The sequence below is a fragment of the Theropithecus gelada genome, chromosome 7b, assembly GCF_003255815.1.
Source record: "Theropithecus gelada isolate Dixy chromosome 7b, Tgel_1.0, whole genome shotgun sequence".
NCBI lineage: Eukaryota > Metazoa > Chordata > Mammalia > Primates > Cercopithecidae > Theropithecus > Theropithecus gelada.
The window spans coordinates 95,133,881-95,277,330 of NC_037675.1; the positions used below are offsets into that span (position 1 = coordinate 95,133,881).

General features: G+C 49.4%; 2 protein-coding genes across 4 annotated transcripts in view; one reads left to right on the plus strand and one right to left on the minus strand.

The window, feature by feature from the left end:
* The window catches only part of UNC79 (unc-79 homolog, NALCN channel complex subunit), a 371,443-nt gene extending 362,551 nt beyond the window's left edge, over positions 1 to 8,892 (plus strand). The window contains exons 49-50 of one of the 3 annotated variants that reach the window (XM_025391814.1): positions 5,644 to 5,685; positions 7,720 to 8,288. In XM_025391814.1, coding sequence (XP_025247599.1) covers positions 5,644 to 5,685; positions 7,720 to 7,920 — 243 coding nt within the window. In that variant the 3' untranslated portion in view covers positions 7,921 to 8,288. Of the gene's footprint in view, positions 1 to 5,643; positions 5,686 to 7,719 lie in introns of all 3 variants that reach the window. The other 2 variants (XM_025391812.1, XM_025391813.1) reach the window with 2 other exon arrangements.
* A 10,423-nt stretch (positions 8,893 to 19,315) lies between these two features.
* PRIMA1 (proline rich membrane anchor 1) lies at positions 19,316 to 88,892 on the minus strand. Its single transcript, XM_025392206.1, has 5 exons — positions 88,836 to 88,892; positions 88,057 to 88,180; positions 79,983 to 80,118; positions 38,081 to 38,210; positions 19,316 to 22,560 (listed from the first exon to the last, which is right to left on the minus strand). Exons 2-5 carry the CDS (start codon positions 88,147 to 88,149, stop codon positions 22,458 to 22,460), a joined length of 462 nt encoding a protein of 153 aa, XP_025247991.1. The 5' UTR covers positions 88,150 to 88,180; positions 88,836 to 88,892; the 3' UTR covers positions 19,316 to 22,457.
* Positions 88,893 to 143,450: the final 54,558 nt, after the last annotated feature.

The following is a 143,450-nucleotide window of genomic DNA, read 5'->3' on the forward strand; positions in this document are numbered from 1 at the left end:
CTAATGGTCGGATGGTACATATTTTTTTCATCCTTTTACTTTTATCCTATCTATGTCTTTGTATTTAAACTGCATTTCTTATAAGCAGCATAAAGTTGAATGTTGCTTTAAAAAAATCCCATCTGACAGTCTCTTCCTTTTGATTGACGTTTTTAGATCATTTTCATTTAATGTGTTTCGTGATATTGTTGGATTTAAATCTATTATCTTACTGCTTGTTTTCTATATTTCACATCTGTTCTTTGTCTCCTGTCCTCTCTTTTGTGCCTTCTTTTGGATTAAGGTTTTTATGATTAAATTTTGGATATAATTTCCTTTTTTTTTGTATAATTAAGATAAACTGAGATGGCAACCAAGATAATTAACTTGAGAACTTTCTTCTTTTCAGACATCAGCATTTAGTGCTCTAAATTTCCTTTCAATACTGTTTTAGCTGCTTTCCCCCAGATTTTGATAGATTCTCATTTCCATTCAGATCAAACTGTTAATTTCCAGTTTGGCTTCTTTTATGACCCATAGTTATTTGGAAGTGTGTTTTTAAATTATCTTATTAGCTATATGTCTTTGTTGTTGTGTTAGTGGTTGATTTAGAGTTTATAGTATATATTTTTAACTAATCACAGTATGCCTTCAAGGAATATTATACCACCTCATGTATTGTATAGGAACTGAACAATAACATACCTCCATTTCCCACCTCCTGACTTCATGCTATTATTGTCATACATTTTACTTCTATATATTTTATAAAGCAAATCATACATTATTATTTTTGCTTTAAACAGTTGATTATCTCTTAAGGAGATTTTAAACAAGTTTTATATTCATTTACATTTGCTATTATTGCCATATTTATATTTGCCATTTTAGTGCTCTTCACTTCATACCATAGATCTAAACATTCATCTTTCATCTTTCCTTCTCTGCCCAAAGGATTTTCTGTAAAGTCTTCTGTGCAGGTCAACTGGTGATTAATTGTTTTAGGTTTTGTATGTCTCAGAAGCTTTATTTTGCTTTCATTTTTGAAATAAAATTTCACTGGGTATTTAATTCTAGATGGACAGTTTCAGAGGTTTTTTTTTTTTTTTCCAATACTTTAAAGATACTGTTCCTCCATGGTCTTTCTGCTTGTATTGTTTCCAACAAGAAATCTGTCATTCATTTTTTTTTTTTTTTGTCTGTATGTGATATGTCTTTTTTTTCTCTGGCTGCTTTGAAGATTTTGTCTTTGCCACTATGTTTAAGCAATTTGATGATGCTATGCCTTGGTAGAGTTTTCTTCGTATTTCTGGTGCTTGGGTTTGGTGAGCTTCTTGGATCTTTGAATTTATAGTTTTCATTAGATTTGGAGAAGTATCAACCATTGTTTCTTCAAATATTTTGTTCAGTGCCCCTACTCAGCATGTTCAATCTTTCTTCTACCTTCTTGACCATATTGAATATAGTTATCATAACTGTTTTAATGTCCTTGTCTACTAGTTCTGTTATCTGCGTCATTTTTGTTTTATTTTCTGTTGACAGATTTTTCTCCTCATTCATGTGTCGTAATTTTTGTTGTTGCTTCTTAGCATGCCTGGTAATTTTTTATTGTATTATTGACATTGCAAATTTGACTTTCTTGGGTGATGGGTATTTTTGTATTCATATAAAAATTCTTAAGCTCTATTCTGTGACATAGTTACATACCTTACAAATATTTTTGTCCTTCTGAAGCTAACATTTAAGCTTTGTTAGGTGTTGATGAGAGCAGCAATTTTTGTAGGGCACGTAGTTCTTCACCGGTGCTGCTGTGTACCACTATACTCATCAGTACTCTCGTGATGTTCTATGAGTTACAAGATTTTTCCACTCTGACTAATAGGAACACAAAATATTCTTGGCCCTATGTAATCACCAGGGGATTTTTTCCTTCTAATATTTTTGGGTTGTTTTTTCCTCCAGTGTTGGATAATTTTTATAACTTGCATGTACTGGCCAACACTCAGCTGAAGACTCAGGGGATCCCCTTGCAGATCTTTGGAGTTGTCTCTCTCTGTAGATCTCTCCTGTCCAGCACTCTACCTTGCAAACTGTAGTCACTCTGACCTCCCAGGGCTCTTGGCTGCATCTCCTCATTCAGGAAGACTACCAGGCTCCACCTGCATTTCTGCTCCTAGTGCTACTGCCTGAAAACTCTCTAGGCAGTGAGCTGGAATACCTGCAGGGCTCACCTGGTTTGTTTCCTTTCCCTCAGTGATCTCTGTCCCGCATTTCTTGATGCTTAATACCTGAAAAACATTGTTTTTTATAGTTCATCTGGGTTTTTAGTTGTTCCAGGCAGGAGGGTAAATCTGGTCTTTGTTACTCCATCTTGGCTGAAAGAGAAAGTTTCATCACCAATTTTAATTTTGAGGGCTGGAATAAGCAGGATTGAAATGAGTACAGTCCAACCAGGCAGGAAGTCTTCCGTTTGTTCTGTAGCATGAACCAAGATAAGAGGAAGGGTATCACTTTTATTTTTGTGAAAACCTATTTTTTAAATGTCCTTCAGTTTTCAGGATATTGTTTCTGAAGCGGGGGGGGAACCCAACCAACTTTACTCCATTATAACATTGCAGAGCCCAAAATAAATTACATCTAATTCTTACTGACAGATTTGTAGTAGCCACTAGCAAAAGAGAATGAAAATGGAAGTTATTCAATAAGTCAAATTAACATTCCTGAAATAGGATGATGGCTGGGTTATACAATGTCGTCAATAACGATGAGCTTTAACTGGATGCCTTTAGTCACGTGATTTGCAAATCACAAACCTGAAGGTCCCTTGCAGGTGTATTTTAGAATCACATGGTCATAGATTACATCAATGGGGAAATAATAAAATCCCTTTTAGACCAACATCACTGTTCCTCTTGCTTGCTTCGCACAGACCCTTAGCCCCAGTGGCAGCACTGGGAAAGGTATCCACCCAGGGACAGGGTACTCAGTACTCCCTGACCCTCCTCTTCCCAAGTCCCTCACGATTCTTAACAGGAGGTTAGTTTGGGTATTTCCCAAATATCAAGAGGCGTATGGGCCCACTTCCATATTAAATAGTCAAAGATCAACAAAGTCTATAACATCAGGACCCTCCAGGGCTTGCTTTTTGCTGTGCAGAAATTATAGGGGGAGACAGTTAGACTAGATAAATATTTTTTTCCATTCAGAATGCCTAGAGGAGCCAGTCCTAGTAAGGGTGAGAGGGCACAGCTTTATCTGGTACCCACCTTTGTAATCCCACAGTTTTGTTACGAGGGTTGGGGGACAGGGGGAGGCATGGAGACGGTGGCATTTTCTGATATTTTCAGCTTTAGTCTCATGACATTTTCTGATACACACCATACTCCATTTCTAAACACAGTATTCATGTTAGAGACCACGTATTAGCTAGCTGCAACAGAAACACTATGTTTAGGAATGTTTAGGAGTAAGTGACAATGGAAGTCAAATTAGCGAATTGTATACACCAACAGAATGTTAAAAGTCAACAGCCAGATTTAGCCTTGGGATCAAAAACAGGGAGAGAAATTCAGCTTATCACTTCACCAAGTTCATTTTAAAGAAAATGTGATGAATTCAATGAAACCAGCAGCTTATGGCTATGACTAACTTTGAACTCTGAGGTCATTTACATACCGTACCCCATCCCAAAAAGCTCTCCTTCTTCTTTCGTTTTTTTTTTTTCATTACATCACTGTCCCCCAGTTTGCGCAGGTTAGAAACCTCTACCTCTTCTTTGACCTTTTCGTCACTTGAAAGAGCAAAGAGCAGACTCATCCTCAGATCCTCAAGATTTGTCTCTGCAGGCGGAATCCTTCCCCATCCCCAGAAACTGTCCCTGGTCTTCTCTGGACCATTGAGGCAACCTCCACAATGACGCTTGCCTCCATTCCCTGCCTCCTTCTTCACTGTAATCTGCAGGTTGCTGCCACAGTGATCTTTCTGGAGCACAGTCCTGCTCATGGTGAATAGAGCATTCCCTCTTCAGAAGCTGTAATGCATTTGGAATAAAATTCAGATTCCCTAATTTAGCATTTAGGGCCATCTGGTGGGCTAAGGGTGTGAAGGGCTGGCCTGTGCTTTTCTAAACTTGTTTTTCATGGCCCTTTTCTAAGAGCCTCACATGTCAGCATCACGTGCCTGTCTCCCATCCCCGACTCTCTGCACACTCCCACCAGTGAGCTTTGCCCATGCCTTCTCTCTGCTTCCTGGAATGCCCTTGTACTGGCTTCCCAGGACTACCAAGGTATTACAGTCTGGGTGGTTCAACCAACAGAAATGTATTCCCTGGAAGTTCTGGAGACCAGAAGACTGAGATCAAGGTGTCGGCAAGTTTGGTTCCTTTTAAGGGATTGGAGAAACAATTTGTTCCGGATCTCTCTCCTAGCTTCTGGTGGTTTGCTGGGTCTTTGGGGTTCCTTGGCTTGTAGGTCCCCATCTTCATCTTCACATAGCATGCTTTCTGTGTGTTTCTGTGTATGTGTCTGAACTCCCCTTTTTATAAGGACACCAGTCATATTGGATTAGGGGCCCACCCTACCCCAGTATGACCTCATCTTAACTAATTTACATATTCAACAATCCCATTTCCAAAGAAGGTCACATTCTGATGCAGCGCAGATGAGGACCTCAGTATAGATTTTAGTGGGACACAATTCAGTCCATGACAACACTACTCCTTTATTTGAGTGGAGAGTTGGAAGGTGTATGGCTCGAAATGATATGATACATATCGGTGTATTAAAGATCTAAGAAGTACTGAAATAAAGAAACTAACATTTCCAAACCTATTGGATTGGAGTCCCCCTCCACCATTTGAAAGTTCTCCAAATTAGAGTTCCATGGAACACGCTTTGAGAAGTGCCATATTCTGTCTCCGACTTCTGGATGTACAAGGCCATGAATATTTACTTAGATTCTAAAGGACTGAAACATGGCGGAGGGACCAAAGCAGAGAGAAGGAGCAGCTTCCGGAAGTCCTCAGGCCAGGGCACCCTGCGACCTCCTCCCAGGAAGGACCACATCAGAGGGGTTGAGGGTCCGTCAGAGAAGCAGCAGAGGGCCAGGGCTCCCCACCAGGGACTTGCTGCTTGGCTGTGTGTGCCCCCACACCCTGCAGACACCCGGCTCCGTCTCGCTGTATTCCGCCTTCCAGATCGCAGCCAGGCATCTCGGAGTGGCCTTTCTCGCTCACTGAAGCGTTCCAACCACTGACCAGAGATATTTTCCTAATGACTACAGGCAAATAGAGTCGCCATTCCACTCAGACACTCAGTTCTAAAGATCCTGTGGAGGAAATTCTATTTCAAGAAAGTGAGGATTTAATTAAATAAATACACATTTAATTTCCTGTGCTTAGTAGCTTTCGGGAGACAATCAGTCATTTACTCTAAAGTGTGTATCTCAGGCACTCATGGGGCGCTTATTAACCTCCAAATGCCACTGGCTCAGCAGGGTTTGGCCTCAGAAAGGCATTGTGCTGATAACGGGTAGCTCTGCCGCAGGGCCCACATCCATGCGCGAAGTGAAAGGGATTCAGTGTGGCCTGTTTTCCCTTGCAATAAGCGAAGCTTTGTGGGAGAATAGAGAACACTAATAATGAAGCTTTTGTCTTTCTCCATACAGCTGATACCTATGTGGTTGCCAATGATTCAGTCAAATATCAAGGTAAGTCACCCCCTGGGCTGATTGGAAGCTTGGTTTCCTGCAGAGAACATATAACATTCCTAGGGATTGTTGATGCTCCATTTACTATGGAGAAGGATGAATTCAACCTGTTCCTGGCCTTAGAGGGCTGATAATGCAGGAGACCTGTGGGCCAGGTAAGGGCTCTGCAGGCAGGGGGTGGCGGCAGGAGCCATTGTCCTACTGCTTGAGGTTGGTAAGCATACAGATGGAGGGGAGCATCCCAGGGTCTGAGCGAGCCTCAATCCACTGATGAGAGTACAGGCCAAGGCTGGGTGCAGTGGCTTCCGTCTGTAATCCCAGCACTTTGAGAGGCCAGGGTGGGAGGATTGCTTGAGGCCAGGAGTTGGAGACCAGCCTGGGGAACATAGTGAGACCCCATCTCTACCGAAGAATAAAAATGTAACTGGGTGTGGTGGCATGCATCTGTGGTTCTAGCTACTTAGGAGGCTGAGGTGGGAGGATCACTTGGAAGCCCAGGAGTTCGAGGCTGCAGTGAGCTATGATCCTGCCACTGCACTCCAGCTTAGGCAACAGAGTGAGACCCTGTCTTTATTTTAAAAAAAGAAATCAAAGAAATGTAAATTGGAAGTAAAAAATTAAACTGTCACTGTTTGCAGATAACAAGATCATGTATATATAGACAGAGCAAGACCCTGTCTCTCAAAAAAAAAACAAAAAGAATAGAATACTGACCCCTTGGAGGATACCCAGACACATTCAATGATATGTCCTGGTTGCTAAAATTGATTTTCTATCATGGAAAGAATTCTGTTATGAAAGGATAACATTGAATAAAAGGATTGAGCTACAAGGAACCTACTGCCTCAATTCATATATGAAGAAATTTAGGACCAAAAGTAAGAGTGACTTGGTCAGGACCCCACAGCCTGGAAGAGGAGATTCCGACCGAATCTATTTCCCAGCCCCAGGCTTCTCCTTGAGTGGCGCTTTGTCATTGTAGGGGCAAACATACTCTATGACTAGCAAACAGAGTTACTGGGCTTGACTTAAGATGGCAAAGCCTGCCGCCTGCTCCATCCAAACCGGGTCCTGTCTGTCGCACTAAGTGTTGTGGGGACAGGAGGAAAAGCTGGAAAGTTTTTTGTGGCTTTCTTCTCTGAGTTGAGGAGGCATGCTAATGGAAGGAAAGCGGTATGAACTCAGGGTGCCCAGACACCATAAGAGAAAAACGCGGCTGTCAACAAGGACCACAGCCTTTGAGTCCTGATTATGGCCTTGGTGCTATTTGTGGCGGCCATCGGGGGCATGGGCACTGCTGAAAACTGCCTCTTGATACTAGTTTTTTTCTGTGAAAAGAGTTTCTTGCACTCTCAGCTTGAAGCATTTTCAATTGCCTCTCTTACCCCTTTCCCAGCTTGATGGCAATCTGTGGTGATTTTACATTGCCCAGATGGCCAGGAGGAGGCCGACAGAACTCCCTAAGAAGCTTGGAGAAGGAAGAAAAGCTATTATCCTAGCTTCTTCCTGTGCCAAGTTCTGTTCTGAGCACTCTTTTAACCCATTTGTCCTACACAAACCCCCTGAGTAAGTGTAACTCTCCCCTCTTTTCCCATGAGAAAACCCAAACACAGACCAATAAACCTTGTTCCCAAAGTCGCCTATAGAGGAGCCAGGCTTTGAACACAGGGAGCCTGGCAGCAGAACCCGGGCACTTCTCCACCACACCCAGGTCCCTGTCGTAAACAGTTCCCTGGGGCCAAGTTTATGTGTTAGCCCAGCACTGGTGTGGCAGCTTTATGTTTTCATTGTAGTGAGTCCGTCAAGATGGGCATGTCATTATTCTGATGGGTTGGGCCAGGATGACTCTAGAAAACACGCTGCGATCCCCTGCTCTGGGCACTGCCAGAGTTGAGAGTTTGCCTTCTTCAGGCCAGATAACCCTTGAGCCAAGCCTAAGTTCTGCCTGCAAGAAGCCGCCTGGGTTGACGCTCCCTGGGTTGCCCAGGAACACTAGAAAGAAATAAACTAAAACCTCTTGCCCTTTCTTGACAGCACTTATCTGCAGGACTCCAGCTTCGCCTCCAGGCTATTCAGAACCACGTGAACCACCACAGCCTAAGGACGCTGCCGGGCTCGGGCCAGAGCAGTGCTGGCCTGGCAGCCCTCCGCAAGTGGCTGCAGTGCACTCAGTTCAAAATGGCCCAGGTGGAGATCCAGTCCTCGGAAGCAGCCTCTCAATTTTATCCTCTATGAGTGGACTCCTCGGCGCTCAGTGTCAACACTCTGGTTTAGCAATAATGGGTTTAAAAACAAACAATTTGATCCAAGCAGGTTGGGGAACATATTGGTACTGTACATTCTCTTTCTAGTTTAGTAAAAGATGTGCAAAGGCCAGAGAGGGCCGAAAATGAAGCTTTCTTGCTACACATATTTCTGATGACTCCTTGGGCTATCTGATTAAGTGTTTCCTTACATTATTTTTTAAAAACCAAATCATTTTTCTTTAACTAACTTCTATTTTTTTTAAGAAAAAAAAATAGACTGGTGGGTACTCACAGAAAAGTTGTATAAGTCCCCCTGTTGCTATTTTTGATGATAGAGAATAAATAGGGTTTTTGAAACCTTTGTAGTGTTTTTTCTTAAAATCCACTCTTGGCAATGCAATAAAAAAAACCGTCACCATAAGCCAGTGACACCTGACTGAAGCTTTTTGTCATTATCCTGGGAAAAGTGGCAGCTTGCAAGGAACATTACAAAGTGCACTTAGAAATTAGGTGGTTAAACTGCGCCAATTGTTTTCGTTGTTTTATAATATCATTTTCCAAAACTGTCCAGTAAGTTTTATTATTTTTAAAACTAGTTTTTCAACTCATTAGTTCTACGCTGTACTCTCTTGTAAGCTTTATGATAACCACTTTAGTTTTGTGAAGAATAAATTTTATTCTTTTGTTAATACTTGTATACAATTTAATTGAAAACTGTAGCTTGCACACCGGACCAGATGAGTCCCGCACTGGCACAGCGCCCTGCACCTGGAGTGATGTTTGATAAAACGGGATTTTAATAGTTTCAGAGCACCAAGATTTCTCCACACCTATACCTAGCATTGGACTGTGCATTCCAAATGAAATTTCTCCTCTTTGTCCCTGTAATGCACTGACTAACAGAAGACTTACTACACATTTAAGCTGTATATTGACATGCTATTAAATGCATTTTTTATTATCTTTGTGAGCCTGGGGTTTTTTAAAACCAGTTTATAGAGCTAGAGTTTAGTTCCTGACAACCATTCCTTCTAAAGCTCTACAGCTTCTAACTTCTCTTGAAACTGAAATTATGAAGAAAAAGGCTTTCTTTCAGGCCGTTTGATGAGAGGAATACACAATTTGTTTGAAGTCTGCCTCTAGGAAGGACTCTGAGGGCAAGACCTTTTTTTTTTTTTTTTTTTTTTTTTTTTTAATGTTCATTATTAAGAGGCTTCCTTTGTCTTCTGGGAGCTCTGAGGTCTTAATGCTTCTCAAAGGAAAACAAGCCCTCAGATGTTTAACTGTTCATATGAGTTCTAGAAAGAGCGATCTTCAAATCTTCATCCTTATACAAATTGCAGGGGACCATTCAGGCTCCGTGTGGAGAGTACAGAAGTGACCATTCTTCGTATCTGCCTAACAGACTCTTCTGAAAGGCCCCTCCCTGGTCACAACCCTTCTCCGTCACAGTCATGCTTGGCTGAGCTTCCGTGAACATTTTGTCTTATAGTCAAGTTGTGCGTTTCTTTATCTCGCTTGTAAACAGTGACAGCTTTGAGCATATGTGCTATGTCTGTCTCCCCATGGTTTGGCACACGGTACATGTTTAATTAATGTCTATCCAGTGAATGGATTCAGTTAAGTAAGAGGCCTGTCTTGAGCTCCCCACAGGCACCATGAGCTTTGCATGTGACATTCTCTTTTTTTGCGTTGGTTTCTGGAGGAGGAGGAGCTTCTGGCTGCTTCCCCTGTGAGGGTTTCTATGACATCCTCATCTGGGCTCAGCTGCAGGCCTGGCTCTTGGCTAGTCCTGAGCCCACCCTGCCCCAGGCAGCCAGGATCTTGGTGGTCCCATCCCACCAGTAGACAAAGTCCAAAGTTACCCACATCTTCTTCTCCCACTCCCTCTTCTTTGCCCGGTTCTTTGAATGGACTTCTGCCTGAACTTTTCTTTGTATTTGCATCTTCCCCAAGCTGCAGACGAACCCTTAACCTGGCACTCTTGACTGGGGCCCCCATTTAATGCTTCCGACGGTCTGGACCTGTTTCCTTCACCTAGAGTCTTGGTCACTCCCAGGCAAATCTCTCTCCTTGCTCTTGAGAACCAGGACCCTTTTCCCTGCCAAACTGACCCAAATGCTGTCCCTACTGGCGCCCTGCCACTTCACTGGCTGATGGAAACTAGTGAGCTTCCCCAGCCTATGCTGCACCCACCATTGTCAGTGTCCTCATCTTCTTCTGCAACCTCATGTCCACCCTCCAATGAGTCGGGCTCAGGCACTTTGAAGGAAAAAAGGGAGAGAGGGGACAAAAAGCTTCCAACAAGTTGGGCTCAGGCACTTAGAAGAAAAAAGGAAGAGAGGGGACTTATGGAAGTTTAGCAAGATTGGCACTAATAAGTAGGCGGAGAACCCATCCACCTAAGGCAGGAGTCAGTACCCTCAGCTCACGGGTCTGATAGAGCCCACGGCCTGTTTCTGCAAAGTTTTTGTAGAAACAGTCACACTCGCCATTTGCATATTGTGTAGGGCTGAGTTTGTGCTACAATGGTAGGCAGAGTTGCGACAGAGACTGTATGGCTCAGAACGCCTAAAATATTGACCATCTGGCCCTTTACAGAAAAGTGTGCAGACCTCTGACCTATGTAAAGGCTCCTGAAAGGCACTGAGCTGGAGCCAGGCCTTCTGTGGATATATTTTCCTTACCACCTCAGGGGCACTGGGATTTCCATATTAGTGTTTCCTCATCTGTAAAATGGGGGCCATGACACACATTCTACCTCAGAGGATTGTTGAGATGATGAATGAATGCAAGAAAAGGGCTTAGGGCAACACCTAGCACATGGTAAGCACTTGTTAAAAGTTACTGATTATTCCTTTTATTCTTATGTTTAAGCCTGGAGAAGTAGAGCTACTTGCCCAAGGTCATGCAGCTAGTAAGGGGCAGAGCCAGGACTTGACCCAGGCTATCCGACCCCCAAAGACTGTGCTGCCAGCTGCTGCCCATATGAACTTCTGCCACAGCACATGTCATCCCCAGGTGACGGCCACAAATGCAGAACGGAGGGCAGGGAGATCTCAGCAACATTTACCTGATCCAGATTTGACCAGCACTAATTATTGGCATGGAGAACGGCCACAGTACAGACTGGTTTCCTTTCCACATAGCACCTTACTGGTTTCAATGTGTGAGCAGAACACACTGAGATTCCCAAGGGTGGAATCGGCCCAAATCTCCAAATATGTAGATTCTGTTCCTAATGATTTTTCACAATGGGCGTGCCTCTTATGAGTTGGGTGACCTTGGACAAGTTACTAAACCTCCCTGGACCTCTGTTTTTCCTTCTCTGTAAAATGGAGCTGTCTACCCATCTTCCTGGGGTGATGGAAAGCTCAAATGGGTGGAGAACTGTGATGGTACTTGGGAAACTGCGCTGGAATCTGTGGACCCCTGGGAAGACTGGCTGCCTCCTGAAGAGCACACAGAGGGACAGCTCACAGCTGCAGGCTCATTTGCTATTTTTCTTCAGGCAGTGCCTCAGGATTAAGACCTACCATACCCAGGAGAGCCCGCACATGGCAGTAGCCAAGAGCATCCAGTCTCCACTGTGTGCCATCTCTTAGCAAGCATGTCATTCAGCCTGATACCGGGATGTTTCCAGGAAATCTCTTCCCGAAAAGTCTCATCAGAGGCCAAGTGGTTGCAGCTGATTCGTTTCTGTTTCCAAGCGACAACAGGCCAAATAAGACTGGATTGGATCAGAGAAGATGGGTGCTCCCATCTCTTTCATGAGCTGGGCCTCTGGCATTAATTGGACAATGCAGATCATTTATTAGACTTCTTTAATAGAACTGATTGGCAAATATGTATATTGGGAAAATTGGTGTTTTGACAGTAATGGTAGGTTCTTGAGAAGAATGAAGGGAGTGGTTGGAACCCAATGGAATAGTACCGAACCGTGTTTTTATGGAGTTTGAATGCTTTGGGAGATGGCTGATGTGTTATTAGTAAAAGGCTGGCCAGACCTTCACTGACAGGAACGAGTGGTGAGCCTCAGGTAAAGGGGATCTAAGAGAAACAATAATAGCCACCATTTATTGAGCATCTACTAGATACAAAGCACTCTACATACATGATTTTTATTCCTTAGCCCCTTCCCCTGGATGAGATAAGCCTTATTATTATCCCCACTTTGCAGGTTAGGCAACTGAGGCCCAGTGGTTAAGTGCCTTATCCAAGATCATGCAGCTGGTGGGAGTAGCGTTAGGACTGAAGGCCGTCTGCCTCCAACACAGGGCCTCACTCAATACGTGTTCATTTCTTTTCCCTGTTTTTGGGGTCTAGGCTCCTTTGGCTAAAATGTGCCAGAAGCATGGGATAGAGAAATCTGAGGGTTTTTTTTCTTTCAGGTGGCTCAATGCTATTGGCATCTCTGTTTATCACTCCATCTGACACAGGTGTTTTCCCCTTGCTTTGGGAATTCATGTACATGGAAAAAAATTTTGGATTACGAATTAAATCACATTTAGTTTCCCACTTAATATAGTAGTTTTAGGAGAAAGAATAATTATGAGTAGAAGGTTGTGATGATAGGGCTGGGCACAGTGGCTCATGCCTGTAATCCCAGCACTTTGGGAGGCCGAGACGGGCAGGTCACCTGAGGTCAGGAGTTCGAGAGCAGCCTGGCCAATATGGTGAAACCCCGTCTCTGCTAAAAATACAAAAATTAACCAGGCTTGGTGGTGCATGCCTATAGTCCCAGCTACTTGGGAGGCTGAGGCACAAGAATCGCTTGAACCCAGGAGGCAGAGGTTGCAGTGAGCCAACTGAGATCTTGCCACTGCACTCCAGCCTGGACAACAGAGCAAGACTCTGTCTCAAAAAATAAATAAATAAAGATCGTGATGATAAACTATGTTAGATTTGGCCTATTGAGAGTTTACCCAGCCCTAAGGAAACTTGCCCCTAATTACTTGTAATCATAGTGACCAATAGGAGAGCCTGTCATATATAGCAATTTTGATATAGTAACCTCAGTTAATCTTCACAACAATGGTGTGAGGCAGACACTTCTATTATTAACCCCATATTAGAAATGGGAAAAGGGAGGCATGGAGAGATTAAATAATTCCAGAAATCATTCAGTAAGAGATAGAGCAAAATTTGAGTCTGAGTATTTCTACCTGCAAAGCCCAGGTTTGAGCTATTACATATTACCAATAGTTAAATGATAAGGAGTCCCTTGTTACTCCTCTGACCTCCAAGGTAACCTAGAGTCATTTAGTTCACAAGTTACTAACTGGCAGCCTGCTGGTTGGCCCTGGCCCAGAGCATATTTTCTTTGCTGAGCTTGAGTTTCTAATTTCTTCTTTTGGTCTGGATACCTCCAGTGTAACATGCAGGCTCCATCTTTGCTCAGTTCCCGCCACTGATCTCAGCCTCCAAAGCAAGAAGAACAACCCACAAGCCCGTGGGCAAAAATCCTGCCACCTCTGGGCTGATTTACCAGGCCTGGTGTTCTCACTGATTCACCTGCCTGGCCCTGCAGGGCAGTGCTTTTGCTCTCCACTTTAGATTGGCTCTCCCGTATTATGGGCCAAGAGGGGTGGGATGTACCCAGCGCCACTCAGCCGTGCTCTCTGCCCCCATGCAGCCCTTCCTTTCCCTGGCATCACTCCTCTGCCCCCACCTGCCCCTCCATATGCCAACCATCAGCCCTGACCCTGTTTCAGGCCAGGGCTCTTCTCTCCAGCCCACAACCGTCCTGGATTCCTCTCACTGAGAGATGCTGAGGTCAGGTGGGTGGGGCAAGGTGAGCCCCTGGCACCAGCTCTTCCCTGCAGGGTGTGCAGGACCTTTGTGGAAGCCACAGATTTGGCTGTTTTAGGAACAAAGAGCTGGCTTTTTAATTATGCAGCCCAGACAGGCTCCCCGCAGGTGGGTGGAGAAGGGAGCTTCCCAGGGCTGCCTGGCAGACGCCCTGATTTCCGCTCCTTGAAGTGGCCACTTGGAGAAGAAAGGAACCAGCAAGCAATCAAGCGTGAAGGACAGAAACACTCTCCAGGTGAGGACAATCACTCTGCCCAGCGGGGGTGCAGGGCGTGGGGGGCTCTGCGGACAGCGGGGTGTGCCCAGGGCCTCCAGCTTGCAGCGCAGAGGCTGGACTCCCATGCTGGGCTCGGGTGGGGGAGGCAGGTCGAGGGGAACCCAGACAGGGCTTTGCAGCCAGGTTGGTTCTCAGGGTTGGAGTCTGGACTTTCTTGCTAACTTGCTCTCTGACCACAGGCAAGTCATTGAATCTCACTAAGCCTCAGTTTCATCAGCTGCAGAATGGAGATGGTAATTCCTCCCTCCTGTGCGGAGTGAAGGGAATGATGTGTCACGTACCCGGCACACAATGGGAATCCCAAACAAGAATGGGAGCTAACCTTGATGAGGCACGCCCTACTTGACGCGTGCCTGGCTCTGTGTTAAATGCCTTGCAGTCACACAGCCACTTATTCTTCACATTGTAATGCCATGTGGCAGCTGGTGTTTTGCTGAAATGAAATCACAGCTTGCAATGGGCATTTGGCTCCCATCCTTCTGAGCGTGGTGCTCCCACGCTGCTGGCTTCGTGTGGTGACTCACGGCTCCCCACGTCTCTGTGTTTGAATGAGCAACCGGGAAATCCTCCTCCATATGGCACATTCTGCCAGCATTTGGATTTCACACCAGCGTTTCGGTGTGAGCGCATGATGGGGTTTGGAATGGGGATACTATTTTGAAAATAATAAATGGATATCTTCTTTATTCTTCTCCAGGAAACCATGTGCCCCTGTCTAGTTGCATGGCTTTCATGGGGCAGGAGGAGGTTGGGGTGTAGGGGAAATTCTGGCAGACAGGATAAGGAGTCAGACAGATCATCTCTTCAGGACCGCAGAGGATTGTCGGCAAAAGGAAAAGGGAGACAAATTCAGGGGGCGCTGGGAGGCCAGGTGGCCATGTCTTTACCTGTCTTCTTGCGGGTGAGGGTGTTACAGAGATGCCTAGTTGAAAAAGCCCCAGGGAGCCCCGGAAGCTGGTGGCACGTAAACCTCGAAGAGCAGCATCCACAGCCCTCCCTGAACCAGGTGAGTGTGCAGAGTTCAGGTGTCCCCATGGGCGTTCAGGAACACGTGCAGAGGCCGCAGTCAGGAGGAGAAGGCTGCTTTAAGCCTGGACATGTGCAACTGGAGTGGTGGGGGCAGCGGTCAGCCTTCGCCTAGAAAGGTCCAGGCACAGCCCCACAGTCACCTGTCCAGGAAGCAGCCCAGGCCAGCCCCTCTGCAGCAGAGACCTGTGAGAAGCCAGAAGATGCCATGTGGCCCGAGCCCAGCTCCCCTGAACCAGGCTACAGACATCTGCTCAGGGGTAACCTGAGGGTGCTTCTTACAGGGAGCAGGCCCAGGAAGACGCCTCAATGACTAAGGGTCTATCTACAAGACACAGAGTCACCCAAAAGACTCTGGTCAAACCAGAAGAGGCTGCAATGCCATCAATTTGCAAATTCAGGGTTTTTATTCCTCTCCCCCCTCACACCCAATGAGGTAGGAACTCTGGACAGTTATATGAAATAAAATGCTATGTTTTCCTTTATGCCTGTGTGTACTGTGTAAAATGTATAACTCACTGTTAATTAACAAATATTTCCCATGCCCAGCACGTTTGGCTGTTTGGAGGGCTGGATATTTGATGGTGAATAAGGCCCCCTGCTCCCACCATCTTACATTGTAATGGGAGGAGAAAGGCAGGTACACAGATGGGCAATTGTTCTTAGGGGGTGAGAAGTGCTGTATTGAAAATAAACTCAGGTGATAGAACAGAGAATGATGAGACGTGCTCAAAGACAGGCACAGGCAGTAATCAGAAAAAGAGCCACTGGAGTTTATCTCCCCCAACTTCACAGATGAGAAATCCGAGGCTCAGAGGGAAAGAGCCTTGCAGAAGTCACCTATGAAGTGATTTTGTTAGACCCGCGGGTCCCTCACTGCAGCTCCTCTGTGCTTCCCACGGCCAGCGAGATGCTCGGCTATAAATCCAGCGGGAATGGACCGTTTTAAATTCAAAAGGACCTGTCTGGGTTGGAAGAGCCTAGAACTAACTTGTAGCCACACAGAGCTAGGTCTGAATTGCAACTCTGTGCCTTAACTGCTTTTTTTCCTTTTCTCCCCCCTTGGTAAGCCATTTAACCTCAGTTTACTCATCCGTACAGTGGGGGTAACCTTCCTGCCTCCTAGGCTTGCAGGGACTATTAAAGAAACAAAGTACATGAAGCCCTGGGAAGCTGGCCCTGAGTGTCCCTTTATCTCCACACTGGTGTCATTGTCGCTGTGCACAGTGTGGGGCCATTGGCACCACCAACCTACCCCTGGAGGCAGAGGCCTTGTCTTGCTTCCCTCTGTATCCCCAGGACACACCCCCGTCCCCAGTCAACACTAGGATATGAGTGAACAGCCTCTGTCTAGGGACTGCCAGGCTCAGGCCGCAGAGGATAACCGACTGGAAACATGCACCAGAGAGGGCAGAGAGCGGGAGCTCTGCGTGCAGGGCTGTCTGTGCCGCCCGGGAGAGGAGGCACTCCTCCAGCTCTGTGCACGAGTGGGTTTATGTTCCATGTGTGTTCGGCGAGGAGGCTGCCTCTGAAGGGGGCCTGGATAGCAGATGAGTGGTGGCCAGGCAGAACCTGGAGGGAGAGGTGAGCTGGGCAAGGACAGCGACGCCCAGCCAAGGGGTGGGCGTGGGAACACAAAGCTGGCAGTGAGTGTGGTTTGCTGGATGGTGGGGCGTGGGGTGGGGTGAGCAGTGAGCAGTGGGGCTGGGGAAGCCCCGGGGCCCAGGGCAGCTAGACTAAAGATGGGTCCACAGCAGCCAGCAGGGTGGGCTTGAGAGCTCAGCTGGGCAGGCAGTGGTTTCGTGGAGTGAGGAGAAGCCTGAGGCAGGTGGAGAGAGGGAGTGAAGTAGGGGATGGTATGGGGAGAGGCTGGGTAAGTGGAGGTGGGTTGGAGAGCAGATGGGAGGGCCCAGGTGGGACCCACCAGGTTGAAGGAGCTGGGGACCTCTGAGGTTTCCAGCTGGGGCTTCGGGTCGGAGAAGCTGAACCCTGTGTTCAGTGTGGCACCTGGCTTGTAGCAGAGCCTCTTAAGGATCTGGGGACTGACTGACTGGATGAACGTATGATGGAGAGCAGAAGGAGCCCCAGAGGAGAGCACGGAGAGGAGAGGAGGACAGGCTGGGAGTGCGGCTCCACCTGCCCCCACAAGCAGGCGCTCACAGAGCTGGATCTCCCAGACAAAGGCAGCCACAGGCTCCTGGAGCGCAGGCTGTGGACACCACTTGTGCCAGACATGGAGACAGGGCATCCTCCATGTGTCACATGACTGGTCAGCTACTTCCTAAGTGGAAGGATGGTAGAGGAACAGGAAACGAGTGACTCAATGGGGGCTGTCAGGAGCATGGTGATATGGGTGAGCCTGCCCAAAGGTGAGGCCACAGCGCGGCCATGTTACTGAGCCAGGTTCCATCCGAAGCCAGCACAGCAGCTCACTCAGGCTCGCGGGACTGTCTTCTGTGATGTCACATCATAGTATCATGTGCAGGGAAGGCTTCCTGCCATCACTCGCTCCCACGCATCCAAGACAGTAATTCTGCCACCTGCCAGGCGCTGGGCAGGGATGTCCTGTGGGTCCTGCTGCATCTCCCACCTCACAGGCAGTAGCAGGACCCCAGAGCAGGACATGGAGCTGTAAGCCGGCCAGAGCATAGTTTGTCATGTTGGTCATAGGAGCTGTCACCAGTGACCAAAGTCCCCAGAGATGTGAGGTGGAGACACTGGGCTGGCCCCTAGGAGGGCTCTGACACTGCAGCTGTGTGCTGATGGCTCCCGGCGCCTGTGTGCTCAGCCGATCACCACCTCCCTCTCCCAGGCTGGCCCTGGGTCCCCGTTCCCAGGCCCCTGTACAAGCAGGTAGAGCACAGCACATACGCCTGCCACTCCCTGCTGGCCTCCGGGCTTCCTGCTGAGGATGCCTGGGCTGGGCGTGCACAGGAGTGGGTGTGAGGCCTGAGATGTCCCAGTGAACCCTCACCAGCTTTCAGGCAGGCCCCAGGAGGGGGCAGTGGACAGAGGAGCCCTCGCTATCACACAGGCTGTTTCATTAAGGACAACAGTGACAGTCATTGTAACGATGGCTGTCTTCTACTGCCTGTCTACTGTATGCAGGCCAACGGCAGCTCACAGAATCCCAGGCGCAAGGGGTGCTTATAACAGGAGCGCCTTTAAGAACTTCCATGTTCCCTCCACGTCTCTGATGCCCGGGACACAGGCCCTTCCCTCCGTTCTGGCACTGAGCCCCTGTCCCCTGGCCTGTGAGCCCAGTTGGGGGATAAACCTGCCTGACAGCTCTGGGCCCACAGGGCTCTTAGCTGTCTCTCACTGAGCTAAGTCTGAAGCCCCAGGGAACCCAGGTGGGGGTGGGTGGGGCCCAGCAGCGCCTCAACAGTGCAGAGAGTGTGGGTTGTGGCCCCTGGCTTGTGCCCAGTGGCCGGGCCTTGGAGGCACCAGGTTGGGTTCAACCCCCAGCCCCATCCCTGTTTCCTGGTATGTGCTTGACCTTGACCATTGTGCTCCATCTCTGACCTGTCTCCTCACTCCAAAGATGAGGATGAGGATGCTGCAGGGGCTACTTTTTCTCTTTTCCTACATCCCTCCTGGCCCATCAGGTGGGAAGCTCTTCCCCATGGCTGCTTCCTGTGAAGCTTGCCTGAGGGTGAGCCTGGAGCGGGGAAACAAAGTAGCGGGGTGGTGGCGGGAGCTCAAGCCTGGGGGGCCCTGTGCCCTTTGGGGCCCTCTGCATAGGGGTGCTGGGCAAGCCTCCCCTCTCCATGCAACTGGCCAGGTAAGGGGGCTCTGCAGAGCAGCCCGTGGGTGTTGAGGTCTACACACGGGGGAGACATCCAGGAGGCCGACCCTGGCTACCGTCACCCTCCTGGTGTGGCCGGCTGATTCCTGCTCCCTGTGATTCCCGTGAGCACTTGTCAACTTAGGGTGACCTTCTGGTCCCATTTTCCCCAGATATCCCCGGTTTCAGCCCTGAAAGTCCCAGGTTCAGGAAAATCTCTCACTCCCAGGGAAACTGGGAAGGTTGGTTGCCCTATTCTCAATTAAGCCAAAAGTCAAGGTGGTGGGTGGCAAGATGAGGGACAGAACTGGCCTTTGAAATCCCCATAAATACCGACCTTGGGCTGTTGGGATAAAACATACAGAAATATCCCACAGAAGGTCCCCAGCCCAGCCCTGGAGTATAGCAGGACCCCAGAGAAGGATCCCCGCATTCCTCAGGCCCGCATTCTCCTTTCCCCCACCTCACAAACGACAACTGACAGATATCTCTATATTTTTATTGAAAATAAAAAAGTCACGGTGCTTTCTGCCTCGTAAGTGGCATATGGACACCCCCAGTGCTGCCGGTCTTGCTTCCGGTACAAAAGTCTTAGCAGGAAACCAACCTTAATGGCTTGTTGGTGGATAAGACGGCATCGACTTGTACATTTGCCCATTGAGAGAACTCCCAGGAGCAACTGTCCTCTCCCCAGTACACGCGGCACATTGCTAAGAAGGCAGATTTCAGGATATTCACATTCATGCATAACGTATCTCACACTACCTGGGCAGTTTAACTCATACTTTGTACAGATGCAGAGTACAGTAGCTGTATTTTTTTTATATATATATATATATATATATGTCGAGATCTCTTTAAATATATATAGCTATATATAATATATATGTTTATATTTTTACACCTATTAGTCTTTCTTCCAAAACTTCCTTTAGAAGCTTCTTAGGAACACCTGAAACCTCTGGGAGATCCTATGATCTGAGTTCCAAAGTTGGGGTCAACCGCGAGATGGCTGGAAAAGATCTATTTGACAAAATGCGAAGGGAAGTGCATTTCATTCTTGACATCAGGGCTTGGACTAGCCTGAGAATCGGTGTGTGTCTGGAGACTGCCGGCTCATTTTAGATAAAAGTTCTAAGCTCAAATACTAGGCTGGCATGGTTTTAAGTACGCTTATGTCTCGTAAGCTCAAAATCTAGTGGGTCTCCCTTGCTGTGCCATGAGACTTATTTTTTGAATGGCCGGTCTTGGGCTTGGGGTGGGGTGTGGGTATTAAGTGAGTATTTTTTAAAAACTAGGCTCTTCCCTTGGTTTTTGCTAACTGGAGTGAGAAGGGATTTTACAAGCCCAACTGAGAGGGAATTTATGTGCAGACCAGAGCCCTGGATGTGTCAGTGGCTCAGGGAAGAGGATACAGGCCCCAAAGCGTGGTGATGGCTCAGCTGATTCCTCGCCAGGAAGCCTTGCCTGGGGCTGGAAGGTTAGGCTAACTGCAAAATCCAGGCTTCCTAGGTTTAAGCCAAGGTAGGGAATGATGGGACCAGGTGAGTGTGTGTAAAGCTGGGCTGTGCCCAGCCCCTTCAGGCTGCCCAGCACTCCCTGATCCCTTAGCCAGGAACCTCTTCTCTTGCAGAAGGTGCCCTCTGATCACTCTGAGCTTCTGGACAGCCCAAGGCACGGGCACTTTCTCATGGTTGCAGCACAGGGTGGTGTGTGCTTAGGGCTAGGGTCCTGCCCAGGTGTCTGCTTAGGGCACAGCTTGGGGGTTCAGCAGGCACCAGGAGGCTGAAGGCAGTGGGGGACAGTGCCCTGGGGGGGGTCTGCTGGGTTTCCCCCTTTGACCTGCTGCTGGCCCACATCCTCTGGCCTGTTTGTCACCTGGCTCCGCACCTCAAGAGCACTGTGAAGTACCAGCCAGGCCAGGGGCAGGGGGGGCACTATGCTGATGCCCAGGTGTCCAGGGGAAGCAAAATTCAAATCCAAACCCCAAACAAGTCCTCAAATAGAAGGAAATGAGGAAAGAAGAAAAACCCTTTATGGGAGGGTATGCCCTGGGCCTGTCCTCAGCCTGCACCTGCTGACCTGGGCAGGACAATGACACACAGACAGCTCCGTGGGCACTAGGACTCTGGGACAATGGGCATTTTAAGGTTTGGCCCAAATGGGGACCGGTTTTCAGGTGTGTCTGACTTCCCTGGACTTCAAAGTCTCATCTGTAGCTTAAACATCTACCAGAGGAGTACACTGGAGGTTTAGGAGGCAAATTAGGTCTTACAGGGCTCGACAATGGAACCAGTCAGTGCATTGGGTTCCTTCTGAGCACATATGTAGGGGCGGTGGGGAGTTTCCCACTCATTTTCCAGGAGATGCAAAATCATCCCGTCTCCATGGGCTTCCTGATGTGGCCCACAGGGAAGGCAGCCACTTGGGAGATAGGCCAAGCAGGCAGGGGTTACCAGCCTGGAGGACTCCTCTCCTCCTGTCCCATTTCATCCCTTGATCCTCCAACCACACTGGAGGGCTCAGTGCTTCTATAGCGTGAGATCTCTTTAGACATTGATAGGAAGACACTGGAAGAACAATACCGCCTTCTTGGTGACTGGGGCTCGGGGAGGGTAAAGTGGGGAGAGGATGGAGGACTCTGGAAGAGGGCCTGAGTACAACAGTCAGGCCTCAGGGGACCGTGGGGGACATCCAGCGCCTGGCCAGCATCAGCCTGGCACAGCATGCCCACAGCAGATTTGGCACAAGTAGTGGCCTCTGCCGACTAAGGCAGGGCCTGGCTCACATAGATGCATCGGTTCCTATGGGGTCAAGTGTGGGGATGAGTCTGAGGACAGGTGCAGTGGCCTCTGCCCTTGCCCGGTGGCCTTGGGCCGCGGGTTCAGTGAGTCGTTTTCCCCCTGGGAGGCCAGACACTGCCCGCGAGTGTAAACGCACTCCTATGTCTGCTCAGGAGGGGAATTTGCAGGCTGGGCTCACAGCCCTCCGTGGTAGGCAGTCAGGAGCCTAGGGTGTGGGGTGTCAGTGGGGATAGGAGGGAGAAGGCAGGCCCTGAAGATTGACAACAATTGCAGATGGGGCGATAAACAGATGTGTGGGAAGCACCTTTGAAAGGGGACGTCTGTCTCCTGGCTGTGCCGATGGCTTCTGTTGAGAACGTGAACAGAGGAGCAGGCAGGCTTCCTGGGAGGAGGAGAGGCTTTCCGGCAGGGAGTGGGCCCTGGACCATCTTTCTTTTGGCTAAAGGGGGATGCCTCCCTGCCACAGCAGACAGACAGATCCCCCTGGCTTCGCCAGTGCGCATGCTTTAGACAGCAGCTGGGGGCAGTCGACAGACCAGACACCAGACAGGGAGGAGGATGTGGAGGGCCTGGGGTGGGGACACTGCCCAGGTGCTGCATGCAGCATGTGCCGGGCTCAGCCTGGTGTCCGAGCTGCCTTGGCCCGCAGGCTGACCAGGGGCAAGCCTGGGAAGAGAATGGTTTCTCCTTCGGGAGGCTCGGGGCCTGTGAGGCAATGAAGTCCTGGACAAGCTCAGAGTTAGCTCATGTCCACCTGCTTTCCCATGTCCACCAGTGCCACCAAGGTGTCCCTCTGGCCAGCGGGTCCAGGGCCTGCAGACTCACACCACTGTGTTGTTCACATCCACTCCTTTGTTGCTCTGCGAAGTACTCATGGGATACTCAGCAACGCTGGTGCCATTTTCGTCTTTTCTCAGTGGTTTCCTGGAAGTGCGGGGAGGGGACAGGGAAGGCAAGGGACGGGGAGGCAGGGACACCATTAGTTATCAGTGATGGTGGGGCGTAACCTCCAGTTAGCATCCCTGCTCCGTGAGAGTGTCAGAAGGAAGCCCACAGCTCTGTTCTTGGTTAGCATCCTTGAGCTTTTAGTCCTTGAGGGGTTAATCAGCAGCTGGACGTGCTCTCAACTCAGGTGTCATGAAAACCGGGGCACAGTTGAGAGGGAAAGAGGGGAGCTATTAACGATGAAACAGGGACAACAGGTATGAGTCAGGGCTGTTTTGGACAAACAAGAAAGTATGTTCAGTCTAGCCCGGTCAAGCTTTGACTGATCTCTTTGATCAGGGCACAGACAGTTAACAGAAGTGCTAGGGGGTGAGTTCTGCAATCTTCCTCAGTGTGGGCAAAGGCAAATGCAAAATGTGATGAAGCAGATGGTGGTAGCGGTGATGCTGGTGGTAATGGGGTGGTGGTAGTGGTGATGCTGGTGGTAATGGGGTGGTGGTGGTGGTGATGCTGGTGGTAATGGTGGTGGTGGTGGTAGTGGTGATGCTGGTGGTAATCGGGTGGTGGTGGTAGTGGTGATGAAGGTCGTAATGGTGATGGTGGCAGCACTGATGATGCTAATAATGGTGGTGATGATAGTGATGGTTAGGGTAATGGTGGTGGTGATGGTTGGGTTGACAGTGGTGATGATGGTGATACTGGTGATGGAGGTGATGATGGTGGAGAAGGTCATAATGGTGGTGGTGATTGTGATCATGGTTATGATGGTGGTGGAGGTGGTATTGGTGGTGGTGGTGATGGTGATAGTGGTAATGATGATGGGGTGAAGATGATGGTAACGATGATAGTGATGGTTTGGGTAATGGTGGTGGTGATGGTTGGGTTGACAGTAGTGGTGATGGAGGTGATGATGGTAGTGAAGGTCATATTGGTAGTAGTGATAGTGATAGTGGTTATGATGATGGAGGTGGTATTGGTGGTGGTGATGGAGATGGCAATGGTGGTGGTGATGGTGATAGTGGTAATGATGATGGGGGTGTCAATGACAGTGATGGTAATGGCAATGGTGGTAGTGATGATGGTGGTGAATGTCTACACTAAATTAGTACACACCAGTGGTTCTTGAACACTTTAAATTGAGCCATTTGAAGCTCATTCCAGAGGGCCCTTAATCCCAAAAGCGGTTTTTCCTATGCATTTCCTATGCATATAAGGGATCAGGAAGGCTGGGAGTGAGGCTCCGAGAAGGCTCTTGCTCATTTGCTGGGGTTTTGAAATTATGGTGTACTTTTGGGCCTGGCTCAAGTCTCACTTCCTCCCTCCCACAAGCTGTTCAGCAGGGCTCTGGCCCCCAGCCTGAGTATCTGTATCCTCCTGGTCTAAGCCACATGCTCTCTGTAGCCCAATTCCATGCCACAATTCTGCTATCTCATCCCCACGGGGCAGTAGCCCAGCCCCCTCCAGGGTTCCCAGGGGTGCCAAGGTTGAGCCTGGATCTGCCCTTGCTGGGAGTTGTCCAGAATGGACATTTACGGTCATTGTCATAGGCCCAGGAGTTGATTGCTTCTGCCTTTTCAAAAGTCCCCAGAGCCTCCCCAGAGCCATAGTCAGAAGAGCTGGTGCCTGGTGATCAGCTCCATGTCTCCAGGACAAAGCCATAACTGAGTGAGTTCAGGGAAGGCAGGGTCTGTGAGGGGATCATTAGCAGTTCATGTGAAGAATGATCAGGCCTACTCAGAGACTACACACCGAGATCAATCTGGTAGTGAACTGTTCCCTTTTCTCTTGCAGCAGAAGTAGCTCAAAACATCTGCTAAGCGAGTCAAGTGCACTCACTCCAGGTGGTCAAGCCCAGCCACCGCAGCTTCTTCTAGGAATGCAAGAGGCAAACCCACAATTCCTCCCACAGTGCATCATGCTTTGTGCAAAGCACTGTCAGTCACAGAGATTTCCTTGTCCCTTCTCTCAGTGGTCACCTGAAGAAGCTAGGCCTGGAGTAACAGATTCATTTCATGGGGAAACTGAGGCTTAGGGAGGGCTTAACTTGCCCAAGGATGCTCATCTGGTTTGTGATGGGGCCTGGGCCACCACCCACTAACACTGTGTCTTGGCCAGACATTTATCTTCCTATTATTATTATTATTATTATTATTATTATTTTGGAGATGGGGTCTTGCTCTGTTGCCTAGGCTACAGTGCAGTGGCATCATCACAGCTCACTGCAACCTTGAACTCCTGAGCTCAAGCGATCCTCCAGCTTTAGCCTCCTGAGTAGCTGGGACTACAGGCGTGTGCCACCAAGCCTGGCTAATTTTTAATTTTTTTGTAGACACAGGGTCTTGCTATGTTGCCCAGGCTGTTCTTGAACTCCTGGCCTCAAGCGATCCTCCTGTCTCGGCCTCCCAAAGTGCCAGCATCTTCCCATTTAATCAGCATTCCCAGCAGGTATTCCCCTATGAGCTCTGGGATCTCATCAACTTGGGAAAGCCTTCTTCCACTCTCCTCTTAGAGATTCTGCAGAGTCCTCCAAGGAGCCTGTCTCCTTTTCCTTTAACTCAGCATATCCCACATATGAATCTGAGAACCCCATTTATGTAGATGCTAACAGATACTCTCTGTTTACAGGCCTCAGCTGTGCTACCTTGTTTATGTCGGGATCCATGGGAAATGATGGACTCTGTAGCCAAGCTCTGCCCTGGGCCTTTTGCTCCCTCTGTCCCCTTCATCCCCATTCCTGTCCTACCCACCCCTTTCCAGGGAGCCTTAAGCAGCTCTGATGTTGCCAGGTGTGCCTGACTTCTGACTCCATGAAATCCGCATGTCCTGGACAATTAGTGGCGGTGGCATCTTCTTACAGTGAGATCCTGTGCTCCCCCAGTGAGGCCGCTGATGGACTCAAGTGGGATAAATGTATCATGAATACATGAGGGGAAGAAAGGACATCCGCATCAGGATTCCAGAAAATATTAACAGGCAAAAAAGAGTCTGGGCCCAAGCCCACACTGCATGCTCCTTAATAGATATTACACATTGGGCTTAGGGCTAAAATAAAAACAATTGCAACAGGTCCAGATCATGGCAGATATGGCTTAAGGGCCTTCTAGGGTGGATAATGAAGAAATGAAGACGGCGGCTTGGAGCTCCCTTAGAAATGACTCAACCTGGAGGGCTCAAGGTTTCCACCCTTTTTAGGGGAAGGGGAGGAGGTCAGCAGGATTTCTACTGGCAGGAGGCAAGGAGAGAGTTCTAGAGTCATCCTGTCGTCTGTGAGACCCCTTCGTCCTCGCAGGCGCCGGGGAAGAGGTGGCTTGGAAGAGCTAAGCAGGAAGCGAGTCTGGCAGGAGGATCCTGGGAGGCAGGGTGAGAAGGGGGCCCAGAGCCTTCTCAGCTGCTCAGCCAGTTTCCCAGACGGGAAACAGGCCGGGGGCTTGGCAGGGGCTCTTTCTGGCAAAGGCGGCACCTGTGGCAGGTACGGGCCCCAGACAGGAGCATTCGGGAGCCTGTGTATGGTGGTGGGAGAGCGTGGCAGCCAAGGGCTCTCCTGAGAAGTGGCCATGATCCGTTCCCCTCCTGCCACCAGAAATGAGTCCCCAACCACTCTGATGTCTGGACTGTTGCTCCCAAAGCCTTTCTGGGATTCACTGGAGCCCCAAGGAAGTTGGGTGTTCCCCTAGAGCAGCAGATGGCTCCAGCTCTGCACCCTTCCACCAAGCACGGCACTTCAGGGTGACACTGCGGAAGTGCTAAGAGGCAGATGCCAAGGCTCCGTAAACCCTTACCCCACCACTTTCTGGCCGTGTGACCTTAGGCGAGCTACATAGCCTCTCTATGCCTCAGTTTCTTGTCTTTGAAATGAGCACAATAGTGGTGTCCATTTCTTAGGTTTGTTGGGAGGATTAAATGCGTTAGTCCATGTCAAGCACTTAGACAAGCGTCTGGCATACCGTAAGTGCTCCATAAATGTTTGTTAGCTCTCAGTACTGCTGGGGAAAAGGTGTCAGCAGGTAGCTGGCCCCACTGACTGGCAACAGCCAAGGTTCTCCAGTCTGCACAGACTTCCTACCTAACGCGTGCCCCGTGGGGCTCCCGAAATGCTAGAGAGAGTTGTTAGGACCCAGCCTGACTCTGCAGCTCTGTGAGTCAGCTGAGGCTGGTCTCACTAAACCAAGAAGAGACATTTCCACCCGGGTCCAGGCAGAGATGGCCACAGAGGGCTCCCTAAATGGCATGGTTCCTGGAAACCAAGAGAGAGGTTAGTGAGACTTCCTTGGCGGCACCCAGGAGTCCTGCCTGTAGGAGGGTGGGCTCTGCCACCTTGAGACTTCTTGTCCCCTGCCCTGGGCTTGGAGGGCAGCAGGTCCCCATATTCCCTGCTCAGAGTGCCATGCGGACAGCTCCAGTCGCACATGCCAGCAGCCACGAGGGGCCCCTGCAGAAACCATGCCTCCACCAGCATCTCTGGCCTGGGCAAGGAGGGCCGGGACCCAGGTACCCCCCTTAGGCCCCGCTGACCATGATGTGACAGCCTCCCCCTCAGCCTGCTGCTCTGTGGGGATGGAAGAGATGGAGGCAAAGAACAGCTCTGGGAGTCTGAGAAGGGAGGCTCTCTTCCTGCCTCATGCGCCCCTGGGAGAAGTAAAAGTTAAAGGTTCCCGACTCACCTCTTATGAAGGCATTCATCCCCCCAACTGCCCACCCTTGACACCCCCCACGCCCATACATACACATGAACCTGCATAACACACACAGGCACATATACATAGACACATGTACACATGCACGAATCCACACATACACACGTACACAAACACACACGTACAATATACACAGACACATGTACATGTGCACAAACCCATACAAACATGTCCCTACACACACACGTATATGCACACACACACAGGCACATACACATAGACACATGTACACATGCACAAATCCACACACACACACACACACACAATAGACACACACACATATGCAAACATACACCTATATAATATACACAGACACATGTACATATGCACAAATCCACACACATACAACTAGTATACACATACACAGATACATGTACATATGCACAAACTCATACAAAAATGTACCTACACACATATACATGCACACACAGACAAATATACACATACATGCAGACACATGTACATATGCACAAATCCACATGCACAATATATACGCATACACACTCGTCCCTACACACATATGCATGCACACGTGCATATGGGTACACACATACATATGAATACACGTATGCATGCACATGCCTATATACATATATCCCCACATTCATATACACACACACACGCAGCGTTCCATGATAAGACTCCTCTGTAGACCTCGGACTTCCCCGAACCTGGGTCAAGAAGCTGAAAAACGCCTTTCTGAGCCTCGAGGGTGCCACCATGAGAAGCAGCAGCCCCACGTCCAGCCTCCATCGCCCAGGCGGTGGGAGACAGGCATGCGGCAGACGAGCGTCCTCACAGCCAGTGGGACCCACTGTCTGGGCCATCCCCTGGGATCACCTGTCTGGCCGCCTCTGCTGAGCTGTGGCGGAACTGGCGCCTGTGCATTTCTCATGCTTGCATCCTCCCCTGGGAGCTGAGAGAGCAGAGAGAGCTCCGCCGGGGGAGGGCCTTCTCACAGGTGTGACCCTCTCTCCCCTTGAGCACCGCTTGCAGCCTGGGATTTGTTCTAGGGCCGAGCCCTTCCCAGCTCAGATGCTGAAGAAAGGATTGCAGGGTAACGCACAGAGCCCTGGACAGGGGACCTCCAAGGTAGCTCAGGCCTCGGTGACTGTCCTTCAAGTCACCGAGATGCCAGAATCATGCTGGGGGATGGAGATCCTGCGGGGGATTCTGTGGGCAGAAGCGGCCCAGATGGTGTCTGTCTCACTGGGGGTCTGGGCACCTGCCTCCCTCAAACTCCAGCGACAATGCCTCCCTGCCACCCGCCTCTGTGCTGGGGATGAGGGGGCTGGGGAACACCTCTGGGCAGAGGGGCCTTTGGCTGAGGTCTGGTGGGGGTTTTATACAGAACAGGTGGGCACAGGCAGACACATATGGGCATGCCTTTGGACACCAGCCCCAGGTCACAAAACCTCCTTCACCTTGTCTTGCTGTCACTGGTAATGGGAATACTCAAAGCCATCTGTTCTTCCTAGAGGCCGGGTTTCCAGGAGAGACCTGCCCTGATCTCCTGGGCGGTCATGCCCCACCAGGGCTCCCCTGCATCCTATGCTTCTCAGCTGTCCTGACCCAGCCCAGCCCAGCCTGGTCACCATGGGCACTACAGAAATGCCCAGCACTGCTTCAGGGGCTCCTGAAGCAAACAAGGAGGTTGAGGGGGTATCTACCTCAGTGGTGCATCCCCCTCCCCGGACTTCCCAACCTCAGGCACAGGGCACCTCTCTTCACGGGCAAGATTCCTCCACAGGTGGCTCCACCTTCAGGGTCCTGTGGGTTTGGCTCATTTGAGTGCACAAAACGGACTCATATGGCCCAAGGACGCTGGCCTTGACCTGGTACCAGGTTGGCAGTCATCTGACCAGCAGTACACAAATGAACAGATTGCAGCAAATTAGGAGAGGAATTAAGACAGCAAAGAACCAGGGGCTGAGGGAGAGAATAGCAGGAGGCCTGGTAGGCTGACAGGTCAGCGAGGTCCAGGGGGTGAGAAGGACCCTGTCATGAAAGGAGTGGGACAGAGCCAGGATGGAGGCCCGTGCAGCTGGAGAGTCCTGAGCGAGGGCGGCGAGGAGGAGAAAAACACCAGCAGGAGAGGTGGGGCAGGAGCCAGCCCCTGCAGGGTGCAGCTGGCAGGTGCAAGGTGTCTGGGTCTTATCCTGACTGCAGTGGTCATCATCTGAGGACTTCTTAAATGGGGGTTCCCATTTACCCTCACCCTGCCCCATGACCTTGACCCAGCATGTCTGGAGAGATGAGTCCAGAGAGGCATGAATTTCTTGATGACAAAAGAAAAAGGCCCCAAGAAGCAGGGATCCGTCTGGGTCTCCCACCAGCTGGCCCTGGGCACACCCTCAATCTGCTGAGCCTTCTGTCCATGACTGTCCACAGTGCACGGAGGCCTGGGCTCCATGCCCCCCACACCAAGGATGTCAGCAGATGAAGCAGGCTCCTCCCTGCTGCCTGCCTCACACAGCAGGATGGGATTTTTATCACCCATCATGGAAGATCGGTCTTTATGGGGGGACAAATAAGTCCTAAGAAGCATCTCAGCCCAGGGCAGGTCAGGACCTCATGCTCCTGCCCCGTGCTGGCCTGATCTCTTCCTGGATGGAGGATGTGGGTGTGATGGTGAGGACACTGCAGCTTCTGGGACTCCAAAGAACCAAGCCCAAGACAGCGTAGAAGGTGGCAGTCAGGCCCAAGGGAAGCCACACTGGCTAAGGAGTCAGAAGATTGAATCTTGATTCTGGACTAAGCACAGGTGCCAGCTCCTTGAATCCAGCCCAGGTTCCAAAGGATGCCGGATGGTCTCTGAGCAGCCAAGGCCATGCATCAATGCTCAGCACTTGCCCTAAAGAGGCCCTTCCTTGGAGTATACTAACTTTGACCTGACTCACAGTACAACCAGGCGTGGTGATTCTGGGTTGGGTTTGGGGCAGTGGGGAGAAGGGAGTGTTGCTACACGTATGCATATGAACAGCAGGAGAGGTGAAAGATGGGAACGGCATTGAGACTCCACCTGGTCAAAAGGCTTTGGCCCATGAGATAGACCCCGTCTCAGGGCCCCAGGAATGCACCAAGATGCATTCAAGGTGAATTTCTTGCTCCTGGAAGTTTGTGGTGAGTTGAGGGTAGATGAAGTGCTTCCACTCCTGTCCTGATTCCTGGTCCTCACTGCTGGCCTCTGGGCCTGGCCCACCTTTTCTTCCCCTTCCCCCTCCTTTGGCCCTGACTCTGCAGATCAGCTGAAGGCCAGAGCAGGCAACAAGGGAGAGAGGGCTGGGTTGGCACCTGGCACAGTAGGTGTGTCCTGCAGGGAGGAAGAAGAGGAGGAAGATGGCGGGGCTGCTCCACAGCGTTCACAGCCTGGGAGTGTGTCATGCACAGGTGGGAGGGAGGCTGTGCTACTCCGAAGCTTGGAGAGGGGACCACTGAGTCAGGGTACTTGCACTTGAGCTGGAGTATGGAGAAGGGAGAGAATGGCAGGAGGCATACTGAAGAAATGGGGCTGGGAGGGCGGGGGCAGGAATGGCAGGGGGCTGGGGAAACTGAAACTGGTGAAGGGGTAAGGCCCAACACTTAAAATTGGGTGCATGCTATTTACACCAAAAGCAGACTATTTCACTCATCGAGACAGAGAAAAAAAAAATGAGTTTACTGCAATTCTAAATAGAGTTTGTCAGTTTAAAAGGTGAACTCTGGCAAGTCTGTGGGAACAAGCCTCCATTCACACCACAGAAACCACCACTGAACAGTTACTATGTGCCAGGCATTGTGCCAGGCACCATCGGGAGAGAGATGAGTAAGACGAGATGACCAATACCCATCTACCGTGTGTGCGCACAACCACTCATACGCAAGTGTGTGGGCACACGAAAACTGACATACACCTACCTACAGCAGAAAGCAGAATTGTAAATTCAGGGAGAGCTATGACTCTAGCAGTTGGACAGGGAAGAGAGAGCTCTATACTCGTCCAGGATGACATCTCAGAGGAGGTGGCATTTGAGTTGGGACTCCAGGGAGGAACAGTAAGGACTCAACCGGAAGAAGTGAGGGGAAGGACACTGACCAGAGAGTGCTCCGGGAGTGCTCAATGAGCCAGGAGGAGGGCAGGAAACCTCTGGAACCTGAACTACTTCTCTCCCCACCAAGGCCTCAGTTCCCACATCAGTAAAACAAGGGATTGGCCCTTGACCATGAAGGTGCATTCTGGCTCAGACTCCATAGGAAACTCATTTCCACCCCTCCCTGGCATTCCAGGTGCCCCAGGTAACCAGATCTTCTTTATATGCCACACATTCAGTAAGAACTAACCTTTCTCTGGGCTATCCCAATGCTCCAAAAAGAGTGTAAATTCTGAAAAGAAAACTAATTTCACTGATTAACTTTCTATTGAGTCTATGATCCAGGAAAGATCTTGGGAAAAATATCCATGGAAGAATCAAGCTAAGGAGATGAGGGACTGGAGTTGGAGAGGGAGAGAGCTGAGGGTAGCAGGTTCCCAGGGAGGAGCCGTGTTGGGATCATCCAGCTTGGAAGGGTGCTGGAGAGAACTATTGTAGGGTGACAACTGTGCAACAGGCTCAGAGACCCACAGTCCACTCGGAGAGGAGCACGGAGCCCCCAGGACAAAAATGCACTGTGTTGAGAGGAGGCATTGTTAACCCCAGGAAAGGAAACAGCATAGTACACTATGTGGCTCAGCTATGCACAATATGTTCTTTGTTACACTAAGGTAAGCACTGAATAGGCACAGAATCCCATACTGAACCCCATTCTAGGTGGAGAATGAGAAGAGGGGAAGTATGTTGTATGTCTGTACTGCAAGGGTGCTGGCCTTGGTATCTTCCATAGCAGAAAGTAATAGACAGTGCTTAAAATGGAAAGAAAATTTAAATAGCAGTATACACATCACTTAGCATATGGAGAGAAATATCAGAAGAAACAGCTAACTGTTGAAAGCGGTTGCCTTTCAAGAATGAGACTTGGGGGAAGAGACAGGGGGCTGCTGTCTTTCTTAACAGCCTTGGGAGCACATTTGACGTTTTAAACCATAGTATCTATATGTATTCCTTTGATAAAAATTAAAACTAAATTAAAAGGAGGGAATAAATGTGCAATGCCCTAGCCATACTTTCTAGTGATTAAGCTGTCTCAAAAGGCATGCACAACATGCCTAACTCTTTGGAGAGGATGCAACCTTCGCTCCTTTCTCCTTCTCTTCCCCATTACCCTGTATTTTTCTCTCATTGTAGTCTTTAAGATCACCTCATTTATTAATTTGCTGGTGTGTGTGCTTAATCTGCCTCCTCCAGCAGGAGGAGAACAGGGACTGTCTTGTTTCTTCTGCATCCCTTGTGCTTAGTTCCTAGCACACAGTAGGTGCTCAATAAATGGATCAACACTAAACAGTCCTGTGCCAGTCAATGGGTTTTCTAAGGCACCATCAAAAAGACTTGAGCATTCAAAAGTGCTTATTCTACTGAAAGTGGCTCAACCACAAACAGCTGATGAGGGCCAGAGCCCAGCAAGAAGCGATGCTTAGGCACATTCACGCACACTCAAGCCCACGTCCGGGAGGCAGCACGCTTATTTAAGGTTAGCAGTTAACGTCTGCAGGGTCAGCCAAATCGTACTGCAGCCTTGTATTGGTCTTTCTGCCAATTATATCTGTGAGAGGGAAATGTCTGTCCAATGGCTTCATGGCAATTGAGAACAGACCCACGCCATGGATGGCCAATGGAGGCAAGGTGCTTTTCCTGTGCCGGTGTGGGCGTGTCTCTGTGGAGGGAGTGAGCATCATCTCCCCTCAACACAGGAGCTCTTCTCTGAGTGAAGGGTGTGGCTGTCAGAGAAGCTGTAAATACCACCCCAGAAAAATAGCCTCATCCCTGCAAGTGCACAGGCCTGTGGGGCTCCCCCAGCTGGAATCTGAGGTCTACTCGGGCAGCGGGTACCTTGCCCCTTGGAGCTTTATCTTGATTACTCTCTGTGGTTATCGCTTGTTTTAAGTTTGTCTGCTGCCCTGGATGGACACTCGTGTTGTCTTTGCTCTTCTGCCTCTCCTCTGATTGTGATCCACAGTTCTTTGGGGGCAGTCTGGTCTGATTAATACCCACTTCTTCCCCCAAAAAGGTATGTGCAGTGTGGGCAGGGACTGTGCCGGTGGTGCCCACTCCTGTAGCTCAGTGCCTGGCACCTGGTCCTGGCACCTGGCCCAGCTCTGGCGGGCACAGTGATCAGCATTTATACATCCAAGTGGCTGAATGCCCGAGTAGCGATGGTCCCCCTGCAATCCAGGACAGGCAGACAAAAGGCTGCTCGGAGACTGTCATTTCAGAGAGGGAAAACGGAGGCCACAGAGGGAAGTGATACCTGCTGAGCCCGGCTGAGCCCGGCTGGGCTGGGGGTGGGAACGGGAACAGGCCTGGGACTTGACTCCCAGTTCTAGGCTTTTTTAACAAATCAGGCTGTCCTGCTGTCAGAAACGTGCCCGTCAGGCCTAGGGGTGGGAGGGTGCCCAGGTGCCAGGCACAAGGGTACACAGCACCCAAGGGCTCTGGGGCCTGCTCTCCATGCGGCTGTAGATAAAGAGGCTTGTTCACAACAAGCCCAGGGCAATGAAGCCACCAAAGTGCATGTTGCATGGGCTCCCCATGGCTGGGCACCCCCTCTGGAGTCCGGGGTCATCAACAGCGGAGTTGGGGGCCACTGCTCATGCTCATGCAAATTCAAGTAAACAGTCCCCTGGCCTGGCTAATGCACCTCTTTAAGAAACCCCTCCCCAACCCCCACTGGCTACCAGGTCTGGGCAAGGTGTCCCTCCTCTGAATTCCCCCAGCCTGGAGGTTCCCTGAGCACGGTCTACCCAGTGCACAGGTGGGACTTGGTGAAGGTTTGCTGAGTCACAGGAGGAAGCGTTAATTCACCTAATCTGTGTCTAGCAAGTGCTAGTGAGACTTCCTCCTGCCAAGGTCCAGCCCCCTCTCAGCCAGGCCTTGGACACAGATGTGAGGGTCCTGCGGGGTGCGCCTTCTACAACTGCAACTCAGCCCTCGGTGTCCGCCCGTCCCTGCCAAGGCCCGTGTCCCAGCAGCTGACACCCCCAGGTGCCAAGGCATCTCCAGAGTCACCTTCTCCCTGACCTACCCGATTCTAGAAACATCCTCTCGGCAACCTGGCTCTGAAAGGCTGTGTTGGGGCCATTTACAAAGATCTCTTGGAAATCCCTAGGACTCGAGGGTATGAGAGTTTAAAAAAAAAAAAAAGAGTAGGGTTTATCACTAAATTTTCCTTTTAATGGTTTTGCAGTGACATGAGATACTTTTGTTTCCTGAGAGAAAAGGCATGTTTCAGATGAATTATTGACCAAAAACAATTGGCCGTGAGCAAGAAATCCTCCACTTGGCTGGAGAGAAATGCGGACAGGCAGCTGGCCTGAGTGAGGATGCTATCTCTCACAGCCCAGCTGAGGTCAGCGCCTGGGGGGCAGTGGGGAGCACTTTGCTCTGTAGGCAGGGTTGCAGCTTCTGCTGCCTTCTTCTCTCTCCACCAAGGGGTTAGGCCTCCTCCCTAGCCTCCTTCTAGGTGGGTTCTGGTAGCATTGGGCTCTATTTCTGCCTTCACCTGCAGTGAGCACAGTCCCCTCTTGTCATTAAATATCTGCTGCACCAGGGATGCTCTCCCTGGATTATGAAGACCTCGAGGTCAAAGGGCTGGGTCCTGTTCCTCGGTGTCCCCAGGTCTTGGTCCAGAGATGATGCAGAGCCTGGTGCGGGGCAGCAAAGGGACCGTGCAGCAGAGCGTCCGCTTACACCCCACCTGCCTGCTTCACCTGCCTTTCTGCCCTGTGCTCCCGGGAGGCTGACCTTACTGACTGTGTGTCCTGATTCCCCTGCTTCTTGGGTTGGGCCAGTGGGAGGCACCCACGGTAAACCTAAGCGTGGAGAGCCGCTGGGAGCCTTTCTTCCCCCTTCCTCCCTGTTTTGGGGCTGCTTCTCTGACAGTTCCAACCTCAGCTCTGCTAGGCGGCCCTTCTAAGTGCGAGTCTCTCACGAGGTTCCCACAGCACTAGTTTCCCGCTCGTCTGTCTTCCTAGAGGTGCTAACCGCTCCCACTCTGCAAGTCCCTGAGTGCCTCACCGGCCCCATCTGCTCTCTGGGCCTGCCCAAAGCGCTGGAATAATCCTCGCCAACCGGGGGGAGGAAGCCCCGCCCATGCCCCAGAGGAGCCCCACCCACAACACTGGAAGAAGCCCCACCCACACCCCTGGAAGAAGCCCCGCCCACGCCCTGGTGGAGCCCCACCCATGTCCCTGGAAGAAGCCTATTATCTGAAGTCCATCCACTGAGCCATCTGGGATGAGTTCTGTTTTTTCCAGGGTGCTAACAGACCCAGGAGCTAAGAGCTCAGAGAGAGTGGAAAGGGACAGACAGGAGTTCCCTCTAGCTGCTCTGAGATGACGCCCCTCACACCCTTCCTGGGAGCCCCGCAGCCCAGCTGAAACAAAGCCCAGCAGGCTACGCTGGTCGCCACTGCCATAGTGAGCTGTTCATGTGACTTTGTTCTCTTTCCCTCCTCCCGTAGAAGCAGGTAGCACATTTCTTCAGGGGAGATTTGGGGCAGGGAGGGAGGCAGAAGTGGCTTAGGTGTCTTTTGTAAGAACACGAGTTTATATTAAACAGATTATTCATGTTGAGCCTCCCCCAGGGGAAGTGGAGCGTGTCTGCAAGGAGACTGGCAGCCGTGGCCTGGTGGTGCACACTCTTCCCCCATAAAAGTAGCTACCGAAGCTAACCTTCAGTACTTCCTAGTGTCTAGAGTCACAAGCAAAGTCACCACTCAACCTAGTGACAAAGGCCTCCCCAGTCAGGCTCATGGCTTCCTCCAGCCTCATCTGCCTCGCAGGGGCTTCCTGGTGCCCGGCTGCTTCCCCTCACAGGGGCCTTGACCTAGAATGCCTCCCCTGCTCTGCTACTTAAAACCCTCCTCCCATTCCAGCAGGCCCTCAGCTCAAATGCTGTATAGTCCAGATCAGAATGCACCGTGACTCCTCCAGGCAGCCACAGCAGGCTGCCAGCAAACCTCCCACAGCCTCATGCAGCAGCCTGTGGGCACAGCCTGGGTCTTACCTGTTTGCAGGCCCACCAAGCCTGGCACAAAGGAGGTGCCTACAAAACACGTGGGAATTGGATTAGCTATGTCCCCTGGGAGACTCCAACCATCCATCTTGGTTTTCTTTCTTCCTTTTTTTTTTTGAGACGGAGTCTCGCTATGTCGCCCAAGCTGGCGTGCAGTGGTGCAATCTCAGCTCACTGCAACCTCCGCCTCCCGGGTTCAAGCGATTCTCCTGCCTCAGCCTCCTGAGTAGCTGGGATTATAGGCATGCGCCACCATGACCTGCTAATTTTTGTATTTTTAGTAGAGACAGGGTTTTACCATGTTGGTCAGGCTGGTCTCAAACTCCTGACCTCAGGTGATCCACCCACCTTGGCCTCCCAAAATGCTGGGATTACAGGCGTGAGCCACTGTGCTTGGCCCCACCTTGGTTTTCAAGACTAGGCCCCTACCCAGAGTGACAGGGTCTTGAAGCACTGGGCCTTTCTGTCTGTATGTCCTTCTGGCCTCAGAGAAGCACAGACAGACCTCACCAAACCCCGAGTGTCCCCTCTCCCGCATCCCTGAGGAAGGGCAGGCAGGAATTCCGAGGTCTCTTCTTAGCCCAACACTGGAGTCTAACTCATCAATAACCCTGAAACACGGTGCTGTAGTCAGGGCTGGGCTTCAGAGTCTCTTTGTTCTGGGTTCAATTCTGACTCCATTACTTGCCAGCCGTGCACCCTGGGAAGCTCTTTAATTCCTTAGAACCTCACCCTCCTCTGCAAAATGGAGCTGATTGGGAAAATGTAGGTGGAGATGAACTAAGAGAACGTTGGTGAGGAGAGGAACCCAGTGCCCGGCTGAGGTATTGCTGATTACAGTTATGCCTGTGTTATTTATCAGTGTTTTTGGAGACTGCCCCACAGCATGTGCATTTGGGGCAGAGGGGGCTCTGAGTTTGGGTTCTCGGCTGGGTGGCAGATGCCCAGGGCATGGCCTGTCCTGCATGGAGCCGCCATGCCCGGGCCCTGCCCCCAGGTATCCTCCCTCCTGTGCCCCGTTACCAGGATGCTCCTGGTCTATTGGCTTTCCACGCCCCCACCCTGTGTGCCTGATCGGGCACTTGTTTTAAGACTTTTACCTTGATATTTTACTTTCTGCTTTTGAATTACTAAAGTGACATCACATAGAACAACCAATTTAAAGAGTAAACTTAAATATTTTAGGTGTTAGGAATGTTCTTAATGTGGGCCCTCTAATTTTGGGAGTCAGGAAATGTTTTAAAAACTTCCTTAGAAATAATTCTATTGTTAACAACTCCTATTACTCTTTGGTGCTTTGCAACATTTTCGTATTTTTCACCTTGCACTGGGCCTGACATATAATTGGTGCTAATCAATTGCTTGTGGAATCAAACTCCCTAAAGTGACAGAGACATTATTTCTGAGATCAACTTTAAAAATTTCAGCAATGAAAAAGATCAAAGGAAAAATAAAATAGACGCAGCAAATACAGCAAAATCTTGATGAACTGTTGAATCGGGGTGAGGGTAGATGGAAGGTCACTGTATGTTCTTTCTGCTTCTTATATGCTTAACAACTTTTATAATTTAAAATAATGATACAGGATATGTGTAGGAGCCCCAAGCCCAGCTGGGGTTCCCTTCGGCTTGGAGCTGGGTGCAGTGGGTGAGCACTCACCTTTTTATGGCTTTGTAGCAAATGATGACAAGCACAGTCAGAAACACCAGGGAGGCACAGCATACGGCAATGATGATCACCAGCCCCGACCACCAGCTTTCCTCAGTGGGGCAAGAGGTAGAGTTGGGAGCTGAAAGAGACAGGAGCAGCCTGAGTGTCCCCTGGATGAGCTGGTCATGGCCAGTGACAGAGGTGGGACCATCATGGGTGACACCAACAGAGACGTGGGGAGGTCACTGGCGGGACCATCATGGGTGACACCAACAGAGACGTGGGGAGGTCACTGGCGGGACCATCATGGGTGACACCAACAAAGGCATGGGGAGTCCACTGGCATCCATCACCTGGATGAAGGCTCCCTGACCTTTCCTGCCATCCCTGCCCCCATCCTGCGGCAGGTGACATCATGGCTGGCCCCCAGCCAGGCTGGACTCCATGCGCCTCCATCCCTGTCCCGGCGTGCTCAGAGCAGGGGCTAAGCGCCGCGCCCCTGGCCATCCATCCTCCCTCTGCATGAGCTAACTGACAGCAGGGTCAGGTCTAATTTCCCATGAAAAATAACAGAGCATCTCATTCTCTCAGCTGAGGCACTAAATCTGGTTCCTCTGCAGGCGCGGGTGGGGAGCAGGGCTCACAGGGGATGCTGAGGGAGGAAGGAAAGAAAGGGAGGACTGCCAATGTCCATTTCTTAAGCTAATTTCTTGCAAGACACAGACTTTCTCCCTTCTTGGATTCAGTCCATGGGCTGGGTATTTGCCGCTATGTCAGTTTGCACGGGGGGGGCCAAAATTTGGAAAAGTGTCATTGACAAGGCACCGGACACTGGTGCTACAGCGCCCTCGTTTAGTTACTCAATCCATGGAGTCCTTGGGGGTGAACCTGTCCTCCCTCCCTTGGCACAGGCCGTGTTGGGGTGGACCTGAAGGACTTGTGTCAGTGAGGCCGGTTCACTTTCCTCTGAGAAAAGCAAAGACATCACACAGCCTCATCCCGGGACTTCTGGGAAGACTCAGACACAACTGGAAAGGAGTGCCCAGAATTGCAAAAGGAATGGGAGGGAGGAAGGAAGGAAATGAGAGGGAAAAGAGGGAAAAAAAAGAGAAAAGGGGATAATGAGGGAGGAACGGAGGGATGGATGGATGGACAGACAGAGAGACAGTATTAACTTTGGACAGGTCTCCAAGATGTGAAGATATGCAAAAGAATCAGAAATACACCCCAGACTTGGTGTCCACTCTATAATAGATACTTTGAGGGGTGCAACAGTAAGTGAGGAACCAGGGGATGACTTCCCAAAAGGTAATATGGATGGCTTGATTATTATGATTTTTATCAAAGTGTAATTTACATCTAGTGAAATGCACCCCCCATCTTAAAAGTACCATCCTCTGAAGTTTGACAAAGGCATGCACCAGTGGAAGCCACACCTCCTGCATGACACAGAATATTTTCAACAGCCCAGAAAGTGTCCCTATGCCTCTTTCTAATCAATCCCACCCTGGGGGCAACCGCTATTCTGATTTCTAAAATCATCAATTACATTTGCTTGGTTTTGACATTCACATACATGGGGTCACGCAGTATGTATTTTTTTGTTCCTTTATTTAGCATAGTGTTTTTGAGATTCATCCATGTTACTGTGTATTTCAGCAGCTCCTTCCTTCATTGCTGAATAGTATTTATATGAACATATCACAATTTTTTTTTTTTTGAGATGAAGTTTCGCTCTTGTTGCCCAGGCTGGAGTGCAATGGCTCACCGCAACCTCTGCCTCCCAGGTGCAAGTGATTCTCCTGCCTCAGCCTCCCGAGTAGCTGGGATTACAGGCATGCGTCACCACACCCGACTAATTTTGTATTTTTAGTAGGGACGGGGTTTCTCCATGTTGGTCAGGCTGGTCTCGAACTCCCAGCCTCAGGTGATCTGCCCACCTCGGTCTCCCAAAGTGCTGGGTTTATAGGTGTGAGCCACCGTGCCCGGCCACAATTTGTTTATCCATTCACCTGATGCCCAGCACCTAGGTTGTTTCCAGTTCTGACTATTGTGACTAGAACTGCTATAAACATTTGTGTACAAGTCTTTGTACAGACGCATTTTCCTATTTCTCTTGGATAAATATCTAGGAGTGGAACTGCTGGGTTGTGTGGTATGTGTATGATAAACTTTAGAAGGACATGCCAATCTGTTTTTCCTGAATGCTTGTACCTTTGTACCTTCTGTGCAGCGTGAAGAAAGGTGGAAAGAAGAAAGAAGATGGGAAGAAGGGGCGGTTACTGATTTGTTGCAGCTGGATTAGGAGATCCAGGGAGCCAGCATGTGTTTCCCAGTGAACCAAAACCCCAGTAACAAATGCAAGGTCCCCAGGAGCGAGCCCCAGATGTCACAGAGACCAAGTAGAATCAGAAATGCTTCCTGATGGTGGTTCACGCCTGTAATCCCAGCACTTTGGGAGGCCGAGGAAGGTGGATCACCTGAGGTCAGGAGTTTAAGACCAGCCTGACCAACATGGTGAAACCCCGTCTCTGCTAAAAACACAAAAATTATCCGGGCATGGTGGCAGGCGCCTGTAATCCCAGCTACTCGGGAGGCTGAGGTAGGAGAATCGCTTGAACCCGGGAGGTGGAGGTTGCAGTCAGCTGCGATTGTGCCCCTGCGCTCCAGCCTGGGGAACAGAGATTCCATCTAAAAAAAAAAAATCAATAAATAAAATAAAATAAAATAAAAAGCAAGAATGCTTCGTGAGAGATGGCTGATAGGAGGATGCCACTGGGCTTCTCAGCTAGGGCAGGACCAGGCCTTTAGAAACCTCAACACTGAAAAGATACAGAATATAGCATTGAAAGTAGGAATGAACTCTAAAATACGAAAAAGGAGAGCCACGGGGTTTCTCATTCCCCCCATGATGAACTTGTTCAATGGTTTCTTGGTGAAATATCCAACAAAAAATCCTTCTCTCCAATTCCGCACTTTGGGGTATCCCTGACTTGGCTGTGTCCTCCTGGGGTGATGTCCTTATCTTCCCTACACTCTGGGAAGTCAGAAGTCACTGCTGGAGAGTCAGAAATATAGCCAGATCATCCAAGGCTGTTCTGTCTACACTGCACCCCCAAGCCCCAAAGGTTTACCTCCTCATTTTCACCACAAAGGGAGGCAATTTTGGTTTCCATGGCTCTACTTCAGGTTGTGACTCCTCTGGGAGAGACCCCAGGGCCATGCCCGCCACCAATGGTCCAGGACCACAGACGGTCACACCGACACTCCTGTGGCTGCGGACAGATCTACTAGTGTGTGGTCTCAGCCAGGGGCTGCCACACCCCCTCCAGGAAGCACTTAGAAATATTGGGGTGGGTGCTGTCGTCTTTGGCTGTCGCAATGTGTGATCCCAGCAGCTATGGATGTTAATGACAATGAACTGGATATTTTCACACAAGGTAGAATTGTCCCTTGAAAAATGCCAACAGGGCCCCTGTTGAGAAATTTCATCAACTTGATAAGCCTCATAGGGAATTTGGCACTGAGTTTCACAGTGCCTCTCTTCTTTACATTCTCCGTTAGTTGGGTGGGAATTTTCTTTTGCTATTCCTTTTCAAACATAATTGATACTGAAAGCAGTAAGCCCATGGCTCGCAGCATCCTGCACAGGTTCCCCTCTAATATTCTGCAAGCACACTCATCACCGCACGTGTGTGAGAAAACTACCCAAGGCAAAAACGCTAACAGCTATGAAATGAGGGAGGCATTTTGTGAAACCTAGTCAAGGCATACATCTTGGATTTTGCTCAGAAAACCAGCTGTTGTGTTCAAAGAACGCATCCTTATTTATCCTTGCTTGAGTCAATTAGAGAATGTTGGAGCTGGAGGAAGTCTAGGAGGTGTTATCTCAGAAAAGAGAATACAATGTGGAGTCTCAGGATCAACAAGCAACTTTCCCATGGGCCAGGGTTGGGACCCTGATCTTTGGGCTACAGGCTGGGTCCATCCCTGCCTGAACTTCCCTCCCATAGGGTGTGGCCAGCACCTCTTTCTGGAGGTGCTAAGACAGCTTACATGTGTGCAGATTGATGGTTCATATTCGAGAAGATAGCATCATGAAGGTGCTCATTCAGTCATTTGTTTATCCAGCAAACTGAGCACCCTCAGTGCCTGGCACTGTGCTAGGATCTGGGAGTACAAAGATAAATCAGACGTAAACTGCGCCTTTACCAGGGCTGGCGCCAGCTGCCCCATGGATTGTTAATTACAAAGCTAAGACCTGATCATCTTGCTCAGGAGTCTCCGGGGGAAGAGGCATGCATGAATTGCTCATACAGGAGGCGAAGGTTATTTCAGGGGTGCGGATGATGCCTTATGAGAGACAGGTGGTCAGACAGGGAGGCTGAGACAATCAGAGAGTGCTAAGTTCCAGGACTGAGGCTACCTGGGCTCTCTGCCTCCTCTGTCACCCCCTGTACCTCCCAGCCAAGATTCTGCAAACACAACAGAAAGGCAGGAGCTGTCCTGACATCTCAGGGGTCGCAACACTTTGTCTTCCCTGAGGCTGAGTGAGGCTTTGTCCGCTGTATTCATTAAACACTCCTGACGCCTGTAAAGATGATGAAGCTGGCAACCAGAGAGAGCAACTGCGAGCTGCCCAGGCTCAGTTTTGCTTCCTCAGAGGAGCAGCTGTCTTTTCGTTATGAGATGCATCGTTAAAAGCTTCAGACTTCTGCTTCCAGCCAAGATGGAGTAACAGGGGCCAGATCTGCCCTCCTGTCTGAAACATCCAAACCCATATGGTTTCTGGAAACATCCAAAACCATACCAAAGATGTGAAACAGTGGTTTTTAAAAGAAGCAACCAAAGACAGTGATTCCTATGAGGTGAGTCCTACCACAGGCCCAGCTCACTGCCTTGAGAGAGTTTCCAAAACAGTAGTGCGGGAAGGGAGAATCCGCAGGGCCTGGCCAGCTCCATAAGTGGGAGAGATTCAGCTGAGAATCCAGAGAATGAACAAGACAGATGAGGTCTCTCCCCAAGGGAACTCTGAGAAGAGTAGAAGAAACCAGTGGTAAGCAAATACACCAATGAATATATAATGGCACATCATGGCAAGTGCTGTGAAATAAATAGAAAAGATAGGTCTCATGGATGTTTGCAGAAGAAGCTGGTGGGGTGGGCAGCTTTGGATGTGCCCACCTGTATGGGGTCGAGGGAGGCTAAGGAGATCAAGGAGACCAGAAAATTCCCTTGGGCAGCGGCAGGGGGAGGTGGGCTTGTGGATCCACCCAAGGTTCAATGCAAGAAAGAAGTGTGTGAGGTCAGACAAGCCCGCCAGGTACTCTTGGTGGCAAATGCCTCCCCTATTGTCCTCATAGGGTTTTTGTGACTATCAAAGAAGATGATGGAGGCAGCATTTTGGTGGGTACCAGGAATAGCAAAGACTTCAAGGTCCTACTAGGCACAATGGTGCATAGCTCAGTTATATTCCCCTTTCAGAAGTGGAGAAACTGAGGCCACACAGTCAGGGGCCTTGCAACAGTACTCACGGCTACCTCAATACATACTAATGTATGACCCGGGCAAACAGCTGTCCCCGTCAGAGCCAGCTGTTGGAGAGAAGCTGCACACAGGAGGTGCTGGACTGACAGGAGGGAACAGATCCAGGGATGAATGAATCAAACAGCGAGCAGGTTGGAAACAATCTCAGTTTTGCAAGATATCTTTAAACAGGAATGCAGTCTGGGTCTAGAAGAGCAGAGTGGGAGCCACGTTCTTGGTTTTACAATTGCTTCTCCATTGTGAGATGGAGGCTTTATCTACGGCTGGGCCTCTTGGCCCTGTGAGTGGGCAGCCCAGGCAGCCCACACGGCTCCCTGGTTCTGGAGCACAGCCTCAGTGCCAGGCATTGCTGGTGACACCATGGGCATGCTGGGGGCCTCTGGGCCTCAGAGGCATCATTAGATGGCTCTCCTAACTTTCCAAGTCTTTGGGGACTCAAGCCCTGGGCTGCCTGAGCGGCTTCCTGACTGTTCCTCAGGAGCTGAAAGGGCCTGGCGCTTAACTGGCCGTGATTGCAGTCAGGTGGGAGCTGTCACTGCAGTTGCTCTCTGTGCTTCTGGCTTCCTGAGCAGCCCAGCTCCAGGCCCATCAGGCGGGTCACAACTGCTGACAATGCAGTCTAGTGCCACTTGTCTAGGGCCCCCCTGCGCCGTAGAGATCAGCCTCCGTCTCCCTCAAGGAGCCAATGTCGGTGAAGGTGCTTCCCAAGCCTCCAAGAACAAGTTCAGCGTCTGTTGTGGGAAACCGAAGGCAGAAGCACCTGGGCTGGGAGTTGTTTCTGTGCCTCAAAACGACTGTGGGCCTGGTGACTTGGCCGTGGGGAGCAGAGGTGAAAGGAGCCACAGCCCTGCTCCAGGGACGGTCTCATGGCACCGCTGGTCCTCAGCGTGTGCAGGGGTCCCGTTCGGCACCGCTCCCTCCCACCCACCAAAGGGTCTTGAGGAAACGATCCAGCATGTCACGGAAAAGTGCAAATGCACAGGACTCGCCGCGCCCTGAAAGGGGGCGGGATGCTGAAAAGCACTTAGGAACGTGCGTCCTCTTCGGCCCTGCCTCAGCCAGCTTGCTGAAGCCCCCACTGGTTTTGTCTGGCTCACAAAGACAGTGTGGGGGCTGGAGCTTTGCTAAAGATTTGTGTGATGCAGAATCTGTTTTGTAGACCCTTTGGACAGAGGGGGAAACTGAGGCTCAGAAAAGGGGAGGAGCCCGCCCGAGGCCACACAGGGACCCGACCCAGGTCCTTCGGTCTCAGCCTTATTTATGAACTGCCCCCAAAGCACCACAAAGGATGCGGTTTCTCTGAAGTCTCTTCTGGGCTGACCACCCTTTCCCTGCCTCAGGGTCCCCAGCCCCAAGGCCACTGAGGAAGGAGTGGCATGGGAGCAGGGCCGGCCACTCTTCTGTGGGCCTGACCCCACACAGGGTCCCATTGTCTCAGGGATACAAGGGGCCGCCTCTCAGGCCACTGCTCTCCATTCCTGGGCACAGGGTGCCCTCGGGGAGGCCTGTGCCAGGGCGTCCACCTCCTATAGCGGCTGGGGGAGGTCTGGAGAGCCGGCCTGGGTGCAGGGCTGCTCACTCACTCCTCACCCTGAAGGCATCAGAGCACGTGGGCTGCACGTGAAAACCACAAACACAAAATCAGACCTCAATGCCTTGGCCAACCTCTGCAACAAGCCCCTATTTCTACAGAGAAATAAGAAATCTCCGTTTGGGGTGTGCCTGGATGAACACAGTGCCCTTGTGCACCTATAATTCAGGGGCCCCCACCCCTTCTCTGTCAGTGGGAATTTGGCTCAGGCTTCTGGGTTTAGCATGGAGATGCCCTGTTTCATAAGTCTCCCCAATTCCTCCCTCCAATCATGGGTTCCTACAGCAGGAAGCTCCTGGCTGCCCGTAACCACAGGTGAGAGGCACCCGTGCCCAGCCCACGCTTAACAGAAAGCCAGGGAGGTGCATCTAGCCTCCCTGGGGCACAGAGCTCTTGGGGGTGCCTCAGTGGTCTGCTTTTTCCAAAACTAAGGGGCACACCCTTCTCTACTGTGCAGGAGGGAAGCAGTTTGTGGGCACTGCAGCCTAAATGGGGCTCCTGCCCTGCAACCTGTAGCCCCGGGCAGGGGTGGCAGGGGAGTATCCCAGGGAAGTGATGCTGACTTGGCCTGTTTTGGGGCAGTCTGCCTCTTGCCCACTTCCCCCACGCTGCCTCCTGCATGCCAACCATGCCCCTTCCTGCCCCAGGAAGCTGGGCTTCGGTGGCTGGCAGCATGGAGCACGCCCCCCTCTCACCCACCACAGATGGGAACAGTGGGCCTGTGGATATGCATAACGCCTTGGTCAGCCTGTGGTGGGTGGTGTGGCAGGAAGTCAGACCTCAAAGTGCCACCAGGACGGTCTTAGGGCTCCAGAGCAGCCCAAGCCACAAGGGTGGGCCAGGCTGGACTCTTCACTGAGCTTCATGGGGAGAGTTGTCAGAGCCCCAGGTCCCACCCTCACCACTGTACGAATGGTCCCGAAAACATTCTCTCTGCCCTCAGCCTTTTCTCAGCAATTGCTTTGTGTGTGCAGCACCTTTCAGGCCCCCAGCCCCAGCCTGGTGGGCCCCCTGTGCTGGAGGCATCCAACAGGGAGTGGGGCCTCCTTGCCCCGTGCTCCTCAATACCGCTGGGGCAGTGCCTTCCTCCTGGCTCAGGCCCCCACCTGGGCATTCCCTCTGCCCTCTGAGTGGCCACATCCTGCGGCTGCTCCCTCCGAGCCCCTCTCCACCTTCTCCCTGACTCCAGCCCTGTGCTGGGTCTTGCTGGGTTATCTCGGTTGTCCCATCTCCCCACCAGCCCTTCCTTCCTGGGGTATCATATCAGCTGCTCAGTTCAGCACAGTGGTTCTCCACACTGGCTTTGAATCAGAAGGACCAGGAGTTAAAATCCGGATCCTGACTTTGGGCAAGTCATTGACTCTGTTAGATTTAATCTCAGTTTCTTCCACTATAAGTCGGGGAAAGGCAACAGAACCACCTCCTCAGGGCTGGTGCAAAGACGACATGAGAGACAGGATCAGAGACAGCGGCAGACACCCCTCCACCACCTGCCCAGGTCCTTCCCCTTCTCCCTGCAGAACTCCGATTCCCCACCTGTATCCCTCGCCCTCCAGAGGGCCTAGGCTTTGGGAGAGGCGGGCTCAGTCTAGGAGGTGGGTTTTCGGGGTCGCAGCCAGGCCTGGTTGTTCCAGTACTTATGCCCCAATTGGTTTAGGGGTCATAGGGTTCCAGCAAGGACAGGAGAGGAAAAGTCTGCTGGGGGGTCCTGGGAATGGTTTCCTGGCTTTTAAGGGAGATGCAGAGGAGGTGGCTTCTCCTGCACACTGCTGCGTCCCTTACTCCAAAGCTGAGCAGCTTATGGGGATTGAGGGTGCTGGGGTGCAGGGTTGCGGGGGGGTCTCAGTGTGATGTAGGGTGGTCGGGTCAGTCTCCAGAGAAGACATTGGAACAAAGACTGGAATTCGGCAGGGGGTTCATCATGCAGGTGTCTGGGGGAAGGAATGGCCAGAGTGCAGGCCCTGAGGTGAGCGCGGGCCTCGAGGAGAGCGCGGGCCCCGAGGAGAGCGCGGGCCCCGAGGAGAGCGCGGGCCCCGAGGTGAGTGCGGGCCCCCAGGTGAGTGCGGGCCCCGAGGTGAGCGCGGGCCCCGAGGTGAGTGCGGCCCCGAGGAGAGCACGGGCCCGAGGTGAGCGCGGGCCCCCGAGGTGAGTGCGGCCCCGAGGTGAGTGCGGCCCCGAGGAGGGCGCGGGCCCCGAGGTGAGTGCGGCCCCGAGGAGAGGGCGGTCCCTGAGGTGAGTGTGGGCCTGGCAGTTTTGGGGAGCAGGAAGGAGGCCAGTGTGGCCGAGAGGGAGTGGCGAGGGGAGACTAGAAGGAGATGGGACCACATGGGGCCTTGGGGATGCCATCAGGAGGCCGTGGGGAGGACTCAAGGGAGGGTGGTGAGTTCTGACCTACAGGTCAGCACAGTCCCTCTGTGTTGAGACTGGGTGTGTGGTGGGGAAGGGCGGGAGGCTGTGGGGAGACTGCGGATAACCTAGCAGGGAGAGGGCGGGGCTCAGACTCGGGATTCTCAGCAGAGGTGGTGAGAAAAGGTCAGAGTCTGGAAATGCTTTCAAGGTAGATTTCATGGAAATGTGGATGTGGGCGGCAGACACAGAGAGGAGCAAGGATGACTCTGAGGGTTTCGGGCTGTGCTTGTGGGAGGAGGAAGCTGTCATCAACTGATGGGGAGGGTTCCTGGGTCTGTGCAGCTTTGGGACGGGTGTGGAGGTCAGGTGTGAAGTTGGACATTGTCACACACCATGGGAGACGGTGAGAAAGCAGCCGGGGCGGGACTCTGCATTCAGAATCGAGGGCTGGAGGCAGCCATTTGGGAGTGGTCAGCACCCAGCCCTGGGGCTGCAGGGGGTCGTCAAGTGGGGGAAGGTAGATAGAGGGGAGAAGAGGACCAAGGCCTGGCCCTGGGGCACCTCAACATGAGGAGGTACAGAGAAGGGTGAGAGGGGAGGCCAGCAAGGAAGGCAGCCCAGGCCATCCGGTCCTGCAGCCACGTCAGGAAGGGACGTCCAGGACGAGGGGAGGTCAACTGTGTCCACCGCAGCTGACGGTCAAGTACAGCCAGGCTGGGAGCCGGCCACGGGATGGAGCCACGTGGCAGTTGGCTGCTGGCCGCTGAAAAGTGGTTTGGCGGGAGTGGAGGGAGGAAGCCCGGGGAGGCAAAGAAAGAATGAGAGAGAGGAAATGGAAACCGTGGGGATGCACAACTCGCAGTTAGAGTTTCACTGCAAAAGGGAGCGGCGTCGTGGAGCCGATTCCGGTGGGAGAAGTCATGGGAAGGATTTTAAGGCAGGAGGTGGTGTATGTGTGGGTGAGAGTGTGGGGGAGTATGTGCGCGGGTGTATGAGTGTGTGACAGAGTACATGGGAGTGCATATGAGTGTGTGTGAGTGTATGAGTGTGTGAGTGGGATGTGTGGGTGTGTGGGAGAGTGTGTGTATGAGTGAGAGTGTAAGGGGGACTGAATGGGAGTGTGATTGTGTGTGAGAGAGTGTATGAGTGTGTATAAGTGTGAGTGGGGACTGAGTGTGTAGGAGTGTGACTCTGTGTGTGTGAGTGTGTGTGTGTATGTGAGAGTGTGAATGTGTATGTGTGTGAGTGTGTATAAAGTGAGAGCAGGGAGAGAGGGGTGAGGGGCCCACAGGGAGCAAGGACAATGCTTGGCCAGATGAGGAAACTGAGGCACACAGCAAGGTTGTCCAACTTCATTCAGGCGGGTGCTGGAGCTGGGATTGAACCCAGACAGTCTGGCTCAAGGGCCAACCTGTGACGGCTGCATAGACACAAAGCAGGCAAGTCACCGCATACGACAAACAGCCAGGAGAGACCCTTTTTGGGGAGACCGGGAGACTGGAGGGAGCAACGCGGTGTGTGGAAAGGGGCGATGGGGCCACCCTGGGCATCAGGAAAGCCTCTCTGAGGAGGCGACGTTCAAGACAGGGTGTGGGGGTAGCGCTATGACAAGGTGCCAGCAAGGGAAGGAACGGGGGACACAGGCAGCGGCACCGGGAGCCTCTCTGCCCCCCTGAACCCTGAACCCTGGGTGAGGGGCTCTGTGGCCTTCCATCTATGGCTCCTAATCTGTAGCCTGTGCTCTGCGGGCCACTTGCTCCCCTGGCTGATTTATTTCTGCACGGTGCTCTGTGCGCGGAGCCCTGTGTGGTGGCAGATTGGCTGCTTATCATCAAGGGCACTGTTCTCAGGCTCGGCCTCTGACGGGGCATTAAAAAAAACCCAATACATTATTAATAATTGTCTCCATCATTCCTGTGCCTAATTAGGAAAGGAAAATTATGAATCGGGCATATGTCTCTTGGTGGGGGCAGCCTCAGCTTTTCCCCGTGTGAGGGAGAGTCTGGGTGGAGGCTGGGGCAGGAGCCGAGAACAGCAGGTCGCTGCCTGGTAGAATTAATTACGCTTCTGGTAGCGACTGGAGAACACGTCCCCCTTGTTTTTGCCCAAATAGCCCTCTTTGTTAGACTCCTTAAGGCAAGGCCTTGTTACTCAACAGCATCTACTCTCTTTTAGTAGCTGCATTCCACTCCTTTTCTGTCCTGGCCCTTGGTCCCCTCCCCAGATCTGCCAGGCCTTCTGTTCCCACCAGGGCTGAAGACGCCTGGCTGTGCAGAAGGTCCACATACTTGCCAGCTTTAGAACAGCCCAGCACCTTTGAGAAGTGACGAGAGGGGGCCACATTCAGAACTTGCGCCCACCCACCCTCGTTGCCTTGATGACGATTCCTCATTCAGTTGCTAATCCACTCACTGATTCACTCAACACACATCTGTTAAGAGCCTGCCGTATGCCATGCACCGTGCTAGGTACTGGGGACAGGATGGACCCTGTCCTCATGATGCTGATAATCTACTGGAAATTGGACATTCATTAAATCATCACCAAGTAAATGCAGACTGATTCCCAGCTCACCGGGACACTTAACTGCATGTGACTTTTGTAACAACAGGAAGCTGAGAAACAAAAACGAGAATGACTTGACATGGAGAGCCAGTGTGAGTTGACTGAACGTGATAGGCTCATCTTTGCTTGTGAGAGCTCATGACCTTGGGAAGGGAGAATGCTCCCAATGGTATACATTAAACGCCCAGCAGAGCCCTGACACCTATTTGATGCTCAATAGATTGCTTTCTCTCAAGGGGGCACTTAATTGACAGGTGATGAGACTGGGTGCAGTGGCTCACACATGTAATCCCAGCACTTTGGGAGGCCAAGACAGGAGGATCGCTCGAGCCCAGGAGTCTGTGACCAGCCTGGGCAACATAGCAAGACAAAAAGTTAAAAAATTAGCTGGGATAAGTAGGCTGGGTGCAGTGGCTCATGCTTCTAATCCCAGCACTTTGGGAGGCCTACACGGGCGGATCACCTGAGGTCAGGAGTTGGAGACCAGCCTAACTAATATGATTAAACCCCATCTCTACTAAAAATACAAAAAAGTAGCCAGGGGTGGTGGCACATGCCTGTAGTCCCTGCTACTTGGGAGGCTGAGGCAGGAGAATCAGAATCGCCTGAGCACAGGAGGTAGGAGGCAGAGGTTGCAGTGTGCCGAGATCATGCCACTGCACTCTAGCCTGGGTGACAGAGCGAGACTCCGGCTAAAAAAAAAAAAAAAAAAAAAAAAAAAAATTAGCTGGGATAGTGAGACAAAAATAGTGTGACAAAAAATGTTAAAGTTATCTTGGCATGGTGCTGCACACCTGTAGTCCCAGCCACTTGGGACTTGCACTGGGAGGCTGAAGCAAGAGGATGGCTTGAGCCCAGGAGTTTGAGGTTGCAGTGAGCTATGATGATGCCACTGCATTCTAGCCTGGGTGACAGAGCAAGACCCTGTCTCAAAACAAACATGATGGGGCCCTCATGAATGCTCCATCCGGTAGAATGTGCTCTGTCTAATCAGTCGTAATCACTTTGCAGAGGGGTTCAGGGTCAACTTAGACCAGTGGTTGACACTGATCTGAAGGCCAAATCTAGCCCACCACCTGTTTTATAAACAAAGTTTTATTGAAACACAGACACACTTATTTGTTTACACTTTGTCCATGGAAGTCTGTATGGCCTGCAGAGTCTAAGATACGCTATCTCACCTTTTACAGAAAGTTTTTTTACCCCTAATTTAGAGGAGTCTTAACCTGAGATTCTTAGACAAGCTTGGAAGAGTGGTCTGAAAGTGCCCTGAAATTACACCACAAATTTGTATTTTGCAAGTAAACAATCCACTCCTTCCGTATTATTTTTAGAAGGCCCTTTACCCTAAAGGTCACACCAAGGCCCAGGTGGGAGTCTCTGGGCATGGGGCACAGGGCTCCATCTTGCCTGGGAGTTTTCACGGTGACAATGTGGTGAGAATGCAAAGCACAGCAGAGAGACAGGCACAAATTTGGATCCTGACGTGGCCACACCATACCCACGAAGTGACCCCCAGACAAAGCACTTACATTTTACAAGCCTCAGTTTCCCATCATCAAAGGGTGACAACAGTCCCTGGAAGGCTGCGGGGAGCTGCTTTCCACCTGCTGGCCGGGACGCGGGAACTCTGCTCTGGAGGCAGAAAAGTGTCACCTGAAGCTACCTTCCTGGCACCTGCAGCCCTTCTTCAGGGTCTGCCATTAGGGCTGCCGGGTGGCTATGCACAAGGTGGGGAGCCCAGGAAGTGATGTCCCATGCCCTGCAGAGCATCCTCCACCAGTGACTGACAGGTGCTAAGTGTGACAGCCTGGCTGGGGACAACTATAGGCTGAAATTGCCTTTGCAGGACTTGGCCTGAGATGGTGCTTTCACTCGGCTTCCCCCTTGCCCCATCCTACCACTTCTGTTGCCTCCTTGGTCTCTCCTGGGGAGCACTTCATTTAAAAATTCTTGTGTTAGGATCTGAGGACAGGCTCCACATCAGGAACCCCAGACATGAGGTTACCAAGATGCTGAAAGCTCCTGGCCTCCTTCTAAAGCATCAAACAAGAGATGAAATTATATCCCAATGAGATGCATGTGAACTGTCCACATTCTAGATGACTCCTTCCCAGAACCACCCTTTGCTAGTTCTCTGGGCAGAGCCTAAGTCCTGTTTAAAAGGATCCTGTAGGGTTAAGCTAAGAATGATTTGAGTCCAAGTTGGGACCAAAAGGGATGATGACACGGCTGAGAAGAATCACTGCTGCTCAGTTGGTCTTTGTTAAAAAAGGAATAAACCTGAAATGTCTGTGGCTCTGGGACAAAACCATACGTAGTATTGAAGAAAACAATATCCATGTTGACAGTCCAGAGCTGTATTATCTAATACAGTAGCCACCAGCCACATGTGGCTACTTAAATTTAAATTCCTTAAAATTGGATACATCAAGAATTCAGTTCCTCTGTTGCACTGGCCATATATTTTAAGTGCTCAATATCTACATGTGGTTAATGGCTACTGTTTTGCACAGCACAGACCTAGATCATTTCCAGCATCGCAGAAAGTGTATTGGACTGTCCAGAGTATTGGGAGGTGGGATGTTCTGCTTCTCTTTCCAGAAAGGAACGAGGAGCTGTTTTCTTACCCTACTGAAAGCAAATGGAGACAGCCACCCGGATCTGCCAGGGTTATCTAGGTTCAAAGCACATTTTTCTTAGATTCTTTTATTTGATTCTCAGATCCCCTCCTCCTGAAACAGGCAAGGCAGCAATCATTAGAACTATTTATAGATAAGGAAACTGAGGGTTCCGAAGGTCAAAGAAGCAAAATCACAGAGCTGCGAGTAAAGTGACAGAGTCAGGGCTTGGGAGACTGCAGGAGGGAGACCCTCCCTCCCCCAAGAAGCCAACACTCTGCTGAGCTGGAAACATGCCAGGGCATATTCTAACCCCACGCGGGGCCCCTCACTCCCTCTCTCTTTCAGCAGCCACGTGGCTTGGTGAGTGGAACACCTGAATCTAAAAAGTACTCACTATGTCTTCCTGAAAATCACAAAGCAGAGGGCTGCCCCGGCTCCAGCCGCCTCGATGGGCAGTCGTGCCACTGTGGTGAAACGGGGCCAGGCCCCAGGCCCACGAGAACTCCGCCAGTGCAATACCCAAAGACAATTTCTGTGACACTGGCTTGTCCAAGGATGCGGCACACTGAGACTTGGGCAGGTTTGGCAGCCAGCTCCTGCCTGGAAATTGAGTTCTCTGTCTGGACAAGCAGCCCAGTCTGAAGATCTGGGGCATGCAACCTGGGTTATGGCACTGTCATCGAAGCCCTTTGGATGTCTGCAAGTTACTTCACCTCTCTGGACATCAAATGCCCATCTGCCCAATGGGAGTGGTGACCTTGGGCTAGGGCAGGGGTCCTCAAGCTTGACATCGTGGACAATTTGGACTGGATAGTTCTTTGTGGTGGGGGCTGTCCTGTGCGCCGTAGAATGCCTCACAGCATCCCTGGCCTCTACCCACTACATGCCAGTAGCACCCCTCTCCCAGCTGTGATGACCAGATGTCCCCTGGGAAACTGAGAGAGCCACAGGGCTGGAAGATGGCCAGGGCTCTTTCCTGGCTTCTGCACTTGGTGGAGACTGATGCACAACACAGGCACAGCCAACAGTGCCTGACTTGGCCTCCCAAGTGCACTGCACCAACCCCGGCCAATTGAAGGAGTTAAACTGGATGGCCTTCCAGCTGGGACATTCTGAGATTACAAGCCAACTGCCTTCAGGATGACCCCTGGCTACTCAGAGGCTGTGCAGTGGAACTGTCTGTAACAGGGTCCAAGAAGAAGCCAAGGCATTATTTCCAAGGCATCCATAATTCTCTCTGCCAAGTCCAGAGACAATGGGCCTTTGCCACCCACGGTCCAGTTCATTCTAAATCTGAGAACAAGGAACCTATTCACTCTTAGGAGGGGCAGATGGAACAGGGATAGGGGGTAGGCCAACATCTCTTCCAGGAAACGGTGGCCTCTGGCCTTCTCTGATTGCTGGCAAGGATGACACAGAAACTTGGGAGTGGGGAACAGGCGCTGCTCCTATGGCCTTATTTTTCTCTGGTGGAAGCAGGGAGCAAAAACCAATGGATGCTGCTCACTGACCCAGCTAGCAGAACCTTGCCATCTTTCCCAGGCAGAAGGCCCGACAATAGAGCTTTCCTGAAGGCCACTGGAGACTCACCCTTGCCTAAGTGGAGAGATAAGGCCACCCCACTTTGTGGAGAGGACTTTGATAATGGAAGGAAGGTGTAGGTGAGCAGGGCAACTTTGACCTATTCCAGGCAGAACAGCTCCCAGTTAAAGCGCGCGTTGCCAAACCCCAGGAAACACGAAATCCCACGATGTGAACCAGGAACAGCCTTTCCCTTCGTAACAAGATGCTATGATGGTGATTTACACAGAGCCACGGGCACCATTGCTTATGTTCATGCAAAAGGCCACCCCTCTGGGCTGGGCCTGCTGGGCTCTCTCTGAGCCTTCGCTAGGGTTTGTTTGTCACTTGCCATCTGCGGCAAATGAGCAAATGCTTAAGATTTCAGAAAATTTTGTGGGGGAAAATATTTATATTAAAGAATGTTCAATTGCTTAATAAAATAGTAACGCTAAGAGTTGCTAAGCACTTGTCATGCACCTTGCCTAGGTGACATCTGATTTAAGTCTCCTGATCCATCAGGAGATGTGGGTGTCACTGTCCCCATTTACTGAAGTGAGAACAAGCTCAGTGAAGAGAGGTCGGTTGTGGAGTTGGGATTCTGGGATAATCTGACCCCAAAGTCCATCTTCTTTCTATCACGTCCCACTGCAAACCAGGCAGAGACCACTGCTACTAGATTTTTAGCAGTAACGCCTTGGTCCAAAACGAGAACAGATTTTAACATTGCCTGGGGGGGCCATGGGGATCTTGACCTCTGTCCTCTGGTCCCTGCCTTCTCCAGCCCTCTATCCACCCCTCCCAAGGGCAGACGGCAAGACTAAACTCAACTGAAGAGACTGTGATAGGTGAGCAAGATCAGAGAGGGCAAAGTTGGCCGCACCCACACCTTGGATCATAGGAGGGAGGAAAAAGGGAACCAAACTTCTCAGCAAGGGAGAAATGTATATCATTTTCAGGATGAGTTCTTCCCCTTTAATTCCTTACAGTCACGAGCTCCCTGAGCACCTTATTTCAAAATCCAATGGACATCGAGCCCCTCAAGAATCCAGTCACTGCCACCCACTCTTTATTTTTCATGACAGCCAGCCACACAGGTCACCATAATTGACTGTTCTATCACCTTCCTTTGACAGGGACATGAATGGGCTCTCAGAGGTGAGGGCTGCCTCATACAGACAGGGTGATGCTTCAGAAACCAGCCGCGTCCACCTGCTTTGGAAAACCAAAGTTACCAGAAGCAAGCGCCACAGCAGCTGAGGCCTTTGGGAAGGCACGGCTGGCTTGGCTCCTCACCAGGAAGTGAGGTGGGGCCTCGAAAGCTCTCTGGGAACTGATATTCCCAATTCTGGACTTTCCTGAACCGTAAAATATAACCAATAACCTGGAAGGTTCTAGAAACATCCAGAAGCTGGTCAGTGGGAAAAAAACCTGAGGCCTAAGGGTTAGCTTAGGTACTCCCTCCCCAGAGGCAACCATTGGAAGAGGTAAACGATTCCCATGTGTCTTTCAAGATGATGTGTGTGTGTGTGTATATATGTATCCCGAGTGCGAGCACCCTGCACATACCGGGATGCTATGACTGTGAGACGCAGTGCACATTCCACTTGTTACATGTGGCAACGCTTTCACATCGGTGTGATGGGGGCCAGCTTTCTTTTTTTAAGAGCTGAATGGATGTACCACAATTTATTGCACCAGTTCAGGAGAGGCTGTTTTTCAGATGTAGGACTCCAACCCTTTATTAGTAATTTCAAACCAAAAAGGCAGTCTGGTGCCCAAATTAACTGAGTAGGAAAAGCAGAGCCAAGCAGGAATGGGGTTCCTTGTGGTCCTGGTACATCTCACTTAGTGTGAATGGCCACACATTTCACTAGAGAAGTATCACTGGGCACTGGACTCCCTGGTGGTGTTACTTCATCTATGGTCTATACATGGTACCACTTTGCTAAAATTTGAAATATTCGGATTTCCAGAACACATGCAGACAAGGCATGTACAGACCTTTTCCAGTACTTCTGGTGGCTGGAGATGTGGAAAACCAGACATGATGGGTTCCTGTGGCCTTGGACCTTGGCCCAAATCCACTGTGGAGACGATTCAGTATCCCTCCCACCCCCAGAGCCAACCCACAAGGGTAATGAGAACCCAGCATTGCACCCACGAGTGCCTGGTGAGGTGAGGAAGGGCTTGCCATGCACTCCAGACAGCAGAGGTTCCTCCAGTGCTTCCGTGGCCCTACTCTTCCCCACCTGAAGCTCTTTTCCCATCTGCAGCCGCCTCTTCTCTCCTTCTCTCCCTCCCTAGCCCCGTGCTGTCTGAAATCCAGCTTGAGAGCCCTGTGAGATGCCAATTTTTAAACGAGAATAGAGAAATCTGGATTTTTTTTTAAGTCTGGGTCTTGCTATGTTGGCCAGGCTGGTCAACTCCTGGCCTCAAGCGATCCTCCAGCCTCAACCATTGAGATTCCAGGTGTGAGCCACCTTGCCTGGCCTAAAATAAGTATCTTTGATGTTAAATATCATTTCATTTCTTTTTTAAACACTGGGCGTGGCTCATTAGCGCAGTATCTAATGGCTGCCACTGCGGTACTTCTGAGGGGCAGTGACCCAGGCCGTGGCCTCAGACATGGATTGGTTTTAATCTATCTCTCTGGGAATAAAGGAGGGAAATGAAGCCGTTATCCTAAAAAATGGAAAATAAAAAATAAACGCAGCATTCTTAGGTCCTGGGGCTATCCTCTGCCTCTCCCCGACTTGCCCGGGCGTCTTACCTGAGGGTGCGCAGGAGGAAAGGTCCTGCAGCTCCCGGTCCCGGACCCCACCCCTGCCCCAGTCCTATCCATGCTCTTTCCCCACAAATCGATCAGTCCCATGCCTTCAAGTCCCAGCCAGATGCCAACTACTCTCAGATGTACAGCATCGGCCCCAGCACGTCCCCCGGCCCCGAGTTCCATATCCAGCTACGACTCAGCGTCTCCACTGGGGTGGTCCACAGGCCGGCTCTGGGTTCCCTGTCCAAAACCAGACTTCATCTTTCCCCTGCCCCCCTCCTCCCCCAGTCCTCCATTCACCCAGCCGCTCAGTTCAGGAACCTGGGTCTTTCGGACGAGCCTTCCCTGAGCCCTCCCTCTGTTCAATCCAGCAGCAAGTCCCCTCCTTGGTCCCTTCAAACATGTCCTCCACAGCAGCCTCCGTGCCAGTCTCTCTGCCTGCCCCCCACGGCACCCAGCGGGTTCTTTGTACAGTGTAAGTGAGATCCTATTACATTCCCACTCAGTGTCCTTCAAAGGCTTCTTACCGGAGGTAGAAGAAAACCCAACCTTTTTATCATGGCCTTTGCGAAATATTTCTCCCATTTGGGTCACTCAGGTCTAAACCCTGGTAGGGAAGAATCTAGAAAGTTTCCAAGCAGTGACAGAACTGTCAGAGCCAGCACACAGTGGGAACACTTCCAAGTGTTCCAAGTGGGGATGGAGAAATTGTGAGACGTGGGTTTAAAAACAGGAAGGAAGGAGGGAGGGAGGGAGGGAAGGAAGGAAGGAAGGAAGGAAGGAAGGAAGGGAGGGAGGGAGGGAGGGAGGGAGGGAGGGAGGGAGGGAGGAAGGAAGGAAGGAAGGGAGTCCTCTTACTTAATGGCTGCCCCTCTGACACGCCCGCACTTGAGAACCATCAGCTACTGCCACCAGCTCGAGCTCACACTCCCACCGATCCGTTCCCTTCAGAGGGATGAGTGGCTCTATGGACACATCAGAGCCGGCTAATCCCACAGGGTTTAAGTGGCTGCAGAAAGCATCTCAGATTAGTTGAATAAAAAGATAAACTGCTTTGCTTATAAGGCCCAGAATGTTCTCAGAGATGAGAAGAAAATCCTTCATGTATTTCTGACTGTGAAGGAGTCCAGGGTTCCAGCCTGGGTTAGGGGCTGGAGGGAGGGGGCTTCGCCCAGCAATTGGTCTGTGGTTAAAGGCTGCTTAGTAACACCTGGCCTCTTCCTTGCGTGGAGTCGTTCAAGCTCTCTGAGTCTGTGCAGTGGGCTGAGCGGTGGGCTTTGTCTTGGTGGGAACATAAGTTTAGTGGAAATGGGGGAAAAAAGGAACGAGGGGGGAGGAAATGGAGGCAAATATTTTAAAATCTCAAGAGCAGGAAGATAAACCTGGTAGCTCTTAACGCCATTCGATTCTGCTGTGTTTAGGCCAAGAACTTGAAGAGAACCTTGTGTGTGAAGGAGGGAGCCTCTCCTCACTTCTAAGAGGAACACGTGACGGACACTGTTGGTGTCCACCCACAGGTTCCCTTCGCTGGGAGCGGATGATGCTTTGATAGGGGGGCCTAGGAGGCTGCTTTTGGCCTCAAGGCAGAACTTCCTGTGTGAGGCTACTCACTCCAGAGCTCCCGTGGGCTCCCATGGAAAATTCCAGCTGAAACCACGCCCTGGCTCGCTGCTTCACTTTCCCGTCCTGCCTCCCTCGCTTCCTTACAGCTTCCTCCAGGGTGCACCCCTGTCTCAGCTCAACTTACTCAGCTTTGCCGCTAGGGAACCAACCAAAGACAGGATGGCCAATGAAGTCTTGACAAACATTAAGTCTTTAAAGACAGCCTAAATATGAGCAGCTGACCACATAAGATTTCAAAAATGTTCCAGTGAAATATTGACATTCGGCCAGGTGTGGGGCCTCAGGCCTGTAATCCCAGGACTTTGGGAGGCCGAGGCGAGCAGATCATTTGAGGTCAGGAGTTCAAGACCAGCCTGGCCAACATGGCAAAACCCCATCTCTACTAAAAATACAAAAATTAGTGGGGCATGGTGGCGCGCACCTGTAATTCCATCTTCTTTTGAGGCTGAGGCAGGAAAATTGCTTGAACCTGGGATGTGGAGGTTGCAGTGAGCCAAGATCGCGCCACTGCACTCCAACTTGGGCAACAGAGCAAGACTCTCAAAAAAAAAAAAGAGAAAGAAATATTGACATTCAAAAGCAAAGACTAGAATAAAAGTCCTGATGAAGGACACAGACAGTCTTGTCTTCCAGCTACTTAGAATGTCAGTAGCCACCAACGTGGAGTCCCTGGATCAATTCAATGTGCCACCAACTTCCTAAGTGTACCATGAGCAAGGCATTGTGCAATGGACTCTGTGGGTGGGTTCAGGGATGACGAGGGCCCACTGTTTACCCTCCAGGGGCTTGCATGTTGGTGGGGTCATCAAAGACCACCAAAGACAATGAGCAATGCTACCCGCCCGCTCGCTGTGGGCTTGGCCTGGGTTTTGAATATTTTGCATCTCTCTGTTGTTGGCAAGTAGTAGGTGTTTAGTAAATGGTTCACAAATGAATCTGGAATAGCCCAAAACTATCATAGAGCAGTGAAACAGAACCATCAAAACAGACAGCTGTCGCCTTCCATGATAGCAGCGGGGGTCGCTGAATTTTCCAAAAATGGAAAGAATCAACTCTCTGCAGGGCACAAGGTTAGGACCTGAAGTCTGGCTGCTTGGAAAGGAGGCTTGAGGGCTAAGCAGTTTCTCAGCGGGTCTCTGTTGGCTTACGGGGAGGGACAGTTCTCTGTTGTCTGAAACTGTCCCTGCAGTTGCATGACATTTCTCATCCCCGGCCCCTCCCCGGTAAATGCCAGTAGTGCTTACTCCCCAGTCACTGTGGCAACCAAAACCTAGACACCCCCATTTCCAAGTGCATCCTAGGGGGTATTTCTAGCCCTGATTGAGAACCACTGGTGGGATAAAATCAGCTCAAGGTGAGAAAGGGAAGGAGAGCAGAGGAGGGTGGGGGACAGTCCATGCATATGTGCGTGTGTGCGTGCCTGTGCATATGTGTGTGTGCACGTGTGCATGCGTGTGTGCATTTGTGTGTGCGTGCGCATGTACATGTGCGTGTGTGCATATGTGTGTGCATGTGCATGTGTGTGTGTGCACGTGGGAGGATTCACATCAACTTGCAAAAAAGAGAGCATGAGGAGAGGGCTAGAGAGGGAGGGGAGGGAGCGGAGACAACCCCTGTGGGCAGTAATGAGAAGCCTCCCTGAGTGTTCCAGGACGCCTCGCATTTCCAGCACAGACAGAGCTTAGAATCCCCTCAGCCCAGCCGTTCTCCTGGTGGAATGAGAAGGCAAGTGGCAGCTCTGCCCCCAGGAGCCCCACAGACCAGCGAGAGCAACCAGTGGGGAGGAGGCGGCATCCCTGGCAGAGGAGCTTCTAGGAAGGACGTGGTGTTTACCACCCTGCTCTGGGCCTTGGCAGAGGCCCCGGACTGGACATCACAGTCTGGAAGCTTCCCAGACAGGCTGGCCCGAGACACTTGAATCTTTACTGGGCTCCTCCTCCAGAGGCCGAAGGTCAGCACGGATGCCACAGCCAGGTCACAGCCGGTGCTGACAAGCTGCAGGAAGGCCCTTGCTACAGGGCAGCAGTAGCTGTCCCCGAGGGCTGCCTGACCATATTTAGACAGGAGCAGACGGAGAGGTAGCATAAATCAAGCCCCACAGCCTGGGCTGCCAGGGGGAACAAAACAAGGCAACGTCTTGGCACAATCTTTGAAATCAGTGGTTGCCACAGTGAGGAACTGAACACAGACACACACATGAGCGAGAAACTCGGCCTCCTTCCCATCTCCGTGAGACTCATCGTCCTACCTCGACTAACTTCAGCTGCTCAAAAACCTTTAGATCTTCCAGAATCACTGCCAGACTCCTCTGCCCATCCACCCTGAGACAGTTCCCACTACTGTTACCTCCTCCAAGCGGGGCTGTACTCAGGTTCCCCAAATACCTCCCATACCACCCACCTTTGTGAATGCCATTTCTTCTACCTGGAGCACCTCCTCCACCTACCCTTCCACCCCTCCCTATTCTGCTCTTCAGGGTCTTAACTGTTCTCTGAGGCAGAGTTTAGTGTCACCTCCTCCAGGCAGCCATCCCTGATGGCTCAGGGACCATCTACAGCACTTGATGCCCACTGAACTCCCTGCTGGCTGACAGTTTCCTATCCCCTCTCCCCTGGCTGGTGAGCTCCACCAGAGCAGGGAGCAGCTCTCACTCATCCCTCGGCTGCCCCACCCAGCACCTGGTACACAGGAGGTGCTCAGTACACACTAGCTGGGTCAATCAATGGCCTTGCTGGCAGATGGCCCCAGGGCCACCAAACTCTTAGCAAACACTTGTTGGCATCAATTTCTCATCTTCCTTCACACTACATCTGGCACCTATCACCTCTCTTCCCCTCCATTGCCAGTCCAGGCCATCACTTCCATGACCTTGACAATATCTATAGCTTCCTGACTGGTGTGCTCCCAGCCCTGTTACTACCCCCCACCCCAATCTATTCTCCACTCAAATGCCAATGATTGTCTTAAGAAGCAAATCTGTAAGTGTCATCCCTATGGTCAGAATCTCTTCAACAGTTTTCTATAGCACTTGAAAAAAAAAAAATCCACCTCTGGCTGGGCATAGTGGCTCATGCCTATAATCCCAGCACTTTGGGAGGCCGTCCCAGCACTTTGGGAGGCCGAGGCGGGTGGATCATTTGAAGCCAGGAGTTCGACATCAGTCTGGCCAACATGGTGAAACAAGGCTGACTCAGAAGTACAGTAGGCTGTCTCTGCTGAAAATATGAAAAAAAATTAGCTGGGCATGGTGGTGTGTACCTGTAATCTCAGCTATTCAGGAGGCTGAGGCACGAGAATCGATTGAACCAAGGAGGCAGAAGTTGCAGTGAGCCGAGATTGCACCACTGCACTCCAGCTTGGGCAACAGAGCGAGACTCTGTCTCAAAAACAAAAACAAAAACCCCAGCTCTGTCCTATGTAAGCCGTGGTTTATAAAGCCCTGCACGATTTTGGGACCATCCTCCCAGTCTCATTTATACCACTGTCCCTCGCGGTCCCTGTGCCCACCTGTGTGACCTTCTCTGGGCTTCTCAAACCCTGATGGTTGCACCACGGGGCCTTTGTATGTGCTGTTCCCTCTGCCTGGAATGCTTTTCCTCGTCTTCATGGGGCTAATTCCTTCTCCTCCTTCCAAAATCAGCCAGCTCAAAGAGAGACCTCCTGGGGCATGCCTTCCCTGTGGAAGGTAGGGCCCTGTCTGTGGTCTGTATTCCTACCCCACGACCATCCCTATACCCCCAGCTCCCCACGCCCTCCCACAGCCTCTGGCCCCCAGTCGGTGTTCAACGGATGTTCACTGAGTGAATGAATGACTGAACGGACCTCACGACCACCTGCAGTGATCTCCCGCTGGACATCCAGATTCCATTTCTTGGTTCTTAACTATGAAAATTAGAAGAGTTGTGGGCTGTGCACTCTTTTAGCAGAAACCAAGAGTGGCTCTTGCCTCCCAGCATATTTCACCTCCTTCTGATTTTCTGTTTCATTTGTCAGCACTGATTTCCTTAGGAGAGTCCTCTCACGGTATTGCTTACAGACTCTGACTGTTGTTCTGTATCCACAGAAACAACCTCCCTCGATGGTCAGAGGGGCCTTGCCCTGGGCCAGGGCCTAGGTGGTAGCGTGGAAGCCCAAGAGGCAGCTTGGGGACATGCCAGTCCTGGGACCCTGTGGGATGCAGGTGGGGCTGGCCCAGGCTTCCCAGCCCAATCCAGCACTTCCTGACAGTGACGAAGCACTCTCGCCTTCGCACCAAGAAGCCCTGATGTGACAGTGTTCATCTCCCACCCAGCAGATGCATAAACCGTTCCCCTCCCCCTTATAATTGCACCAGTAGCCAGTCATTTACAGGCGGCCTCATCAAATCCCTGCTGGGATTGGAGCTGTTGCTCGGTGGGCTGGCTGGGAGATGAAATCAGATGGCCTCATCCTGGCTCCAGCACAGCCCCCATCCTCCAATTCCAGGGCCACTCCAGGGAAAAGCGTCCAGCTATCTTCTCTGTGTCCTGTCCTGGTCCCCCGGGACACCACCCATCAGAACTAGGCTGACTCAGAAGTACAGTAGGCTCCCATCCGGAACCCAACCATTCTCACCTCCCCCTGGTGCCACCTGGTCCCAGTGGCTGTCACCTGTCTCCCAAGTCACTGTGGCAGGCTTGTAATTGGTCTCCCTGCTCCTGCCCTGACCCCCACAGTCTCATCTCAGCACAGCAGCCAGAGTGTCCAATGAGGAACGAGTCAGATCGTTCCCGTCCTCAGCCCTACCCTACACAGGCTCCCCACTTCACACCGAGTCAAGAAACACCCTCCGTGGGTGTGTAGGCCCCACTCCATCTGCTTGTCCCATCCTGTCTCCTGTCTTGCCCCCAACTCCACTCCAGCCACACAGGCCTCTTGCTGCTCCTCCACCCCAGGCCTCAGACCTGGCTGTCCTCTCTGCTGGGACAGTCTCCCCAGGTGCCAGCCTGCACTGGTCCTCACCTCCACCAACCTCCACTCAAATGCCACCCTCTCCTCAGATCGCCACCTGGCCCGACCCCAGCTTGTTCTGCTGCACTTGCTGCCTCCAGCACACTGAATAGCTCGCGGGGCTAGCATATCCGTGGCTTTCTGGTCCCTCTGTCCCCTGCCAGCATATGAACTCAGCATCTATTTTGTTTCATAGTGTATTACAGGCTCCTAAGATACAGAAATGCTCAAGAAATGTTTGACTGAATAAAAGTCTGCCGCCCCAGCACTGCCCCCTGCCTCCCTAGCCTCAGCTCCCAGCATCCTGGGGACTCTACCTCTAAACCCCCCACCAGTGCACATACCTGTGACAGCACTGGGGGTCCCTGGTCATCTCTGGCCACACCCATGCTGCTCCCTGACCTTTGCTCATGCCATTGCCCACCCTGGGAGGCCAGCTCACCCTTCTGAGGCTGAGCTCATCTCTCCCCACCTTCCAGACCTGCAGTGAGCTCTGCCTCCTCCCTGAAGCCTCCCTGGACTATTGAAGCTCATGACACAGATTGTCTTCCATGGTCCCCAGCCGAAGACGCCATTTGTTTCAGAACTGGCTGCTCCCTCCTCCTTCCTTCCAGTCTATTCTGCAGCTTGCAGGCACCAGGCCTTGAGGAAGGTTGAGGGAGGAGCCGGTAAAGGGGCAGTGGGGGTGGGGGTGGGGTGGATACGTGCCCCATCTGCTAATCGCTAATCGGTGAGCAGTTCCAGTCCTCAGCTCCTTCTCTTGGTTCACAAGGTCCCAGCACAGTTGTTGGCTCTTCTCCTTCCCTCTGATCCTCTGCTGGCTCGGTCCCCACTGTCTCTTCTCCCCAGTGATCTCTGATGGCTTTGGAGACATAGCACTAGTGCCTCTACCCCACATCCTTGAGGCCAGCCTGGGCCTCTGCCTTCAACTCCAGAGGCACCAGCCAATGCCTCCTCTGCTGTCTCATGGCATCTCCAATGCCTTGTGACAAAACGTGGGACTACTCCATGTGTCACACTCTTCCTCCGAGAGAGGCATCCAATCAGACATTGGCACCTAGCGGTCCTCCTCCCTCATCCCACATCTGGTCGGTCACTGAGTCCTGAAGGTTCTCAAACTCCCACCCTTCTAATCGCAAGCCACTGCCTGACCCAAGCCACTGTTCCCTGCTTGGAGACTAAGTCCAGAATCTGCAGGCTGCCAGGCTCGGCCCATCCTCACCCCTCTGGCTCATCTCTCAGAGGACAGACCAGGCTCTCTGGCCTCCAACCTGCAGGTCCCTCTGTGGAAGCACCGCCCTTCTTCCCTTCTCCCACCCCCGCCTTCAGCTGGAGAATCGTCTCCCATCCCAGCCCAGCCAGCACCTCCTCCAGGACCCCTGCCCTGGTCGGACACCTCTCCTCTCAGCCAACCCCTCCCTGGGGATCGTTTAGCCTGCAATTCCTGCATGTTCTGCCCCCCCGCCCCCAAAGCTGTCCACAAGCATCTCAAACTCCACATGAGAAAAAACAGAACCCTGATCTTCCCCCGTGAACTTTCCCTATGGGTTCACCATGTCTTCTCCACTGCGTCATCCTCAGTCTGTGACCACAATGTAGCGCTTGGCACACTCAGTGCTCTATAAATATTTGTTGAATGAATAAATGTTTGTGAGTGATTTACTGCTCTTTAAATATATAATTTAGGTCTCCCCATGATAGGAGAACACTTGCTGAAATGCCGATGCACTTTTCTGAGTAGGAGAGAGAGGTGTGGACTCCTAGCTAGAGCCGCAGAGGGAAGAGAGCCATCCAGTGCGAGAGATGTCAGGTCACCCATGGCAGTCACAGCGGAAAAAGGTGATTGCCTTTAGCAGATGCTGCTGGTGCCTTCTGGCCACATATCTCTGCCCAGGGAAGTGACACTCCCGCATTTCCTGGACCAGCTCTTAACTGTGCCTGGTGGGAGGCGGTGCATATATGCCCTGGGGTAACTCTCAGGTATGTAGGCACCGTTTCCCAGAGCTACTTGGGGAATTGAGCTGGGGTTATTGGTTTGACATAGCACCCTTTACTGGCTACTGTCCCTTTCCCATTGAGTCCCCCCCACACGCCCTACTGGTGTTTTCTGGAATCACTTCTCAAATAGCCACTAGTACTTACATCCTTGTCTCAGCATCTGTTCCTGGAGAAACCAAAACCAAGACGTGGCCCCAAATGCTCCCAGGCAAATGGCAGGCTCTTACAAAATGTAAGCCCCCTCCCTACCTCCTTTCTCTTCCAGAGTTGATCTTTCATCGCTGTCATCCAGCCAGCCATGCATTCATTTACGCAAACACTCAGCACGCACTTTCCATGTGTCCAGCCCTGTGCTGCCTCGGAGGACACAGAGGCATAAACAGTCCCTGTCCTCAGGGATCGGATCAGACACTTAATAGGTCAGCCTGGTTGCTTTGTCCTGGACACAAATGGGACATCCTAGATGAATTTCATGACAAGATGAGCTAACTAACCTTGGCAGAGTGGCCACCCTGTACTGGACACTATTGTAAACATTGAACATATTATTTTGACCCTGTCACCAGCCCGAGGAGGAAAAGGAGGTCTACATGAGGGCAAAGCTTCTTTCTGAAGCCACACAGCTATAGTATGGCACCTGGGTTCCAAGTCACTTGAATTTAGGGAAAGAAAGTGCAGGTGTAACTGCTGTATCAGTACCATGGGAATAAGCTTGCAAATGAAAGTATCCTTGCTTCAAATTAATGTCCCTTAGACATTTTTCCTCTCCCTCTTAATGATCAGTCACTTTGGGGGAAACCACTGAAGACCTCCAAACCTAGCATACCCAGTTCTCAGGACCCTCACGCTCCATCCCTGCAGTCCGCCAAAGACCAGCTGAAAGTTCTCTTCCCAAGAAATTACGCTTTCTAAGTAATTTATTTTACTTGATGATTTTCTAATTTGCCTTGATCGATAATATATAAAATGAGGGTAGTGACCTAAAACTGAACCCAACATGAAGCTGCTAAGAAAAGGAGAAGCCAAAAGTCCTTTGCACCCAGGGCCACACATTTTTCTCCACCTTTCCAGATAGCATCCAAAGAGGGAGGCAGGCCACTTACACAAGGCACAGTGACTCTAGATTTTTTAAAGACCAGTTTTTCAGAAGATGCTCATCTACTCTTGACACTAAGGTAGTAAACCAATGCCTCCTCATGGTTCAAAGAAATGAACATGTCCTCAAAGCACCCTTGCCTGAGACATGGCTCAGGGCATCTATTGTGCTTGGGTAATAGAAGAGGCAAAGAAAACAAGACTCAGATTCCAAAGACCTGGGACTGGGTCCGGGTCCCAGAGCCTTCCCTTGGTGGGGGCCTTGAGAAAGTCATTTGGCCCTTCTGAGTGTGAGTCACCTCAGGGTCAGATGTGCTGGGAGAGATGGATGATTGGATGACAAGAAGCCAGCCTCTAGCCTCCAGGAGCCAGCATCAGGTGATACCCAAGGAATTACTGGCTCCCTTCAAGGCCAGCATCTCTCCCACCCAAGTGAGTTTGTCACTGCCTGCTGCAGACACATCAGTGATTTCAACCACGGGACACAGCTGGGTGCAGCAATGGCAGGAGCCTCACTCTAGTCATCACTGCATCCTGTGGCCTCACACGCAGCATGACACAGAGAATTCAACGAACCTTTGATAAACAAATTGCAGACACTCCTCAGCCCTGAAGGTGAATGAGTCCACTTATATCCCCACACCCAGCAAAGATCCCTTGCAGACATCCACTTTAATATTTTCCCGTGAAGAGCAAAACCAAAACAATCAAAACCAGTGACTGGGTTTCATGTCCTCAGTGTGCATGGCCAAGTCAAGTTTTGCAACCCAAGAAGAAGAAATGAAGAAGGAAAATAAGATACAAACTGATTAACTGATAAGGACCATATCTTCTTTATTTTCATCTCTACCCAGTGCCTGGGACACAGCGGAGAGATTCAATGAAGGAATGAACAGATGAACAAATGACAGGGCATCAGGTCCTGGAGCCCATTGATGGGTAGAGTGGCCTACAAGACTTGAACCAACCTCATGTCGCCATGACTAACGTCTGCAATAATTGACGAGATCGTCTGGGCAGAGAAAGTTGTGCCAAAGAGAGAGGAAGGCCCTGAAGGGGGTGGGCAGAGTAAGAAGGTGATACTGATCAGAAACAGTAAACGTCACAACAGCTACACTTATTAAGAACGACGTATGCCAAGCCCTGGGCTAACTAATTAATATGTCTATCTCACTGAATATTCAAAACAATCCAACTGAGTAAGTGGTGGGCTGAGTCCCATTTTACAGATCAGGAAGTTGAGGATTAGCCATGTTAAGAGGCTTTCCCAAGGTCACAAGGTTCTAACTAGGGGAGTCTCACTGTGGACCCTGCTGCTGGAGAGAGAAAGAACAGGGAAAGAGATGGGAAGTTAGAGAATGCCCTGCACTATCAGGTCCCAGAGCCCAGAACCATGGGGTGGGGTCCTGGTCAGGAGCAAAGGGTTGGCTGACCCTTCAGCAAACTTGTGCCAAGGTAAATGTCAACTCACTGTTCCTGCGTCACAGCCCATGCTGGGAATCACAGAACAATGCCATCCGAGGCCAGAGTTCCAGGGGTGCCGGAGCTAGCACTAGAGCCCAAAGGTGGGGACTTTTAGCCAGGATCACACTCCCCATCCTGCAGAATCTCCTGCCATTATGAGGCCACACCCTCCGAGGACCTGCCTCACACTAGGTGGTAGGCTGACCCTACACACCCCCCTCCATTCTGCCTGGAAACAGCGAGGAAGGAGCCATCATCCCCACTAGCAGATCAGGAAACTGAGGCTTGGACTGCTGTGCTCACCTGCCTCTGAACACTCAGGTTCATGTGAAACGTCCAGAACAGACAAATCCGTGGAGGCAGGCAGAAGGTCAGTGGTTGCAGGGGATGGTAGGTATGGGTTTCTTTTAGGGGTGATGAACATGATCTGGAATGAGATGGTGGTGATGGTTGCAAACATTGTGAATATAGTAAAGACCCTTTACATTGTATGTTTTTCTGTTTGTTTGTTTGTTTTTTTGAGACAGAGTCTTGCTCTGTCTCCCAGGCTGGACTGCAGTGGCGCGATCTTGGCTCACTGCAAACTCCACCTCTCAGGTTCACGCCATTCTCCTGCCTCAGCCTCTCCGAGTAGCTGGGACTACAGGCGCCTGCCACCGCGCCTGGCTGATTTTTTGTATTTTTAATAGAGACGGGGTTTCACCATGGTCTGGATCTCCTGACCTTGTGATCGGCCCGCCTTGGCCTCCCAAAGTGCTGGGATTACAGGCATGAGCCACCGCCCCTGGCCTACATTGTATGTTTTTAAATGGTCAAAATGGTGAATTCTACATTGTATGAATTTTACCTCAACAAAAAAAAAACTTTTTTAAAAAAAGGCACCCAGGAAGCATATGCCGGGCCTGGATGCGGCCTCTTGAAGAGACATGTTTCCCTTTTCCACCTCAGTCTCAGTCCAGACTCCACATAAGACACGGAATTCCTGGAGGGCAGGATTGAGTTGGGCCTAACCCCTGCAAACATCCTAGTGGCAGTGGTGGCAGCAGGTGGCCACGGAGAAGGTGCGGTGTCCTCCCCACCTCTTTGCCTGCAACTCCCCCAGCCTTTTGGGTCTAAGTTCCATCACACCTCACCTGTTCCTATTTTGATACAGGTCACTTTGTGCCACTGGTTTCAGCCAAAAGTCTCAACCTTGATTCACGCGAGCATCACCTGGGGCAGCTTGAAAGTCCCCTGTAGGGCGGGCCTGGGAATCAGGTATCTTTAAAGTCCCCAGGTGTTGTCAACATGCAGCCAGGGCTCAAGTGTCCAACTAGAGGCAGGGGTCCGAGGGCAGGGTTGTGTTGAATTCACCTTTGTAGTCCCAGAACCTGCCATGGCACAACCTTGGTAAATGTTCAATAAATCAATAAGCAAAGGTTTGTCGAGCAAATTAAAATATATTCAAACTTGCAAGCTTTGATTATTTGCTGGACACAAATATTTAAACAGAAGACTGAAACAATTCCTTTTACTGCATTGGGAAAGGAAAATTCAGTACTTAAAAAAGATATGATCACTTTTTTTTTTTTTTTTTGAGATGGAGTCTCACCCTGTCATCCAGGCTGGAGTGCAGTGGTGCGATCTTGGCTCACTGTGACCTCCACCTCTGGGGTTCAAGTGATTCTCCTGCCTCAGACTCCTGAGTAGCTGAGATTACAGGTGTGCACCACCGCAACCGTCTAAAGATCACTTTTTGAAAAGGCCAGCAATTCTAGAGGCTCTTATGGATCTCAGACTCATCTGGAGACAGGAATCATGTTCATATCTGCATTGTGCTTTGTACAGAAGGGAATGCAAGGCAGAGTCAGCCCATTTTATGGATGAGGGAGCTGAGGCCAGTTTGGATAAGAACTTTGCCCAAGCAAGGGTTATATAGTGACAAGAGATCTCACTTACTGTGAGTGGACAACGTTCCAGGGCTGGGCCAGGCCCTTGCATGTGTAATTTGCACAACCCCCTTTGGAGGATGGGAAAACTGAAGCTCAGAGAGGCTGCGTGACCAGCACCCATCTGGAAAGAGCGAGAGCCTGGCCTGGCCTCCAGACCTTCCTGCTTGCAGACCAGGCAAGCGGATCACAGGGCACAAACCCTGATCCAGCAAAAGACGAGCATCCAACACCCCGAGGCCCGAATCAATGGCAACAGTGAGCTGGGCATGAACACAGCCCTTGAAGCAGTAGACATTCAAAGTGACATGGCCCGTGTTTGATGCCCACAGTCCCTCGTCACAGGCTCACACTGCGTCCAGCCAAGGGCTAGGGCAGCGGCATTCATGAGGTTTCATAAGGAGCCTGTCGCCTGCAGGGAAGGCGGGTCACGGGGACTGGCTTCACCTGCTGTGCCTGTCGCTCAGCTCTGTGGACCACAAGGCCTGGACCTCCTCTTTTGTTAGTCGGAAACTCATCACAACTCTAGTTTGCACCAGCAGCAGGGACTTCATTTTACGGTGATGAAGCCTAGCCTTGGATTCGTGCGAATGTCCCAGAGCCACGGTCCTTCTGCTGGCAGCAGCTAAAACACCCTGGAGGTGGGGGTGGGGGAATTGAGCCACCACCTTCCCGGCACCACCTGAGTCTGCTTCATCGTCCCATTCATGGGATCACAGACGTCAGGAGGACAAGGAGATGGAGCGCTGAGTGACATCTGGAGGCTTCTTCCACAGTCCTTCCTCAAAACCTAGCAGCATTCTTGCTTCCGCTTCCCCCTACAATCACAGCCATCACTGAGTGAGTCCCTGCTGCAGAATGATCTTAACTCAGACCAGGGTGTGACACCTCCTCCTGCCTCCACCCTGGGTCCAGCCCACCACCACCATCTCTCCCTACACCATCACTCGCCTGGCCCATGGCAACAGCCTCCTCACTGGGCTCCCAGCCCCCACTCTTCCCCTTCCTTCCATTCTCCGGAGTCAGTCTCTGCAAAGTGCACGAGGGCGTGCCACACCCCCTACTCAAAATCTGCTGGCTTCTGGCTGCACTTCAGCTAAAATCCAAACTCCTTCTCTAGCCTCCACAGCCCTGCGCGGTCCGGGCACTGCCTCCCCGTGGACTCACCTCCTGCAGTCTTCCCTTGTAGCAGGCAGCAGCCATGCTGGCCCTTCACACACCCCGAGTGCTTCTCCACACGAGGACCTTGCATATGCTGTTCCCTGTGATGAGAAAGCTCTTCCCCCAGATCTTCCTCCAGCCACTCCCTTTCGGTCAGCTCTCAGCTTAAATGCCATCTCCGGTCCACATAACTCAGGCAGCCACCCAGTTACCCCTATCAAATCGTATGATTTTCTCTATGTTTGTAGCACGTTATCTTCCATTTTTCCTGTAATAGTTTTGGTTTGCTTATTTCCTATACCACCATCCCATGCCCCCTCCAGTGCACACACAGAGCAATCAACCTACCAGCTCTGTGACTGCAGGGCAGGGCCCTTCTGTTCTGTCCACCACTATATTCCCAGCACCTAGTACCTAGTGCCTGGCATATACCAGATATTCAACAGTATCTGTAAGACAAGTGAACTAGTAGCTACCAAGGACTCACGATGTGCCAGGCATGTGCTAAAGATCTGGGGCCATCATTGAGGACCCAGCAGACACTGGACAATTGTGTATGTCTAACAAAGGATCAAGCATCGGTCAAGTCATTAGTTACATATTCAAAGGTGGAATAACTGCTACAAAGGAAAATGAAAAATTCAAAGAGTGTGTGCATGTATGTGTGTGTGTGCAGGTGGATGCAGGGCAGTATGGTTTCCAAATGTAAGCAACTCCTCTGACACTCCTCCATCGGGCGGTGTCTAATCCCCCACTGTTTGAATATGAGCCAGCCCTGGTCGCTTGATTCTAAAAAACAGAATGCAGTGGAAGTGATGCTGGGTGACTTCCTCAACTGCATCATCAAAAGAGATACAGCTCCCATCAGCCTCTCAAACTTCAGATTTAGCCACCATGTTGTAAGGAAGCCCAGTTCACAAGGCGGCATCACATGGAGGTGTTAGAGTGAACAGCTCCAGCTGCGGACCCAATCTACAGCCAGCATCGACCACCAGACATGGGAGAGGAAGCCTTCATGGTGGCCCCGGACCTGACTGACAGACTACAGTTGCATGAAAGACCCCAAGCAGGGATCTCCAGGGGGAGCCAGTCAACTCCTGCAGCAGCAAGAGAAAGAAAATACGTAGGTGTTGTAGCTTTTGGAATAGTTCGTTCTGCAGCTGTAAATGACCAGAACAGGGACTGGTGTGACATTTGTGGAAGTCAAGGAAGGTCTTCCTGAAGAAAGAAAGGGAATCTGAGCTGAGATCAGCACGAGTTAAGGTTCTACTTCGAGGGGGAGGCTGGTGGACAGAAGGACTATATATGCAAAGGCTCCAAGACAGGAAGGAGTGAGGCCCAGGGAAGGAAAGGAAAGTAGGGGGTCCCTGAAGCTGCCTCTCAGCAGTGGAGGGAAGATTTAGGCAGGGGCCACAGCAGGAAGTAATCAGATAGCCTTGAATAGCCTCCCTTCCTCTCCAGCTGGGCAGCCTAGAATAAGTAACTCACCCTCTCTGAACCTCTGAGCTCCTCATAAAAATTGGCAATAATACCACCGATTACAAAGAAGGGTTTGAGGATTAAATGAGATGAGGAGAGCAGAGCTTCTCTCCAACAGTTCCGGGAACTAAGTATTGGTTTCTTTCTAGTGTCCTGGGTGAGAAAAAGGAAGCATCTCAGAACTTCCGCAGTCCCATTTGTCTCTTTCTCTGTTGCAACTTGGCCTTTGGCACACAGGAGAAGAACCAGGTGACCCTATTCCTGGCTCCACCCATGTTGTGTGACCTTGGAGGAGTCACTTAACCTCCTTCCAATTTTTCCAAGAACAAAATTAATGCCCCAATAAAATCTCTATCGGTGCTTTGAACTCCTTCAAGACAGGCACTATGGAAATGCAGGCTCACGCCTCTGTTCTGCCACAGCTATTTTTGGCCCCATCAGCCTTGGAAGCAGGTCTCACGGAGGGGGTGTATGTGCTTTGCTTGAGGGCTGGTACACATCTCCTTCCATGGCCTCCGCCATCTGAGTCACAGGCGGGGATGGGCGGGCCACGGCTGACATTTACAAAGCAAGCCCAGGTCCTGGGCTCTGGCGGCTGCTGAAGGCTTTTTGTTCAGGCCACAAGCAGGCCTCTGGCTCTGCCAGGGTTCATGCCCACCCGTGCCTTCCAGAAATACCTTCACCAGGGGCACTCCAGTTGACACTGGGGATCACATGCCTGGCAAGGGCTGCCCGGAAGAGACACAGGTGGGACTCTCTGAAAACCTTTTCTTTCCTGTTGAAGATCCAAGGGAGTCTACACCTCCTTTGATAGCCCATCTCATCCTCAGAGTTACTAATCTGATGCTCCCATCTCAGCAGACAGATGCTGGAACCCTGCAGAAGCAACTCCCAATCTGAAGGTTAGTGACCTGTTCTCATTTCTACTGCTTGCATTAGAATTATTTATGAGCTGCCATTTATCACGTGTTAACTGGGTTCCAGGCTCTGTGCTGTGTCAGTTTTAGGGCATCAAATCCTTCCAACCACCCATGTGCAGCAGGTGGGGTTGTTAACTCCATTCCACACGTGTGGAAATTGGGGCTCCAAGCAGTTAAGGATTCCTCGCCCAAATCACTTAGCTAATGAACAAGGGTTGGAGCCCAGGTCTAGAGGGCAGGAAGCCAGGCTCCAAGCCTCCGCTCTGTAACACCACCTTTTGAGCACAAAGTTTCTGCCCAGGACGGCCTGGGTGATTTCTAACCTTCGTGACAATGCCTGTGCAGGCAGGAATCAGACGAGAAAACTGAGGCTCTGAGACAATGTGACATGGCCAGGGTCTGAGTTAGGAGTGAAAGGCCTGGGGCTGGCCCCAGAGCCCCTTGCTGGGATTGTCATTCCCTAGAGCACAGTTTCTCAAAGTGTGCTCCTACGACCGACAGCGTCAGCATCATCTGAGAATGGAATTGAAATGGAGGTCCTTGGGCCCCACCCCAGACCTACCGAGTCAGGAATTCTGGGGATGAGCTCCAGTGATCTGGGACTAAACAAGCTCTCCCGGTGCTTCTGATACAAGCTCAAGCTGGAGAACCCCTGGTCGAGTGCCCAGACTCAAAGTGAGGGTCGTGGGCAGAGCCTGAAAAACCGAAGGGCAGAAAGTGGAGATGCTGCTCAAGAACCTTCCGCTTCACTAGATCCCTTTCCATGCTCTTTCTCCAAGGCAGGCGGGGCACAGGGTAGGGCTGCTGGGAGTAGGGCACACAGCTGGGCCCGCCACAGAGGAATAGGAGGCCACGCTGCCCCCTCCAGCAATGAAGTGGGGGAGGGAAGTCAGGACTCTCAAAAGATTCATGGTGGCCGGGCACGGTGGCTCACGCCCGTAATCCCAGCACTTCGGGAGGCTGAGGCGGGCGGATCACCTGAGGTCAGGAGTTTGAGAACAGCCTGACCAACATGGTGAAATCCTGTCTCTACTAAAACTACAAAAATTGGCCGGGCATGGTGGCTCACGTCTGTAATCCCAGCTACTAGGGAGGCTGAGGCAAGAGAATCACTTGAACCTGGGAGGCAGAGGTTGCAGTGAGCTGAGATTGTGCCACTGCACTCCAGCCTGGGTGACAGAGAGACTCCTTTTCAAAAAAAGAAAAAAAAAATTCGTGGCAAATTAGAACAAAACAGACACCCCCAAAATAAACATAACAAAAAACAACTTGAAAAACCACTGTTGCCTTTGCCAGCAGAAGGGTGGCCCAGCAGTAGGGTGACCCGCTGTTCCAGTTTGTCCAGGACTGAGGGGTTTCCTGGAGCACAGGACCTTTGGGGCTAAAACCTAGAGAGGCCTGGGCCAGCCAGGACAAGCAGGTTGCCCCGAGGGGCAGGGCAGCAGCAAGTGCTGTCTGTATGAAGAGCAAGGCCTGCCTGGCCAAGTGAAGGATGCCCTGCAAATGTTCCTGGTCATTACTTCTAGGGGGGACTTCACAAGCCTGCACGAATAGGTGTTTCTCTTTCCCCTTTTTCTCCCTTTATCCCAGACACACACACCAAAGCTCAACACACTTGTGGATCAATGTCACTTCAGCAGGGAGCTTCCTGCCTGATCCTTGGGCTGCTAATTCTGGGCCTCTGCTTTGGCCACTCCTTCTTCTTCGTAGCCTGTCCAGCCTCCCTCTGCTCCCACCTGGGAATTCTACCTGGGAATTCTCTCATGTCTTCCTAAATCTGCCCTCACTGCCCCTTTTGGAATTATGTATCCCCTTCCCAACAGCACCTCTTTATCCCCCAGGTCTGGCTGGCACTCACAGGCTGCTCTTCATCAGAATGCGTCCACAGGATGATTACAGCAATGGATACCTGTCTAGTTTTCAAAAGTACTTCTCACTTTCAGGAACCCTCAAGTCAACCCCATGGGGTGGGTGTAGCCTATGCACCTATTTTACAAAGGAAGAAACTGAGGCTTTGGTTAACTAGCTCTCTTAAAATCATGAGGAGGAAAGAGCAGGGCTAGCACGCCAACATAGGCTCAAGAAAGGCTCGTGGAATCGGCCTCTTATGCCAAGCACTTGGTCTTTCATGACCTGGGCCCTGCTGATGTGGACAAGTCCCTGTGTGACTCTGTATCCCTCAGGGTGCCCAGCGCAGGGTTGGACATAGAACAGGTGCCTGGCAAATGCTCACCAGATAAATGAGAGGCCCTTGTGAGTGGCAAGAATGCAAAGGACATCAGATGAGCAATGGGACAAGGACCGGCGCATGCCTTGAGCCAGTGAATCCAGAGAGATGGCAGGAAGGGACACTCCTGTGAACACCTTCTGCAAATGACAGTCCACTGGACCATGAACTCCATGAGGGCAGGAGCTGTCTGCTGCCCACTGCATACCCCACACTTGGAGCTCAGTGCACACCTGTTGAGTGACAGCTGAGGCTCTACAGCATTGAAGCCCTGTGCCCTCTGGGAGACACGAATTCCTTCAGGGTTATATAGCAGGCACTTGTTTTTTGCTGTTGTTGTTCGTTTGTTTCTTTTGTTTTTGTTTTTGTTTTTGTTTTGAGGCGGAGTTACGCTCTTATTGTCCAGGTTGGAGTGCAATGGCGCGATCTCGGCTCACTGCAACCTCTACCTCCGTATTTTATGATTTTGGCAGAAGTTGTAGATGTGGCCGTAGCTCTGACATTTATTGGGCACTACTTGTGTGCAGGGCTCTGGGCTGAGCTCAAGGAGGACCAAGAGAATGAATAAATCATATTCTCCACCACTGGTCTAATCCACCTTACATGCCTGAGGCACTCCATGGCTATGGTAGACATCCCCTGCCCTCTTGGCCTGGTAGCCATGTTCTTATTTTTGGGTTATAGCCCTTCTATTCGGATTTTCCTGTGGGAAACCACCTCTCCCTGAGCCTCTATCCACACATCCCAACTCCAGGGGTGGTCACATGGCCTGGTCCTGACCAACCAGCATATTCTATCCCACAAGCCACCATGATTGGTCCACCGGTGGGCACATGACCCAAGCTATTCCGTGAAAGTCAGCCTCAGGGCTTCCCTTGGACTATTGGGAAACAGAAGGTCTCTTCCTAGGGAGATTACTGACTGTAAGGATGATGGAATGCTGGAGCCTGGAGCTACAGGAACTGAGCCAGCCTGAGAGAAAAGGCAACCCAGGAGAAATCAGGGGAGAGCAATAGAGACAGAGACAGAAATCTAACACCGTCATCATTTGAGACCATGGATTCAGCAGACCTGCTGACTGGATATCCTGATACATGAGCCCACAAGCTAACGTCTTTCTCCCTAGTTTTTGTATTGCTTAAACCACTTCAAGATGTGTTTTTGCTACTTGAAACTGAAAAAGTCCTGCCATACAGAGCTCTCCTCTCTTACTCTCCTCTCCCAAGGAGCACCTTCAGTCCCAAAATTCAGCATGAGTTCTCTCCTCTCTACCCAACCAAGCACTCTCCTCTAGCCTCCTCCCATCTCCGTAGCCCCAGCCTGGTTTCAGGCCCTCTTTGATGGTCTGGGGTCTGAATGATCTCAAGAGACCCCCACCTGACTCCAGTCCGCCAGCTCAACCCCAATCCACTCCAATCCAACCCACATTGTCAAAACAGCTGATCTTTCTGAAACAGACAATATAGACTCATGTCACTTCCCCACTTAACACCTTTGTAGGCTCATCACTGCCCAGAGCAGTTTCCTAAACCTTTGGGTCCATGTCCTTGCAGTTATGGAGCTGATTTTAGACGGTACATAGACCCAGCACTCGAACACATTGAGACTTGTAATAAGAAACTTGAGCTCCTTTTGATTCTCTTACACACTTTCCAATTACTTTATAGAGAAGATCTCAGCACTGTGCTACTATGACTTTGACATCTCTCTACTACTTACTTCTCTCCCTTTTTTAACGAATAGAGAGGGAGCCTCAAGCTCAGAATCTTCCAGAGAAGGCTGGAATTTTAAAACCTTGGTTTGCTTCCACTGCATTTATTATTATGGTCACCTTCCATTTATGCCAGTGGTACTGGTTTCTCATTTACAGTAGTTTTGTAAAGATAAAGAAATTAATTTGTATACACACAAAAGTGAGTTTATTTAAAGAAAAAATAAGGCAAATAAGAGATGGTACTTGGATATGCATGAATGTAGGTCATTGTTTGGCAAACAATGACCTATAGGATGAAATGCGATCTGCTCAGCCAGGCACACAGGCCCTTCTAGGTCCTCCTCCTTGGCCACCCTTTCAAGCCACTGAAGGGCTTGTGACTCTCAAGAGGAGTCTCACAGAGCCACACCTCCAAGCCTTAGTCCACCCTCTTCCTTCTGCCTGGATGCCCTTTTCCCCCAACCTGCTTAGCAACCTGGAACAATCCCATTCATTCATTTTTTTTTGAGACGGAGTCTCACTCTGTGGCCCAGGCTAGAGTGCAGTGGCGCAATCTCGGCTCACAGTAACCTCCGCCTCCCGAGTTCAAGCGATTCTCCTGCCTTAGCCTCTGGAGTAGTGGGGATTACAGGTGCCCGCCACCACACCCGGCTAATTTTTGTATTTTTAGTGGAGACGGGGTTTCACCATGTTGGCCAGGCTGGTCTTGATCTCCTGACCTTGTGATCCACCCACCTCGGCCTCCCAAAGTGCTGGGATTACAGGCATGAGCCACCGTGTCCGGCCAATCCCGTTTATTCTTAAAGACCCCTGTTACTATTTACTGGGGCTACTGTTTTGCTTAACTATTCAGGTATTTCCAGTGCACCTGGCAAACCATTTCTGTGTTCTCTCAGGCCACTCTTTGTGGGTTGCTGACAGGATGGCCTTCCCTTGGAGGGCTGAGATTCCAGAAGGCCAGGACGGTCCTTCTTCTCTGTCTGACACAGATGCTCAGTGAGCACAAGATGACCTGAAGGGACCCTAGCTGGGGGATGTGGATCATCAGATACAAACCACTGGGAGCTACGTGCTGTGGGGCCCAAAATGTGGGAGACTGAGGAATTCTAAAGGAAGGGAAAGGAGTGATCTCCAAGGGTAGGTGCAAGCCCAGGGATTCTTTCAGGAGAGAGGAGGCCAGTGAGCATCCCGGGATAGAAGGATCCGGCAGAGGCCCGGCACAGAGGGCCTGGCAGGCCTAGGTTCTCAACTGTAACTTGCATTTGAATCACCTCAGTACTTGTTATTGTGACAGTTCCCAAGTCCCACCCCGAAAACTCTGGCTCAGTGGGTTTGAAGTGGGCCCATGAAGATGCATTTTAAAACAAGTGCTTTGGGTTATGCTGAAGCAGGTCATTTGAAGGCCAGGCTTTGAGAAGCAACGGGCCACAGGGTGTCAGGGAAGGATGGAGATATATAGAGGCCTCACAGTCAAAATGCAGGAATTCACACAAATTGCAAAGATCCTCCAGAACATTGCATCACTGACTGGGGACCAAGAGGCTGGAAACACAGCCTACCAGACAACAAGCTTTGTGCCAAGGTTATTGAAAATACATCCCAAATAATTCCATGGCGATGCGTTTAATGAGGTCGATACGGACGTGATCACAGGCATCCTATAGGTGGGAACTTGAAGGAACCATGTGAAATACAGAACCTCCTTTGGAGAGACCTTATCAAGTAGCAATTGTAAACAGGGAACTTTACCATGTAGAGGTCAGGGCTGAGGCCATTTCTGGCTAAAGAAACGCTCCTTTGTTTGAATGACGGCGCAATCAAATTGTTCAGAGATGAAATTGTCCAAGGCAAACAAGTCACAGAGAGGATTCAGCAGAATTCGGTGCACATAGCTGAAAGGCATCTTGTAACTTTGCTCCCAGAGCATTGACTTTGGTTCTACCCTAACTGCCTCCTTAAATGTAAATTCTAATAGAGAAATAGAACTGTGTGTTGGGGGAGGGGGGCTATTTAAGACCAGTCCCCAGCAGCTGCCCCCTTTAAAGATCTGGCCTTCGGAACAATCCAGGCCAAGTCACTCATCAAATGGAGATTGACTTTTATCTGATTAACTGATGGAGAAACATCCTTCTCCATCTCGCAGGGGCGTGCTGTGGGAAAGGCGTTTTGCAGACTGCAGGGGAAAGTTGGGCCTTGGCTTCCCTCCTGCTTGGACAGTGGAAAATTACCAAGAAGGCAGGGCTGCCCTCGGCCACGCTCACTGGATCTTCATGGGCCCAGGAAAACACAAAAAGAAACCTGAAAATGGAGTGAGCCATTACCTACCTGGGGCGGAGAGAAGTCTGGGAGGCGGTGGGGGCGGGGGCGGTGGGGGCAGCGGGGGAGGAGGCCGGCACTGGCAGACGTGTCGGCAGCTGTCAGTCACTTTGGAGCAGGACTTCTGGGGCTCACCGTGCGTCACCTGTAAACATGGGCACACGTACCCAACAGAGGGAGAAGACCATAAGGCAACTAGAAGCTGAAACGAGCCCAGGCCACCCTGTCCCCTGCCAGGCTGGGACTTGGGATTCCTCTCCAAGACCAAGGCAGGAAGAATCGAAGTCAGATTGGTTCAGGGGGACAATGTTGTTGGCGGCTGGCCTGGCTGGTTGAAGACCAAGGTTTTCTTCCTAGCTTTGCCAGAAACCCTGGGCAAGTGACCTGGATACAAATGAGAAGTCGACAAGAACTTGAAGGTTAACTGGTAGAATTTCCCCATTGTACAAATGGGTAAACTGAGGCCCAGGCAGAAGCAGCTGCCCGAGGATCTCACACTTGGAGAGTGAGACCCTTTATTTCCTCTGTAATCTAGGCCCAGCCGCTTCTCCTGTCTTCCTTGCTACGGCCCAAGGCCAAGCCCTGGCCTTCTCTCCAGCCCTCACTCCTCACAGCCTTTTTGTGTCTACTCCGGGGCAAGGCCCCTCTCTTGGGGAGAAACCTCATCCAGTGAGGCCTCTGCTCCTGTGTTCCCACGTGACCGGAGGGAGCAGAACAACCTGCTTGATGCTCTCCATTCGGTGTCCTGATGGTCTTGTGGGAAGGGCACCACCTCCATCCCCCCAGCAAGCCCCAGATGCCACCCCACCCCTCGTGGGATCATGTGGCTTACAAGGTCTGCAAGGGGCGATCCCTGACAACCTCTCTGGCCCCGCCTCATCCCATGCTCTCTCCCCGCCATGCTCGCTCCCCGTCTCTCTGCCCTCATTCTCTCCTTTCAGTTCCAGGCCCCTGGCCTCTGCAATTGCTGCTCCAGTGGTGGTAATGTTCTCCCATCCCTACCCCTGCTGCGCCCCTGACTCCGCTTGGCCATGACCTCACAGACGTGTCTCTGACCTCTTTATCCAGCCAGATTCTTTTGTATGGGCTCTCCTGGCACCAGGTTCCCCTCGAGGGGCAGAAATCTACATTTGGATGTCACCTGGTTCATACCTATTTTCACCATGGCACTGTGAGCTCGCTGAGGGCAGGGCAGGCTTTGTTTCTCCTCTCTCACTATCATAAATCACCACGTAAGGGAATGCCCACCATTAAATCTTTGGTGAATGAATGAATGAATATGAAAAACTGGGCCACAATCCATGCCTCTTGAACCCTGGCGTGGTGTTTTTCCAGCACAATCTCAGCTTCCTCATCTGTCAATGATGAAGGGTAGCCGGAGTGAGCTGGGCTCCAGCAGCAGTTCCCAGCCCTGGCTGTACATTGGAATCTCCCTGGTGGTTTTAAAAAATACCCATGCCTGAGCCACATCGATTAAATCAGAATTTTGCAGGTGAAGCTGGGCCTGGGGATTTTGCTTAAGCTTCCCACGTTAAACTTCTTATGCAGAGCCAGCATGGGAACTGGGTGGACGGATTAGACTGACTGCCAGTGTCCCTCGCTATACAGAGTGCCATAAATCCAAGAGTCTGGTGTTTCATGCCTGTCCCGGGGAACAAGCTGGTTTAAAAGCACAAAGAGTTGCCAGTCACCCTCCACCTCCTCAATGGCCACAGTTAATTTCTCTGTCATCTCTGAGCCACTAGAAACTAGAACTCCACTTTCCCTGCAACTAGCCATGTGTGGCCTGCCTTTGAATGCTGATCCAGCCCCTCTGCCACGTGGCAGGGAGATCCCCTGGGGCTGGGAGGCTCCCATCACACCTGGAAGATGTGAAGAAGTAATGTGGGTAACGTCCACTGGGGTGGCAGCAGGAAGTGAGCTGATTTATATCCCTGGCTTAATATCTACGAGGCTAAGAGGCTCCTGCTCATCACCTTTTAATGTTTTTAAAGGGCCATTGACTGCATTTCAAACCCTGGAAGGCAATCTTCTCTCCCACTGGGAAGAGCATACTGTCAGATGGTGGCCTCTGCTCAATTATTTTACAGAAATGATTAACTCCTTACATGTCAGTGGGAAATCCACCGGCTTCTAGACCAGTGCCATTGTTAGACGTCCCATCATTGAGCCTGTGCCCCCCTAGATTCTGACCTTCCGAGACCCTGGGATTTGCTAGAAAGCTTCATTCTCCTAACAGCTGGCCTCCGAGCCCACTTCTTCAATGCACTCTACCAAGTGTGTGAACTTCAAGCAAGACCATTGCCAGTGCAATTATTTTCTCAGTCTCAGGTGCAATTTATGAGAGAGAGTTCAAGAGGAGCACATTTGGCCCGACACAATGACCTATTTTTGTGAGAGGATATGAAGGCACAGATGTATAAGGATATTTAATGTGATGAAGTTCTAGGCAGAAAAATCAGGGCCAAATTTCAAGGCTGCAGGAGGAAGAAGTGAAGGAGCACACTACATTTAAAACATTGATAGTTCTTGCCTGTAATCCCAGCACTTTGGGAGGCCGAGGCGGGTGGATCACCTGAGGTCAGGCGTTCGAGACCAGCCTGGCCAACACGGTGAAACCGTGTCTCTACAAAAAAATGCAAAAATTAGCCGGGGTGGTGCATGCCTGTAGTCCCATCTACTCAGGATGCTGAGGCAGGAGAATGACTTGAACCTGGAGGTCAAGGCTGCAGACAGCCAAGGTCATGCCACTGCACTCCAGCCTGGGCGACAGAGCAAAACTCCAGTCTCAAAAAATAATAAATAAATAAATACATTAATAAAATTGATAGCTCTGGCCAGGTGCGGTGGCTGACACCTGTAATCCCAACACTTTGGGAGACTGAGGCAGGCGGATCATTTGAGCCCAGGGGTTCAACATCAGCCTGGGCAACAGAGTGAGACCTCATCTCTACAACTTTTTTTTTTTTTAATTAGCTGGGCATGGTGGCACATGCCTATAGACCCAGCTACTCCAGAGGCTGAGGTGGGAGGATTGGAGGATTGCTTGAGCCCAGGAGGTTGGGGCTGCAGTGAGCTATTGCAATGTACCACATTCCAGCCTGGGCAACAGAGCAAGACCCTGTTTCAAAAAAAAAAAAAAAATCAGTGGTTCTCAGTCTCTTATATAAGGGCCTCTCTGAAATGTGAGCAGGCACAATTGCTTAGCCAACTGTTCTCACGAAAGGATCAAGTCTGGTCTGTCCTTATGCCTGACAGCTGGGCCTCCACTGCTGTGTCCTGATAGTTTGGTCTAGTCCAACCCTATGGTGTCTAAGCCTGCCTCGACTCTGGGTTACTCAGACCCCATATCCACTTGCTAGCTTCTCTCCATCCTTCAAATCCTTGAACAGCCTTATTGCGTGTTCATGCAAGAAAAGGACCGAGATTTCTCTCTCTCCTCTTTTTGAGACAGGGTTTTGCTATGTTGACGAGACTGGTCTCAAATTCCTGGGCTCAAGCAATCCTCCTTCTTGGGCAAAGCCATCCTAAACCCTCCTCCACCCCAAATTAGACTCACCCGCTCAGTGCTGCTGCTTTATTCTGCAAACACTTCTGTCTGGGGCATTTCCGTGCTATTTTGTAATGCGTGTCTCTCTACACTAAGTTGTGAGTGTCTTAGGGCAGGCAGGTAGATGAGTACTTTATTAATCCTGAACAATCATGATTTTCTGAGCCTTACTATGTGTCCATCATAGGTTCCTGCTCCCATTTCGCCCTGGGCATAACCGGGAGAGATAGGTGATATCATCCACTCTTAACAGGTGGCCCGCAGGCTCAGCGAAGCTAAGTGATGTACCAAAGTTGCCCAAGGCCCAGCATTCAGTTGGCGTTCAGTGAAAAGGTGCAATGCCCACCAGCGGAGAAACACGGGATCTGTCCCATTCCCCAGTGCTGGTTCCACTTGGGGGTTCTGTTGATTGGCAGTGTTGTATTTAGACCAATAGAGAGGAAGCCTCGGGTGTCCGGAGCTTGTCTCAACACCTGGCATTTGGTTTCTATCTTGGGGAATTTCAAAAGGAGAAGGAACTTGCCCCTAAAGTAACCTGCTCTTAGCTGGACTTCGTTAAGAAGGAGCAGAGGCCCAGAAAGGTCAGTGACTTGCCTAAAGCCCATAGAACACAGGCTGGTATTGGTACTTCCTGGGACCACTTCTTATTCCAGTTTCACCATCATCTGCCTTCCAGGCCCTGTTCTGCAGTGTTCTCCTGCAGCCAGAATCCTGTAAGTGCTGTAGGCTTGAGAGTGGGCTGAGGCACAGCTAATGTCCTGGAGTCTCCTGGATTTGGTACCTGTAGCAGGGGTCTGAGGGACACAGTGTTCCCAGCATCAGTTCCCTCTTCTCCAACCACCGTCCTACTCCTGGCCAATCAGTGCAGTTCTGGGTCCAGCAGACGTTGCCTCCTAAATCGTCCTTGAATCCATCTACTCCTCTGTTTCCTTTGCTGCCACCTGAACAAGGCCACCATCAGGTCTCCAGTGGGCAGTACCTGTCTCTCATCTAGGGTTGCCAGATAAAATATAAGACACCCTATTACATTTGAATTTCAGATAAACAACCAATAATTTTAATTGGGAGAGTTATTACATGGGAGAGATACTAGGAAAACAATTTGTAGTTTATTTGAAATTCAAAGTTAACTGGATGTCCTGTATTTTATTTGCTAAATCTGGCCACCCTCCCCTTACCTACCTCTTTGCCCCTGCCTTGCTTCCTCCCTGCATCCATCCTTCATGCAGGAACTGAACTGAGATTTCTCTTTCTCTCTTTTTTTTTTGAGACATGGTTTCACTATGTTGGCCAGGCTGGCCTCGAATTCCTGGGCTCAAGCAATCCTCCTGCCTTGGCCTCCCAAAGTGTGGGATTACAGGTGTGAGCCACTGCAACCAGCCTGGACTGAGATTTCTAAAATACCAACCTGAGATTGTGTCATCTCTTACTTAAAACCCTTTACTTAAAATGACATCCATAGCCCTCAGGATCAAGTCCAAACTGCAGGACACTATGTTAGTGGCTTACAACAGTGGCCTTACCTGGTGCTTCTTTCCCCTGGGTCTTCCAAAAGTCCCTCTCTCCTCTGGCCTTGGGCTGTTCCCTCTGCCTGGACACCTCACCCTCATATGCATCCTAACTTCTCATCCTTCATGTCTCAGCTGAAGCACCACACCCTTCAGGCTTCTATGACTCTTGCCCCTAGTCCAAGCTATTTCTTCTTGCTGAGCTCTCTTGATGATAATTACTTGTTTAATTAGCTCTACATTGCCAAACTATCAGTGCCACGAGGGAAGAGGCCACTAAGCCCCTTGCACTTAACAAAGGGCCTGGCATACAGTAGGCGCCCAATAAATGCTGCCGAATGACTCATCAAAGCTGCAGAGACTGACTATACAAGGGGTTCAACATCACTTGGGTCTGGGGTGGCTCCTCATCAGCACACAGAGACCCGTAAGGCCAGATAAGAGGCGGTCTCTCTAACTATTGCTTTAGGAAGGCAGCCACAAAGATGATAGCTTCTGGCATCTTTCATGGAGACAGGCCAGCACCACGGTAACTTGATGAGACACACTCCTGTCACACCTAATAAATTTGCCAGCCTGTCATCCTCTTCCCTTGCAAAAAAAAAAAAAAAGAAGAATAATCTGGAAGTGAACTTAGAAGAACCCTAAATCACACTACATCACAAAAGCTCGAAATCTCAATTCCAGACACATGAAAGAACAGGGGGGAAAGGCTAAGGAATGCTCCCACCAACCCTTCCGGCAATTTAAATGTCGTCTGACTTTAATGATTAAGCTCCTTATCAACTAGCAGCAGCCAGAGGCTTAAAGCTGATTGCAAGGTAAGAACCTGGTGCTTTGGGGGACCCCAGGTCTCTTGCCTCATTGAGGATCCCATTAATCACAGGACTTTGTTATGTTGGCCTTGTCCTTCCAAATGTTCTTCTGGCAAAATGCTCATGGAAAGGCAGATGGCTCTGAGTTTGTTCTCCAGATTAGAGAAACTCCTATGACGTGACAGATTTTATTTTCCCCACTTAAAGAGAAACACATGGCTTCGTGCATTTCCATTTTTCCTCTTCTCTCCTATGTTCCCCCGGATTTAGCTCTTTTGCTTAAAGCCAGATCCATTCATTCCAAAACCCCTTTCCCTTGATTTCTCTGTCCCTATCATTTGTAAATTAATTTTTCCAGAGCCTTAAGCCAAGGTTTTACCCATTCTACTTGTCTGGAGGGTTCCTTTTGAAATTGATTTTTATGAAAATTGATTTGTATTGAGTAAGAGCATCTGAAATACATACACACACATACACACACACACCCCTGCACACACACACACACACACACCTGCTTGTGTAAGTACTGCCTGGCTAAAGGACACTTACAAAACTGAACCGCTTTCACAAAATTATCTCTTCTGGGAGGAGTGCGGGGTGCTTGTGCATCTTCTGTTTAGATCCTACTAGCTCACACAGTAGAATTCTAGTCTTGGAGACTGACAACCTCATTATGTTGCTTCCCACCCCAGCTGAAGAAGTCTTATGGAAGAGAGAAAACTGTAAACAAATGAATCTAAAAACTAAGTGAACTCAATATCTGAGGTTCAGCTAAAAGTTGAACAAGGGAAGCTGGTCCCAAGCCACTGAAGTGTTTAGAAGTGACAAAATTGTGTTTCCTGAGGAGACACAGCTGAGTTTAATAACTGCTGTTTCACACATTAGACAAAGCTGTCAATTCCAAAAGGAAAACAATTGTGAGTGAGATGGAGGCAAGCCAGAGAAGAGAGCAGAAGACGGGGCCTGGGAGTGGGGGTGCTGAGCAGCGTCAGACCCCGGCTCTCGATGGGCAGTCACCCAGGCCATCATCCAGGCAGGACTAACTGAGCAAGCTCCCGGCAGGGCCCATCATTTGGGGCAGCTCGGGGATCTCGATAGACTGGCAAGTGGTCTTGCCACCTTCTCCTTTTTTCTTGGTCTGTCACCCCTACTCAGAGCAGCCATGTGAATGGTCCCCAAACCCCAAAATGCCACCAGGAGAACATGAGGCTACAAATACCCGAAAGTGGATCCACAAAGCCCAAAACAATGAAAATGTCCTCCAGAGCCTGCAGAAAAAAATGTCAAACAGACCACGCAGTGATCAACAGAGTACCTGGTCAGCCAGGCAGAAGAACAGCATTACTATTACTCCTATCAGCGATGGCAGCAACCACTACTGGTTAGTGTTCCTCATGGTCCTGGCACTGCGCCAAGTAATCCTTACATATCTCATCCAGTACTTAGAATAGTATAGTCAGGAAGAAGAAACTAACTCTCAGAGAGGGTAAGTGAGTTGCCTAAAGCCTCCCAGCTGGTGAGGGACAGAGCTGAAGCTCAAATTCCGGAGCTGACATCGAAGTCCACCTTGTCACCTCTCCACTGTACCAGTGACCATGCACATTCTGGGGGGGACTAGGGACCATACCATTGAACCCTGTCTCTGATCCTAAGAGGTAACTCCAGTTAGTGGCTGCCTGGCCTCTGCCCTGCGATTTAAGGGGCACAGGGTGAGAGATTCAACCCTGGGCAGTCCTGACAGATGGGCCACCACGCATTATCTGTCCACAGCCTCAACTCTGATACCTACAAGGAACACAGTTGCCTTCTGTGTTGAAAACCAGTTTAAGAAAGGTAATTTGAAGTTCATCAGTGGTTCTGGCGGGAAAGAAATAATATACATCCTTGGGATGACTTTTCCTTGTAAGTTTGTTTCTTTCCTGAATTTCTACCCTAGAATGCTATCATCGGAAGGTATTCTCTGAGCCCCTTTCCATTCCAAGACCGGCCCCGGTCCTGCAGGCTTTAGGCCACAATTGAAGCCTCTCTTTGGAGTTTCTTGTCTTTTCAGGGGTAGGGTATGGGGTACCATAGCAGCTTTTCTTTTCCCAAGCTTTTCCGAGAACCAATCAGTGGGGCGGCTGCAGGAAGCCAGGGTCTCAGGAGGGAAGGGGCAGCTCTCCCCTCACCCAGGAGGTCCTCCCAGCCAGTGCGCAGCCGGCGCGTCTCACCTGCACGAAGCCCCAGAGCGGGTGGAGCGCGCAGTGCAGCAGCAGCGAGGACCAGCAGCAGCCACGGCCCAGCACCAAGTCCCGGAGGAGCATCTCGGCCAGCGACGCCCGCTCCCGGGGCGAACTGTCAGGAGAGCAAGGCTCGGGTCAGGCGGACACCGCGCGGGCACTTTCGCCGCCGCGCACCAATATACCTCCCATCCCGGATCGGTCGGGCACGCCCCGCACCCAGGGGCACCCTACTAAACCAAGCCTGCACTTACACTCCAGCTTACACCTTCATTGACTCTTCGTAAATCCCAGAATTCACACTCTTTTCTTAGGCATATCCCCAGAACCCCGCACGTACACTTTAGCTCCGCGCACAGCTCCAGAATATGCGTGCATACCTTGGCCCCATGCACACCTCCAGAAACAGCCAAGCACACTTATTGCGCCCCATTAACCCCTAGAAGCAGCCATGTACAACTCACTCTCACTATGAGCACACTTCAAACCCGGCGGGCACTACTCACCCTGTGCGCACACCCACGGAAACAGCCGTGCACACCCACCGACTCCTGCCTGCACCCTCGCTGACCCTGCATGCACGGCACCAAGAAATCTCACGCTGCGTGCACCCTCACTGCCCTGCCGGCCTCATTGCGCACACTGCAACATAGGCACCTCAGTGCGCTGCCCCTTTGCACGCCCCTGCCCAGCCCCGATCCCCCGCTCCCGTGCGTGGGTTCCCCCCACGCCTCCATCTCCGCCCGCACCCTTCTAACGCCTCACGCCACCTTGCCTGGCGGCGGCCCCAGCCGATCCTCAGCTCTGGGAAGAGAGGTCCGCGTCCCCCCCGCGGCAGCTCTGTTTCCCAGCCGCCGGACAGCCCCCATTTAAAGCCAGCCGCCTCCCCAGTCCCCCGCCCTCTAGGCGGGGCCTCGGTCCTCACCTTGGCGGCTGCGCGGGCGCCCGGGGGCTTCACATGCCGGGGAGGAGCTCCTGGCGCTGGAGCAAAAGTTTGCGCGCCGGTTGGGCCTCCCGGGGCGCTGAGCGGAGGACCAGGAGTGGTGTCCTCGCACCGGGCGCAGGGTGCGGTGGCTCCCGGCTGCGCCTGGCCGCGCGCGGGGCGGGAGGGGCGGCACCCCGCGCCCAGGGCCGGGGCTGGCCGCTGAGGCGGAGGCAGAGGGCGGGGAAAGTCTCCTCCAAGCCGCCTGGAGCCGGCCGCGCGAGCCCTCCACGGGCTCGCGTTGGCTCCCCGCCCTTCCTGGTGGCGCCGAGCGGCTGCCCGGGGCACTGGGGTGCCCGAGCTCTCTGCTACCCTCACGCCGGCCCGGGAGAGGCAGCGGCGGGAGGCGCCGGCAGGGAGCGCCCGCTGGGGCAGCAAAGCCGCGGGCGGAGGCGAAATAAATAATGCACGAAAAAGGAAAACAGACGTGAGCCGAGCCAGAGCCTCTCCCGCCTCCCGCCCGGGGCTGCGCTCCGGCCCGCGCTCCCCCCGCCGCCGCCGCCGCCGCCGCCAGCGCCGCTGCAGTGATTCCTCGTCTCCATCTAGCGAGGCTATTGTGTATTGGGCGCTTAATTATTTATTCACCCTGGAGGCCGAGGATTCCCAGTTCCAGGAGGTTTTGGCCTTTGCCTGCGCTTCCCCCAAGCCTCTCCCGAGGCTGCGGAAAGGTGGCGAGGACTGACTTGAGATCCTTTTTTGCGCTCCTTCCTTGAGGACTCTCCCCGCCGCACTCCCCGCAGGCTCTCCCGGGCCCCGGGGCTGAAAGGTGCAGGCCGCCCCTCTCCCGGCCAAGGGCCTTGTCCTCTCCTTTGTAGTCCCAGCAGCAGAAACTCTAGGCTGGGAAGGAAGGAGCTGTGACGGCCCTGGGGAGAACATTTCTACCACTGCTTTTCCTGAACCGTCTGCCAACTCCTCTGTTTGAGGCAAGATTATCAACAAGTCAGTTTCTTCGGTTCTTCGGGAAGTAGCCTGCTTACATCTCTTTCACACAAGCTGTGCCTAGCAGCATCCCAGGCATGGCGCGGCCGCTCTGCTCTTGTGGTGGAAGCACTTTGTAAGCGCTTTGACTGATGGGGGGCGCCTTCCAGAAGGACCTCAAGGCCTGGACGATCCTATTTTTAGGTTGGATGAGAGAACCAGGGGCTTAAGACACAGAGCTGAGGGTCAGATACCGCGGCGCATGCATGGAAGAAACATTTACTGAGCGCACCTTTTCCCAGTATTTGGACACCCTTGAGTCACTCGCTATAAACACACACTATAAACTGCTGGTTTGCAGAGTATAAACCGCCTTGCGAGCCAGCTTTCAGAACGATGTCTTAGCGGCCTCCTTCATGCCAGAGCGCTGCCCCAAGGCTCTTTGCCACATAAATGCTGCAGATTGCACCTCAACCAGCAAGATGCAGGGACTAATGTGAATGAGGCCTTGTTCCTTTCCCCGCAAGAATTCAGGGGCCTGTCAGGGAGATGGATAAAACCAACAACTGCACTGTGCACTGGCATGCCCTGAGAAAGGGAAAGACTGAGGAATGGAGGGCGGGTTGAGTAAAGGCTCCTAGGAGAGGGTGCCTTGCTGGGAGCAGGGGAACATCTCAAGCATTGGTAACCCTTGGTGCAAAGAAATGGAAACATTTGTGGGGCTGGGTGCGGTGGCTCACGCCTGTAATCTCAGTACTTTGGGAGGCCGAGGCGGGTGGATCACGAGGTCAGGAGATCGAGACCCTCCTGGCTAACACGGTGAAACCTCGTCTCTACTAAAAATACAAAAAAATTAGCCGGGCGCGGTGGCAGGCACCTGTAGTCCCAGCTGCTCGGGAGACTGCGGCAGGAGAATGGCATGAACCCGGGAGGCAGAGCTTACAGTGAACCGAGATCGTGCCACTGCACTGCAGCCTGGGCCAAAGAGTGAGACTCCTTAACAAAAAAAAAAAAAAAAAGAAAAAGAAAAAGAAAAGAAAAGAAATGGAGACATTTGTTCAATCCTTCATTCCATATGTAGCCTCCATGGGCACCTGCTAGGGACCAGACAGAACACTTGATGCTGGGTAGAAAAGAGAACAAGAGGATATCTCACTGGGGGTGGGATAGGATGGAGGGAGGATGGGAAGAAGATGATGGGGTAGGGACTTTCTAGGTGACTTATCAACAGTCTGGAGAAATGAAGCCGCTATTGGTCAGCTGAGATCAAAATAACACTGGATATTTTAATACCTGTCCAGCTGAAACAAGTCGTGGTATTTTGCTCAGCACAATCTTTACATTTGACAACAGCCCCTGATGTTTATATCCGGAGTTTTTTGCCACTTACAAATGTTATTTACACCACATATTAATTCAGGTCTCACAACTCTGTGATGTAAGTGTAATTGTCCTGTGTGAACAGTTCAGAGACCTTTGTGCCTGAGCCAGAATCACACAGTGGCTCACCGGGGAGTCAGAAATACTAGCCCCCAACTAGAGGCTCAGGACTTTGGGAGAACTTAGGTAAGTTTTGTGCATTGGAAAACCTGCATTGTCCAATCTGGTCTTCCATATTGCTGTAGTGGACCTAATCTATGCACCTCTTGAGGGCCACCTGGTGTAGATCACCCAATTCTGTCGCTGTTCGGGGTGCCATTTGTAGCCTGCACGGACCTAGGGGGACTGAACAAAGCGGGGGCAAATGTGGGAATAAAAGGCAAGAGACAAAAGAGTATATTTGGAAGAAGGGCTCGGGGGCACCTTACCTCGAGTGGAAAAGGGCCCTGAGCTTTACACAGCCATCTGTATTTATTAGGCCAAAGAGATAGCAAAGGGGAGGGGGTGTGATTGTCCAGTAATTGTCAGTTGGCTGGCTGGTTCACACCAGGCTTGTGAGACTGCATCCTTTGAGTAATAGGCGCTAGATTTTCCAGTAGATAACTTCAAAGAGCCCTGCGCCAGGGACCCTCAGCAATCCTTTTGGTGGCAGGGCAGTGTGAGTTTGCCCACATCCTGCATTCATGATAAACTGTTTGCTGTTTGATCATATAGCCTCCAGCGGAATGCTGAGTTGGTCACATCCTATGGGCCTTCGACTCCCTGCAACCTGGCCCCACATCTTGCTGACCTTCCTGTCAGCTCCCTTAGAGTGAAGACCAGGCTCTGTCACAGGCCTCTCACGCCATGAGTGGCCTAGGGAGGACATGGATCCTCTCACCCTTTTCATTCAGTTGGTAACCCACACCATGGCCACATGAGGTCTGCCTACAGGGGTCAGATACATCTACTCAGAAATACAGGGGAGTTAAAGCTTGGGGCACATTTTGACCAGAGAAGGACAACAGATGGAAGGGACCCAACATATGGAGTGCAGTGGTTCCATTTGGCTTGTCAGGGAATGTCCAGTAGGTGCAATTGAGCAACTGGCTGTGTTTGCTTCTAAGGATGTGACCAGCTCAATAATGTACAACTTGGTGGCACACTTCTATAGTCCTAGCTACTTGGGAGGCTGAGGCAGGAGGAGCCCTTGAGCCCAGGAATTCAAGAACAGCCTGGACAACATCATGAGACCCTGTCTCACAAAAATGCACAACTTTCTATTAGCTTCTGTCCTCCCTGCTTCATTTCCTTTTTCTCTTGTGTCTGTTGCCCTAGGATTGTATCCCTCAATAAAGTATTAGCAGGCAGCATGATTGCTTAATACTCTGTCTCCTAAGGAACAGGGACTATTGCTACCACAAATGGTCCTAAAAAGTAGACCTTCAGGATGGGATGTTGGAGTTGAAGTTCTCTCCCATCTATAATAGAGGCCCCACTGCTGGGCCATAGCTGGCATACAGTGATATTACAATTTCTAAAGCTGCACCTGCTGCTAATTGGAATGAGATGCAGGTGGAAAATAAGGCTTTATGAGATCAAATGGCCATTGCATTTGGGGTTAAGTGGCTTTTTCTGATGGTAGCGGAAGTACTGCAAAGAGAAAATGATAGACTCAGGAAAGGTATCTACCAGTGTAAGTCATGCTTTGAAATGAAAACTTTAAGGACACTCCTGACATCTGCAAGACAGACTGCACTGAAAATTAAGCTTGAGGGCTGATTATAAGGTGACAGAACTGAAAAGGAGACTAGATATGCAGCCATGTAGACGTCTTATGTCCAAGTCAGAGCTCTAAGAAGGAAAGGATTGGAGCTGGTGACCTGGAATGGAGACTTTTGGGTAAACAAACCTGAAACTCTGGACCCTGATCTCCTTGAATCCTCTGTCAGGTAGAAGCAACTCTTCCGCTTTTTAGAACAAAACAGCTCTTCTTGGCCTGGGGATGACAATGACCTCATTGAAGCAGGAACCTTGCAAGATAGTACTTGCTTTAATGACAACAGCCTGCGGTAAATACGTGAGATGCCAGAACTTCTTTTCGGCACAATAAGAAGAAAAGGACCAGAAGGCTCAGAGGTGTGAATATTAGAATCATAAGACCTGAGAATCCACCACTGGCCTATGTTCCCTGGGATGGCCCAGAGAATCTTCCCTTCATTGAAACAGAAAAAAGAAGTCCTAATGAGCCCATCAGCGCCTTTGAGAAATTCAGTGGTGGCTGTCTTCTGAAGGCTGGGTTTGATGATGGGAGATGGTGGGGAAATGGACTCTCTTGGATCAACAGCAATCAATGTAATGGCAAAGGCCAGGTGGCATAATGTCATGCCAGACAAAGTGGGCATAACTACATAATGGAAAGGAAGGCCAGAGTGGCAAACAGGGTGCCTGGAGCCATAGAAATCTATGTTAATGGCTGACAGATCATGATGTAATGGGGGGGAGAAAAATGGGGAGCTAACAGGGGTGTTGCTTGACTTGTATAAATATATACTTTTAAACTCCAGAGTGTAAGAACAGAAAGATGACATCTACTGCAATGGAAATTATCTAAGATTGTTCAGAGCCCAGAGCCTATGATTAAAGGGGAGGCTGGATTTCCGAGACAATAAGTCGGCTATGAACATTGGCAACCCAGCATGTGATAGAAGTGGTATGTACAGGGCCAGACTTGAGCAGGTCTAGAAGGAACAGGTAAATTGCCTAAACAGCTGGTCCAGATTCTCATGTCACCCACCTCTGTTGAAGCTCTTCCTCAACTTACATGTTTAGCCCCAAATGGGAGTTCCATGTGATAGTCTGATGGAGGAGGAAAGCACCAGGGCCTCATTTACACACAGCTCGACGTGGTGTATTGGTGCTAGTTGGGAATAGATGACTGCTGTGTTACCTCCCATTCAAGGGTAGGAGAGGTGGCCCGAAGTACAGACACACACGGTCTCCTGTGCGGGAGTAAATGGCTGGGCTAATCATTTTGGGACATGGAAAGAACAAAAATGAAAAGCCAGGGGCATGGAGGTCAAGTAAACAGTAAATGATGAATTCATGGGAGTGAGCACAAAGGGTATGGGGCTTTCTGCCTCGTGTTTGTCTCTCCAGAGAGCATCTGTTGCCAAGGAGACTCCTATAGGCAGCCGGACAGGATGACCCAGTGCCTCTTTGGCTATCCCAGGGCTTCCTGTAGTGATGAGATGTTCCACTGAAGGCTCAGCTGTGACATCAGCTTAGACACAACAGCTGGTGGGGTTGGAGCACTGCTCTCCTGGACGTAGTGTGAGTCAATAGATGTGTCTCTGATGGAATATACAAGTCTAGGAACAAAGGAGTGGAAGTAGGATTGGCTCATCTCTCTGACTGCCAGCAAGAAACCTGCAGAATCTGTGCTTCTTGTTCCTGCAAACTTAGACTTAGAAGAGTCAGAGACCCTGGCTTATAGAGGGTAAAACTTCCACTAATGAACACAGTAAGGGTTCCACTAAATTGGAAGTTGTGACAGTGACCTGGGCGCCTTGGGCTCCTCTTGCCAGTGGAGCAGCAGAGAAAGAAGGATTTGCTATACTGATGCACGATAGTACTTCATTACCATGAGGAGCAAGGGCTGGTGTTACATAGTGGGTGAAGGAAGAGTATGTCTTGTGCTCTGGACTGAAGCGTGTCCCCCAAAATGCATCTGTTGAAGTCCTACCCCCAACGTTAGGGGTTATTTAGAGATATTAAGTATGTTTAGAGAGGGAGTCTTCAGGGGGTAATTAAGGTTAAATGAGGTCATAAGCGTGGTGCCCTATCCACTAGGAATGTTGTCCCTCTAAGAAGAGGAAGAGAGAACACAGCTATCTCCCTGTCTCTGGGTACTCAGAGGAAAAGCCATGCGAGGACAAAACGGCCATCCACAAGCCCACAGAAGAATCCTCACCAGAAGCTGGCCCTGCTGAACCTTGATCTAGAATGCCCAGCCTCCAGAACTGTGAGAAAATTAATTTCTGTTGGTTAAGCCACCTAACTTGGGGTGTTTTGTTACAACAGCCTGAGCTGACAAATACATCTGGTTGTATGGGATTCATGGGGTATTCTCTGTTCAGAGAGAGCCATGAACAGGCAATTACAACATCCACAGATCCTCCAGGTGAGAACCCCAGACCCACTGAAGAATTGACCCTAGAAATCTAGAATGGAAGGTCGGAGTGGGTGGAAGATGATGATTGCCAATTATGGCCCTAGGACCAGCCACAGCAGCGGGACTCTAGCTTCCTTTGCTAATCTTTTTATGTCTGTTTAGGAAGTTTCAATTGATCACTTAAAAAATTGGACTTGCACCCTCACTCTCAAATTGAGGGCATTTTGTTCTCAAGTTAGATCCAAATATCACAGGAAGATGGGGTGGAGGACTCTGAATAGCACAAGGGGTGGACTGTACTGGGCCCCATCTATACGCTTCCTGGATTTACCTGGCCTTATCTGCCTCCTCTTCTGCTCAATGCAGAGGGCAGCCACCACCACTGTCCCATCTCCTAACACCACTGTCTGTCGCAGCCTCCCCCAGGTGAGAGCTGACCTTCAGCCTGGCCTCCATCATGTACACTGTGAAAGGGGCCACGGGGCAGCGGGGGCCAGGCCCAGATGACTGGAGTCATGGAGAACCTGCAGAATCTGTGCTTATCCCTGCAACGTTAGACTCAGAAGAGTCAGAGGTCCTGGCTTGTAGAGAGTACAACTTACACTAATGAACACAGTAAGGATTCCACTATACTGGAAGCTATGACTGTGACCTGAGTGTCACAGGGTCCTGACCTAGGAGGACCTAACACCAATCCTATACTCAGAGGATTGAGTATACTCCTCACACCATGGGGAGGGGGTCTGGCTTGCCCAGTAGCTGTCAGTGGGGACCAAGAACCATGACCTGAATGTGGAGGAGGGTTAGCGTCCTGAGGGATGAGCTTTGATCAATGACAGACAGGGTCTGAAAAGATCTGGTGGATTATTTATCTCCCTTTCTCCATCCATATGGCTTACTGACATATGTCTTGTGTGACCAAACCACTGGCTGTGTTCCCTGGCAAAACTGTGGCCACTTCAGCACCATACGTGATGTGCTTTCCTTCCTTCCTTGCCTTCTTTCCCAATTTTCCCTGCTCTTTCTAACCTGGGATTGCACCCCGTAGAATATGCTGCTACATGAGCTTTGCTTCAGGCCTCCTTTTCTAGGGAACCCAGGCTTAGACAGGTTCTTACAGGTTTCCTGGGCTCCAGAGGCTATGGCCACGTGCATAAAATGAAGTGGAACACCATGGCAACCAGGATATTTTATGCCCGAAACATCTGTATAACTGTGGATAATTGAAAGGGGAGGCTTCTTAAGAATCCAGATGATTTTCCTTGGCCTCCACTTCTTTGTGAATACAGGCAGGTTCTAAGCCGGGAGAGTTTCATGCTGGTTGGGAGCATGGACTCGAGTCAGACTGTCTGGTTCTCACTAACTATACAATCTTCGGGGAATTTTCTAAACTTTGAGGCCTGACTCTTCCCCTTTCTATCAGGGATTAGAATAGTATTTATTAGATATAATTAGATCACAGAGTTCCTGGAAGGATTAGCTGAGATATTTCATATAAACACTTAGCCTGGCACAATATAACTGTTCACAGGAAAAAAAAAAAAAAAAGTCTATCTCTAAATATCTTGAAGGATAAAGGGGCAAAGATGCTTCCCTTTTGCAAGAATACTAATTGGCATCAAGGATCTTGATTAGCAAAACACAAAGAAAATGAAGAAAATGACCAGTAAAGGAACAGTTATTACTAAACCTTAAAATTATGAAGGCTGATTTTTTTTTAAATGCTGCAACTAAACATAGAGTTATTTTAAAAGACATTGGTATTATCCAATTTGTTCATTACCTGAACTTGAATTAAAGTTACTTGTTCCATGTTTTGTAGGTCAGCTGTGAATCTGTCCAGAGAGGATATTTTCCTGATTGATCAGGTGTGGGGGAGGGGGAACCCCAAGTCTCTTCTGGGATTCATCCAAGACGTCACTTGTCCTTCTGAGGTTTGTCCCTCACCTCCATCAGTATTCTAAGAGCTGAGCAGGATTCACTACCCGGGCTTGTGTGGACAGATCTGCCTTGCCCCAAACTGTGAGTTAGTTCTTTCCCCAAGAATACTTTGGTCCAAATCTCTGAAGCTAGATATTTGGGCAGGGAGGTGGGGGGCAGGGGGAGTCAGAAAGAAGCCCAGATTTTTAACTTCCCTTTAAAACGATCCGTGTCTCCTCTGTCTTGTGATCCTTCCTGAAATCCTAAAAGAAGGACCAACATTTTGAAAAAACTTGTCAAGTCTGGGCTTGCTTCGTGGCCACAGCCTGGCTTGTTACCATTTTCCTACGTCAAAAGAGAATCCAGACAGATCTGATCCAAGAGAACATTTGGTGGGACTGCTTGGCTAGCCGCTCCTTTGGCCAGAACAGTCAAGTCCAAATGCCAGCCCAGCTGGGAAAGCCAGCTCGGTCTCTTCGATTCCGCTGAACACCAACACACGCTGGGTCACGCAGAAGCTGTGGGAGGAAAGAGATGGGTCCAGCTCCCCAAGACCTCACCTTCTAATGGAGGAAGGAGAAACAGAGCTAACCCAGAAACTGCAAATAGGACCATTTCCCATTCTTACTGAAAACTCCCCAGACGTCCCAGCCTGGACAACATGGAAAGACCTCATCTCTACAAAAAATAAAAATAAAAAAATTAGCCAGGTACAGGGATGTGTGCTTGGGAGGCTGAAGCAGAAGGATAGCTTGAGCCTGGGAGTTCAAGGCTGCAGTGAGTTACAGTCATGCCTGTACTTCAGCCTGGGTGACAGAATGAGATCCTGTCTCAAAAAAATTAAATGTAATTAAAAAAAATCTTCCTCGAAGACTTTGTAACACAGCACATGAGCACCCAACCCTGACACTCCACCCATTGCCCCGTCTACCTTGACCTGCCGTTCCCCGCTGGCGCCTTGCCGTTTCCCACCTCCCTGCCCTTGCTCCTCTCCCTAGAACCCCTTCCCCTCTTGTCATCTTGGCTAATTGCCACACAGCCATGCCAGACTCCCTTCTCTGGATCCTCCCCACCCCTCCATCATGGCACCTTATCACACTGGACTCTGTTATGACAGCATAACATATTGTTGGCAGGGAGGTGGCAAGCTGTGGTGTTAGTAGAAAGAAATCCGATTTAGATGTTGCTTGAATCTGGGTCCAATCTGGGACGTTCCCTTAACCTTTCTGAGACTCAGTGTCCCTAACTATAAAATGAGGATGCTGATATGTGCCTTGCTGGGCTGTAGTGGGGAATATTAGAAGTAATGCACGTCAAGCTTTGAGCCCAGCACGTCGGGGGAAATCACGTCCACTTTATCTAATTGCACTTCTCTCTGGGGTAGGGGCTTTTTAAATTTCTCTTTGAGTTCAGACATCTGGCAGCACCCAACGTGTAGTAGGAGCTCTGTAAAGAATTGTGAGCGACTGCTAAAGCGTCATTAAATGAATAAGCCCAGTGCTACCACACCTCTAGGGAAGGGGCTCCCTCACCTCTGGAACCCCACCTGCTCCATATCTGCTATTACTCTTCCTCTAGACTCCTTGCTATTTCTGAAACCCTCAAGCCTGAGTCTGCCTTGGGGCCTCAGCCTGGGTGTTCCCTCCTCCTGGAACGCTTTTCCCCACAGATGGGCAGGGACCCCTCCCTCCCTCTTTCATGCCTTGGCTTACCTTACTTTTTCTTTTTCTTTTTTTTTTTTTTTGAGACAGAGTCTCGCTCTGTCGACTCCAGGCTGGAGTGCAGTGGCCGGATCTCAGCTCACTGCAAGCTCCGCCTCCCGGGTTCACGCCATTCTCCTGCCTCAGCCCCCCCGAGTAGCTGGGACTACAGGCGCCAGCAACCTCACCCGGCTAGTTTTTTTTTTGTTTGTTTGTTTGTTTTTTTTTGTATTTTTAGTAGAGACGGGGTTTCACCGTGTTAGCCAGGATGGTCTTGATCTCCTGACCTCGTGATCCGCCCGTCTCAGCCTCCCAAAGTGCTGGGATTACAGGCTTGAGCCACCGCGCCCGGCCTACACGTTACTTTTTCAACAGGACCCACCCTGACCATTCTATTTGAAATCTCAGCCCACACCACAATCCCATTCTCCTTACTTTATTTTATTTTTCTCTTTAGTATTTATTGCTTCCCAATTACACACTTAATTTTACTCATTTCATTTGGTTATTGTGTGGTTCCCCTCACTAGAATGTAAGCTCCATGAGGGCAGGGGCTTCAGGCCCCTTTGTTCATTGTCTAGAGCAGTAAACTGTTCATTGCCTAGAGTAGGAATGCTTTGCATTCCTCAACACATGGCCTCCGCCCACCTCTGGTTTTGGTGGCAGCCATGATGGGCAGTTCCTCTGGAGGCCCCCACCCCAACCTCCTGCCGTGGCTTCTCTCCGCTCTTCTGCCTGAGAGCTGAAGAAACCCACTTAGCAGGCAAAAGCAGAAATGTAGGAGGTGACACCTCCAGAGTTGTCTGAACAATAGGGCGGTTCTGAGGGGCAGTTCTAGCCTCACTCTACACAGTTCTTTGGGGGTCCCCCAAAGGAGACTGAGGTCCCATCACCCACAGCAGTAACTGGCTCCTTAACACAAACTGACCTGGCCTCCCCTGTCCTGGCTTCTTCTCCCTTCTTCCTGCTTCTGGGCTCACCTCCCAAACAAATCACCTACACCAAAGCCCTTGTCTCATGCTCTGCTGTTGAGAGAACCCAAACAAAAAGGCCAACCACCATACTCCAGAAGCCTAGGGCAGCGCCTGACCTACAGTGACCGCCTGGTACATATTTGTTGAAGGAATGAATGGAAATAGGGTGATTTACAAAGTTCTACATTATGTGTCTAGACTTATGATTACATGTTTGAGTGGCTTTTTCGTCATAGGGAGACCTTGCCGAACTCTGTGTCTTTTTGTTTACAATAGGCTTTTCATGGAATGGCCTCTGCCTGGAAACCTGTCTGGCTCTGAGCTTTGTAGATATTTCAGGGAATGAGGGTTTTGCCATTTACTTTAGTCAGAAATGTCAGAAGCATCCAGCAGCTTGAAGATCTGCAGCTCACACCAGCACTGAGCAGCCCAGCACGCAGCTGTTCTCTGTAACTTTTCCAGGAGCACACCTTTCTCAGCACCTGATGTAGAAGGATTCACTTGGCTGGACAGTCCCTGATTTATGGTTGCGATAACATTGCTTATTTAGGCACTCAACAAACATGGAGAGAATGCAGATTCTGTGCCAGGCTGTGGGTACTGGGGATCAGAATTGCCTGAAACAGGGGCCCTGCCCTCTCTTCACTAGCTCCGGTCCGATGGGGAAGACAGAAGGAAAGAGCTACTTATAATATGTATGGTGTGGGACAGAAGTGAGTGCAGGTTGCAAGCACACCGGAAGAGCCCGATGCTTTCAGTGTCCTGGAGCAACTATACTTCCTGCTTGAGGTTGACCAAACCACACATTTTGCAGTTGTCACCTCCTGCCTTTGCACATGCAGTTTCCTCTGCCGGGAAGACTTTGCCCTCTGCCTTCGTGGCAAAGTCCTAGTCATCCTTCAAATCCAGCTCACATCACTCTGCCCAGGAAGCACCCCCTCCCCTAGCCCAACATCACACCAAGCCGACCCCGTCTCCTCTGCTCTGTGAGCAGTCTGTGTCTAGGCACTTGTACGGCGGCCCTTCTCAGCCTCCTGTGTGATTATGAAATCAATGAGGAATTCGGAAGCCGATGATTTAAGAGAACAATTTGTTGACTTTGGCGTCAAACAGAGCTAGATCTGAGTTTCTCCTAGTACTGGTGTTTCCTGGCTGTGTTCTTGGGCACACCCGGAGGACAGAGCAGGGACATACAAGAGACAAGGCTGCAGAAGGCAAAGACTTCACTGTGGTGGACCATGTGAGCCATCCTCAGAAGACATTTGGTATGATTTCTGGGGGCAGTGGAGAGGCACTGAACAGTTTTAAGCAAGAGAGTGGCATTGAGTATTTGTGTTTTATGAGGACCATGCTGGCAGTGTGGAGGAGGAGGGGTAGGGTCAAGCGGGTGTGGTAGATAGAAGGCAGGTGCGCTGAGTGCTGGCTGAGAGACTGGACTTTGAGGTCTAGGTTTGAATGACAGCTTCTGCCTAGCCATGTGATCTTGGGCAATCCACTTAAATCCCCTGAGCCTCAGTTTCTTCATTTGTAAGATGGGAATAATAATGTTACTTGCTTTGCCTAAGAAGATCACAAGAGAACATAAATGGGAATGGGTTTTGTAAACTTTAAAATACCGTGTAAATACCAGACATGATCCATAATGCCTAGAAAAGAGACTTAAATATGATAGAAGTTTATTTCTCTCTCTGGCAAAAGAAAGTCTAGAACTAGTGGGGTGCTCCACAGAACAGGGGTCAGGCTCTTTCTAGCTTGTCGATCTGCCATCCTCACCACATAGGGTTCTTTACACCTCATGGTCCAACATAGCTGCTCAAACTCCAGCCATCATATCCACATTCCAGCTGGCAGAAAAAAAGAAGAGAGAAAGGAAGATCCATTCCTTCCTTTAAGAGCACTTTCTGCGAGTCTGAAATGACACTTTTGCTCACATCCTATTGGCCTGGGCATAATCACATGATGACACCAAGCTACAAGGGAGGCTGTGAAACGCATTTCTTATTGAGGGCAACCATGTGTCCAGCTTAAAATCAGAGGTCCCATTCCTAATGAATTAGAGAGAGATGGATGATGCTGGGGACAACCAGACACCTAGCAATTTCTGTTGCATCTTTTAATGATTTGCACTGTGGCGCTTCAGTCATACTCCAAACAGAGACACTTGCCTCCTTGGGGGGACTTTAAAAAGCCCCCTCTCCCCCATTGACAAAATCATGATGAGCAAAGACAGAGAGCAGCCTAGTGGAGCTTAGGTCAGAAAGGTGGGGGCCTGAGGGCCCCACGGCAGCAGTTGGCCAGGGTAGAACACTGGGAGAGAAGCAAAGGCTTTATACCAGCCTTCTGATGAGGACGCTGAGCATTGAGAGATGGGGGAAGAAACCTCTAATCAAGAAGCAGCCATCCCATGCAGACAGTGTGGGACCAGATGACTCGGACCACACAGGGCCGTCTTCCTGGAAGACCAGAGCCTTTCTCTCAGCCTCTCTGCATATCCTTTGTGGATGGAACAGAAGGCTGGGACCAGACAACCCTAGACCTCCCCTGCACCCATGGTCCATACCTGGAGCATAGAGAATGTTTTTAAAGCGCCCCAGAGTAAATAATTCCATCTATGTATTTATTTCCAGGTTCTTAGAATGCATAGGTCCTACCAGGAGATAGACTTAAGATGCTGATACCCAGAGTAAGTAAATCAGCTGATAATAATGACTAATATTTATTGGCTGTTTACTAAGCACCAGGTTCTAGTCTAAAGATATAACAATATCAACTCCTTAAATCTTTATGGCAACCTTAGAAGGAAACTATGATGATTGCCACCATTTTATAGATGAGGAAACAGGCCAAGGGAGGTGAGGCGGCATGGCAGGCCCAGTGTTTGCCCCCTTGTTGCATCCACCCCTTTGCCATGTGACTTGGCACTGCCCCCTCCTGTGCCTCGATTCTGGGCCCCTGGACCCTGTGTTGGACCAATGGCATGTTGGTGGGTGTGATGCACACAGAGCTGGGGAGTGCTTGGGAGCTGGGTTTGCTTGCTTTTGCTTCTCTGTTCATGGCCATTGTGAAGAATGTGCCCCAGCCAGCCCTCCAGAGGTGAAAGACACATGTAACGGGGTCGAGTTGCTCAGGTCATCCCAGCTGAGGCCACCCTAGCTCGGCCAAGCACCACCAGAACCTCAGGCCTGTGGGCGAGCCCAGCCAAGATCAACAGAGCTGCCGAGCCAACCTGCAACCCCCTGTAGGTGCACGAGCAAGCCCACCTGGACTAGCAGAGCCTGCCTAGACCAAGGGGATCCCACCAGACCAGCAGAGCCTGCCTAGACCAAGGGCATCCCACCTGGACCAGCAGAGCCTGCCTAGACCAAGGGGATCCCACCGACTTGTGAGCTAAGTAAATACGTCTTTCATACACCACTGCAGTTTTGCAGCATGGTTGAAGCAGTAGATCACAGATGAAAGAGATGACATAATCTTCCAGCTAATCGTTGGTACTCCATGATCTCAACCCACATTGTTAGACACTATTCTGTGTTAGGAGTTGGCGACCTATGACCTACAGGCCAAATCTAGCTTACCACCAGTTTTTATATAGCCCATAGCTAAGAAGGGTTATGACAGATGAATATTCTTCAGTTTGATAATGGAGAACATTATCTTTAAACCACAATTAGGCAAAATGCTATCCCATAAAAAAGAATTCCATTCTTCTCATTAGTAGACCTATATAATAAAATATTGTACTTAGTTATTATGTTTTAAATTTCATCAGTAATAATTTATCGAAATTTGTTCTGTCTTGTTATGTAAGCATCTACGTAATATCCTTGATTCTGCCTCTTGGCCTGCACAGCCTAAAATACTTACTCTCTGGTCCTCTGCAGAACAAGTATGCTGACTCCTGCTCTTTTTGATGGAGACATTTCATCTTTGAATTTTGTCCTCAAGCCAAGAAATGGAAGGAATCAGACTATTAGGAGCTGGAAAGGCCCTCGGAGGTCTTCTAAACCAAACTCAGTAGCAGAATTTGACCCCAGGCCATTGGTCCCTTGGCCTCCAGCTCTTCTGTTGCTCCCTAGAGAGTCTGATAACAGCTGGATCTGTCTAAAGTCCTCCAAATGTCCAACTGGAGATCCAAAGGCCTCCTTGGATCCAAAGGCCTCCTTCTCTTTTCTCCCTTCCAAGAGCTCTCACTTGTGAGCATGGATGATTCACCGTGTCTTTCTCCAGCTCTGCCCCAAGCCATCTCACATGAATCTGTGCCGTGTGCCTCTGCGATAATTAAAAAATCTCAGCGTTTAAGACGATTTGTATTGGAGACAATGGATAAATTCTCTCCTGAAGAGTTTCACAATCTGGCCTCATTAGAAAGGAGAAATGGAATGGGAGAATTAAAGAGAAAACTCATCTCTTCCCTGAGTGTGTTAATGAGCTGAGCCGCAGGAGGCCATGTGTAAGTCGGGCTGCAGGCAGCTGTAAATTAAATTTATTACGCGCCAAGGGATTCTAATAAACATTACTTAAAAATAGCAATAGACAGTCATTTGTATTATGTCATGTGACCTGGTTATGGCGACACTTTTGTGCCTCTGCTATTAATCAGAGTTAGTTTGAGAGGCAGTTGGTAAATTCTTCTAGAGCTACTGGCACCTTCCTCTTAATTAAGATTGTTCTGGAAAAAAGCAGGGTGAGTCAAAAATAGTCATAGTGTATATCATTGCACCCTAAAGCTCCTCCTTGCTCATTAAGCGATGTTTATTAGACTTTCCAAGGGGGAAAACCTAAAAGAAAAGTGTCACTTTGTTTAATAAAATCTCAGACCCTGGAAGGTGAGTATTGGAGGGCGATTTCTTAAAGGGGAAGTTATCTCTGAGTGCCTTCTGGGAGAAAGTGGAGTTAACCACTGCTGGCCCCACTCCAGCCTCATGGGGGCGCTGCTTGCTCCATACTCCTCTGGCCCCAGGTTGGACCAAGGCGCTTTCTCTTAGACTCTGTTAACGCAGAGAAGAATCTCGTTCACAGTGCTCAGAATTAGCTTTGGCAAGCACCAAATCTGAGCGTGTCGTTCCCTCATTTAAACTCTCCTGGTTTGTTGCAGTCTGTGATCTAACCCCCTGCCTGCTCTTACAGCTGTGTTCCCACTCCCCAGCTGTCCACATGCAACCCTAACCCACCATAGAAGGAGATGCTTTCCTCCTGGATTTGGAATCAGACCTAAGTTTGAATCATGGTCCTGCCATTTGTTAGCTGGGCAACCACAGGCAAACAATTGAACCTCTTGCCTCCATTTTCTTATCTGCAGAATGGGGTTAGTTATCTCTGCCCCAAAAGGTTGGTATGAAGATTATATGAAATGATCCATGTGAGGTCTGGGCATTCGGAAAAACTCTTCAGAAATGTTATTTATTTTTATTTTTTAGAAACAGGGTCTCTAAAACATAAGAGGCCAAGGGATCCTCCTGTCTTGGCCTCCCAAAGTACTGGGATTACAGGCATGAACGATTGCACCTGACCTAAAAATGTTTAAAAAAAAAGCAAAAAACAAACAAACAAACAAATAAACACCAAATCCAGAAAGTTAGCTAGGCATGGGAGTGTGCACTTGTAATCTCAACTACTTGGGAGGCTAAGGTGGGAAGATCATGGCTGCAGTGAGCCTGGATCTTGCCACTGCACTCCAGCCTGGGAAACAGTGAGACCCTGTCTCAAAAAAAAAAAAAAGAAAAAAGAAAAAAAAATGAAAAAGAAAACAACAAAAAGCTGTAGCAGTAGTGCCTTAGCAGTATTGTTTCATTTTATTTCTTTCAAGCACTTCACTTGGCCAAACCAACCTTACCCCTTGTTTCTTCTCATTAATGAGTTTTCCTCCTTTGCATCTCTCAGTCCAAGCATCAATTATCTGAGAAGAATTCCTGGACCCCTGTCTCATTTAGAGTTCCCTCTTCTGGGCTGCTGTCCTGTTCCATCCTGGGACACTGTGCTCTTACCCTCATCAATGATCCCTAATTGCCGATGCCTTTGTCTGGGACCGCCAGGTGGGAGGCTCAAGGTCTTTGAGGGCTGAGATCATGTCTGGTTTACCTTTGCTTCCCAGTGTCTGCTGCATATGAAGCACTCAAAAGTGTTGAATAAAAGAAACAGCAGAGCATGGCATGAATCTAGAAAATGAGGCCTAGAGCAAGGTGGCTGAAGCTCACCGTCTTAGTTTGGGTCTCCCTGAAAGTAGAGCCTGAGGGAAGACATTGGGTGAAGGGAGTTTTTTCTGAAGGTGAGAGAACAGGGAGAGAGACAGGCAAGGCAAAAAAAAAAAAAAAAAAAAGGGAGGACGAGTGCTTTCTTGAGCTGGTTATTGCTGTGGGCAGCTGGGGTTCAGTTACTCTGGGACCCCCCAAGGAACTCTGGGAGGGGAGCCTAAGGCATGGATTCACTGATTGCCATCCCATTGCTAGGGGTTGTTGACCTCTCTGCACTCTGGGCTGCCCTACGTGTGGGCCAAACCTACAGCAGGCAGGGAAGCCAAGGTGTGGCTGGTCCTGGAGGTGGGACTCTGCCCGCAGGCTTGGTAGTTGTCTGCCACAGCTGCAGCTGACCTCAGAGGTGGCTGAGGGGATGTCAGGCAGGCCCTAAAAGCGCCAGTGACATTTACTCATTTCCTGTTTGGGTTCCATTCCAGGTGCCTTTTGTGTCAACCTCAGTCTTACTTCATGTGGTAGGTACTTTTGTGGGGTCCCCCTAGTTTAGGAGAGTATGATTGGACCTCTGGATGCCTCTAAATCTGGAACTTAGAGATGGATGTGGCCTCTTCTCTTTGGCCGCCAATTCCACTTCCACCTTGGGAATGTTGCCTATGGGGACCAGCCTCCAAGATGGCCCCAGTGATTTTTGCTTCCTGGTATTCATGCACTTGTATAGTCTCCTCCCACACTGAGTCAGGGCTTGCCTGTGTTGCCAACCGAATATGGCAGAAGTAACAGTGTCTGACTTCTAAGGCACTTCTGGGGGAAGCCAGCTGCCATGCCATGACAGCACACAGGCAGCTCCATGGAGAGGTCCCTGTGGAGGAAACCCAAGGCCCCCTGGGCCAACAGCCGGTGCTGACTTGCCAACCATGTGAGTGGCCTGCCTTAGATGGCAGCCCCAGTAGACATCTGCCTGCACCTTCATGAGAGACTCCAAGCAAGAACTGCTCCATTGAACCCTTCCCTGATTCCTGACCCACAGAATCCATGAGCATAACAAATGGCTGTTTCATGCTACTATATGCTGATTTGCAGCCATAATAACTAGAACACCCTATGCTTCTTAGAGGACCTCAGCTTCTCTCTAAAGGAATATGGCTTTTCTTACGTGGCTTTAACAAGTTACCATGACTCAACATGGACCTGCCCAACTGCAGCAAGAGACACATCCATGATGTTTCCACGTGATCCCCCCTTTTATAAAGGCTCAGAGGACAGTGTGAAGAGGTTTACGGGGGAAGCAGCTCAAGATGCTGGCAGTCACCAAGTCAATTAAAATAAATAATTGATCAGTTATTGAGTGGAGTTCATCACTGTGAGTGGTCACATAGAGAATTCATGTTCTAACCTATGCAGGCTTGGTCATGAGGCTGACTGGGACCTCAGTCATGGACTTGAGGAAGGCGAGGAAACCCAAGCTGCACTGGCCTGCTGGGCTGGCCCCCAACGGGCAGGTCCCACAGTCCACACTAGGCAGCCAGGTATTTTTAGAATGAACCTGGAGCTGGTGTGGGCAGTGTCAGTGCCCAAGAGAATCTAGCTTGGTAGGTAGACCTGGTGACCAGCAGCCTCAGCTCTGGAAGGCAGGCTGGATGCGGTTCTAGGTTCCGTCCATGAGGGATACAGTATTCAGTTGCCCAAGTGAGGGCTCACAGTCTCTACCAGTGAACTGGTTTTCTAGGACTGGATCTTAATTCCCCAAACTAGTGTAGGGATCTAGCCATGCAAAATAACATATACCTATGAAAAATGCTGCAAACAGAGCCTGAGACATGGTGAGCTCTTAGTAAGGGTTAGCAATGATGGTGATGAGAATGAGGAGGAGGAGGAAGAGAAGGAAAAGGAGGAAGTGGGGGAGACCTGGTCAATGCAATGAGGCTGGGGAAGAAGGCCCATGCAGCTCCCGGGTGGCACGCTCCAGGGCACACCATTTCCGGCCTGGGCAACAAGTGCAGTCAGAGCTCCCACCTACCAGTGGGTCTGCCTTGGCCAGGACTGGCTAAGCATCTGGGGTGCAGCCCTCTTTCCTGGGAAGGTGAGTGTTAGAGTAGGGAGAGCTAGAAGCTGGGACTCCCACTCTCATGCATTATGAGAATAGATGGGACAAGGGAAAAAGAAGCCCAGAATTTGCATCCAAGGAAGGGCTGACTCAGGATGAAACAGACCGTGAGGGTGGAGGATGGACAGAGAGTAAGGCCTGGATCAAAATGAGGTTTTCCTAGGGGAGGAGAGTGAGAGGAGAGAGAGGGCTTAGATGACCAGTGAAGTTCAAATGACAAGTCTGGTCTTAAATCCCTGCTCTTTTCAGAGGAAGAAAGTCAGTGTCTTTTTTTTTTTTTTTTTTTTTTTTGTTAACAGAGTCTTAGTCTGTCACCCAGCCTGGAATGCAGTGGCATGAACATTGATCTGTCTCTCAGACTCAAGACATCCTCCTGCCTCAGTCCCCTAAGTAGCACACCACCATGCCTGGCAAATTTTTGTACTTTTTGTAGAGATGAAGTTTTGCCATGTTGCCCAGGCTGGTCTCGAACTTCTGAGCTCAAGTGATCCTTCCACCTCGACTTCCAAAAGCATTGGGATTACAGGTGTGAGCCACCGCTCCCAGCTGGGGCGCTATGACTTAGCATGACGGAAGCCTGATCCCTGTCAAATTGATTGTAGCTGGACTTATCTTGAATATTCCAGATCAACATACCCAACCAGCTGAGAGGCAGCATTTTACCATGGAGAATTCCAAGAAAAGCTTCAGAGGATTCTCTAACACTTCTCCAGCTCTGAAGAGAACAGATCTTGAGCTCTCCTTTCCCAAGGTGTTTTATTTTGCTTTCCCAGGGGCAGTGGTGCCAAGGCTAGGGTTCCAGGTGGCTGCATGAGCTGAGGCCTTTGTGGGTTCTTCCACTGGGAGCTGCTCCCAATCTGCACACCTGCCTCAGCTGATGGTGGGGTGGCACTCTGGAAGTGAAGGCATGTCAGCAACAAGGTGGGTGGGGAGCATCCCACAGGTCCCGCCAAGGCAGCAGAGGCAATGCATAGTTTTGGAGACAGTGAAACTGGTATCCTGGCTCTATAAATGCATAGCTCATATGATAGTCATTCATTCCTTAATTAGACAAATGTTTCTTGGCCTGCTGAGTGCCTGACTTTGTGGTGGGCAATGGAATAATAAAAGCAACAGCATTTATTGAGCCCTTATGCACCAAAATTGTGCCATGTATTTTACATTTACTAACTCATTTAAACTTATGGAGCTAAGCAAGACATGGGTTGCTCACAATGTAGCTGGAAGGTCAGGGCAGAAAACAGGCAAGGACAATGCAGTGTGCACAGCTTCAGGGTGGGACCTGTGGTATGAATGTACTCCCTAAAATTCACATGCTAGAAACTAAATCCCAAATGCAACAATGTGGAGAGGTAGGGCCTCATGGGAGGTGTTTAGATCATGAGGGCTCTGTCCTCACGAAAGGGCTGCCACACTAAAAAGGGCTTGTGGGAGTGAGTTATTTTTCTCTTCTACTCTTCTGCCATATGAAGACACTGTGTTCCTCCCCTCTGGAGGATGTGGCATTCAAGGGGCCATCTTGGAAGCAGAGAGTATACACTCCTTAGACACGAGATGCTGATGCCTTGATCTTGGACTTCCCAACCTTCAGAACTGCGAAAAAAAAAAGTTTCTGTTCTTATTAATCACCCAGTCCCAGATATTCTGTTAGGGCAACAGAAAAAGAACTAAGACCTGGGGTTAAAGGCAAGGGAGCTGTGGGGCTCAGGAGGCCCCCCAAGTCAGCTCAAGGGGTGCAGCAGGCCAGGAAGATGATATCTCACCTCAACCAAATGGTAACCAGGAGCGAACCAAGCAGAGAAGGAGGCAGATAATGGACACAAGTCTGGGCATAAGGGACAGCAGGTCCATTTGGAAGCTGCAGGTTACTGACCCTATCAGGGTCTCGGGTCCTTTATCTATGAACTGGCACTAGTATTTACCCCACAGCATTGTTTTGAGGACTGAAAGGAGATAATGTATGTCAGTGGCCGATGTGTGGTCTGGCTCCATCTGGCCCTCAACAAGTGACTTCTGTCATTACAACTGTGGTATGGACCCACCTCACTTCCTCCCAGATCTCCTTGATCACCCCACCCCCTTACCCATCCAGCACCTGTTCAGGTCACTCTATCACATATAGTCATATCCTATTTAAAAGAGCCATGAGCTCTTTGGTGTGACAGATGGGGTCAGGACACCCATCCTGAGGCAAAGAGCAGAGCTGAGTGCCATGAACAGTCAGCCAAAAAAGGTACTGAGCAAAGAGTCAGCAAGACTGGGCGTTTTCCTACCATTCTTGTGACTATGGGTGAGTCCATCAGCTCCCTGAGCCTCCCTTTCCTCCCTTGTCAAAAGAGAATGACAATACCTGTCTTTCAAGGATTAAATGGGATAGCATTGTTAATGCCTGGAATGTCGTAATCCTTCAATACCCTAGTTTTTGCCTTTATCAGAATGATCCTCATCATTCTCACCATCACCAATATCTGCCTCAGAAATTCACTGGAAAGAACGGTAGACTAGGATTTGAATACCTGAGTTACAGGGGAGTGAGAGGATTGAGAACAATTTCAGATATGACAGTACTGGATGAGGAGAGAAGTCTAATGGCCACATAGGGTATGCATGGTCTCATGGCAGGAGTGGTGACTAGTAATGGACATTGATGCCATGAAAATTAAATGTCAGTCACTTATTAGGAGCAAAGTACAACTGCATTCGCACAAGGCCTAATACAAGCAATGCTTAATGCAGCATACGCTTTAATCATGGTTTTACAGGGCTAGAGGCACAGGGGACTCCAGGTTTGCTGGTGAAACTCTACCAGGTTACAGACTGTAATAAATCGCACTGTCTGTGCGATTTAGAGAAGGGTAGCTTCAGCTGTATGCAGTAAATTTGCATTGGGGACCTACTATGAGCCAGAGACACAGAGCTGAATATAACATGCCCCTGCTTTGTAGGATACATAGTCTAGCAGGGAAGAGTAGGAGTAAGATAGCACAATAATGTAGGGTTGAGAGGGAAGCCCAAGGTGTGGAGGGTCACAGAGAAGGGGCAACCAACTCTAGGTGGAGTTATCAGAAAGAGCTTCTTGTGGGAGACATGTTTCATGAGCCTAACTAATCTCAAAAGCCAATAGCAGCTACCTTTCAGTAAGCACTTACTATGAACAGGCTCTTGATGTGCATTATCTTGTTTGGTGTCTATAACAATCCTGCAAAGTAGTTGCCATTGTCCCTGTAATATATGAGGGGAAATGATCTGAAGATGTTAATTTGCCTAAGGTCACACATGTAAAGGGCAGAGAAGCTGCGATTTGAACCTCTGTGTGCTCCATAGTTAAGTAAAAAAAGAGTCAAAAAGAACAGACCCAGAAATGACCCACATGTTAAAGTAGGCAGAAAAGAACATAAAGAAACTATTACATATATTTTCAAGGACTTAAAGGAAAAGATGGTCATATGGAGTACACAGATGAGGAATCTCAACAGAGAAATGGAAACAAAAAATCATGTTGTGATGGATGATAGATATATTTTGGTTTTCATCCGTGATTCTTGGCTCTAAGATCTTGTAAGCCTTGTTATTTCCTAAGTGACTACAGCAGTAAACATATCTTTTAAGATATTTGGTATTTGTCCTTGGTTCCTGAAGTACCTCCTGAATGATAAAAGTGAAAGAGAATCTTTTGTTATTTTCTATTTTTTTTTTTCAAAAACACCTGAGCTTATGTTAATGACATGATTTTTGGAAAACCCCTAGAAACCACAAGATGGGGGAACTGGTTGCATGAGAAATGGCCATGTACCCAGAGGGATGTAATTTTTAGTTCCATCCCCCAACCTCTGGGGAGGAAAGAGGGGGCTGAAAATTAAGTTGATCATTGGTGGTCAATGATTCAATCAATCATGCCTATGTAATGAAGAATCCATAAAAATTCAAAAGGACAGGGATTGGAGAGGTTGGGAATAGCCAAACGCATGGGGGCTTACACATTCATGTGCCAGGAGGGTGGTGCACCCCAACTCCATGGTGACAGAAGCTTCTGCACTCAGGATCAGTCCAGAACTCACCCTGTGTATTTTCTCTTCTGGCTGTTTATTTGTATATTGGCTGTTTGTTTGTATATTTAAAAATATCCTTTTAAAAGGACATTTAACTTATGGTAAACATAAGTATGTATTTCCCTGAGTTATGTGAACTGTAGCAAATTAATTGAACCCAAAGAGGGGGTTATGAGAATCCAGATTTATACCTGGTCAGTCAGAAGCACTGGCAAAAATAACCTGGGGCTTGTGATTGTCATTGGAAGTGTGAAGGGGTGAAGCAGTCTTGGAGACTTGAGCACTCAACCTATGGGATCTGATGCTATCTCCAGGTAAATGGTGTTGGAATTAAACTAGAAAACACCCAGCTGGTGTTTCCTTCAGAATTCATTGCTTATTTGGTAGGTGGGGAAACATCCTCCAACATTTGGTCACAGAAGTATTCTGTGTTGTGTGAGAGCAGAGGAAAAACAGTTTGTATGTTTTTTACTTTCTTATATGAATATTTTAGAACTGAAAAATACAAGAAATGAAATACATTCACTGGATGGGCTTAAGATCAGTTTGAAGGTCAATGAACTTGCAAACAGATCTTCAGAAATTATCCTATGTGAAGAAAGGAAAAAAGAAATTTTAAGAAGAGCAGTATCTGAGTGAATTCTGATCCAATATCAAGTCGTGTAATATACCTGTTGTCTTAGTTCATTTTTGCTGCTATTACAGAATACATAAGAATGGGTAGTTTATCATTTATTTCTCATGGCTCTGGAGTCTTGGAAGTATAAGAATGAGGGGCTGGCATCTGGTGAGGGATTTTTTGCTGTGTTATTCCATGACAGAAGGTGGAAGGGTAAGATAATGTAACTGCCCAGTTAGTTCATCTTCCCTGCTGCCAAGATAGAGCCAATTTATAAAGACAGAAGAATTGCAATAAAGAAAGAGTTTAATCCACGCAGAGCTGGCTAAATGGGAGACTGGGGATTTGTTATTACTCAAATCAGCCTTTCTGAAAATTTAGAGGCTAGGGTTTTTCAAAAGTAGTTTGGTGGGCAAGGGGCTAGGGAATGGGTGCTGCTGATTGGTTGAAGATGCAATCATAGGGGTGTGAAAAATGATCCTCATTAGCTGAGTCCACTTCCAGGTCAAGAACCGTGGGTCCAGGTGGGGCCATCTGGTTGTCAGAAATGCAAAAACCCTGACATCTCAAAAGGCCAATCTTAGGTTCTACAGTGGTGATGTTATTTACAGGAGTAATTGGGGAAGTTACAAACCTTGTGACCTCTAGAATAGTGTCTGGATTATTATTAAACATAACTAATTCAGGCCCCTCTCATCCTCCTAACCTGGTGGCCTTTCATTAGTTTCACAAAGGCAGTTTAGTTTTTAGGAAAACACTGTTATTAAAACTGTTAAACTATTATAAAACTATTAAAACTATAAACTAAATTTCTCCTAAAGTTACCTTGACTCACACCCAGGACCTAAGGGAAGTTTGGAGGCTAAAGGTAAGACATTAGGTCAGATCTCTTTCACTGTCATAATTTTCTCATTGTTATAATTTTTGCAAAGGGAGCTTCAAGAGTGTGTACACATGTGAGAGAACAAAGGAGAAAGAGAGAGCAAGAGGAATGCTTTTATAAAACAAATCCATTCTCAGGATAATGAACCCACTCCCTCAATAATGACATTAATTTATTCATGAGGGAAGAACTTCTTAAAGGTCTTACCTCTCAATAAAATTGTGTTGGGGATTAAGTCTCCAACACATGAACTTTGGGGGATACATTCAAACCATAGCAGCTACACTTAGAGTCTCAGAAAGAATGGAGAAAGAAAATAGGACAGAAAAATATTTGAAGAAATAATGGTTTAAAATTTCCCAAATTTGATGAAAAACATTTGTCAATGGATCCAACAATCTCACCAAACCCTAGAAAATTGTACCTAAAAACATCAGAGTGAAACTAATGAGAAGCGTGAAGAATGAGATATACAGTAGTACAAAACTAATTCTAAGTGGACTGTAATGAGTTAAGGGTGTATATTAGAATCCCTAGAATAACCAGTAAAAATAATAAAAGAAGTATAGCTTAAAAATGCAATAGAGGAATGTAAATAGAATACTAAAAAGTCAATTAATGTAAAGGAAAGCAGGACAAGAGATATAGAAAAACAAACAAACAAAAATCTGAGACAAACAGAAAAAAAAAAGCAAGACCGTAGGCTGAAACCCCACCATAACAATAATTATACTAAATGTAAATGGATTAAACACATCAATTAAAAAGCAGAGATTGTCAGACTGGATAAAACAGCAAGAGCCAACTATATCCTGTCTATAAAAGGTGCCATTTAACTGTAAAGATACCTACTTGCTTACTTTTAACTAAGATAAAAAGTATGCAAATACTAAACAAAGGAAAGCTGAAATGTGACTGTATTAATACTGAACAAAATAGACTTCAGAGCAAAGTCTATCAGGACAAAAGAGGGACATTTCAAAAGATAAAGAGAAAGTCATAACAATAATAAATGTGTTGGCATACAATAACAGACTTAGAAGTGCATGAAGCAGAAATGGACAGAACTGAAAGAGAAGCAGACACATTCACAATCAGAGTTGGAGATTTTAATGCTTGTTTCTTAGTAACTGCTATTACAAAAATACTTTGATCTGTGGCACTGGGGAACCTGGGGAGTGCCCAGATGCTGCCTCTTGGAATGAACATGAATGAATAAACTGTTATCATGACCCATGTTTGTGGCAAGCACTGTGCCAAATTAGCCTATCAGTAAGCATTCTTTTTTTTTTTTTAATTATTTACTTATTTATTTATTTTTGAGACGAAGTCTCGCTCTGTCACCCAGGCTGGAGTGCAGTGGCGCGATCTTGGCTCACTGCAACCTCTGCCCCTCCAGGTTTAAGCAGTTCTCTGCCTCAGCCTCTGGAGTAGCTGGGATTACAGGCACATGCCACCATGCCTGGCTAATTTTTTTGTATTTTTAGTAGAGACGGGGTTTCACTATTGTGGCCAGGCTGGTCTTGAACTCCTGACCTCGTGATCCACCTGCCTCAGCCTCCCAAAGTGCTGGTATTACAGGCATGAGCCACCGTGCCCGGCCTTGGTAAGCATTCTTACCATGATCCTGTGTTATTTCATTTGGTCTTGCCTCAGAGTTAATAGTGTCCCTATTCCACTTGAGGAAACAGAGCCTAAGAGAAACAAGGCAATTGGCCCCTGTTGCACAGCCAGGGGTGGGGGTGATAGAGACGAGACAGGAACAAAAATCTTTGTTTTGTTTTCTTTCAACTGCCTCTGATACCCTGGGCGATATAGCATTCACTTCTCTTCAAAGCTCTTACAATAGCCTCCAGTGGTCGTAGGGCAGGGATTTATTAATAAAATTTTTTAGGCAGAAACCCAGAAACATTAAGAAACTAACAACCAAAGTGGTCAGACTAGAAACCGTGCTGATGCCCTGGTTCATCTTCCTTTTCAAAGGAACTTCTTTTTGTCTTTATCTTTTTTATTCCTCAATGACTTGACCCAGAAACCATTATGTGCCAAGCGCTAAGAAGCCCAGCTTGGGGTCCTCCTGGTGGAAGAGATGTTCTTGTTCATTCCCTGCCATCTCCCTGTCCTGCTCCTTGCTGCTCCCCGGTGCACATATATTCTTAATTTCAATTTTCTCTGTTCAAAATCTGGGCATTTTCATTAAGCAGGACCTATATACGAAACAAAGAAATAATTACTGCTCCCATCACCAGAGACCAAAGAAATTATAACAAAGTGCAGAATATAAAGTCCCAAGAGAAATTTCTTTTCAGCTCACACTTAGCCAGGAGCTACACCTCCACTCAAATTCTCACACACATGTGCAACAAACACATGCCTTGCCACAAAATGCTCAACATATGCTCATAGACACAATCTCTTGCATGCATGTTACACACAGGCCTCCACATTTGGCAAACACCCGGGGATGTGCCTACACACACACACACACACACACACACACACACACATGTTCATACCCTCGAATGAGGGAAATATAGCCAGGATTTCTTCCAGCTTCAGAAAGACTGTGGGCTCGCTTGACTTCCACCCAACGAATTTTTGATGATGCCTTCACCAGCAGGAAAATAATGAATTATTTATCAAATTATTCAATAATTAATAAAAGTCATCACAAAAGACTGGGCTGAGATATAGCTCTGCATAATTACTCACTGTCACCCACATATGCGTATGTGTGTGTGTACATATGTAAGAAATAGAGAGGCAGAGGTGACAGCTTAAACGAAGCCTTCTATTTAAATTAGCTTTAAAATATGCTGCTCCTGGCCCTGACTCAGTTTCTTGGCTTTTTGTTTCTTTATGCTTTCGCCACTATCAGGAAAACAAAGAGCCACAAAATTCCTCTCCGCAAGCTCGTTCCCTGCTTTGTTCCTGATGAGCTTTGTGCCCATGATACCACTGAGATTTATCCCAGAGACTCTTTAAATGTGCCACCAAAGAAAAATCTATAATAAGAGAAAAGACAGATAGCTAATATACTATAAAAACGGTTCACTCCAATGAGTCAAAGCAATGGAAAAGTTGTAAGCACAACAAGGAGATACTACCCTTTGCTTTCAAATTAGGATGGATGTTTAAAAAATACTAACATGGCAGCCTTCTGGTGATGGTGCTTCCAGGTGAAAACCCTCCCTTATGGGTAGCTGGGGCGGCATAGGTTGGAACTACTGTTTTTGGGACATGACTTAACAATATGCTTTCAATATCTGTCACTAGTCTTTCCTTTTTTTTTTTTTATTTTTGAGACAGAGTCTCGCTCTGTCGCCCAGGCTGGAGTGCAGTGGCGCGATCTCGGCTCACTGCAAGCTCCACCTCCTGGGTTCACGCCATTCTCCTGCCTCAGCCTCCTGAGTAGCTGGGACTACAGGTGCCGCCACCACTGTCACTAGTCTTTCAAATGTTCATATCTCTGAATCTACACCTGCTTCCAGGACTCAATTCTGAAAAAACAGCAAATATTTTTACTCAATATAAAGTTCAATATAAAAAGGCTTGACGTGCAAAGATGTTCAGCATTGTTTACAGGAGGGACAGCTTGACTACACTGAGGCCTGGGATCCACAGCCTGACCACATGGGTGCCTCTGCTGCCCTCAAACCCTCCCACACTTCACTTTGTTCTCTACGCTGACAATTTCACTCTTCCTTCTGTCTCTGAACTTCCACGCGTTTTCCCTGCTTCCCTCTCTCTGCTGGTAACTCTGCCAGAGTCAAATACCAAGTGGATGGAAATTCCCTCGTTGTCTTGGCCTCAAAGCAACCAGCCAACCCGCTCTGTGCCTAAACTCTTTGCCTTCCCTCCTATTACAGCAAGGAAAGGGTCCCTGTTGTGTACTGGGTGCTTGTCCCTTGTCTCAGCTATCAAGGACTTTGCAATTATCTCCACTCTCCTGACTCTTTGCTCCCTCCCTTTCTCCTGGATCATTCCCAGGAGGACACAAAAATGTCCTAGCATGTCCAAACTTTAAAACTTCCTCCCCTGACCTCGTATCCCCCTCTAGGGAGCACTCCATTTCTTTGCTATTCTTCAGGGCCAAAAATTCTGAATGCTCAACCGAGCTTTCTTTAAGTCTAGATTCACTGCCTTTGGTACTTCAATTCAGTGCCTTCTCCCGCCGCGACCACCTCTCTCCAAGCAAGTGTTGCATCTAGCATTTTGCTGAGCTGCAGGTGACCACAGCTGGTTGTTTTCTCCTTCTTGAAGTACCTTCTCCTCTTGGCCCTTCCTACTCGTCTCTCCTCCTCTCCCAGTCTCCTGATGCTGCTCTTCCTCTGCACAGCCTCTGCATGGCATCTCCGTCCCAGGATTCTCCTTGATCTGCATGCCTGGGCTCTACCTCGTCTAACTCCGTCCCTCCTGAGGTGATCCCCACCCAGACTCATGACCTTAGGCACCATCCCTATGCCAGTGACACCCAGATGGACATCTCCTCTCAACCCCAGCTCCAGGCCTGGTTATTCCCCCAACTGCCCGGTGTACGTAGATGGGTATTGAGCGTCTCAAAGTTCCCACGGCAGAAGGAGCCTTTTTGAGTATCATCCTCTCCCTGGATCTAATTGCGTCTGTGATAATGGCACAGTCCGCCCAGTTGCTTACACAAAGCACTAGAAATTATTCTAGATTCCTCTCGCCCTTATGCCTATTCCCTTATTCTCTGTCTCCCCCAACAGGAGGAGCCATGGACCTCCCCTCCAGCATGCAGTGTGTGCCTGGGGTGGCTGCTGTCCCCTCTCCGCCAGCATCACTCTGGTCCTCATCCTTCGCCTGGACCATGGCCACAAACTCCCTCCTTGGCCTCCTGTCCTCTACAATCAAATCCTCCTTATATGGTAGCCAGTGTGATCTTTAAACAGCGGAAGTCAAATCCAGTAACTCTCTCCAACACCTCCCTGGCACTTGGACCAGAATCCAGTCCCCTTGACTAGCACAGGAAGCTCCTATGATGCCCCCCGCCCACCTCAGCGAACTCAGCACACAGACTCTCTCGCTGTTATAGGAACCTGCCAAGTGGGTCCCCACTTCAGGACCTTCGCATTGGCCTGTCCCTTGCTCTGGAATGGTCAGACGGCTGCCTCCTTCTGCTCATCACCTCCCAGCTTAACTTTCCCCTCCCCAAGAGGCCTTTCCTGATCTGGCCACCCCACTCGAAGTAAACACCAAGTCATTGTTGATCACTTCACCCTATTTTTACTTTTTAATACTTTGCAGTATTGAATTTCAGATGTATTCCTCTCTAATGTTTTTCTTTTCTTTTCTTTTCTTTTCTTTTCTTCTTTTTTCGAGACAGGGTCTCACTCTGTCTCCCAGGCTACAGTGCAGTGGTGCAGTTATGGCCACCGTAGCCTCTACCTCCCAGGCTTAGGTGATCCTCCCACTTCAGTCTCCTGAGTAGCTAGAACTAGGGGCGTGCACCACTGTGCAGAGTTTTTAGAGATGGGGTTTTGCCATATTGCCCAGGCTGGTATTGAACTCCTGGGCTCAAGTGATCTTCCTGTCTCGGCCTCCCAAAGTGCTGGGATTACAGGCATGAGCCACTGCGCTGGGTCTGATATTTTCCTTATTTTTCTCTTTCTCTCAGTCTCTCCATCATCCACATACCATTTTATTTTTGAACATAAACTTTATGAGAGCTTCGTCTGCTTTGTTTGCTGCTGTATACAGAACAATGCTGGCCTGTTCTTTTGCGAGTGTCATTTAGTTCCTTTTTTGAAATTATTATTCTACATTATTTTACATATATAACGATATATTTACGTATATTACATATAATGTTTCTATATTAACAGCTTAAAAAGGCAATTAAAAGTCAATACTGGTGAAAATTTTCTCTGAGCACACGTTTTCTTTCCAGGATAATATTTGACACAAAAGAAGACCAACTTAAATCCAGAGCAACGTCAAATCATGGCCAAGAGCATAAGCCCTATGGTTACAATCAAGTCCCTCTTCTGCCCTTACCAGCTGTGAGACCTTGGATAAGTCACTTTGTTTCTCTGGGCCTCAGTCTCTTCATGTGTGACTTAAACCAAACAGTAGCCCTTGCTTTAAAGGATTGTTCTCATGACTGAAAGACATAATTCAGAACCCGCTTAGCACGGTACCTGTCACATAATAGGGCTCCATAAATGTTAGCTTTCTCTCTTAATGGTGAATTGAGGTAACTTTTCCAGGCATCCAGATAGCGAGTTGCTTTAACCAGAGCAGTTTTTCAGAAACTAAATCCATAAGTTAGCTTATGTTATAGAAAATATAACAGCTGCATGTTATAGAAAATAGCTCAAAGAGACTCAAATGAATTGGACATTGATTCATGTCTTCATTCATTCCACAAATCTCTGTCAGGTGCTCAAGGCATGCCAGGCCCTTGGTATGACTAAGGGCAGCACAGATCCAGTGCCATGCTCAGGGAACTTGCAGCCTGGCCTTAGAAGGACAGAGACTCCCAGCTCAAGCCTCTGCCCTCCTGGAGCTCCGTCAGCCCTCCCAGCCTCTGCACCTTGGCTCAGGCTGTGCTTGCTACGTTGAAAGCCCCCTGCCCATCTCATGAAAGAAATCCTGTCTCCAAAGCTCAGCTGCTAGAGCTTTTTCCTGGTTCCCATCTCCCTGCCCCACCTCCCCACTCCACCTCCTGCAGCTGGAGCTGCTCTTGTTTCCTGGGAGTGCTCATTGTCCTGCATCTGCTTCTCTGTCACGGCTGTGCACACACTGTATCGGAGCTATTTATGTACATATCTGAGCTCCCTAGACACTTCTTGAGGCTGGGAATCCACCTTATTCACTTCCATAGCCTCAACACTGCAGCACCACAGCTGGTGAAAACTTTGCACATAGTAGGTGCTCAACAAATACTAGGATTACCTGTGGGGAGCAGAGAGGACACAGATCTGCCCAGGGGCAGAGGAACATCACCCCATTGAACAGAGGTGAAGAGATGGTGTCTTTGATCACCTGATGGGTTATGCTTGTTCTGCCCATAATTCCAACTCTGTTATAGAGCATCGTTTGTGCTAACACAACAGCCCCTGTGCTAGGCACTTTCTAAACATCATTTTGTTTTAGCATCCCAGCACCTGGCAAGTGTTCTTTTTTCATTTTATGGTGAGGAAGCTGATATGGATTTGTTGTGTCCCCACCCAAATCTTATCTTGGATTTAGCTCCCATAATCTCCACAGGTCATGGGAGGGATTCAGTGGGATGTAACTGAATTATGGAGGAGGGTCTTTCCCATGCTATTCTCATGATAGTGAATAAGTCTCTTGAGATTTGATGGTTTTATAAAGGGGAGTTCCCCTACACAAGTTCTCTTGCCTGCCGCCATGTAAGACGTGACTTTGCTCCTCATTTGCCTTTTGCCATGATTGTGAGGCCTCCCCAGCCATATGGAACTGTGAGTCAATTAAACCTCTTTCCTTTATAAATTACCCTGTCTTGGGTATGTCATTATTAGCTGTGTGAGAGAACAGTTAATGCAGAAACTACGGCTCTGACCGGCAGAATGACTTGTCCCAAGTTACTAGTGAGTAACTGGAAGAACCAGGACCTGAAATCAACTGTCTTTTTTTTTTTTTTTTTTTTTTTTTTGAGACGGAGTCTCGCTGTGCTCCCAGGCTGGAGTGCAGTGGCGTGATCTCGGCTCACTGCAAGCTCCGCCTCCCGGGTTCATGCCATTCTCCTGCCTCAGCCTCCCAAGTAGCTGAGACTACAGGCGCCCACCACCACGCCCGGCTAGTTTTTTGTATTTTTAGTAGAGACGGGGTTTCACCATGTTAGCCAGGATAGTCTTGATCTCCTGACCTCGTGATCCACCCGCCTCGGCCTCCCAAAGTGCTGAAATCAACTGTCTTACTCCATCATGTCAGGCATTGTGTGTGCAAATGACTTTTTGTTTTTAATGAGGTGTAATTCACACAACAGAACATTAACCATTTTAAAGTAACAATTTGGTGGTATTTAGTATATTTACAATGTGTGTAACCACCACCTCTATCTAGTTCCAAAACATTTTCATTACTCTAGAACGAAACCTTGTATGCATTCTCTCCTAGCCCCAGCTGTTAGTAACCCAAATTGCTTTCTACCTCTATGAATTTACCTATTCTGGACATTTCATATAAATGGAATCATAAAATAATGACCTTTTATGTGTGGACTCCTTCAGTTCACTTTCTAGTTTCATACACATTGTAGCATATATGAGCACTTCATTCCTTTTTATGGGTGAATAATATTCCCTTGTGTGGCTACACCACATATTGTTTATCCATGAATCTGTCAATGAATACTTGTGTTGCTTCCACCTTCTGGCTACTATGAATAAGACTGCTATGAATGTGTGCATACCTGTATTTGTCTGAGCCTCTATTTTCAATTATTTTGTGTATACACCTAAGAATTGAATTGCTGGGTCATGTGGAATTCTGTGACATGATTAACTTTTTGAGGAACCTATACCGTTTCACATTCCCACCAGCAATGCACCAGGGTTTCAATTTCTCCACATCCTCACAAACTTGTAAAATGATGTTTTATCATTATTTTTTATAAAAAATTTTAAATATTTATGGCCAGGCATGGTGGCTCATATCTGTAATCCCAGCACTTTGAGGGACCAAGGCGGGAGGATCATGAGGTCAGGAGTTCGAGACCAGCCTGGCCAACATGTTGAAACCCTGTCTCTACTAAAAATACAAAAATTAGCCAGGCTTTGTGGCAAGTGCCTGTAATCTCAGCTGCTCAGGAGGCTGAGGCAGGAGAATCGCTTGAACCTGGGAGGCAGAGGTTGCAGTGAGCCAAGATTGCACCTCCGCACTCCAGACTCGGCGACAGAGCAAAACTCCATCTCAAAATAATGTTTTAAAAAATGTTTATGGCCGGGCGCGGTGGCTCAAGCCTGTAATCCCAGCACTTTGGGAGGCCGAGACGGGCGGATCACGAGGTCAGGAGATCGAGACCATCCTGGCTAACACGGTGAAACCCCGTCTCTACTAAAAAATACAAAAAACTAGCCGGGCGAGGTGGCGGGCGCCTGTAGTCCCAGCTACTCCGGAGGCTGAGGCAGGAGAATGGCGTGAACCCGGGAGGCGGAGCTTGCAGTGAGCTGAGATCCGGCCACTGCACTCCAGCCTGGGTGACAGAGCAAGACTCCGTCTCAAAAAAAAAAAAAAATGTTTATTAGAGATAGGGTTTTGCCATGTTGCCCAGGCTAGTCTGGAACTCTTGAGCTCAAGCAATCTGTCCTCCTAAGATTCCCAAAGTGCTGGGATTATAGGCATGAGCCGCCGCACCTGGCCCACATGAAGTTTTATTCACAATCTCATTTAGTCTCTCAACAACCTGGTGCGGTGGATGTCATTAACCCACCTTACAGAGCAAGAGAAATGAACTTGGAAAAGGGAGGGACTTGCCCAAAGTCACACAGCTGAGAAAGGGCAGATTCCAACCCAGACCCTCCAGAATCCCAGAGCTCTCTCCCACCACCCGCAGCCCGTCTCTCGAGAGAGCCCTGTTGGAAAGCCAGCTCTGTCCTAGTGTGGTCAGACTCCCGTGGAAAGCCAGCTCTGTCCTGGTGTGGTCAGACTCCCACCATTTGGGATGTCAAGTGCAGCCATACAGCCCTTGGCTTTCATGATCGATGTTCCTGGTGGGGCTGAGCTGCTGGGGCTGGGGCAGTGGACAGGGGAGATCAGCACACAGGCTTAGGCCAGGGTGATCCATCCTCCATCTCAGCGGCTTCTCTGGGGTGGTTTGGGAAGGAAACCCATTAAGGTGGAGGGGCAGTGGCACCCATGCAGAGCAGGCAAGGTCCTCGGGCGGGCTTTGAACTGGTGGTGAACAGTCCCACTCAGGTTGGGAGACCTCCTTATACACAGCAGGCCACTGGGATACTTGTCTCCTCGAGGGAGCCTCGCAGATCTGGGGGTTTTAAGAGCCTGGGGCCTGGGGAACCTTAATAAGAATAACTGTGTAGGGAGCACCCACTGTGCTGGGCACACCCACTGTGCTCAGGGCCCTGGCACTGTGCCGGCTGCTTCCTGCCCATTGTCTGCTTCCATCCTCCAGAGGATGAACAGGTGAGATCGTGCTCCCCATCTCCCACGTGGGAAAGTGGGCTGAGGGAGTGGGTAGGTTTCCCAGGGTTCCACAGTAAGTGCCACGATGGAGATTTGAACCCACACAGGTTTCCTACCTCCCCTGGACAGCATTGCTTTCCCTGGAGCCCTGCTCCCTCATCACCTCCCCTTGTTCCTGCAGCTCTGAGTTTTCGTCAGAACCCTGAGCTGTGTACCCAGGAAGCCAGCAGCCACAGGCACACCCTGAAGGCAGGGGGCCCTCAGTCCCCAGCCCTGGCCCTCAGGTTCCGTGGCTCTCTTCCTGCCTTCCTCGCTCCCAGAAAGACCTCTGCTCTCCGTGGCCACCCCAGCCCAGGGACCCTCCCTGCTGGGCATGGACCACTGCTCTGAGGGGCTGCCATCTGGCCTAAACCTTGTGCCCTGACTTTTCTTTGAGGGATCTGCCTCCAGGGAGATATAGGGGCAGTAGCGACCCCAGGGACCGTCTCCCTCCCAGCTGTGGAGAGCTGTGACCCCACAACTCGGAGAGTGGGTGCAGTGCTGTGTGTGGTTAAGGGGTCCTCAGGCTTTGGGGCTGAGCTGAGGCTGCTCCCAGAGAGCCCCAGCAGGGGAGAGGGAGCTGGGGCTTGGCCTCAGAACTTCGTGGATTCCAATCCAGCCTCTGCCACGTGCCACCGAGTGATCGCTGGGCACGTGCTTTTGCCGCGTTTGTCCTCTCACAGTGCTGCTGGGAGGATGAAGTGGGGGTGACGCCGGCCCCTCTGTGCTCTCGCTTCCATCTGCTTGTCAGGCCCTCCTGCCACCCCGCGGGGGCCAGGGCTGATTACTCAGTCTTGCTCGTGGGGAAACTGAGGCGTGGAGAGGATATGGAACCTGCCAGCAGTCTGGGAGATGCAATGTGCTGCTGGACTCCATGGCTGGCTTCTTGACGCGCTGCCCTGGTACACAGCAGGCGCTCAGAAGGAGATGGGGTTGGGGGCCTAAAGGAGTCTCCCGGGTGTCCGCCCTAGCGGACTGCGCCTCCCAACCAGGCCAGGTGCCTGCAAGGTCTCCCGGACGCTCGGAGGCGGTGGGCAGCGCAGGGATCACTCCTCCAGGCTCCGCTGTTCGCTGTCACCTGCAGGCTGCTGCTCCAGGACCCTGTGGAGCCAGGCAGCTCCTGACTCAGCCCTGCGCCGCCAACACCCCCGGGCTGCCTGGGAACTCCCCAGGGGGCCTCCCGACCCCAGGAGGGGGGTGCTCGCGGGGGCGGGGCTGTCACGCAGCCGCTCCTCGGGGGGTGGTGGAGGGGGGACGTGGGTGAGGCCTCTGCCTGGGAGCCCGCAGTGCTAACACCACGTAGAGGCGAGGGAGCTTGCAGCGTCAGGGTCGGGGGTGCACCCTCTGGAATCTGAAAAGCAGTTCTTCTCGCTTCAGAGACGGGAACCAACTGATCCTCTGGTCATCTTCAGGGAGCAGTTTCTATGGCGTCTTGCATACCTCCTAGAACAGGAGTATCACCATCTGTTTTGCTTGGGGCCAGCCCTGGAATTTAGAAGTTCTTTCTTGGATAAAGTCAGAGACTTCCTCTCTATGACTTCTCTCAGGCTTAGTTCTGCCCTTGGGAGCCACTGGCCTATTATTATTATTATTTCACTGTAGGAAGGTGAAATTCTACTATGGAGACAGACCTGCCTTCAAATTCTGGCTTTCTTCCTTAATAGCACTCTGATGGACCCCATCCATGGGTTCTCGTGCCTCAGCCTCCACCTTGTCACTTACAAAATGGAGATGAGAAGGACTCCTCCTTGTGTTTGTCATAAGGAGTGAGTGCGAAGATGAAAAACCCCTAGTGCAGAGTTTGGCACACAGTAGGTGCTCAAGAAATAGTGACTTGTTCACATTGATTCTAATTTCTTTCCCACATAACAATCCCTTACAGTATTTACAGTTCTCCAGTGCCCCCTAAATCTACTCCCCAGGTTAAGTACCTCCCCTCAATATGCTTGGTTTCTGGAGCTTCCATTTTCCTGTTTTTCTCCTCTGGAAAGACTCATTTTGTCCATGTCATTCATTCATTCATTTGTTCATTTATTCATCCCACAAACATATGTGAATATCTGACATGCACTAGTGCCACCAAGAAGAAAATGACACCAAGCCAGGCGCTGTGGATCGTGCCTGTAATCCCAGCTACTCTGGAGTGGGGTGGGGAATCACTTGAGTCCAAGAGTTTGAGACCAGCCTGGGCAATAGAGCAAGACCTCATCCTCTGCATCCCCCCAAAAGAAGAAAATGACACAGACCCTGTTCACTGTCTAGAAGGCAAAATTGACATCAAAAATTGAAAGACAATATCTAAAGTGTAAAACAACAGAGTCCAGAAGCATAGTCTAGAAGCAGGATGGCGGATCTAGAGAAACGTGGCCAGGTCTTTGATCTCAAGGCATCTATAAGCAAGTGACCTGGTCTGTAATGTTCCCCATGGTGACCACAAAGCAGGGGCTCAAAATGTGGCATAAACATCTAATGGGGCACTAACCAGGGAACAATAAAGAAAAGATCTAGGCCGGGCGCAGTGGCTCACGCCTGTAATCCCAGCACTTTGGGAGGCTGAGGTGGGTGGAGCATGAGGTCAGGAGATCGAGACCATCCTGGCTAACACGGTGAAACCCCGTCTCTACTAAAAATACAAAACAATTAGCCAGGCGTGGTGGTGGGCGCCTGTAATCCCAGCTACTCAGGAGGTTGAGGCAGGAGAAGGGTATGAACCTGGGAGGCAGAGCTTGCAGTGAGCCAAGATCACACCACTGCACTCCAGCCTGGGCGACAGAGCGAGACCCCGTCTCAAAAGAAAAAAAGAAAAGAAAAGATCTAGAGAACTTAAAGAAAGAGGTGTTAATTTCAGAGATGTCTACAGCCCTGAAATTGATCTGATTCTATGTATAACCTGGGGCTACACACAGAATCCATCAGTTTGTTCTGCAGCTTTCCAGTGTGAACCCAGGAGGTCAGAGCTGCAAAACTCCTCAGCCATCTCAGCCCCAGCTTGCTTATTTTACGGCTGAGGAAACAGAGGTCAAGTCAGGGCCAGGCACTGAAGCTCACTTAAGTCAGCTGAAGTAAGAAGGGGCCAGTCACTCTGAGGACACAGTGCTGTCTCACAGCAGCAGGACAGCTTGACAACATGATAGATGGAGAGGAGCTGGAAGAGGGCAGAGTCAGGGCAACTGCACTTGACTGGGGAAAGGGTGGGGACTCCACACTCTTCAGAAGTGTGGAGAAGAAAATGACACACAACCAGGTGCTGTAGCGCCTGCCTGTGATCCCAGGTACTCAGGAGGCTGAGGTCTGTAATCCCAGGTACTCAGGAGGCTGAGGCAGGCGCTACAGCACTTGAGCCCAGGTGTTTGAGAGTAGGAACTGAAGTCCTTTCTCTGCACCTCCCTTGCAGACCAGCTTATTAGACTCCTTATACTTGGTGGGAAGCTGGCAGCCACAGCACCGTGCTCACATTTCACAGGGCTAGCCACCAATGAGAGTCAAAATAACTCCATTTCAGTATCAACTACAAATGCCTAAGGAAGAAGCTGACTGGCTCAATTTCATTCAAGTGCCCCCCAGGCCCAGTCAACCATGGCCAGAGGCAATAAGTTACTTGGAATGAAAATATAATTTTAGCAGATACATTCATCATCAAACTCTTATTATGTGCTAAGCACAGGCATTTTGTCAGTTGCATCCTCCAAACAAGCCTGTGAAACAGATAAGATTCTCCTCCCCATTTTACAGATGAGGAAACTGAGGCTTGGGCAGGTTAAGTTACTAATCCAGAGATGTAAAGCTAGAAGATGGGAATTTGAGGCTGAGCAGCCTGACTTCAGTGCTCACACTCTTAGCTGTCAGTGTGGACTGCTTCCATGGCTGCGGTCCATTGCAACCACACAGAAGGGAGCAAGGAGGAAGTTTCCAGAAAAAAGGGGGCCAGGAAGACAGGTGCATTAATCAGGGTTCTCTAGAGGGACAGAACTAATAGGATAGAGATATGTATAAAGGGGAGTTTATTAAGTATTAACTCACACAATTGCAAGTTCCCACAATAGGCTGTCTGCAAGCTGAGGGTCAAGGAGAGGCAGTCTGAGTCCCAAAACTGAAGGACTTGGAGTCCAATGTTCGAGGGCAGGAAGCATCCAGCTTGGGAGAAAGATGTAGCCTGGGAGGCTAGGCCAGTCTAGTCTTTTCACGTTTTTCTGCCTGCTTTATATTCTAGCTGAGCTGACAGCTGATTAGATTGTGCCCACCCAGGTTAAGGGTGGGTCTGCCTTTCCCAGCCCACTGACTCAAGTGTTAATCTCCTTTGGCAACACCCTCACAGACACACCAGGATCAACGCTTTGCATCCTTCAATCAAGTTGACACTCAGTGTTAACCATCACAACAGGCCAGTAGTTACCCACTAAAGCCACTCAGGGGATTAATTACTTTATTAATTTATTAATACATTTATTAATAATTAATTTATTAATAATTAATTTATTAATAAAGTAATCGATTTTTATTAATTTTATTTTTAATTTTTAACTTAAAATAAAATTTTAATTTATTAATTTTATTATTTTTTATTAAATTTATTAATATAAATACATTAAATAAAATTAATTTATATAATTAATTTACACTCATATGGCACTCGATGTGGCCAGACACTGGTCTAACAACCCAAAAGGTAAGTGCTATTACCATTCTGTTTTATAGATGAGGAAACTGAGACATGGAGATGTTCGGGCACTCAATGCATCCGGGGCAGAGCTGGAATCAGAATCCAGGTCTCTTAAACTGAGCACTGGAATCCCTTTCCCTGCCATCAGGTTGTCTGTTAGGAGTGTGTGTGTGTGCGTGCGTGCATACATGTGCATCGTATGTGTGCGTATGTGTAGGCATCTCAGTCACAACTATGGTGCTCAGCCCCACATGAGGTTTTGTGGCAATTCCCTGCCCACTCACCTAAGCCTACCCCCCTACCCTTTCTGAGTTTGCTTTACTTTGTCACTAGCATGGCCTTGGGCTTTGAAAGCAAATGTCATTACAAAAACGACAGCTGGCAGCCCTCGTGAATTCATTTTTGATTTGAAATGGATGATCCAGGGCTGTGACTAAGAAGGACCTTGTTAGCCTTGGTGTATGCACATGAGCAAGACAGGTCCTGGCTCAGAGGGCATCCACACGCCCATCCTCAGCTTGGTTGTTGAAACCCCAGGCTAGGGCTCAGTTCTAAGTCTTGACATTGCTCCTAATTTCCGGCCCAACACTGAGCTGCGTTCACTCTGGATCTAAACTGGAAGATGCCATTTTGGATTTTATTATATTCTGATTCTGAGTCACAGCCCCAAAAGTCCTGGTTAGGTGGTTGAGCAGTCAGCAACTGTGATTTGCGTTCCTGCTGACAGTTGCAAACTTTATCACTTTGGTCAAGTCAGCTCACCTTCCTGAACCTCTGTTTGCTGATCTGGGAAAAGGGAAGAAGAAGAATAACTCTTTCTGGGGATCCTCAAAGGGCTCAAAGGAGAAAAGGCTGTGAAGGCATGTGCTGCTGCAAAGAATAGCTGGCTACTAACATTACTGCCACCTTGGTCAAGTTTTCCAGGGGACAGGGAGTCATCAGCAGGGATGGTCCATGTGGCAGGCAGGTCAGGGTTGAACCTGTACCAATGCCTCCTACAGGGAAGATTTGTCATGCCATTACCTGAGCCCTGTCATTCCTACGTGCAGCTTTGGGAATGAGGGGCGCTGCCTTCATTGTCAGTGCAGTAATCAGTAATAACAGAAAGGTTCCTGGTGGTCCCACAGCTCTGCCCAGCAGGTGGGTTTATTCCCTATCAATGGCCCCCCGAATTTCTCCCCTTGGCCTGTCAGTGGACTTCCCTGGTCATAGTCTTTCGTTGTTCATTTAACAAAGATGGATTTCAGGGACCATGAAATATCGATTATGTCACATCTCTAAATTACTCTGCTGTCTTCTGCAAAACATTGATGATGGCTTTTATGGGCAGGCTCCTGCAAACAGAGAGCTTTCCACTTCAGAGAATGGCTTCATTCCCCTTTTTAACTCAGGGGTCAGCCTCTCGTGTTGCTCAAGAAATGTTGGATGCATGATGGATGGATGGATGGATGGATGGATGGATAGTTGGATAGATGGATGAATGGATGGATGGATAGATGGATGGATGGTGGGTGGATGGATGGATAGATGGATGGATAGATGGATGGATGGTGGGTGGGTGGGTGGGTGGATGGATGGATGGATGGATGGAAAGAGGGAGGTGGGGAGTGAGGGAGGAAAGGAGGGACAAAAGGAAGGAGAGAAAGATGATGGATGGATAGATAGAGGAAGGCGGGGATGAAAGGATGGATAGATAGATGGATGGATGGTGGATGGATGGATGGATAGATAGATGGATGGATGGTGGGTGGGTGGATGGATGGATGGATGGTGGATGGATGGATGGATAGATGGATGGATGGTGGGTGGGTGGATGGATGGATGGATGGATGGATGGATAGATGGAGATTCAATTCATGGAAGAGTTCTGTTTTTCTTTGTCCTGGTCTTCAGGAAGAAACATCACTTTTTAAAGTGTGCAGACATTAACTTAACAAATGTTTGTTGAGCATCTGCTATATGCTGGGTAAATAGGAGCATAGCAATAAATGAGACACCATTCCTGCCTTCAAAGAGCTTATTACAGTCTTGTGGAAAAGAGTTTCAAAGAGATAGACAATTACAGTACAGCCTACCAAATTTAATGATAGAGGAGGACATGATACGTGGTACCAGGGTTACTCATTGGAGACCCTGATCCAGCTGGAGGGGCATCAGAGAAGGCTTCCTGGAGGAAAGGGAATCTGTTGAAACTCATGCAGGGGTTTACAGATTGAAGCTTCGCAAATTGTCTTGACTCAGCACTTAACATCTATATCCATTCTTGATTATGTATTTTTAAATCACGTTCTTGCTCTTTATTGTTTGTTTCTCTGTGTTTTATGATGACGTTGATTCCCTTGAGACTTCTTGTCTAGAGAATAGACTTGACCATTTTCTTTAACCGCAATATTCCCCACCCCCCTGCACTTGGCCTTAGAGTTGAGAAACCTGCTTTAAGTTCCAACTCTGCCACTGACCTGCTGTGTGGCCTTGGGCAAGGGGCTCTCCCTGCATTGGCTGGAGTTTCCTCATCTGTAAAATGACTCAGTGAGCCCTAAAGTCATTTCCACTTGCAGTCAGGCCTTACAGTATGAAGCTGTTTAGTAAATTCAAGATCTGCCCCAGGGTTGCCAGTCAGTCTCACTGTGATTGGCAAGACAGCCTTTCTCCAATTCACAATGGGCCTTTCTAATCCCGTAATCAACACAACGCTTTATATGGCCTCAGGCTTGTGGCTCTACAGGGATGAACCAGGCCAGGGTGACAGGGACCCTTTCTTGCAACTACCTTCAGGCAGAATTGAGATGTAAAAATCCTGTAGTGCAGAGGAGGGACAAGTCCATATGCACAGGTTCCACTGCTAATTTTGCTTTGATCCTGCAGAAACTCCTACAGATTCCTTACAGCCATCACCTCCACTGGGAAGTCTTCCAGGATCACTTCTTGTCCACCCACATAGCCACCCCAGCATCATTCCCTTCTCTGCTTCCACCCATTGCAGACTGACCTCCAGCCTGTCACTGTCACCCTCATCCACTCTCAGCCCCGTGGGTGTCAGGGCTGTTTCTTCTTCAACTTTGTGTGCCTAGAGTCTGGCATGAGCACCAGGATCTAACAGGGGCTTAGTAAAGTGGTGGAATGGTTGAAAGAAGAAATGACCAAATGACAGAATGAATTAAATGAAGACTCCTTTGCCCTCTAACTGGAAATCTTTGCTGGACGCCCCTCTCTGAGCCTCATTTTCTTTGTGTATATATGATTTGACTGGATGGTCCAAGATCTCCTTCAGTTTTAATATTCTGTAGTTTTGACCAGGCACGGTGGCTCACACCTATAATCACAGCCCTTTGGGAGGCTGTGGATCACCCACAGCCTGCGGGTGGATCACCTGAGGTCAGGAGTTCAAGACCAGACTGGCCAACATGGTGAAACCCCGTCTCTACTAAAAATACAAAAATTAGCCAGGCATGGTGGTGCGTGCCTGTAATCCCAGCTACACGCGAGGCTGAGGCAGGAGAATCCTGCCTGAACCGTGGAGGCAGAGGTTGCAGTGAGCCAAGATTGCGCCACTGCACTCCAGCCTGGGCGACAGAGCAACACTCCATCTCAAAAAAAACAAAAACAAAAACAAAAACAAACAAACAAACAAAATAACCCCCAAAAATCTATAGTTTGATTTAAATTTGCCATCCTGGGATATCTCTAACCCCTTGCTATGCCCATCACCCCTCCTGTCACCCCCGCCATCTCCATGCACAGATACCAGCTGCCCAGTATTTGGTGTCCCTGGCCTCTTGGGTTTGGTGAGATAATTGTCACCATGACTGTATTCTTTATTTGCCAGATGTCAGTGTGTATCTGTGTGTGTGTGAGGGGTGGGCAGGTTCCTGGGGAAGCCATCAGCTCTTCATGGGGAGGGACTTCCTTTTCCTTGTGTCTTCGTTGGCTCTGTGCCCTGCTCCAGGTGGCCCTCACACCCTAGACCTTGGGTTGGGCTCTGGAACAAGTGAAGACTGATAGGGGTTGGGAAGGGGAGTAGTCCCAGATGGCTCCAAGAAAACCGGGAGAGGCTTTCTGGAGGAGGCAGCATTTTAGACTGGTCTTGAGGGAGGAAGGGAGGCCGGGAATGCATGGGTGGGGAGTATGCAGGTACTTCTTTAGGTACTGGGGAGCCACAGCAGACTTTTTGAACTGAGGAATGACTTGACCAGAGCTACAGTTTGGAAAGACCCATCTGGCATCAAGGAGAGGGTGGGCAGGAGCCAGCCTGGAGGAGGAGGAAACAGCAGCTGGGGAGCTGTTGCAGGGGGTTTAAGTGAAAAGCCGTGAGTGATAAGTTCAATTTTTTTTCTCATTGTTTTTTTTAAGCAAATCTTGCCTGGCTCCCACAGGACCCACTGGCGTAATAACTCCGGAGTTGAGGTTTGACAGGGGGATGCTGGGCTCATACCCCTTCCTTGTTCTGCAAAGACCCATTCTGTTTCAGCAGAAAGGCAGTCAGTGCCAGGAGCTCTGGGGATACTGGACAGCCGCCAAGGCCAGGGACTGCCGGGCTGCAGCGCGTGCCGTGTGGATCCGGATTGCATTTCGACACAGACCCCAGTCGTGCTGCTAAGGCTTGGACCCCACACTCATCTCTCTGTTTGTTGTCTCTGAGGAAACAGGATGACTTTATGGTCCTGATGACATTTTGGCCATGAGGAGGGGGACATCTTCAGGAACCCCATGCCCAGATGGGATCTGTAATTGAACAGTTCTTGCCCAGGGGATGTCCAAACCAACCACCAGTTCATCCCCAGCTGAAAGAAGCAGCCCTCCTCCACTGTCTTTCAGCCAACAGCTCCCTTGGGACTTTATAGGAACTTAGGAAAGGACAGGAGAAGAATCCTGGGGCAAAGAATAATATAATATCTATATAATATCTTGTCCACGGTCAGTGACTTTCAGGAGACACCACTCCCAGAAAGCTTCCCAAAGTCTGCTGGTGACCTCCCTAGCCAGCAGCCTGAACTTCCAGGCCTTGCCAGCCCCTTTCTTCCGTCTTTCAAAATAACTTATCCCACCAGGTTGCCCATGCCTCTGTTTTAACCCAGACGCAGACATGCTTGCTTCTGCTGCCATGGGGGCCTGTGCGGGGCCCTCCCGGTGTTGCCGCATTGGATCTTTCCACAGCTATCTCAGGAAGCAGACGAGGAGGCTGAGGCTCGAAGCAGTTAAGTGACTCTCCTGGGGCGTCTGGTGCCCTTAGAGAGGAGAGCTGGGGGTGACTCGGGAGCAGGGTTCTTCCAGTCCCGTCCCTGCTGTTTTCCTCCTTTCTGCTCCAGGAACCAGCGTGGAACTGCTGATCCCTTTTTGTGGAGGAATTGAAATGCCGATTGTTTAACAAAGCTAAGGAATTCTTTCCAGGGATCGCTCTTCTACCCTGGAGGCTGCCATAACTCCCCATTGCCCTGGTGATTGTGAAGTCCTCAGCCTGGTCTTTTGGAGCCTCCAGGTAATGTATCCCATTCCCACACACATGCCTGGCTTCCTGTCCCACCAGCCATGCCCTGTCTGTCCGTCACAGGCCTGTACAAATGCCCCTTCCTCCGTGACAGTTTCAGAACCATTCCTGACAAAGCGATTTCCTTCTTGAATACCATTCCTATGCCACTGAGATGAAGAATGCACTAAGCACACGCCACAGTCTTCTGCACGTTCCCTACGAGGCAGATGGGATGCGGACAAGAGATGGGGCACAGAGAGTGAAAACGGTGAGCCAGAGTAGGGACATCTTTGTCCCAAACACCTCAGGACTCTGTGCCATGCAGCCAGCCCCCTGCCCTGCCTGGACTTCTGTTTCTTGTCCTACCCCTCTGGCTTTGGGCTAATGACTGAATCTCCCACCTGGCCTCTTCCTTACCCAGGCACCTTGTAATATACACCAGCTACTGTGCTTTCCTCATACGATGTCATTTTATCTTCACAATAACCATAGGGTGGTAGATATCCCTAGTCCCATTTAATAGATGGGGAAACTGAGGCTCAGACAGGCCATTTGACTTGTCTAAGGTGACTTGCCCAAAATCGCATAGCTAGAAAGACAGAACAAGGATTCATTCATTCATTCATTCATATTTACTGAGTGCTTGATACGTGCTGAACAAAACACATTTGGTCCCTGCTGTCCTGAAACTGATCCAGAGCCTGGACTTGGACCCCGCAAGAGAACACAGGGATCCAACCTGAGGCTGGGAGACAAAGGGACCACGTGCCTCCTTGAGCGTGACTCTGGCTTCTTCCAGTGAAATATGGAGATTCATCTTTTCTTTCTGTGTCGTGGGCACTCAATCCATCTCGTTTTCTGGCATTCAGGGCCAGCGGCTCGGGCTGCAATCCGATGGAGTCATCCTTCCTCCTGTTTAATCTTTAAAATGAGAGCGGAAGGGCTGTTGATCACTTTCATGAGCTGTAGGAGATGATGGTAGCCTGATGGGACTGTAATTTCCCAAGCTCCTGTCTTCTCCCCACTCCTGCAAATTGATGGGATAGGGCTATTTGCCTTCAGGGACTGCATGCTGTCATCCCAGTCATGCATCCCCAGTCAGCTCCCGGTTGATTTCCTCTCAACCTCTCCAGTCAGAGCCTGCAGGGGCAGGAGCAAGTCCATAGAGGAAGCCAGTCTGGTGCTGGCCATGCCAAAAACCTCTGTATGTGCCGGCATTACTGTGGCCAGAGGTGGCAGATCTCAGAGAAACACACTGGGCTCCCACAGCCAGGCTCTCTGAGGGTTAATGCCTGGAGTAGGGGAGAGAGAGTGTTGGGAAGACTTGGGAGGGGGTGTCACTGTGGTCCAGAAACTACTCTGCAGCTTTTCTGGAGGTGGGGAGAGAAATGAAGGATCACATCAGCAGTGAGTTTATGATGAGTCACACACTATGCTAGCCCTTTCCAGATGGCATCTCATTTCACCTCCGTAACGATTGTGTGAAGAAGACTTTCCTGACTTCGTTTTACATACCAGGAAACTGAGACGGAGGTCAAGCACCTTGCCCAACGTCACATAGTTATTAAACAGCAGGGCTGGGATTTAGACCCTGAGCTGAGATTCAGCCCATGATCCTTCCACTGTACTAGTAAGGTGTTACAGAAGCTTAGGGCTAATTCACACATATCAAAGTCCCAAGAGACTGATGTACAAACTGGAAAGTGGGGTTATTGGTTTATGGAATGATCTACTTTCTCCAGGACCTAGAATATTCCTGGCCATCATGTTTAAGTCATCCATTGGTTTTCAGTAGGCACAAAAACAGAGGGAGCAAAGTTACGCATTCTTGGGAATTATTTCACTGAGGCTGCAAAAAAGCCTGGTGAATTCTCCCAATCCCCATGCATGAGGTTGTGTGCCTGAGGGCCCTGTAGTGGGTGGGTGGGTGGCTTTTGCCAGCTGCTGGAGGAACACCGATAAATCTTACTACTTTGGCTTCCTTTTTTTTCTTCTTCTATCGGTTCCTTCTAGAACTCCATCCTGGTTATCAGTTGCTATATAACAAAATAACCCAAAACTTAGTGACGCAAAATACCCATCATTGTTGCATGCACAAATTCTGTGGATCAGGAATTTGGGTAGGGCACAGAGGAGATGGTTTGTCTCCTTGATGTCTGGGGCCTCATGTAGGAAGACCCAAAGGATGGGGGTGACTCAAATGGCTGTGATCTAGAATCATCTGGAAGTTTCTTCACCCATGCATCTGGTGCCTGGGCTGGGACACTTATTTGGATCTCTCTCTCTTTCTACAGGTCTCAGGGCCTCCATGTGGTATCACCACATGGTCTCACCAGCACTGTGACTTTGGGCTTCAGGGTATTTTGGCAATTAATGATGGCTCAGGGGTCTCAGAGCAAACACAGTGAAAGACGCATGGCCTTCTCTGAGCCAGCCTCCAAAATGACATGGAGTCACTTCTGCCCTGCTGGATGGGATTAAAGCCATTGCAAGTCCACTGAGATTCCAGGTGAGAGAACACGGGCCCTGTATTAGTCTGTTCGTATACTGCTATGAAGAAATACCTGAGACTGGGTAATTTATAAAGAAAAGAAGTTTAATTGACTCACAGTTCTGCATGGCTGGGGAGGCCTCAGGGAACTTAAAATCATGGCAGAAGGGGAAGCAAACACGTCCTTCTTCACATGGTGGCAGGAAAGAGAAGTGCAGAGTGAAAGAGTGAAGGGGAGAAAAGCCCCTTATAAAACCATCAGATCTCCTAAGAGCTCACTCACTATCATTAGAACAGCATGGGGGAACTGCCCCATGATCTAATCACCTCACATATGGTCCCCCCTACAATACGTGGGGATTACAATTTGGATTACAATTCAAGATGAGGTTTTGGGTGCAGACACAGCCAAACCATATCAGGCCCATCTCTTGAAGGGAAGAATGTCAAGGAATTTGCAGCCATGTTTCAAAACCTCTGCAATTATCTGCATCATTTGCACACTTTCTTCAGAAGAAACACAGCTGGACTTGTTCTTATGTGAATTTCTTTTTCAAGACCCAGCCTACCTGTCCCAAGACGATAGTTAATAAAAAAGTATCAATTATCAGACAGTTACTTTGGCCTAGCAACTGCACTAACTACTTCACCTGAGGAATGTGCTATGTCTTAGTCCATTCAAGCTCCTATAACAAAATACCTTAAACTGGGTGGCTTATAAACAACAAAAGCTTGTTTCTCACAGTTCTGAAGGCTGAGAAGTCCAAGATCAAGCTGCCAGCAGATCTGATGTTGGGTGAGGTCCCACTTTTGGGTTCATGGACAGTGCCTTCTCATGGTGTCCTCACATGGCAGCAGGAGCAAGGCAGTTCTCCAGGGTCCCTTTCATAAGGGCACAAATATCATTCATGAGGTCTCCACCTCTATGACTTAATTACCTCCCAAAGATCCCACCTCCTAACACCATCATGTTATGGGGTGAAGATTTCAACATAGGAGTTTCTGGGGGATACAAACATTCAGACAATTGCATGCGCTCATGCTCCCCATTTTACAGGCGGGAAGCCAAGGCTTCTAGCTGGTCAATAGGTTGCCCCAATTACTCAGCAAGGAAATGTCAGAGGGAAGAGCGATATACCCAGAGCTCCTCATCTCCAGAGCCTATACGCTTAATGCCCTGTGCCCTGCCCCACCACACTGCCTGTGAGTCTGCTGTGTCTGGTTTTATTGGCAGAACCTGGCTGTTTCCCACAAGTCCTCCAACATCACTCAAGCTCCTGAATCTATTAGAAGTTGGTTCCTCCCATTCTTACTCCCAGAATGAAATCTTACCTCCATCTTCTAAGGATACTCTCCTCTAGTGATGGCTACAACTGGTATACATTTGGCAGCTTACTAGATTAGATGGTTTCATTATAAAAATGCATTATAGGGCTAGGCACAGTGGCTCACGCCTGTAATCCCAACACTTTGGGAGGCGGAGGCGGGTGGATCACTTGAGGTCAGGAGTTCAAGACCAGGCTGGCCAACATGATGAAACCCCGTTTCTATGAAAAATATAAAAATTAGCTGGGTGTGGTGGCGTGTGCCTGTAATCCCAGCTACGTGGGAGACTGAGGCAGGAGAATCACTTGAACCCGGGAGGCAGAGGTTGGAATGGGCCAAGATGGCACTGTTGTACTCCAGCTTGGGTGACAGAGAGCGATTCAGTCTCAAAAAAATTTTTTAAAAAAAGCATTATAAAGCTGCAATAATTAAAATTGAGAGCAACTCAAATTTGTTTTCAGCTGAGAACTGAATAAACAAACTGTGATTGAGTCATATAATGAAATATTACTCAATGATAAAAAAGTATGAAGTAGTGGTACTCACAACAGCATGGGTGAACCTCAGATGCATTATGCTGAGTAAAACAAGCCTGACTCAAAAGCCTATATACCATAAACATATGGTAGGATTCCATTTAGATAACATTTTGGAAAAGTAAAACTATAAAGACAGAAAAAACATCAGGACCTAGGGGTGGGGTAGGAGTCAACTACCAAAGAACTTAATAGACACAGTGGAATATTATTCAGCTGTAAAAGGAAGGGAATTCCATCACATGTGACAACATGCATGAGCCTTGAGGACATTATGCTAAGGGAAATTAGACAGTCACAAAAGATAAATTGTGAATGATCTCATTTACATGAGGTATCTAAAGTAGTCAACTTCATAGAAACAGAAAGTAAAATGATAGTTTCCAGGGAGCTGGGGTGAGGGGAGAAAAGGGAGTGGTTTAATGAGATAGAGTTTTAGGTCTGCAAGATGAGAAGTTTCTGGAGATCTGTTGTACCACAATGTGAATATTCTTAACACTACTGAACTGTATGCTTGAAAATCAAAAAGGTGGCAAATTTAATGGTATGTTTTTTAAAAATCACAGTTTAAAATAAAAAAAATTAATTGAAAAGAAAGACATGACAGAGTGTTTTTGTGGTGATGGAACTATTCTGTATCTTGGTTGTGGTGGTTTTCCAAATGTGTGTGTTTCTCAAATTTGACCCGGCCACTAAGATAGGAGAGTTTTGCTGTGTGTAAATTATACCTTGATAAAAGTGAATTTTAACAAAACAAAACCAGAAATGATCTGGTACAGGAATAGTCCACTCAAGCAATAATGTGTATTTCTCAAGTACTTGCTATGTGCCGGACACCATTCTAGGCACTAGTGGAACTGAGGCAACTGTCATGGAGTTTACATTTTTGTAAGAATGTAATAAAATGCAATGATCATGCAGACTAATGGAATAAAAGAGATACTGCAGAAATAGACACACACACACATATATCTATATCTATCTCTATATCTATCCATCTATCCATCTATCTATTTCATCTGCAGATGAAAGCTGGATGTAGTGGCTCACGCCTGTAATCTCAGTACTTTGGGAGGCCGAGGCCGGTGGATCACCTGAGGTCACCTGAGGGTGGATTGCCTGGCCAACAAGGCAAACCCCGTCTCTACTAAAATACAAAATTAGCTGGGCATGGTGGTGCATGCCTGTAATCCCAGCTACTTGGGAAGCTGGGACAGGAGAATCGCTTGAACCTGGAAGGTGGAGGTTGCAGTGAGCCAAGAACGCGTCATTGCACTCTAGCCTGGACAACAAGAGCGAAACTCCGTCTCAATAAATACATAAATAAACACAAATTATAGATGAAAAATGGATTATTCCATTATTTCTAACTTTACACTATATCCCCCAATAAATTTCACCTAAAGATTATGATGTAAAAAAAACCCTTTGTGTTAAAAATGTAAAAAACATAAAGAATAAAGAACATATAAATATTTACGTAATCTTGGCCTGGGGAAGAGCTTTCTAAGTATAAAACCAAAGGCAAATGCATAGAAGAAAAGATGAATCGATTTGACCACATACAAATTAAGCCACCTGACATCAGAAACACTATAAATAAAACTAAATGTCAAACCACTATGAGAAAAGATTATTTGCAGCATGTATTGGAGAACAAGGATTAATATCCTTAATGCATAGTGTTATGAACTGAGAAGAAAGAGGCACATAGTGTAATAAAAATGGTCAAAGGACATACAATCTGACATTTTAATTATTTTAGTTTTGTGTTTCAACAATTCACAAAACAAGTAATAAATACAGTGGCCAAAAACATAAGAAATATATCTGACATCACTAAAAATCAAAGAAATGCAAAGCAAGTCAAAGTATAATTTTTTCCTGTCAAACTGAGAACAAAGTTTGAAATGATAACCTTCAGTGTTATTGAGATTTAGGAAGCAGCATTTCCTTGCCCTGCTGGTGTCAGCGTAAGTTGATTGAGCCTTTCTGGAAGACAATGGAAGAATGCATATCAAAAGCTTCAGGACAGTTGTTTATTTGTTGCCTCTCATCTTCATACCTCCTGCCCACACCATTTCTATTCTGTAACGCAGAGGCTGGAAATCTGCAAACTTCATTTTCCAGATACCTTACTGGCTTCCAGTTGGCTAATGGGAGGCAATGGTGGAGATTGAATGGTGAGAGGAGGGAAGAAGGGACTCTCTTTTGATTTTTGACTTAGGTCTGCATCCCTCCAGCAGCAGCCATGCCACCTGCACCCCAAGCACCAGGCATGTGGTGCTGCCTCAGAGGTCAGTGCCCTCCTCTCAGACATCTGAGTGCGGCTGCAGGTGCCCTCTGAGAGTTCCAAGCACCGATCTGCAGCGTCCTGCCTTGGAGGTCTGAGCACCAGCCTTAGGGAGCCTCCTCCTTCACATGCCTAAGTTCTGGACATGCCATGTCTTTTTTTTTCCCCCCAAACCTGGGAATGGCGGCTGCTTCTTGCAATTATTAATCTCCGGGTTGCTTCTTCATCTTTTGCTTTCTATCTTATCTCTGTTTCTCTCTCTCACTCTCTCACCCAGGCTGGACTGTAGTGATGTGATCTCGGCTCACTGCAGCCTCGGTCTCCCAGGCTCAGGTGATCCTCTCACCTCAGCTGCTGAGTAGCTGGGACTACAGGCACATGCCACCACACCTGGCTAATTTTTTTTTATCATTATTATTTTTAGTAGAGACGGGGTTTCGCCATGTTGCCCAGGCTGGTCTCAAACTCCTGGACTCAAGCAATTCGCCTGCTTTGCCCTCCCAGAGTTCTGAGATTACAGGTATGAGCCACCACACCCAGCCTACTTTGCATCCTCTCAACACCTGCATAGTCAATTCCGTATATTAAATCCTCTCTCTTTGAAAAGACCTCTGATTTTCCTTTTCCTGGCCAAATTCTGGCTGTTGCTACAGTCTGTATCTAGAAATTCTACTTCTAGTAACTTGTTTTAAGAAAACGATCATACATGTGTTAAAAAAAATTGTGACCTAATTTCTTAATCGCAAAAATGTCAAACAACCAAAAAACCTTAAAAGCCTGACAATGTGAGTAAGTTTTGGGTTTATTGGTGTCCCCCAAAAGGATATATTGAAGTTCTAACCTCTCAAGCTTCAGAATGTAAGCTTACTTGGAATTAGAGTTACTGCAGATGTAATTACTTAAGATGAGGTTGTACTAGAGTAGTGTAGAACCTTAATCCAATATGACTGGTGTCCTTATAAGAATTGAAGGAGGCCAGGCACAGTGGCTCATGTCTGAAATCCCAGCACTTTGGGAGGTCAAGGCAGGAGGATTGCTTGAGACCAGGAGATTCAGACCAGCCTGGGCAACATAGCAAAACCCCATCTCGACAAAAATACAAAAATTAGCCAGGCATCGTGGCGTGTGCCTGTAATCCCAGCTACTCAGGAGGCTGAGATGGGAGGATCACCTGAGCCTAGGAGGTTGAGGCTACAGTGAGCCACGATAGGGCCACTGCACTCCAGACTGAGTGACAGAGTGAGACCCTGTCTCCCCTCCCCCTCACCACCCAAAAAAAGAAAAAGAAAAAAAAGAATTGGAGAAGAAACACAGAGACACACAGAGAGGCAGTCACGGGATGATTGAGGCAGAGACTGAAATTATGCTGCCATGAGCCAAGGATGGCCAGCAACCCCAGAAGCTAGGGGAGTGACATGCTTGGAACAGATTCTCCTTTTGAGCCCCCAAGGAAGAACCAATCCTTGATTTTGAACTGCTGGCCTCCAGAACTGCAAGAAAATGCATTTTTTTTTTTTCTGTTGTAAGCCACCCAGTTTGCAATATTTTGTTATGGCAGCCCTAGAGAACTGATACAATGAGATGGGTTAACTAAATTATTATAGAGTCACACATTGGAGAACATAGCAATGATGAAAATATAAAACAATATTGTGGAAAAATGTGTGATAATATCAAACAATGTTCATGATGTGTTACGGTAAAAAAGAAAACTTTACACAATTTGAGCCCATATGGTGAACAACAACAGCAACAAACCTGAAAGGTTACACCTAAAATGACAACAAGTTACGTGGGCAGGCGGAAAGTATTGTGAGTGATTTCTATTTTCTTTCTTTTGATTATCTTTGTTTCTAAATTTTGTACACCGAGCACAGCTCATTTTTGAATATGGCTTTTTAATAAAGTGCTTTTAGTCTTAGCAGTTTCTCTGATTCTTGCAAGGACCTTATGAGGGACTTAGCAGTTCTTGTTACACTTAATGTCTTATGGAGAAACTGAGGCCCACAGAGAGGGGTCAGGGAAAGGTACTTCCTTCCCTTTGCCACGATCAGAAGTTGAAAGAGAACTTGTTCAAATAAGAGTGGCAGCATTCCTTTCTCTCCTTGAGACCAAGCTCCATCGAGGACATCTGGAGAGCAAACTGAGTAGATGTGAGTATCCATGATAAATTATCAAAGATGTCATCGGAGAAACCATATAAATCTCTTGGTTATTTTTAGCACCCCCTGTTTCCACTGACTAACTCCACAGGACCTTAGGCAGCTTCCCAGGGACATTATTTTGTTATTTGTTTATAATTTATTTTACATTTATGTTTTATTTTTATAAGATTTTCAAACATACAAAAGTAGAGAGAAGAGTGAGCGGCCCTGAGTCCAGCACGCAGCTTCCACAACCATCAAAACTTTGCCATGCCAGCTTTATCCCTACCCTACCCCCAGTTTTCCCTAGAGCATTTTGAAGCAAATTGCAAACTTCATGTCATTGCACTCATAAATACTTCCGTGTGCATCTCAAAAAGAGGGGAGTGTGTGGATATTTTCTTATTTATCCTCAATGCTATTAT

Coding starts and splice junctions, on each gene's coding strand:
- PRIMA1 (XM_025392206.1), bottom strand. CDS start 88,149: ATGCTCCTCCGGGACTTGGTGCTGGGCCGTGGCTGCTGCTGGTCCTCG. Junction 38,211..79,982: donor CAGACTTCTCTCCGCCCCAG/GTAGGTAATGGC, acceptor TGTCTCTTTCAG/CTCCCAACTCTACCTCTTGC. Junction 22,561..38,080: donor TGCTACAAAGCCATAAAAAG/GTGAGTGCTCAC, acceptor CCGCACTTCCAG/GAAACCACTGAGAAAAGACG.